This window comes from Nyctibius grandis, chromosome 2 (assembly GCF_013368605.1).
Source record: "Nyctibius grandis isolate bNycGra1 chromosome 2, bNycGra1.pri, whole genome shotgun sequence".
NCBI classification, from domain to species: domain Eukaryota; kingdom Metazoa; phylum Chordata; class Aves; order Nyctibiiformes; family Nyctibiidae; genus Nyctibius; species Nyctibius grandis.
In genome coordinates this window covers 1581673-1725851 of record NC_090659.1, presented here as the reverse complement: position 1 = coordinate 1725851, position 144179 = coordinate 1581673, and the positions used below count along the sequence as shown (strand labels likewise).

The 144179-nt window shown below is 42.4% G+C and overlaps 3 protein-coding genes across 4 annotated transcripts; 1 reads left to right on the top strand and 2 right to left on the bottom strand.

Moving 5' to 3' along the window:
* Positions 1–61852: 61852 nt before the first annotated feature.
* On the bottom strand, positions 61853–69810 carry C2H3orf38 (chromosome 2 C3orf38 homolog). The gene is made up of 3 exons (XM_068425458.1): positions 69648–69810; positions 67374–67594; positions 61853–63806 (listed from the first exon to the last, which is right to left on the bottom strand). The coding sequence occupies exons 1-3, from the start codon at positions 69778–69780 to the stop codon at positions 63231–63233; spliced, it is 930 nt and encodes a 309-aa protein (XP_068281559.1). The 5' UTR covers positions 69781–69810; the 3' UTR covers positions 61853–63230.
* Positions 69811–74784: 4974 nt separating this feature from the next.
* On the bottom strand, positions 74785–113947 carry ZNF654 (zinc finger protein 654). Of its 2 annotated transcripts, XM_068395454.1 has the most exons (9): positions 113774–113947; positions 98427–98572; positions 94399–94480; positions 92413–92548; positions 88091–88293; positions 87226–87365; positions 82703–82844; positions 78950–81266; positions 74785–78577 (listed from the first exon to the last, which is right to left on the bottom strand). In XM_068395454.1, the coding sequence occupies exons 1-9, from the start codon at positions 113903–113905 to the stop codon at positions 78570–78572; spliced, it is 3306 nt and encodes a 1101-aa protein (XP_068251555.1). In that variant the 5' UTR covers positions 113906–113947; the 3' UTR covers positions 74785–78569. The 2 variants fall into 2 exon arrangements, with proteins under 2 accessions (XP_068251555.1, XP_068251556.1); XM_068395455.1 differs by lacking the exons at positions 94399–94480; positions 113774–113947 and having other exon boundaries at positions 98427–98513.
* A 572-nt stretch (positions 113948–114519) lies between these two features.
* Positions 114520–121939, top strand: CGGBP1 (CGG triplet repeat binding protein 1). The gene is made up of 2 exons (XM_068424658.1): positions 114520–114602; positions 117484–121939. Exon 2 carries the CDS (start codon positions 117506–117508, stop codon positions 118007–118009), a length of 504 nt encoding a protein of 167 aa, XP_068280759.1. The 5' UTR covers positions 114520–114602; positions 117484–117505; the 3' UTR covers positions 118010–121939.
* The last annotated feature ends 22240 nt before the right edge of the window (positions 121940–144179 follow it).

Sequence of the window (144179 nt, the reverse complement as noted above, 5' to 3'; positions counted from 1 at the left end):
CAGCAGGTCCAAGTCAGCCAATCACAGCCATCTGAAACACAGATCCCTTCTCATTAATTCCTAATCATTGCAGTCTACAACTACCTGAAGGGAGGTTGTAGTGAAGTGGGAGTCAGCCTCTTCTCCCAGGTAACTAGCGATAGGACAAGAGGACACAGCCTCAAGCTTCGCCAGGGGAGGTTCAGGTTGGACATTAGGAAGAATTTCTTTTCAGAAAGGGTCATTAGCCATTGGAAGGGGCTGCCCAGGGAGGTGGTGGAGTCACCATCTCTGGAGGGGTTTAAGAAAAGCCTGGACATGGCACTTAGTGCCCTGGTCTAGTTGACAGGGTGGTGTCAGGGCAATGGTTGGACTCGATGATCCCAGAGGGCTCTTCCAACCTGGTTGATTCTGTGATTCTGTGATTCTGTGATTGCAAATACCAGCTTTCAGTACATGATGGGAAACAGAGGCATTCCTTTAAGTGCACCCTTACACCAATCAACTGTATTTGGGGAAAATAAGTTTTGCAAAGCTGTACCCTTTAAAAAAATAAAAATCATATGTTGTGGACTTCATAGCACATTGTCTCCATATACGAAGCCGTTTCCGAGGTAAATGTGACACATCATGAGGCTGATGAAAACTGCAGGAAAAAAGTACAAAAGGAATGGTCTTGTCAGACCTAGAGAAAAAACAAGAGGGTGTTTTGGGGACTGAAGAAGTTGGTTATTCATTTTTAATTTAAGTAGGATGGTTAAAGAGCTATCTTACTGCTTTTCCTTGTGTTTACTTCAGGTACCAAGGCAATGCTTGAAGTGACTCTCACAAAATATGTGGGGTTTGTTCATTAGCGTGGAAGTGTGGAGTTATATTTGCAATTCAATCATTGACACTCTACATGAACTTCAAAAATAGGTCACACTTCTCCAAGTGTTCTATATGTGGGAACTTGTTGAAATTCCACATATTTTCTCCTATATTATTTTAAAAACCACAGTTTTCCCCCATGAATACTTCTGAAAGCAACTTACTCTCTAGAAAGATAATTAGTGGAAACCCAAGTCCCAAACAAGCGTGGAAAGATGTTCACAGAGTTCAGGACTGGAAAATCTCCTCAAGGCTGCTCCACATTTTCACCTTCCTACTAACAGCAAACAAAGAACGCTCGACCGATCAGAAGGAAATCATGAGTACAGTTTATCACCTACTTGCACATTGCATGGTATAATAATGAAACAAATTCTGCTTCATAAACCTAAAGGCTGCTGTGAGCACAACAACCAACTCAAAAAATAGCTTCCTTGGGTATTAACTGGGACTTCATCCTTGCAGCAGCGGTTTTGTCCAGAAAATACACATATACTTGAAAAATATCTTATTTCACTTTCCTAAGAACCCTTCATGCCAAGGTATATAGAGTTGGCTAAAATGGCTGCATCTATCTTTACTGTGAAATACATGGGGAAATTACTGCTTTAACTCATCTTAAAACACAGAAAGAAAAAAAGAGTAAAAATAATAGGCATGCCATGTAGCAGATTAACTTGAACGTTAACTGCAGAGCATTGAGAAGAGAATGAGTAATTATACTTAACTCACTGGTGATGGCTCTGGTCTCTAGTTCCCCATTGCTCTCAATCAAGAGCAATTCTGTTCAAGTTAGTCAAATTGACTGAGGTGAAATTGGTGTGAGATCAATATCCAGTTCGAGAACTAATGAAACCTAGTAAAGGGTTTTTGTAGGGTCTTTTGTTTTCAAGAAAGAAGGTCAGCACAGGAAGAGGTAGTGGTTTATTGTAAACATTTAAAACTTGGCTCAAGTTCAGTCCTTCTTTCCCCATAAAATATCAATAGAAAAACTGATGTCTCTTAAAGGACCACCATTCTTTCAGTGTTGTTTGGGGAGTTCTTGCTGAAAGTTTTTGTTATTGTTTGTGGGGGGTAAGAAATAGTTGCGCTGTTATTTTTAATAGAAACTCCATTGTTTCCTGACATTTTAGAACGGAAAAAGCATTTGAAGAAAATGTAGTCTAGTCTAAGGATTTAAATAGAGTTATTGAAAAAGCTCTTATGCCTTAGCATTGGAAAAATACCATATGTTACACTCTAGGTACATTATCTAGTCTTTGTAATTTTATGTATTTATTTATTGGAACATTTTAATGCTCTTCTAAGGCTAGAAACAGAAAATGGAGTCACTTAACAAGCGCACTGCCTTCCCTGTGCTGTACTGCTGGATTCCTCCTGCCCACCCATCACTACTGCAGACAAACCCCCTCGTTGGAGAGAGCCACCTGCCCTCCTGGCAGCTTTGCTTCACAGACATTGCAGTGCACCTACAAACAGCCTGGATCCGGCCCTTACCAAGGGAAACTCGGCACAGACCAGGCCCTTTCTGCAGTTCAGCTTTCAAGTACCTAGGCAGGTCAGGAAGGCCAACTCAGACTATGATTTTTGAATGCAAAACTCTGGGCTACAAGACCAGTTTAAAGCCTTTACCCTCCCAACACCTGCTCTCCCTTCCCAGTACATTCACAAAATGCTTGTAGAGGCTGTACCATGAGCCAGATCACACATCTGATTCAGCTTTAAAACCAAAACAAAGCCCTGAAATAAGGAAATCCTCTTGGTTTTTTTTCCAAGTCAGTCAAGCTCTCAGCACATCCAATGGATGTACTTATAGTGATGCAAGAGGCAAGGTGGGGGTGAGGCTGAGTATCCCTGGGCACAGACACCATGAGTGAGAGCAGCTGCTGAACACATGGACCCCTCAACGAGGGCTGTTTGGCCAGAAATGGTCACTTTCCACCTCACATTTAATCATGAAAGAAGCATTTGCTCCTTGCCTCCCCACGACTTCCCCATCTGTCCCTTTTAATGTCACTCTTTCTAGGAATGGTGTTTAGCAACGTGGTTCAGCAAGTACACCTATAGTTGTATACCCAGGAGGACTCCCACTGGTCTTTCTAGGGCTACTCAACAGCTTACAGTATACGTGCAGAGATAACTTATGACCAGGCTTAGAAAGCTTTGGTGGGAAGTCAGTTAATATATCCATCACCCAAAGTACAGTTAAAAAAAAAATCAAAATTGGTCTCATATCCTGTGATTTTCCCCCAATGCTGAAGTAGAGACAGGAAACGATTGTTCCTTCTTTCACCAGTTGTATGCTTGTGGATACTCCATGCTTACATTGACACAACCAAGAGCACAAGGTTTAAAAGTGAATTTTCGTGTTTTTTTTTGTTTGGTAGGGGGGCTAGGTGGGGGGTTTTTGGTGGGATTGTTTGGTTTGGGGTTTCAGGTGTTGCTTTTTCTTTTGTTTTCCTAAGTGAATAGCCTGCCACAAGAGAGACTTGAATTTTTAAACACTACATGGGCCTACATTTACTCCTGAAAATCATGACACCTACTAACAAATTTTCAGAATGACGTTTTCAGAGATAATGCTTTGGCATGTTAAAGCTGGCCCTTAACAAAACCTGAAATTTTGAATATACTAGAAAGTTTTTGTTTTTTTTTTTTTAAATAAAATTCATTTTGGTAAAATAAATTCATACTCATCATGTAGATAGCATACAAATTTTGCCCTTTGCCTACAAGCATTATAGACTCCACTCTCCACCTTCTCTACACGTCAATGTAATTTAGTGTACAAATTTTGCATTTATGCTATTTATCAGGCTCATAAAGGAATTACCAGCTGACTCTATAACCTTCTTAGTTTGCAGCTACCCTGGTTGTCTCTCCCTCACTCCTCTGCCACCAGCCCACAGGGTTTTCAGGCTACACTCAACAGACGGTTTTGCACCATGGTCAGTTCAAGCAACCCCAACAGCACAAGCCAAACTGAATTTTTGTCACGGGCAAGAAGGCTGAACAGGGCAGAGGCAACTACCAAAGAAAACAAAAGGGCAGGAAAATAAAGGGTCAGAGCTTGAACCAAAGGAGAAAGAGGCCACAAAGAGCCTGGAGAGCTGTTACCCTCAGAGCATCTGGAGGGCTGCAACTAGCCCCTCCATTGCCACGAGCAAAATAGCAGGTACAGCTTTTTTCTGCCCTGTCCCAAAATGTCTTCATAAGTTTCCACTGCCAAAGGCAACTCCCTGTTATTTCTGCACCTGGACCCAGCTCCAAGCATTTTTCTCTGTATCCATACTACTGGAACAGCCCTTATCTGTAAGGTTCATTAGTTACAGATGAAAACACTCTGGGGGCCGCTCCCTCTGATAGGAGCTTTCCCTACACTCCAGGGGAAAGTGAGATGTACTTGACTTCAGAGGACAATTATTGATAGGAATGATATTTTAAATACTAACATTTATGCTACGCGTATGCATAATCAGTACACTTGCATAATTTTTTCTAGTGTAGACAATAAAAAGCAAATTAAATGGTTTTAGTTTTGTCTTTTATACTCTTGAAAATATAGACAAAATCACACTCTGCCTGAAACCGTCAAGTAACCACACAGAAAACAAACCCTTCCAAAGGTGACCGATGAGGCTTACGACTGGTATTAAACATGTGCTTAGTGTCATCTCATAACATGCAATCAAATACTCATTTTACTGTATTCAAGAACAAGAAAATAAAAGAAAAAAAATAAGTTCCAACACTGGAACTTGCACCTTTCCCCCTTTTCCATTTGATTTATTTCAGTGCTCGGAGAATCGAGTATCTCCAAGAGAGCACCCTGGTTCATCCCAGCTCGCAGCTCTCCCTGCTACTGCCCTGCGTGCCTGGTAAATGCCGACACTTGGTCGAGAGCAGCCACAAAAGAAGTATCTGAGCAATAGACCTGAACAAAGTGCCTGAAGCAGTCATGAGCAACACATCATCAGCCTCTGAAGATGTTACCAGACAATACAATTACAGGAGTTGAGTCAACTCAGTGAAAAAAAAAAAGTGTTTAACAGCCCACCTGTCTAGGGGCCATTCCACATTTACCAGCACATTAATATCTGCCAATATGTCCTTCCATTCGCAGTAGGTCACTTCATGATGACTACACACCTTTGTGAAAAGCTCACTTCTTTTTCACATCATATGCCTGCTGATATGAATCTGTTTATACGGACAATTGCTAGGATGGGCAGAAATTCCTAATTGTTGCTAGACACAGTCATATTTTGCTTGCAGAGGGGTCTCCAGAACACCCAGAGAATAACAGAATAAGCAGGCATTTCTCCTCATGGAATATTTATTAAATTCTGGTTTGCAGCTCTTCCCCTTGCACAGAGTGGGATGGATTTTTTTACTTTCAAAAGGGGGACCTATAAACCCATAATCTCTGAAACCTAATATATCTTAGGCAAACACACAGCCACACAAGACGTTCTTCATGGTGCACTGGCACCGTTAGCACGTGATGGATGTAAAGAAGACTCGACGCGTGGGCGACACACCACCATGCTGCACGCACACGAAGGCAGCACAACAGCATCAGCCAAAGATTCTCCCCAAAGCCCTTAGTATGGGGCTCCTCACAGCAGCACTGACCCTCACACGCTTGGTATGCAGATTGAGAAACATCACCTATCTAGCAGCAAGATCCCACTCCAGCATTAAATTCTCACTTTCTGCCCAAAGTTTCTGAGGTAGCAACAGCAGGTGCCCAGTGAAATCCAAACACCCAGTGGCTCTCGCCAGCCCTTGGGGACAACTTGCTCCTTGACTTAGTGTTTCTTTAAAGGGCACAAGAGACAGGCAGTCAAGTGGGGTGGGAAGGCAACTCACTGAGCCAAATACAGAGCTGGTATCCTGAAAACAGCGAGGTGTGATGCTGAGGTGGAGACAGACTTCCTTGTCAACCTTGGACAGGTGACTTCACCTCCTTATCACCTTCCTCACTGATAAAAATAACTGCTGCCCAGGCTGAACTATAGGTATCTAGGAACTCTCTCAAAAGATAAAAAAAAGATAGATATAATTATTTTTCCATTCATATGTATGATGTCTAAAAAGCCATTAAATTGTTTGGTCCTGGCTCCTCCATAGAAGAACCGTGCTCTCAACATCACAATTCCCCTTATGGGAATCTGTATTTACTAGGCTCATACTTCCCAGGCAATGGTGTCTGTACTAAGATATATTGTTCAAAACTATAAGACAACACTGGGGAAAGAAGGTGGAGAACAATTGTGCTGTCTACTGAACTATTACTGCATTCTTTTTGGTTTCCACAAGCTGTCATAATATTTTGACCCAAAGTATCTCAACATCCAAGTATGCAAACTTTGATTTTGAAAAACCAATTCAAGTTACAGGTTACTGTTATAACAAAAAAAGCACTCTGGATTTATTCAACTCTTCTGTTTTGTATGCCCACAGAATTTATGATAGTTCTACAGTTAGTTTGGTTCATTGGGATCCAGTATGCTATTTAAGCACATTTCTAAATAATTGCTGTACATTTTATGCCTTGCACTAACAACATCACACTAAAGACCAAGTGAGGATTTTAAGGAGAACTCTCACAGATTTTGACAATACTATAACTACAAAGGGTCCAGTTTTCATAAATGACTTCATAGCTGTATTTTATTGTGTTTTTTTTTAATAGGAAGAGAAGCAGAAATTTTTTCTCCTCCAACAGTGATAGGAGATTTTACTTGTTGTTAATGAGAAACATTATCTTACCAGAGAGCTGAGTCCTCTCATTTTCATTTATATAGGAGATTGATTAACACTTAGCTAATTGGCACATGCAAATAGGGATTAGCTGAATTTGGTTTTCTTTACAACTCAACAACTATAATTTAGATACTTATTTAGATTAAAATCTGTTATTATTTTTGAAGGTAATCACCTGCCTGTTGTCAAAAATAAAGCAGCAAAATATATTACTAATTGTATCTTACGTATGTTTCAGAAAATAGTTAATTAACATAACTAAAAATGTAAGCATAAAATAAGCAAAGCTTCACTTCACAGTGTTGGAGTCAGGTCTCCTAATATGAGAATAGAGAAGACACATTTTCTCTAGTGAAGTAAGGCCAAATAATAAGAAAATAACTAGAGACGCAATCACATCTGAAATCATGAATGTTTAGTCTCCCACTCACCCATCCTTCCTCTTCATTCCTGTTAAGGCATATTTCAGGGAGCAGCTTAAGAATAACTGTGTGGCAGGATGGGGCAGGGCAGTTTTTTTTAAGGCATTTTTGTGTTTTGAAGTTCTTTTTGTTTTTTTTTTTTGTTTGAGTGAGAACAGGTGGTTAGATGCAGATGTTCAGCAAGCCAGCATTACAAGGGCAGAGACCTCACAGCAGCAACTGTGTGTGGCTCAGCTCATTTTGTGGCTTAGCACACAATGCAGCCTGAGATGGAAATTGTTCCAAAAAAACTTTCTCTTTGCTCTCTTCCTGCACTGTTACTGGAGGGGCTCATATGGATGTAAATAATTAGTTTTAATCACAGAATCAACCAGGTTGGAAGAGACCCCTGGGATCATCGAGTCCAGCCGTTGCCCTGACACCACCTTGTCAACTAGACCATGGCACTAAGTGCCATGTCCAGGCTTTTCTTAAACACCTCCAGAGATGGTGACTCCACCACCTCCCTGGGCAGCCCCTTCCAACGTCTAATAACCCTTTCTGAGAAGAAATGCTTCCTAATGTCCAACCTGAACCTCCCCTGGCAAAGCTTGAGGCTGTGCCCTCTTGTCCTATCGCTAGTTGCCCGGGAGAAGAGGTCGATTCCCACTTCACTACAACCTCCCTTCAGGTAGTTGTAGACTGCAATAAGGTCGTAATACTTACTATCTCACATAACCAAGGTAGCTAAAGTATGTACATGCTACTGAAAAGATTTAAACTTTTATTAGCAGCTTCCAAGATCTATCCTAAACCTATCACATGTATTAAACTAATTTAGTAGAGCTTTTGATTAGGTGATCATGAAGCACCAAGCAATAAACCAAAGCCAACTCCACACAAGAGATAACAAGACAACATTAATATTCAGAACAAGCACAGTAAATCTACAATGACCAGTAGGGCAGCAGATGTAAGTGTAAAATACAGCCTAGATTACATTATTTGAATGTTTCTGTGATATGTAGTTACTATCTTTCCATTTTTTCACAGGGCAGCTCCTATAGCAAGTTCAGCACACTACGTCCCCAAAACTTGAGTCAGTTGAATTTATCCACCAGACAGCGAGCGGTGACCATAATGAAACAATCACGCGACTTGACTCAGTTTATTTACTTCACACTTAATTCAGCCCTCAATTCCCTCCTCAAATCCTAGTAAGCAGCAGTAGAATATCCTCTAAAATTAAACTCCCCAGATTATCATTTTGGCTAGCAGGATTCAAGCTCCAGAACCCTACCATGGGCATGTTAACCCTCATGAACATAGCTGCTAAAATTGCATTCTCCACTTATCAGTGCAAACCCACACTGCACATCATCTAACACACCCTTCACCATACAAAGCAGAAACATCTTAATCTTTTTCTGAAGGCAGGGTTAATTTCTCACCCTCTGCTTCGAGATGGAAACCTCTCAGAAAACTAAGAGGGAGAAAGAACTATCTGGATGCTCTCTGGGTGGTTTTTTTCCACCTTCTCTGCTTTGTTTCTTGTGTTTATCTGGATATCTTGGTTATTTTTCTCTTTAATACACAGCCATTTAGTGCAAGGGAAGGAATTGTATTACTGTTTCCTAATTCATTTGAAATAGGCCGTCCAAAGCTATATAGGAAGTCTCTATCCTTACCTCCCTCTTAAGGCCCAGAAGGGTTGTCATCAGGTTGGCTCTCTGTCTGGTTGCACTCCGACTACCAGGAATGTATGCAAGGAAATGTCTACACCTCAGTCTGAGGCATATCGAGGAGGAATTACCCTGGCCATAGCCACACGGACTTTATCCACCTCTTTCTCTGTAGGATACGTTAACCCATGCAGAGTTTCTGTTGCATACACTTTGCTTTTAATGCTCAAGCTATCAGTATGCCATTAGGATACTCAAGGTATCTTTGTAACATCCAGCTAAAATTAGGCTTAGACAAGACAGTAGCAAGATAACCAGCTTGAGGTTACTATTGTGTCCAAGCTCATCATTCATGTCTCGAAATCTAACTTGGAAACAACAAAGCAAGAACACCTAATTGTACCTCCTGAGACAGTTTCTGTATTCCCTCCAGAGCTATATTTCTCTCCCAGAGTTTAGCACGATTATTCTCTATGATGCTATTCCAGCAGTTTACGGGGACTGTAATCATGTCACAAGATGAAAGTGTTATCTCCAAGCAATCAAATATTGAAACTGGGGTACATGCTCTAGAGCAGTGACTACTGCTAGCAGTCAGAGTGGCTACATTAGATGCTAGGTCAGTTCCCAGGCAGAGCACAGCAGAGCAAACTTTAGTTTCTGCTATTTTAAAATCCTTCTCTGTGAAGCTCAGAGTAAACCACACTTAAAACCCCCGTGGCACCTCTCCGCCAAGAAATGCTGCCCATGATCAATGCGCTGCACCCAGATCCATCTCTGGATGCTGTTAAGTGGCTCCTTTTGGAAGCCAGCTCCCTTTGGATAAAGGACATTACCTCTTATCAACCTCTGAAAAGCAACATGGGCAGACTGAATGATAGAGCAGAAGCAAACGTGCAAGTTGTGAGGACCAGTTACCTTGGCTTGTATCCTTTGGTGTGGTCAAAGAGAAGCTGCCTACACAGCTACACACACGGTGTCCTACTGTATAAAACAGAGTCCATCACATGCTGAGTAGGAATATGGGAAAAGGAAACGTGCAGATGAGTGACATAAACTCACAGAAGTTCTCAGCCTCTACACAGAATCAGCAACTGCCTGAGCTAAACTTAAAATTTCTAAGTTACAAGTATATAGGACAGATCACAATCAAGTAAGCTCCGCACCGAAAAACTTGAAAAGGTTGCCAGGAATGCAGAAAAAGGTACGTGCATTCTCCATTAAAGTCTAAAATAACTTAAAAGCTTTAAGTAAAATGTCAGCGTGTGTCAAGAAATATTAACTTATATTATATATTGCTTGCCAGATAGTATGCCAAGTTTCTATATTACTTCATGCTTTTCTAAGTGTTCTTACATGACTACAATAAACTCAGCATGATTGAGACAGCAGTAAATTTTTTCCTGTTTAATTTTCACTTTTCATTTTATTCTACAACTGCTATGAACACGGATATATATAGTTACAATACCAAAACTATAATGACTTACATTAAGAATGCTTGTTTTCATATATCTAGACTAAGCTAGTCTTTAAGAAGTTGAACACTCGAGCACTCGTTTAATCAAATGTCTCATAATTCTATACCACTAACTTCATCATCCATAATCTTATACAAACGTTTGCATCCCTATATGCCTTGAAAAATAAACATTGAATCAAGCACCTTTTTGAGGATCTAACTCCACAAGGACCGCAGTTTCACAAACACCTATTAGCACATCTAAGAGTTTTCAGAGGAGCCAGCCCCAAGACCATACAACATTTTGATGATTACTACAAGAATATGATGATAAATGAGTGTCCTTTCCTCCAGCACAAATACAAGACTGAGCCATCTGGACCTTACAACCTGGCAAATAGTGGACAGAATTATATTAAGATTTAGGAAAGATCTTCCATAACACAAAGTATTTATCTTTGAACTAGCTTTGACCTAGGCTAATAGAATATAACAAGGCTACTTGTTTGTTTGTCAAAAACCACATAGAGGTGCCTGCAATTCTATAACCTATATCAGACAGTAAGTATGCCATACAGAATTAATCTACCCATTTGCAAACACTCACTTCATTTTTAATTGCACTTCATATGTGCCTTGTAGTGCCTGATTTGAAATCTTTCCCCATCTTAAAGAAAAGATGACTGTGAACTGGTAGAGTAGCAATGAAGACTAAAAGAAAGCTCTGTCCTGGAAGGCAAAACTGGACAACCATAAATATCTGTGGTACAGGCACCAAACTCCCAGTAGCTACCAGGATGATCACTTGATAAGTCATGATCCTTAAACCTGGTCATAATTTATGTCTGTTTTTCTGGGAACCTGAATCCTGTGGCTGCATTTTAGCTCTCATTAACTGCTATAAATTAAATGAATAAATGGATAGTTAAATAACTTGCTAGAAAATCATTGAGGCCACTAACCAGATATCAGGGTTTGTAACCTTTCCTACGCCACTGGGAATACAATATTAAATAACAGTTTTATTATCTCTTGGTTGTTAGATATTTATTCAGCTTTAAAACAGTGGTATTCTAAAGGCTGACAGCAAGCCAAAAAAACACAGCCAGAGCCAGCTGCATTCAATCTACATTTAAAAAATATACAGACCTAAATTCAATTGATTTTTCAAATATTTTTAATCCTTCTTCCAAAGTGTATCAGATAATTAGATATTGCATATTTGTTTTTTAATAAGGAATACAGTGAATTGATAGCCTGATACAGAAATAATTATATCATTAGCTGAATTTTGCTTTCAAGCTACCAACAAACAAGAAAAGACTGGAGATAAAGAATGTAGAAATTCCTGTCAGCAGCATTTTAGTTACTGGTAGAAGCGAGGACAAGAAATCAGGGCTAGCAACTTCAGAAATGGCTGCAGTTGTAGCTCCACCTGGAAAGCCAGTAACTGTGCCTATAGCCACCACAGAGGACTTGAATTTACCAGACAGTGCATGAGACTTGGGCACATTGGAAAGCCTATGGCATTTCATGCAGAATATACAGTTTCTGACCTAACCTGTTCAGCTCTCATCTTTGCATGTAGCTCTTGCTCTGCAAATAATTCCACTGGCTTCAATGAGATGATTGCTCACAACAAAACACAGCACAGATCATAAAAGAGAGGTTGCAGCAAGAGTAGGACTTTTTTGGGGAAGGGTTCAATCTCGTCTCCTTGAAACTTGAAATAACCATTAACCAGAAATGGCATGAAAGGGTGAAAAAACCTAATGAAAATAGACATCTCATTTAATACTGGTTTTTCCCCAGTTAAAAAAAAAATATATATTTGTGTTTGTGTAGTTCTATGACTTTTCAATTCAAAAAAGAGAAATCTTGTTGCACCAATATGCTACAAATATCATTATTGCTTCCTACACCTGGCTTTTTCATACATGCACTAGTCATAGCAGTCTAAGTCATTAGCGAAGATGTGTGGGTCATAAATATGATACACCATGACTCCCCCTACACAGGTTAATCCTAGCAATTCAAGTCTTATCTCATAAACATTCATGACATCACCTACAAAGAGTGATAATCCTCACCTGCACAACTAGCACGTCTTCACCAATATGACCTCTGTGAGTCCAAAGAAGGGGAACGAAGCTGGTGAAGAGTCTAGAGCGTGTGTCTTATGAGGACCAGCTGAGGGAACAGGGGTTGTTTAGTCTGGAGAAAAGGAGGCTGAGGGGAGACCTTATTGCTGTATAGAAGTACCTAAAAGGAGGTTGTAGTGAGGTGGGTGTTGGTCTATTCTCCCAAGTAGCACGATAGGATGAAAGGAAATGGCCTCAAGTTGTGCCAGGGGAGGTTTAGATTGGATTTCAGGAAAGATTTCTCCACCAAAAGGGTTGTCAAACATTGGAATAGGCTGCCCAGGGAAGTGGTGGAGTCACCCTCCCTGAAGGTATTTAAAAGATGTGTAGATGAGGTGCTTAGGGACATGGTTTAGTGGTGGACTTGGCAGTGCTAGATTAATGGTTGGACTTGATCTTAAAGGTCCTTTCCAACCAAAACGATCCTATGACCTCTCGTTATATTGGATGGATCCAATATTGGATGAAAAGAAAAAAGCAATCATTCAGAATGAAAATATCACTAGATATAAACAACTTCTAAAAAACCCACTCACGTAAAATATCACATTTTTTGATCGATACACAACATGCACTACAATTCAGTGACTGAACAGGTGGATAGACCACGCAGTATTGGAAGAGTTGCTTAAAAACCTGAGCATGTTTTACAACCATATTTTTCAGATTTGCTCTGTCTGAAGATATCTGTGTCAAATTTCAATTCAGAAGAATTTGCCAAAGCTGAGATATCACCTCATAAAATAGGGAGGAACAATGGAAGGAAAAAAAACAAACCCACAAACCACCCACACAACTATGACAAATCTAAACTTGAATTTAAAACAAAACAAAAAAACAAAACAAAAAAAAACCAATCCACTCCACCCACCCAGAAAAGAACTCAGCACCGTATGGTCACACAAAGATTTAATGCTGTCCCATAACCAGACACCACAGAAGACCAGAGAAGAGGCTGAAGATCTGACTTCTCCTAAGATGCTGGAATACAGATTTCTCCCTGTGAGACTCGCACATGAGTTTTCTGAATTTGAAAGCCAGGTGGAATTATCTTCACAGGAAATCCTGTGTTCAAATTATACTTTATGAGCCCTCTGTACCTTTTAGTGTTAATGTACAAGGAAAAACTAAAATTTGTCCTACTAGCACTGCTGTAAGGAAAGCCCGGGAGGGAATCCATCCCTACACAGAAGTGAGGTGCTTGTGCTTAGAAGTCCTAGAGATGCAAACCCAGAATTAAACAATTGTTTCATTGTGACACATTTTAAGGCAGAACCACAGGTCAAGTCCACCACTATTGGCATACCTGTATCAGAAATACAGGGCAACTCCACTGAGTTCAAGGGAGTTGTACAAACTTGACCTGAACTTGGCTTGTAACCTACAAAAAAATAGCTGCCCAGATGTAATTTTGTTTTGTCTCTTAAAGGTCTCTAGTAAAAGTGCCTTATGGCCTTATGTCACAAAGACATAAGGAGAATCCAAGTCGGTTTTTAGAACATGATCACAAGAAAGGGGAGGTGTGGACACAAAATAAACTTTTTTAAGGAAAAAAAAAATCACTTGGGAAAAAAAAACGGACAAGTTTTATATTATTGATTTTGACAAGAAGTCACAGCTACATCCTTTTCTGGAGAGAGCAGTAAGAAGTGGAACAAAGTGTTATTTTGTGACAATGCAACCTATCAGCAAACTACTCTCTGTGATTCATAGAATCATAGAGTGGTTTTGGTTGGAAGGGACCTTAAAGATCATCTAGTTCCAACCCCCCTGCCACAGGCAGGGACACCTTTCCACTAGACCAGGTTGCTCAAAGCCTCATCCAATCTAGCCTTGAACTCTGCCAGGGAGGGGGCAGCCACAGCTTCTCCGGGCAACTTGTTCCAGTGTCTCACCACCCTCACAGTAAACAATTTCTTCCCAATATCTAATATAAATCTACCCTCTTTCAGTTTAAAACCGTTCCCCCTCGTCCTATCACTACTTGCCCTTGTAAAAAGCCCCTCTCCAGCTTTCCTGTAGGCCCCCTTCAGGTACTGGAAGGCTGCTCTAAGGTCTCCCTGGAGCCTTCTCTTCTCCACGCTGAAGAGCCCCAACCCTCTCAGCCTGTCTCCATAGCAGAGGTGCTCCAGCCCTCTGATCATCTTCATGGCCCTCCTCTGGACTCATTCCAACAGCTCCATGTCCTTCTTATGTTGGGGGCCCCAGAGCTGGACACAGTACTCCAGGTGGGGTCTCACATTTTTGAATATGAAGGAAGTTGCAAGGATGGATTTGGATCTCGGCATTATCAACCACCCACACGCTTTGTGGGTAGCTCTGGATTCATGGCGCTGAGGGAGGAGACTGAGAGACCTGCTGCTTTGATGCCTTGTCATGTTTCTACACAGCTCACCAACGGAATGTCAGCGACACCTTTTTTCACTTCCAGTCTGCTCTCCTCATTGTTATTCTCCAACACACAGAATGCTTCTTGCCCAGTGAAGGTACGTATTTATGCGTGAAATAATGTCTAGTATGCAGCAACAAGCATATTACCTTAAGAAACCATCTAACATTGATTTTCAGGTTCTGCACTTCAGCCTCCCTACTGCTGTCAAACCCAAATATTAATGAAGCATCAGGTAGACCTACCTGAAATCTTGGGCTCAATTCAAAATATTATTTTTTTAATTTCTCTTGGTTGTGTTTCGCCAGGGGAGGTTCAGGTTGGACATCAGGAAGAATTTCTTTTCAGAAAGGGTCATTAGACATTGGAATGGGCTGCCCGGGGAGGTGGTGGAGTCACCATCTCTGGAGGTGTTTAAGAAAAGCCTGGACATGGCACTTAGTGCCCTGGTCTAGTTGACAGGGTGGTGTCAGGGCAACGGTTGGACTCGATGATCCCAGAGGGCTCTTCCAACCTGGTTGATTCTGTGATTCTGTGTTCTTACAAAGAAAATCCTGAAAACCATGATCTGGAACAGGGCTAGAAATTTACTCAAAGGAAAAACAAAAGTGTAAGAGTCTTTTGCAGCTCCTGGAGTCCAAACCCAGAATTGCTGAACCAGGCTAACGTACTTCTGCGTGGTTACATCTGGTCAGGATTTATTTCATTTTAAAATTTAATTCTGCTTCTTTTTTTTGAGCATCCTAATGTAAACATTCCCTTAGAAAGAGCGAAGCCCACAACTACAGAATATGCATGTGATGCTATTTACAAGACAGCTGCAAAGCCAAGCAAACATTGCTTGTGAGAGCTGCTAAAAAGCCGGTTAATAAGGGAGCCCTTCGCAGTTCACGAGAGCAGCAGTCTGTTGAACCTGCATACTTATAAGCTATGACACATTTTCCTGTGCCAGTAGATTTTCATACAAGACAGTTGTGCGTATGTAAATAGTTAATAGATCATGTCCTTTCTATAAAGGCAGCTCATCCGACAATAATAAACAAAAACGTGCAAACACAGCACATGAGAAAACGCCTGAAGATAGGCCAATTTACATTAAAGACAGATGTCCTGACCCTAAACATATTGCCTTCCTAAGGATCATTTTTTGTTTTATTCTGTCAAACATACCTGTACATTTTACACAAAGTAAAAAAACAAGCAAACAAATTTGGGAGTAGCTTTTATTTCTTGTGCATGAAACAGAAGGTGACTGTAAGGGACTCAGACTTTAGCTAAAGTTGGATGCTTCAAAGCTGTAAAGACAACAGCACCACTACCAGAAAGATAATTTTTACATGCTCGTTTTAATGGGGAATTTTATTCTACTTTTTTGCATTACCCTTTTCCTTCACCCAAACGAAGATGCAAAAAAAAAATTTGCAAAAACCTCAAATTCCTGTCCCCAAAAAGAAAGGAAACATTTAATTCCAGACATATTTCGGGAGTTGGAGGGCAGGAAATAGGTCACTGGTTTTGCAAGACATTCACATTTTAGCAAAATAACATGTTTGGATAGGGTTTTTTGGTCCAGTCAGTTCTACTAAATATTGTCATTTCCTATCATCCCTGCACCGCACAGAGGGGACGCAAGCATTTGCATGTTCCCATGAAAGGCGACTCGTGGGAAGCCGGTTTTTTTTTATATCCCTGAGTGTACAGCACAGTCCATGCTCCTGGAGGACAGCCCCAAGGAAACCGATGGTCCCAAAGAAAGAGCCAGTGAATCCTGTGGACACTACTCCTATTTTGCCCCCATCTACAGTAAGCTGACTGCACAGGAACTCAGCTGTGTTGTGCAGGGTATCCTTCATGCATCGTAATTTTACTTTCTGCGTGTTCAAGTTTCCTCCGAAGCTTTTTGATTTTTTTTTTTTCCTGCAGAAAGTTGAAGAATGCTATAAAAACTTTCAACTTTTGTTCCTTCAAACTAGTTAGCAGAAATTAATGTTATCTCAGTACTTTGTGTGATTAAGTCTCAAACATCTTTTCAGATAAAAGGAGTTTATCATTTCACACTTTAATAACAGCTGAGAGAGTGAGCCTAAAGCTAAAAAAGTCATCATACCAACAAGAAAATGATCCAGAACCATCTTAGACAAATATCTTAATAAGTAAAACTCTTCCCCTCTCGCTTTAGAAACAGAGATACTAAATTTGTCAGATCCTCATTAAAGATTTACTTGGGAGGAAGGAGGGGAAGAGAAGAGCTGAGGCAAACAGTTGAAGTAATTTTTATAAAGAAACTTCCAGGCAACAGATATAGAGCCTAGGAAACATCAGTCTTCTCCCATTTATAACACAGAACTGCTAGTTCTGGGCTCTAGCATGGATTTCACATCTGACAGCAAAGACCACACACAATGTCACAGGCATTGGCAAGAGTTCACACGAGCCCACACATTTCTGGTAGGGGACAAGAACTCAGTATCTTGGCCTAAACTAGGAGCAAGCCTTAATTTTGCTGCAAATATGCAGAACAAATTTAGACATGCCTAAGTACTTCTTCAAAAGTTCTGAAGATGAGGGAATCTGTAAATTAAAATTAAATAGGGGAAGAAAAATCTGCTTTGCAAGTGATGGTAGGCTGAAGTATAAGAACATCAGAAAATTGTGGAAGCAATGCAGAATCTGCTTGGCCAGGAGCCTGTCAGTGGAGAGTAAGCAAAAATATTTCACCTATTGCATTGTTCCTGGTACACTTATTTCCCTGAGCAGAACTTTAACAGGTCTGCTGCTCATTCCAGCTACAGAATCCCTCCTCCAAAAACATCACTTCAACCCATTTTCGACTTTGTTTAATACCCCAGCCTTATAGACTGTATAGAAAGTATTCCTAATGACACTCATGTTAAAGTATTTTTTTTAAATCCCTGCTGAAGCCCTATGACATATTTTGCATAGGCCAAGGAGGAATCCATATGAAACAGATGCAGTTACATAAATTGTGGTCAAAGACTTCCTGACATTAGATCTATGAGAGTGGAGAATATTCTCCCAAAGGAAGTGGATGAGACTCCAACATGTGAGACCCTTAAAACACGTACTAGCAGAAGAATGGCAGACGTTAACTCTGTAGTAACTAAAGGACTATCGCTTAGAGTAGCTACTCCCAGAATTTGGTCATGGTTACCCTCAATAAAAAGGCCAATTAAACACTGTAAAATCCAACAAAAGACCATATAAATCTATTTGCATGGTTTTCTCAATCTTTAATAGGTTTTTGCAGCACAGGAACCAGATGTACTTTTATTGAACTGGGACTTTAAATATGGTGTAATCCATATGGCCAAAATGACTATGTAATAATAGTGAATTTACTAGGGGACCATAATAATTATAGGATATTTCTCTTTATGACATATAAGCAAAAGTTAACCACACACGTAATTTACAAACTATTATTTTCATGTATGAAATAAGCTACATAGTAAGTGGCAGTGGGACTGCACCGACTGAAAAAGAAAACTACATTTCAGGAAGAAAAGACATTGAGTATTACCATAGCTGGATTCTGTTTATCTCCCAACTGAATAGCAAGGAAGAGACCTCCCTCCAAGCGCAGATCCCTTTCCCATCCAGAGGAAGGGAAAGAAATCCTCACCTCCCATCATGATCTCTCCCCGAGGCTGGACCTTCAGAAACCACTGCGTTATGTTGCAGATCTGCAGCCCAAATGCTTCCAGGTTTCAGCTGAAGGACTAGAAACTCCTGACCACATCCACTAAAGCCACACTTGGAGCTGCAGTCCTGGGCTGTTAATAGAGTCCTGAAAACCTACCCTCACACTCACATCGTCAGTGCAGAATGGAGCCTCTCAGGCAGCCAGTGCTCAGGTTTTAATTCCTTCATGTATTTAATAAAAACTATTCCCAGTCACATTTGCTTTGCTCCTTCCCCAGACTCTTTCCTTACAGCTGCCCCAAATAGATGTTCCAGAAAAAGGAAAAAAAAGTCTCAACCCTGACTGCCAGCCACAGGGTTGTTATTATTCATTGCACAAAGGACTGTTTGGGTAAATAAGGCCTACGATTTTCTCACTCGCTTCAGTTAACATGACTTTTCAAGAAAACTGTTTTAATACAAAGTTTCTCATCCAAAAGTAACAGGACAACATTTAAGTCTAATTGCACCATTCTTTTCTTCTGATATAGGCCACAGCATAATATAAGAGCAGTTTTTAGTACTAGACTAAGGGTGGCAAGTGCTGGGACATACATAGAGTTTGAACACTTCAAAATTTAACCTCGTTCTTCATGGGCTTATCCATATACTTAGCGTGGATTTGTCACATGCTTACCAGGATCTGATGCAATTCACAAAACCTTTCAGTTTGCTTTTCAAATTATCATTAAATTCTATTAGGGTTGCAGTTGTGTTTTGTTGTTGTTGTTTTGTTTTGATTTTTACTTTTCATGGAATTCAGTGTCAGGGTACCTGCGTTTATAGTATCAGATTTGTCTCTTCAAGTTACATTCAGCAAAAGTACACCTGAAAATCATTGGACAACTTTAAATGAATTCAGATTGAAATAATAAAAATAAGAAGTTAAAAGATAAGTCTCTCACCTGCATTTGGAACGAGATCCTACAGTATCTCAGGCTGCTTTCTCCAAGAGTTTCTGATCTCTCATCCTGTTCTCTTGGTTTGGATCAGGTTTTCCTCTCTACAAACAGAGATGCTGTTTTAAAGGATCTGTACATTTGGCAGAAGAATGCTTGCAAATTATCTTTTCACCCCCTACTTGTGGTTGTATGACTCTGTATCTATTATCTCTAGGTGCACTTAGGTAGAAGTGCAAGTGAAGCATTTGGAAGAGGAGAGGAGGAGGACACACCTCCTTCACCAGCTCACTCACATCAGCTGACCTGAATGGCAGGTGGCAGCTCAGGTAGCCAAATTAGCCAAACAGCCACAGTAAGATGAGGATAGTAAGACCCCATCCATAACACTGTCTATTTTACCTCTAATTTCTTTTGAGGTGTTTTATCTATGCAAAAATTTTTATTCGATTTTTTTTTTCTCATGCTTCCAGACTTACTGTTAGCATGAAATGTTTTCCTCTTTGCAGAGAGCAGCATTCACTGAAAACAAAGATTTTAAATTGTAGAAGGAGGAAAAAAAGTTTCTTATTACTTCAGTTTCATTAAATCATTTGATTGAATGAAGGATTTTGAGAGTCCTTTGCAGTATCTAACAGCTTCTTAGACGGTCGGCTTCTAAAAAGTCTTTTCCAGTAAATAAGCACCATTCCCTTCTGAAAACCTAAATTTAAAGCATATATAAAGTTCTCATAAAAGGAGATAAACTATGTTAACCCAACTCCTCTATTTAACCATTAGGTAAAGCTGAGTGCCCATGCAGACTCAGTGTTGCAGAGACTCCCACTGTACACCATTGTAATTTTTAAGATACGGCTACACATCCACCATGTACAAGCTGTGTTGGCTTCCAACCAGTCCATCAGCAACAACTTTGTCACCTCAACAACTTGTCTGGCTTCAGCATAAGAAAGTGCTTGCAGGTGAAAGGCGCAGTACTCCATCACCCATTACACACCACCTGCCCCTGCCAACACCCATATATTAATTGCGTAGCATTCGCAAACAAGAGCTTGCTTCTTTGTCACCATTCAAAATCAATTCTGCAAAGAGCAACTAGACCTTATAAAGAACAGCTAATAATTAATTACACTCCAATGGTCTTCCAGCTAGCTCCCATATATCATAGGCTGTGGGATGCTTTTAATCAAAGTGCTTCATTATCATAGAGCAATGTATCACTTTTTTTTTAATAAATAAAAGATGACATTTTTATAGCAGTAACCTTAAACTTCCCAGCCACACATCTTACTAGTTAAGAAATGCCATGAACAACTACAGATATGATGATAGCAAACTATTCTTTCCTTTAGTAAGTGGCATCCACACACTTTGGGGGCAGGGGGAAAGGAAATAATACGTATCATATCACTTCAACAGAACAGCTATGTGTGTAAGCAACTTTAAGATAGTTTCCCCACCCCACTCCCCCCCCAACTAGCCAGATTAGTTACCCACTCTGCCAGCTGGGTATGGCCCTACAGAATTCCCTGATGCACCACTACAACCCATATGGTGTTCTCTATGTTAAGCAATCTTGCTCACTACTGAAAAACCAATTTTGCAGTTGAATCCATGTGTGCACTTGCAATGGTCATTTGTTCAGCATTTCTGAATATCCACAGCATAGACTGCAATTCTGACCAGCAGAATCACAGAATCAATCAACCAGGTTGGAAGAGACCTCTGGGATCATTGAGACACTGAGAAATCCTAGACAAATGGTCACAGTTTTCACATTCCTCCCAAGTACTTTTCTGAGGGGGCAGGGCAGGGGGGAGAACACAACACAGACACCACAACTTGGAAAATCTGATTACGAGACAACCACCAGTTATAAGGTAAGAATCGTGTCTGCTCACCTATGCCATTTAGTTCTGCATTTTCTGCTTTCAAATAACCCAGAGTCCTTCCCACGCAGGTTCAATATATAGTACCAACCACTCTCCAAAATGCATAATAAATGCCATCTTGAATAAAGAAAGTCCCTTCTAAACCATTCCCAGCTGTGGTCTTCCACCCTTCCCTGCCTTCTTAAGGTTCATCCTCTCCACAAATGTCTGTTCTCAAAGAGCTGGCCTACAACTAAAAAATGTAGCTAATTTCCATAAAACTCCTGACAATGTGGAGTTTCTTTTACATTTGTTGCTGCCCTGCTGTTAATCTATGGGTAGTTGGTATGTTTTTATGGGAATTATATATATTATGGAACCTTTGTGTGTTTTGAGACGTCGTACTAATCTGCTAACACCCTAGTGAAAACTTAATCACACAAGACCAAATACATCTAAGCCTCTCTGTTCAAAAGGCCAGGGTAAATGGCACACAAAATTCTTAATCCAAGAGTGGCCAGTGTTATGTTCATCACCCACTTCCAAATCTGTTAGGGCTTCTGATGAAACAACTTCTCACAAGAAAAAGTATCCTGAACACAACTTTAACGATCCCTAACAGCACGGAAAGTAAAACAGGTTTCAGGCTAGACAGACATGATTTATTAAAATAAAGCAAGTGATAGAGAAATCATTCAAGTTGTGCCATACAACCTTTCCCATTTCTTTCTTGTGGAGACAGAAGGCAAATACCATTTTACCCACACAGAACAACACATGGGTTAAAAATTATACCATGAAGGTCAGCTTTTACCAAGGTCATACACATCTTCAAACCTTTTTCTAGAGCCCAAGGCCTTTGTAGCATGCTCAGTAACTGCTGCTGCAACAAGGGGTGCTCAGAGCTCCCACGGAGCAGGGAGGCAGTTGGCAGTACAGAGCTGCTGCAGCTATTTCCTAGCTGTGAGCCATCACAAAATCTCCAAAGAAAACATTACAGATTGTCTTGTAAAGCTTTCTACAGAGCCACAAAAATAGACACCTTTGGCCCGATTCACTGCAATGCTTTTAGGGCTCAGCAAAAATATCACCTGGAAACAGGTCTGTCTGTCTCTAACTGTAATTTTAAGGCCAGTGCTGCTTTTCTTCATCACAACCCTGAAGACCTCATCTTTCATGTCTGCTTAAAGAGAACTACGAGCATATCTGGAGAAAGCACACCATACTAAGACAGAAACGAAGAGGTACGGTTAGTAAATGGCTGAAAAGGAACACAAACCAGCTCAGGTTTTCCTGCTTGCTTTTTAACTACTTATGAGGCACAAGTACAACAGGGAAAATTTGATTCCTTTCTCACGAAAGGAGAAATATCAAGAAACAAAACTTCATCCTCAATCCCTAAAGTCTCACTCATCTCGTTTTTCCAAAGAACATCCCAGACATAGGTGGAGAAAGCACACCATATCAGTATCACCAGAAATTTGAAATATCGTCTCTTTATCACATCCCATAAGTTCATATGTTAGACCTGGATAGATGTTAGACCGAATCAAGGAGAAACCCCTCCTCCAAATATTTGCATAGAAAATTATGGCTTCCTTCAACAAGCAATGTTTCACAAGCAAAACCAAACAATTCTCAGCTCCACAGTATTTTAAACAGTGTAAGCTAAGATCCCTTTCCAGTCTCACATAGTGCACCTCTGGGACTGAACAGGCAGATGATATAGGTTTCTGTAGCACCATACACCCTTGCTGGCACTTGGCCTCAACACTTTGCTGCTTGTGGTATGAGAATGGTCATTCTCAGTGTTCAGGAGCGATCAAGATGTAACATAAATAGGAGAAGTATTTTAAGGAAGCTTTCTGGTCTCTGCCCACTGTGAAACAAATTTTAAATTCTCCCTTTTTAACGCTGAGACACTGGAAATAAATTTAACGTACTGAACGCACACACATGCTTTTACCTTTCATCCTAACAAAAAAAAATGTTATCCTAACGAAAAAATATTATGTTATCACACAAGCCAATTTGAAAACCCTGAAAAGAGGTATTTTCCATTAGTTCAGTCATATTTCTAGTCTTACCTGTAATCTTCTTTTGGTTTCTTATGCCATTTGGTACTCAGACCTTCGTTTCCAGAATTTTTTTAAATTCAGCTTCCTACATCATTAAAGCAGAACATAAGCAGTTCAGAAATATGTTTTCCAATAACACATATTCAGGTAGGAATGAACAATTAAGCTCCAACTACCCAAGCAGTGTCTAAGTATCTCCTCAAGTACAGAAGGCACACAAAGTCTCGGTTCATTTCAATACACTAATTGCCTATGAGATGCACCATTTCCTGAGCTTATGTTCATGTAGTTGTTTTTATACAAAGGTCTCATTGCATTGCATTAAAGCTGGTCAGTAAGCATCACTGGATCCCATTTGTCCAAGCACAGTAACTACTGCCAGCGCAACACACAGTGCTGTAGAAATGGAGACACAGCAGCAAGATGTGGTGCAGTTGGACGAGATGATCATTGTAGGTCCCTTCTAACTGAGAATATTCTATTCTAAAACAGCATCCATGTCCTCCAACAGCAGGTGGCCACAGGAGAGAGCCAGGCTGGGCTCCAGGGAGTGTTATCCACGGCCACAGCTGCCTCCAGGAACCTCTGCTCTTGGGAAATCCTGGCAGGAGTTCCCTGTTTACCATGGCTAGAAAACCAGGTATGTGGGGAACAGCATTTCCTTAGACACATAATCTTCTTATCCAGCACTTAATCATTAATTTGTCTCATGAATTGCCATTTCCCACCGCAGTGACTCCAGCCAATGGTGCCAAGCTCACCAAGGAGCTGAGGTGGTTCCCTTCTTCCTTTGGCAGAAACCAGAAACAAACCTTTGACCTCTCACATCGATGCCTAGACAGGCTGTCCCCCCCTCCGTGCCAACACATCAAGGACAGAAATGTCTGCTTCCCCCTACACAAGTACATCCTGGCCTCTATCAGGAATAGTGTAGCCAGCCAGTTTAGGGAAGTGATCGTCCCTCTGTACTCGGCACTGGTGAGGCTGCACCTTGAATCCTGTGTCCAGTTCTGGGCCCCGCACTTCAAGAAAGATGTTGAGGTGTTGGAGCGAGTGCAGAGGAGGGCGACCAAGCTGGGGAAGGGTCTGGAGGGTCTGACCTCCGAGGAACAGCTGAGGGAGCTGGGGGTGTTCAGCCTGGAGAAGAGGAGGCTCAGAGGTGACCTTAGTGCAGTCTACAACTACCTGAAGGGAAGTGGGAGTTGGCCTCTTCTCCCGGGCAACCAGCCATAGGACAAGAGGACACAGCCTCAAGCTTCACCAGGGGAGGTTCAGGTTGGACATTAGGAAGAATTTCTTTTCAGCAAGGGTCATTAGCCATTGGAAGGGGCTGCCCAGGGAGGTGGTGGAGTCACCATCTCTGGAGGTGTTAAAGAAAAGACTGGACATGGCACTTAGTGCCCTGGTCTAGTTGACAGGGTGGTGTCAGGGCAACGGTTGGACTCGATGATCCCAGAGGGCTCTTCCAACCTGGTTGATTCTGTGATTCTGTGAATTACATGATAAAGCAGCTGGCGAAGGATGGCTCCTGTGAAGGAGGGTTCCCATGACAGGCTAAACCCCCAAGCTTCTGTTGCTGGAAGCCACCCCCAGACGTACTTCACATCACTTCACTCGTACAATTGACGCCTGTCCCCTGATCTCCACATTGTGCCTATGCAAGAGACTTCAGACTTAGGATTTAACTCCTTGTCACTGTTACTTCACTGACAGCCCTGAAAAAAATGGATGCGTGGCAGCACTTAGCAACCCTTGAAACATCAAAAGCACCTTCAGTTCCTACTCATTACAAATATTTAAAGGTTCAAGAATGCTTAGACAGTGTCCACACTGCGGTCATGCCTCTGAAATAGCCAGCTTGGGCAATCACAGAGTACGCACCGCAGCCCAGACTCGTTTACTGACAGGCTCTCTCAGACATTTCCACCCTAGGCAGGAGTGTGTCTACGGGGTATAACTCAGCTCCTGAAAATCATATTTCCTTCTTATTTGATATCTGCCAATTGAGAGATGTCATTATTCAAAACAACAAGCTTAAAGAGGTGGAAGCGGGGGGGAAATCGTTCTGAATCAGGAATATGAAGTTACTGTTACAAATGAAAGGTCATTTCACCAATTATCTCCTGCACATATTTCATATTAAATTCTGCAAAGCTCCACCGGGCTTTCTTCTGATTGCTATATGGAGAACTGAGTATTTACATAGAGCATAAGGTTAAATTACAAGTCATTGAAAAATTATAATGGGCGATTTCAGTTTAATAAGCAGTGACATAAGGAAAAAAATATGTATGTATATGCATAAAATAAATATACTGTGCTTATTGATTGAAAAAGCCTCTTTCCTATCTTAAGTGCTCTCCTTCCTATGCAAGAACAGCAGCATTAAGGAGGGTTTCAGGTCAGAATAAGCACTATCCTCTTCAGTGACTAGGCATTCCATATTAAGGCAGTTTAAGAGAGCTTAATTTCCTTTCTGAGTTAATGTTCTGACTGATAAACTTTTTCTAATTACATCATGCTAATACTAAACTACCTCCATTTACAAATGTTAATACTGAGCAGAAGTCTCTGAAGCCACACTTATAGCAAGCTTTTTTTTCCCCCAACTCCCCCCACCTCTTTCAAACCAGCCCACTGATTCGCAGCAGAGGAGCTGGAGGGTACCAGGCACCCGCTCACCTACGACTGATGGTGGCTGGGTGGAGGCCAGGAGCGGAGCCCAGGCGCGAAGCCCACGGGTTGCTAGTGACAGAGACAGATGCCTCTCGGAAACGAGCGCGTAGCTGTACAGATGGCACCAGCAAGAGTTCTTTGGCTTCTTTAACTAGGGGATGTTATTCCACTAAGAAGTGTCTCTGAACAGAGATAAGAAGAGCAGGGCGGGAAGTATCAGCTTGCCTATCAAGTGGGAAAGATTTTAAGGCAGATTGAATAGCTGTGGATAACAAAATTCTCATGTTCTAAAAGCAACGATCTGGCCCAGAGGGCTGAAATCTGGGGAGGTGATAAGAAACTGTATTAGAGTCTATCAGAAGTAGCAGCAGTGAGACACTTTGGGAAACTTACTTAGATGTAGTAACTCTATGGACGTGGAAAAGAGAAAGGGAAGAATTAGAAGCTCTAATGTTTGAACTGGTACTAGAAGAGATATTCTTGCACAAACTCTATACAGCCAAGCATAACTTGGCTGTACAAGGGCAAGTGTAGAGTCCTGCATCTGGGCAAGAACAACCCCATGTATGGGTACAAGTTGGGGACAGACCTGTTGGAGAGCAGCATAGGGGAAAGGGACCTGGGGGTCCTAGTGGACAGCAGGATGACCATGAGCCAGCAGTGTGCCCTTGTGGCCAAGAAGGCCAATGGCATCCTGGGGTGTATTAGAAGGGGTGTGGTTAGTAGGTCAAGAGAGGTTCTCCTCCCCCTCTACTCTGCCCTGGTGAGGCCGCATCTGGAGTATTGTGTCCAGTTCTGGGCCCCTCAGTTCAAGAAGGACAGGGAACTGCTGGAGAGAGTCCAGCACAGAGCCACAAAGATGATTAAGGGAGTGGAACATCTCCCTTATGAGGAGAGGCTGAGGGAGCTGGGTCTCTTTAGCTTGGAGAAGAGGAGACTGAGGGGTGACCTCATTAATGTTTACAAATATGTAAAGGGCAAGTGTCATGAGGATGGAGCCAGGCTCTTCTCAGTGACATCCCTTGACAGGACAAGGGGCAATGGGTGCAAGCTGGAACACAGGAGGTTACACATAAAATTTTTCCAGAAAAAACTTCTTTATGGTGAGGGTGACCGAACACTGGAACAGGCTGCCCAGAGAGGTTGTGGAGTCTCCTTCTCTGGAGACATTCAAAACCCGCCTGGACGCGTTCCTGTGTGACATGATCTAGGTAATCCTGCTCCGGCAGGGGGATTGGACTAGATGATCTTTCGAGGTCAATCCAATCCCTGACATTCTGTGATTCTGTGATAACTTACTTTGTAGGAAGAAAGCAGGAATGTATTATATTAAATTTCAAGAGCACATATAAAAAGTGAAATGAGGAAAAAGAAAAAAAAAACAAAACAAGAATGATGTCATTATAGGAGTCTTACCATGGCTAGACCAAAAATGCATCAGAAAAGAAGCCACTGTTCAGTGATGCATAGGGCAGAGACCTTCAGCTAGGTGTGTTGGTAAAGCAGCACAGCGTCACATTGACAAATTGGAATTCAATGGGATGACCTTTCAGCTGGATAATCCTTTTCCCCCCTCAAAAAAATGCAGAGGAAGTACTAGAGAGGAGCTATTTCAGCTCCAGTCCTGACTAACAGGAGAGTACCAGTTGAGAATTTGACATATGGGGGTAATAAATAACACTTTGGATTAAAGCAATCAAAAAAGTATGTGTATATACATACATAATTATTTTAAGCAAAACAGCTTTTCTTCTGATATAGAGGAACAGAATGCATAGCAAGACCATTGAGGCCATGCCAGAAGTTATTTAAGGCACTTGAAAACAGAAAGAAACATAAATCATCTGTCAAAAACAAGTATACATGACTGAGGAATGCAAAAGAACCAACATTAATCAAAGTGCATTAAAGACAAGACACAGATCTAAGTAGAAAGGGACAAAATGCATCAAGAACTTCATTGGTGTACAATAAGAGGAAACAAAGGACAGCAAAACATTCTTCCTAAAGAGAAGATGATGAAACATTTACTCCCTTGTGCCACAGACTTCACCAAAACGGAAAGTGTCCTCAGCCTCATGGGGTAATTAATGAGAGACAGAGCGAGGGCTGGATAGGCAAGTTTCACAGAAGCTGTCAGATATTGACAACATTTCCCTGGAAGACATCAGAAGCTGCAGGAAGCAATCTCCAAAGCAGGCAGAAGCACCCTTACAAGCCAACAGGGCACAGAGAGAGACCAAAAGGCTGGAGACAAGCAAACACAGCACCCACTTGTGTTGAGGAAAGAGCACCCACCGCTTGTATGCGGACAGTCCATCGCCCAGCCTAACGCCACTGCGAGAACTACCCCAGCTCTGTCAGAACCTGGTACTCTTGGTACCTGGCACCTGATGTGATCAAAGGGGGCAGGTTTCCCTCTGGTCTGTTAGGGAGGCACGTCACTTTGGTGCAACGCAATTGGTAGGGTCCAACCATTGATAAGCTGGATAGATTTGCAGAAATTACATTCTTAAATTAATTGTGACAACAGGATAAAAGTCTCGTTTCCAGTCCTTGCTCCCTCTCCCCTCCTTTTCCTCCTATACAAGGCCTTTGAAAGCCTAGACAGACAGGTACTTTCCTGCAGTTCTTCAGTGTCTACTTGATCTCCATGGGAAGTTCTCCATTGATACGGGATAATTAGGAAATTTCATGCTGCTGAGACCCGTAAAAGCGCACATCTCTCTCAGTAGTGGTTAGGAAGTGGTAGGTTTGCTCCAATAAAACCTAAATTAGAACAGCATTCCCCTATCATTATCTTTGACTTCTCTGGGAAACCAAATCACAGAGAGGAAACATAACTGCCATCTCTAATCCAGCTGTGTTTGCACAACTGAAAAGTACCCAATGCAGCCTCCTGGCTGCACTCAGGACCGGAGCCCAAACCCTGCTTGCCTCATAAACACACAGTATACGCACATCTGGAAAACGACAAGAAAACTTTAAACGGCGTTGGGAGGTAAACTACAACCAGTAACAGATCTTTAAGAAAATTATAGTCATATGGGACACATGAGAAAGCAACATTTTGAGACAGTAGAAGCTGCTTTTAAACTTGAATCTCACTGATGCACAGTTATGTGTTGTTACATTAATGCATTGCACATCCAGTGGACATTATGGGAGGATTTCTGAAAATGCTCCTTAAATTTTAAACAAACATTAAACTCTGACAAATGAAGATGGTGGAGGATTTCCCTATATTTCTTGTTTGAAAACATCAGCTTAAATCAGTTTTCATAGGAGAAATATACTTTTATGATAGTAGGTAGAAACATTGGACTGAGTTCATGCTTTAAGAATGCTTAACAATATTCACTGCATGAGTAATGTCAGGAGTGCATCAAAACTGAATTTATAACCCTGCCAAATTTAATAATTTTTACATTTTAAACTGCTGTCATTGAAATGGTAACTATAGTCTCTCTATACTTACAGTAATTTTCCATTTCTTAGAAAAAAATATTTCATTAAAGCTGTAGCTCATGAACACTAGCTCCAAAAGCTTACAACTGCAAGATGGCTTGATATCATCTGGTCACTAGCAGTTATGCAAGGAGAGGATCTCTCATCAGTATCACCTCGATAGCAGCAGAAGGCAGACCAAAGGATTTTGGCACAATGCAAGAGGCTGTAGACATTAGCCAGATGATTTCTACACTTTCTACTATACCACAGGGCATGTGGTCCACACATTCAAGGGCAGAGAAGCTCTCTTTTGAGTCAAAAGACGGACAAACGGGATGTTAGGAATGAACACCATAAAAAACAAGGAGCACCTAAGGATCAGATCAGTCAGACATCCATCGAGGGTGACTTCAGAGGGAAGTGATCGTCCCTCTGTACTCGGCACTGGTGAGGCCGCACCTTGAATACTATGTCCAGTTGTGGGCCCCGCACTTCAAGAAAGATGTTGAGGTGTTGGAGCGAGTCCAGAGGAGGGCGACCAAGCTGGTGAAATGTCTGGAGGGTCTGACCTATGAGGAACAGCTGAGGGAGCTGGGGTTGTTTAGCCTGGAGAAGAGGAGGCTCAGAGGTGACCTTAGTGCAGTCTACAACTACCTGAAGGGAGGTTGTAGTGAAGTGGGAGGCGGCCTCTTCTCCCAGGCAACCAGCGATAGGACAAGAGGACACAGCCTCAAGCTTCGCCAGGGGAGGTTCAGGTTGGACATTAGGAAGAATTTCTTTTCAGAAAGGGTCATTAGCCATTGGAAGGGGCTGCCCAGGGAGGTGGTGGAGTCACCATCTCTGGAGGTGTTTAAGAAAAGACTGGACGTGGCCTTTAGTGCCATGGTCTAGTTGACAGGGTGGTGTCAGGGCAACGGTTGGAGTCGATGATCCCAGAGGGCTCTTCCAACCTGGTTGATTCTGTGATTCTGTGACTCTGGTGGACTAATTTTTTTTCAGGTTTCCTCTATCTTTGTACTTCTATCAATCTATCTCAATATCTTCTAGAAATCAAGCATGAGATTTTGCAGCTGCAAGCCACAATTAGGCATGAGAGTGGTGACATATGGGAATTGCTGATCATTATTTGATCTCAAATGATTTTCAATAATGCTTTGCTGTCGCAATAATTTGCATTCTTATTAAGATGAATTAAGATCATCATGTTGTATCATGACATACCTCATTAATACAAAGCAGCTTTGTACCTTCATCAGTAACATGCATTTTCACAGAAAGCCCAATGTCCTTGCACTAAAAATCTTATCATGTCAAATTACCTATTCTATATTTTCTCTGCATGAGCATGACAAATCCTTTCTATGGCTTCTTTGTGTATTATAAAGTATTGCATGCACACAGAGGCAACATTTTGCTTCATGTATAGTGGAAGCACAAGTATTGCATTAATACTACCCTTGTACTGTTTCTGGCTTTCATACCCAGAGATAACACAGTGCCTTAACACACTCCAGTGGATTTAGGTTAACGGCTGACTAAGGAAAAGATAAGCATTTATAAAACTTGATATGATATTGGATCCATTTGGACCAAGACCAGGTATAGATGCTCCACGTGAAAGTAAGTAATGGGGAATATGAAACATTCCCTCTACCCCCATACACTATTTTATTTTGACTTGGGAACATGATATAATTTGAAATAGATGCTCTCCAAGCAGCACGATGGAGAAATTTCCTCTCTAAAAAGCAGGAAGCTATTTTTCAAATGCTACCTTTTAATTTTGAAAAAGACTGCATTCAAGCTAGAAGATAAGCCACCAATATTTTTTAAGTGATCTGTAGCATGACAAGCTTAGCCAGCAATAGAATACCCATGCAATCTATCCTCTATTGTCTGAGGGTTAATATAGTTATACCAAGCCTATTACTTCTGAGCCTCCTAATGAAAAATGTTCTATTTAACAAAGTGAACATCAACATCCTGAAGAGGTTCCTCTGCTATCTGTCTTCTACCTTTAATTTTAATTAAGAAAACAAATGGACAGTAAATTCGAAGCAAAGAATCAACATTAATCTCTAAATCAAAAGGATTTATATTGAGATTACAATTAATCACATGCATGAAATATCTTATTTAATAGGGTGATGCCCTCAGTTACTTTGTTTAATCACTAAAACAATTCAATTTCCAAAATTAGAATTTGGAACCATTCCAAACATATCCCATTAAGATTATCAATCCAGCAAGAACAGTGACACTAAACCTCTGAAAAATAAACTCTTCAAAACTTTTTTATTCCTACACTGAAGAATGTAAAGTGTGCCCAGACAGAGTGACCCTCGATTAAAAGAAGGGAGGGATAATGCAACATCTAATCAAGGAGGCGACCCCAGGACATTTGCACTGAAACTTGTTGGTGACATTACTCAATCTCCATTCAAATAAAGGCCATTAGGCCAGATTTTAGCCTCGAGTAAGCAGATAAACTCCACCATGCTCCTGGATTTCCCTCCAGTTACACTAGACGTGATTTTGGCTAATTAATATAGAAAGGATTTTGCAGTCATCCTTAATAACAAGCAGAGAGGACACCATCCTCGATTTGCACTCAGAATTACCAGCTGTCATGTGAGATATTGCACAGAGATCAGGTCTTGGCCCAGACGCCCAGGCAGGCTGTCATCAAAACATAGGCCCCTGGGTACGCCAGCGACATCTCCTACAGCTGGAGAAGCCTTTTATTCAGGTTAACTTCAAACGCGTTTCTTCAGCCACCTTCTTCAGAGTTACCGTAGTTGTTTTCCATGCCCTTCTACTGTCAAAAAGGGACAATCCAATATCACTAAGCAGCAGCTCCCGTTGTCCTCAAAAACATGTGGAGGTGGGTGGCAAGACACAGCCAGTGCAGATTTAACCTAGCTGTAATGTTTTAGCCAGCACATCAAAACACTGCTAGGGCGATATTCTGAAACATGAATTTACACACACATGTCTTTTACCTCAAGCCAAATACCATAAGTCTTCAGATATTGCCTCAGGTATTGATCACGCAACACTATTCATTACGTGATCAATAAGCCTGTCCTCTTACAGGCTCTTTTTCTCTTGCCCCACTTAGCTTCCACTCTGTGGCAGGTATGGTGTACATTAGCTGAAGACTGCCCAACAGTTTCTGTTCTCCTCTTGTACTCTACTCTAGCACTATGTCTCCTCCCTTTTAAAAAAAGGGCAGGGGGAGAGCAGAAATGAAGAAGAAACTTGGTTGTGGTGCTCTGGACACCCCAAATTGTATTTGTAGCATAATGCCTGTGTCATATCCTAATAGAGAAGAGCAAATACTGCTTTCTTACTTAAATGACACTTCTCATCTAAAACGTCATTTTTCAAGTAGATTTTCTCACTCCACGTGCTCAGAGTCACACTGCCAGCAGAGAACAAGCCCTTCTGGCTCCCTGCCTCCCTCCACAGGCCAAACCTTCTCTGGTGGCACCTCAGCCACCTTCTTCTTTTCCTCCTTCACATGGTTCCAGTCACTTACCGCTCTGCAAACCCACTGGCAGACACAGAAGAGCAAAAAGTATCCCCAGTGAGGGGCTCGGGCCTGCCACCAAAAGCTCCCCCCAGAGGGACCCCACCTTCAAACCTGCCTGCCGAGAGCCCCACTAAGAGACACCAAACCACCTTAGCCAGGGGACAAACCCAAGCACAAGAGAGAACAAAATTTACCATTATGTCTCAAACCATTGGCCTGTCTTGCTGCCTGGAACAGGTGAGTGACTTCGCTCTTTCTTCTAACGCTCGGGAAAATACAAGTTTACTCGTTAAAGCAAGGAGCCCAAAGGCGCTTTGGGACTAGCGTCAGACAAAAGCAGTCATCAGCATGCAGGAGCACACTCTGGGCATTTTCCTCAAGCACACGCTTAAATGCACAATAAAACCCATGGAGATGGCTGCTCACGGTGATATAATGACAGAATTGAAGTCCAGACCCACCGCGGACCATGACAGAATCACAGAATCACAGAATCAACCAGGTTGGAAGAGCCCTATGGGATCATCGAGTCCAACCGTTGCCCTGACACCACCCTGTCAACTAGACCAGGGCACTAAGTGCCATGTCCAGGCTTTTCTTAAACACATCCAGAGATGGTGACTCCACCACCTCCCTGGGCAGCCCCTTCCAATGGCTAATGACCCTTGCTGAAAAGAAATTCTTCCTAATGTCCAACATGAACCTCCCCTGGCGAAGCTTGAGGCTGTGTCCTCTTGTCCTATCACTAGTTGCCTGGGAGAAGAGGTCGACTCCCACTTCACTACAACCTCCCTTCAGGTAGTTGTAGACTGCAATAAGGTCACGTCTGAGCCTCCTCTTCTCCAGGCTAAACACCCCCAGCTCCCTCAGCCGTTCCTCGGAGGTCAGACCCTCCAGACCCTTCCCCAGCTTGGTCGCCCTCCTCTGGACTCTCTCCAACACCTCAACATCTCTCTTGAAGTGCGGGGCCCACAACTGGACACAGTATTCAAGGTGCGGCCTCACCAGTGCCTAGTACAGGTTGGGGTGTCCCCTGCACACCTGTGGAGGGGAGGCTGGATTGCACAGGGGAGCTCCCCACACCCCACTCCTGGGCTCTGCTGCGCTCCCCAGCTGCGGGTGGAGGTAGGGATTGGAGCGAGAACACTCCAAGCAGTTCAGGAGCCTTTTTAATACAAGCCCTGTGGGGAAAGCAGTAAGTCGTGGTTGCCCAGGGCAGGAGCTGAAGGGCTGTGCAGATTACAAGTCTAAGCTCTCGCTGAGCGTGTGTTGGCTGAATATTAACAAAATGCAAATTGCATAACAAGGTAGATAAACTTGCAGGACAGTAAGGGCCATAACTACAATCTAGTGAAAAACCTAACAAAGACACGGGGGTTGTCGTCGTGCTCAATATTTTAGTTCTGTGTTGTATTAGAGGATTTTCATGAAGCTTCAGTTTACGCTCCTTCCTCCTGAAAGCTTCTTTAGGTAAAAAGTTACTTTTATATCATCGAATTATCTTTGGCAGTTCTTTTTTGAAAAGATGACACATGCCACATGTAAGGGATTAGAGTTAGGGCTGTTCCCTAACCAGACTTCCTAGCTGCTAAGAAATGTTGTTATTTTGTTACCTCTGGGGATGCTGTAGGCTTGAATTTCCCTGGGTTTCTGATGCGTGTGGAGGAAGTACCAGCAGTTAATGCAAAAATGGGACTAGTTAATGGAGGGGGCATCGTTTTATATTAAAAAAAAAAAATCTTCTCAGCCAGCTCTGCGGCTTATCTTCTTGACGTGTCAGCTACCATGTTGCCTTCAGGCAAGAAATAAAGAATATTAACCAACAAATCAAGTAAACGCATCTTGTGTGCTTCTGGAATGCATCAAGATAACAGCTTCCTAAATAATTCTTGATTTTGCTGGTGCAAAACCAGAAGCAGGATATATGCAGGAGCAACCCATCTCACCTCTTCTGAGCACCCACAGCGATTTAAAGGGAGCCAAGAGCAAAGCATCACATTTCGCTGTTCCATAAAACCTAGTGCGATAAATTTAGCAAGAAGATGCAAACATCTGAAACCAAAGGTGGTAACAAGAAGGCAGTCCGCTTCATGACCCTGGGTCCTACTCCAGCAGCACCACTTGACCTTCCCACCAAGTCAGCATCCCCCTCGAAGCCGTTCCAGTTTTAGGCTCCTTGAGGCAAGGACGAGGCGCTTGCTTCAGAGCCCGTGCTGCTTTACAGAATCACAGAATCAACCAGGTTGGAAGAGCCCTCTGGGATCATCGAGTCCAACCGTTGCCCTGACACCACCATGGCAACTAGACCATGGCACTAAGTGCCATGTCCAGGCTTTTCTTAAACACCTCCAGAGATGGTGACTCCACCACCTCCCTGGGAGGAGAGGAGTGCTTGGCTGGAGGAGACCAGCCAGCCAGCCATTGCCACCCTGCACAGCTTCCTCATGCCTGTAGAGCTGGGGAAGGTTGACTGATTGCATTAATGCGGAAAAAGGGACACCTCTCGTCGAGGGAAACCGATCCTTCCCGGCAGCAGTAGAGGCCCTGCCCGAAGTAACACCAATGCTAAGGAAAGGGGAGTGATTAATGGAGAAGAACTGATCCACCAGTCCTTGTCAGGAAGCCAACCACTGCCTTAAACAAAGAGGTCTGTATGTAACGCTATGCAGTCACTCAAATCATGCCACAGCTTATAACGCCTCCCCGCACATTCCCCTGCTTAAGTCCACCCTTCCTTTTTAACAGCTACTTATGCACTAAACAACCTCCTTTTCTACACGTGTAGAAGACTGACAATGGAAAAACATCCCTGAGGAACGGCAGCCTTATCCACCCAACTCCCCCCAGGTCACATTCACTTTCAGAACCAGAGCCATAAAATGTTTTCAGAGAAAACAAGGGAGTCCAGACCAAAGAAACTCCTCCAAAGAACAGAGCAAGATGGAGAGAGGTCTTTTGAAGCTTCCCTGTCTGAGATAAAGTTAGTCAACAGGTAACGAAGGAGCTAGGAGGGAGGACATGCACAGCTTTCAGGACTGAAGGATACTGTGCCAAAACCCAGCTTGGACTAGACACAACGAAGTATTCCTGTTGCCTTTTGGCAGTACATGTCACATCTATGAAATTTAATTTTTTTTTAATCTTGATACATTTTCCTGAATTAACAAAACCTCTTCATTTAATTCCTCGGCGTGGTTGGGCAAGAGAGTCGCATCAATTCCTCCACGAGGGGCAGAAGCACACGTCTCCTTCAGATTTGACCCTCAAATCTCATTAATTGCAACAGCACCCTTAGGGCCCAATGTTTGCACATGACGTTCCCGAACGGGGAAGGGAGGAAGAAGAGACAAGCACACCCCCAACGAACAGACGGCTGACTGCTCGATCTGGCTCCCCTCCACCCCACACCGTAAAACTCCCCAGGGCAGAGTTCTGCTAACAGAAAGGGGCTTTGTAAATACCACGCTAGATAAGCACAATTGCATACGCAGCTTTTGGCATCTGTTTATATTAAAGATCACCTCACCTGAATGGCTGGGGAAACGGCCCACCTGCTTTTAAAAATAAGTCTCATCTCTTTCTCACAGCAATCTGCCCGTGCTGAGTGATGCTTTAAAAATATACCAAGACATAGCGTTAACACCGAAGCATTTCCTTACCCAGCCGGGCAGGGATAAGATCTGCATCTCACAAAAGGCCAACATATGGTGCTGATAGCTCCCTGATTATGTCAACATTTATTAGTTAAGTAAAAATCACCAGTCTTCTTTAAAGGAAGGCACCCAGATGCCTGCAATCAATATTTCTCCATCCCACTGAAGAAACTGTAACATAATTCCTAATGTCTCTACTTGAAAAGGCTCAAAACTCACAAATTATGTCATTAGAAACAGCAACGGGTAACAAGAGGTTCAGTATAATGTATTTTCATTAGCCGAGGCTAATTGGAGCCAAATGAGTAAAACAATGCTGTAAGGGCGAGCAGCAGAAATCCTTGGGTCTTTAGGAGACGAAATAAATGAGGGTAATCAGCGGCGTATGCAGAATAAGGCATGTTCAATTAATATAAATAGGATAGCAGTCAACTGCAGCGCTCCGCTGGGGCGCAGAGGAGTGCTGGTGGGCAGCAGATGTCTTATTATATCGTACAAACACGAGCAGTATGGCAGGCTAAACCCGCAAAAACACACGGGTTTGAGGGACACCCAAGAAACAGGACTGGGGGGTTAAAAAACCCACAAATTGCCACTGGAGAAAAACATTGGAGGTGTTGGGAGAAGCCAGCACAAACCAGACCGTATTACTGGGGACCTGGGGGGGGAGATGGAGAAAAGGGAGGAGGCAGCTGCCTGTCACGTTAGAGGAGAGACAGTCGTGGCAGCTCTACCCTTGGCAGCTCTAACACTTGCCACCTGCACACACAGATATTTTGTGGGGGTGGATTATCTGATCCATCCTCCTCCTCCATCTTTTCATCACGTCAATTTAATTGTTACAGCAACGATAATAAATTGATTTTGCAATTTCAGCTTTCAGACCCTTCTGAAGTGAGAACAACCAACCTTGTCTTTCACTTCAATCTTCTTCTCAATAAGATCAAGGCTGCTGTCCCTCAATTTTCTCTTCTTTTAGAAGAGAGAATAATTATGAGATCCCTCTTCAGCATTTGTCACTGATCTAATCTGTAGCAGAGCATGATGTATTTTTTTTTTTGTCCCCATTAGGCAAACCCTCTTTTTGAATATTAGGCTTTGGGATTAAAAGCTTTAGAGATTATGTTATTTCATAGCTCAAGTCACAAAACGCACATGCTTTTTCAAGTTATTGGCATTTTTATGCAATTCTTGATACTTTTTTTGCAATTCCTGAATAGGAATTGTCAATAATTCTATTATTGTTCTTCAAGTATGAAGCTCAGAGGTTTACATCCCTGTGTAGCCAACACTGAAGTCTACTGTACAAAAACTACCAAATATAAGCAAATTATAGGAAAGCTTAGTGAGCTATCACTCACATCCACAGACATCTTTCCTACTTTTCATATTCTGCAAAACAATAATAACATTCTGCAACCATTAATAAAATTACAATGTCTATGATCAAGTCCACACTGGCTAATCTTGGCTTTCATCATTTAGCATCACTAGATGATGCTCTGGTGACTTAAGCAGTGTATGATACACGTTTTCAGTCAAAGCCTGTTTTTATCTTATACCAATTCATCAATTTTTGTTTTATCATTTGATACACACAGGGTTTGGATGGAGTTTTTTTTATTTTAATTCCAAGATCTCCCTTCCCTCCTTATTCTCCCCCAGAAGAAAATAGCTTTCACGCTGAAGAAACCTGGGGAAAAAAAAGAGATGTTAAATACTAGGAAGGTCAAAAAGTAATTTTGTCTCTCAGCTCTATTTGTTGGTCCCAGAAATCTGTCTGTCTACATCGAACCAAAAAATATTTGCTAGTCCAAAATCAAAAAGCTCTAATCCTGCAAAAAATTTTTGGAAAAGGCTTAAGGCTGTGTCACCCAAACAATGCTTTAAAACCCTAGCAGAAGCCAACACATAGACCCTGCTACTGCTAAATCTAGAATAAGTACATGAAATCCACAGCAAAAAGTTAAGCTGGAAGAATGAATCCAAGTAATCCACTAAATGCTTCAGAAACAGCCATTGCTGGCACACAAACTCTCTCTCGATGCTATTTTATTTATTCTGCACCAATCAAATTGTGCTAAAAGATATTAATTTTTTGCTGTCCTGTTTGGAGGAAATAGAATGAGTTATAAGGTAGGCTATGTAGGTCACCTGAAATAGGTGAAGGTGCATGTCTGAGCTGACCAAGGTTGTTGGCAACGCAGACAGACAAAAGATCAGCTCCTTGGATCGCTTGCAGGCACTACAAAAGAATCCTGACTTAGGTTTAAACTGTTTTTTTCATAGAAAAATGCATTCCAGAGGTATTTCCCAGTGAAATATTAAAGAAAAAGAAACAGCTGACTCTGATATGCATGCAATTTTTTTAGTCCTGAAATTGTTAGATTGGCACTAAAAACAAAATAATTCTGCTCCCTTCTTCCCTCAGTGGCTTCTGGCAAGTAGAAACTTGAAAGAAGAATCCATATGTCCAAGAGGAAATTCAATAACTTTTTTTTAAAGCTAGAAAAGAATCTGTGAGGATAGGAAAAAAACCTCAACACTTATTTGAGATGAAATCCTGGTCCCAATTAAGATAGTGGTGAAACTCTCTCAAGAAGTCTGTAGATTTGCCCCTTCTGCTTTCTTGTACTCCTTCCCCCATTTTTAATTAACTGAGCATAAAAATGGTTAAAAGGAAAAACCTGCAGTATTTCTGTAAAACAAAACCAAAACCTCCCAAACCCACACTCATTTTAAATAATATTTCTCAAAAAAGTAAAGCAATGGTTTAAAATGTGCACATGCATACTTTCAGGTGGACAAACTCTGGTGACATTTCCATTTTAGAAATGAATCAGGATGAGTATTTCTATTAATAACTGTATATTTTGAGATGGAGATGAGAACAATTTTCCAGAAGACCACAGGAAGGACATAAGTCAAAAGGTTTATTCCCAAGCACAGTATTCAAACCACCTTCAAAGTCAAATCTTACAGATTTTTCTTTTTCCTCAGTATTTCACTTTCATATGAAATAGTGGGAGAAGGGGTAGGAGGATGGTCAGAGGGAACAAGTTGCACATTTTTCGGCACATAGCTGACATCTACCTTTATAAACACATTAACTTAAAACATCTCAGTTAAGTCCCCGCTAGGAGAGGCTTGAAGGAGCTGCCTAAGGTCAGAAGTCAGCCAGACTTCAGCTCCAGGAACTGATACAACCAACCTGCAAGACCTCAGCACATCCTTCCCTGGGGTTCACAGCAATGAATCACAGAATCAACCAGGTTGGGAGAGCCCTCTGGGATCATCGAGTCCAACCGTTGCCCTGACACCACCATGTCAACTAGACCAGGACACTAAGTGCCATGTCCAGTCTTTTCTTAAACACCTCCAGAGATGGTGACTCCACCACCTCCCTGGGCAGCCCCCTCCAACGGCTAATGACCCTTGCTGAGAAGAAATGCTTCCTAATGTCCAACCTGAACCTCCCCTGGCGAAGCTTGAGGCTGTGTCCTCTTGTCCTATCGCTGGTTGCCCGGGAGAAGAGGCCGACTCCTACTTCACTACAACCTCCCTTCAGGTAGTTGTAGACTGAGCACCAGCCTCCCCAAGCAGGAAGCCCAGCCAGAGCTTTGGAGGGAAGAGCTAGGAAGAGAGGAGAGAAGATGCAGTAAGCAAAGAGAATGAATATGTATTGGAATAGAGTGCATCTTCCTGAAAAGATCTTAAATCAATCTGTTTACTGTAACGGTGAACGCAATCTGAACTCTTACTTTTTGTTTTTTAAGTTGTTCCTCTAAGAAATGCAAGATCTTCTTCCTTCCCCAAAATAATCTTAACAGAACAGAGACACTTGAGGTTTTCCAGATAAACAGAACTTGTTGAAGAATCTGGTTTTCCACATTATATGTACAAGTGTGTGTAATTACCTTGGTTTAGCTTTTACTATATAGGTCATATTATGTAGGGCAAGTAACTTGTGAGCCAGATCACCGTGACACCAGAGGTACTACTAGGCGCTCTACCTGCAGCAATTCCTTTTTCCAACAGCGAGCCCATCCCAAAGGTTTATCTGATAGATTGCTTAGGTTACATTCCTGTACTCCATCTCACGTTAATGTACATGTTTGGGCATCAGTGTAGAAAAGCTCCCTATTTCCCACCAGCCCTCCCCTCCTCAGCTTCCTCCGTGCCCTATATTGTCTTTCTCTGGAGGTAAAAGAAAATAGTGTCTTTCAAATACAATAATAGTGATTTTCAATTAGTGTGGCCTCTTCTATGTTGGGTTTGGATACCAGCCATAAAACTACAAGAGGTGACCTAGTGACCTTCAGCAGCCTTCCCATCAATACCAGCTAGGACAGGGATCTTGTAGGTTTTTTCTCCTGGAAAAAAAAAAATCTCAAAATACTACTATTAAACACACAGAGCCTTGTACCACTGTATACTAGAAGAATAGTACACGTATGTGTCCAGTTCTGGGCCCCGCACTTCAAGAAAGATGTTGAGGTGTTGGAGCGAGTCGAGAGGAGGGCGACCAAGCTGGGGAAGGGTCTGGAGGGTCTGACCTACGAGGAACGGCTGAGGGAGCTGGGGGTGTTTAGCCTGGAGAAGAGGAGGCTCAGAGGTGACCTTAGTGCAGTCTACAACTACCTGAAGGGAGGTTGTAGTGAAGTGGGAGTCAGCCTCTTCTCCCGGGCAACTAGCGATAGGACAAGAGGACACAGCCTCAAGCTTCGCCAGGGGAGGTTCAGGTTGGACATTAGGAAGAATTTCTTCTCAGAAAGGGTCATTAGCCGTTGGAATGGGCTGCCCAGGGAGGTGGTGGAGTCACCATCTCTGGAGGTGTTTAAGAAAAGACTGGACATGGCACTTAGTGCCCTGGTCTAGTTGACAGGGTGGTGTCAGGGCAACGGTTGGACTCGATGATCCCAGAGGGTTCTCCCAACCTGGGTGATTCTTTGATTCTGTATGTGGTGTTTCCATTTTACCACATCACCACTTCAATGGGACAAAAATATAAGTGAGCATTTCCACTCCACCACAGTCAGAGAAACACAACTTATCAATCATATTTCACAGCCAAAGAAGATGAAGATACTTAGTTCAGCTGATGTTTACTCGACAGACTCACAGCTGAGGGGTCACCTCTACAGCGCCTAACAGGCGAATGAGCAAGATACCAGTGAATGTCTCTGTGCAGATGCTCTTTATTTGCTGAGCAGGAACCGCAGCAGGGTAAGGCCTTCTGCCATGATAGGCTACCTCAGGCTTTCAGTTTGACTCCTCACATGCCCTTCTTTGCCAGTGAACACGGAGACCTGAGGCAGCTGGGGGAAGAACGCTCTTCCCCAGCAAGGAGGCTTAGGAGGCTCCAAGTGTCCTTGCTCTGGTTGTCATTCAGGAGTCCTGTGTCTGATATTTCCAAAGAGGAATTTTTCATTCTCCATCTCCCCTCCCTGGAAATTATGTCAATCATTATCCACCATTTTGCCCCAAAGGAAAAACGGTTCCCTTCAGCACCGCAAGTCTGAAAACTATGTTATCCACAGTTCATTGCTTTGCTTTGACACATTTAGGATTTTCCCCCAGAGAAGTAAGTTTTCTTTAGGGGCAGGGGGAGAACCTCTGTCACCATGATATCCAAAACACACAGCTTTCCTTTCACAACTCCTTGGAAACGTGCAAGGAAGCAGTGCTGCTAGCGTCACGGGCATTTACAAGCATGAAGAAAGTCTTAATAGAAAGTTACAGACTGTAGCAAGGGGGTTTTTTTTCCTCACCTTGCTACCATTGAGGTGTTGATGAAGTTGCGTGCCATTACCACCTTCCTCTGCACTGACTCAGCTACTCTAGTACGTCTTCAAACTCGGGTGTCCCAGTTACACCCTTACAACACAACCTACATAAATGGCTTTGTCTAAATCTGTGCGTGCTACAAACAGAAGACAGTTTTCCTATTACCACTTGTATGCCACCCTTGTCCTGATTTCTACCTTACACTACTAAACTCACCTTTCCAGGTTACTAACATGATATTGTATCAGTAAAAACACCCAGAACCTGGCTATGATAGGCCCCAAAACTTTCATGTGCAACTTCTACTCTGATGAACATTTTACAACTTTCAGGCACGAATACAAAGAGTTATATTCCACCTATTGTAAAGACATGTGCGTTTCAGCCACTGTTTTCACAGCTTGTTCTTTCAACAGAGAAGCACTAGATGGTCAGCATGGTTTTTAACTATCCTGTTAGCATGCAAGTTTCAACTCTGATTTCTCACCTTCCTCTTACATCGAGAAGTGATTCTCTGTCCTTTTTCTGTTTAAAAAGGAGATTGTTTGGATCTTGAGCAATACCGCTTGTAATAAAAGTTACAAAGAGAGTAGATAAATTAAGGGATGGGAGCAGAAGAGGGAAAGAAAGCACCAAGACTCTACAAAGGGACTTATCGTAGATCATACATAAGAAGCATTAAGTTTTCCCAGAGAAGTCAGCAGCTGTGTAAAACCACTGACACAAACAGAGGCTTTATTCCTTTCCCAACAAAGCACATAATCAAAAATGCCTCATACTCAGCAACACCACGACAATAGCGGAAAACTCAGCAGCCACTAGCTAACGAACCCGGAACTTTATTGCATTCAAAAGCACCATAGCAGCCTTTACTGTCCTCTTCTCTTCAGGAAGAACTTTGACCACAACAAAGACAACCAGGTCAGCAAGGAGTGAGTTCATCACTCCAGCCAGTACAGTCATCAGCTTGTTGAGCTACACTTGTAAATTTTACTCCAAAACCTCACCACAAACAGGGTCTAATTAGTCTTTCTTTCTGCCTCTAAAAATGACCAAACATGCTCCTCTAGCAATAATCACTTTCCCTGCCCATTATTGCTGTCACCGTGTCAATTCTGGTAACCAGACTCACTGGACACCTGAAAGACTGATGAGCTGGAAGAAGTGCAAGGTGGCCAGCTCCCACAGACTCTGTTGGTGGCTATATGAGCCACACAGAAATGTTCTTACCACCCACTGCTTTTTCCCCAATCTATGCTCAATTCATACAAACCACATGGGATGAGATTTTATACCACCTAAAGTGAGACTTGTGCCATGGGACAGGATTGTTTGCAAGTTCAGGTAGTAGTTGTTCTTTATTTTAATGCATGCCATCAGATATTGCTATAAAACATTACAGAAATAACCCTTGCACCCCTCTTCAGGAAGAGTCTAACCCACCTTCACCAACCTTCTCTGCTCCAGGCCAGAGGCCACACTGGGGGACAACCAGGGGGTCCTTCTGCTGGGGGAAGAGCTCTTTCTACTTAAACAGGGCATCTTCTAAAAAATTCAAAGTAAGCCTCAAGAAAATCCCTTTCTGCTCTGGAAGAGAGAAAGGGCTTGACCTTAATTGCTGCTTAATTTTTGTATTACACTCCCATCATTCATTGCTATTGACAAGTCAGCTGTGATTAATCATACATGATTGCATAAACCAAGACACTCCACAACATAATAATTAGTAGATTAGCATATACATACAACTTTGCACTCTCAGAAACACTTTACAAACATTAACTAGTCAGTGTTTTTTAAACTCCTTTCACCTGTCTCTCACCTAGCTCCCTCCTTTCGATTTCCCCTCCTCTCTTGCCAAGCTCTTGCTTGCTTGCAGGGAGGCTCCTTCCTCTCCCAGCTGTAAAAAAATCTATATTCTGCCCTTTCAAACCACACCTTTCTCCCCCACTCACTCCCTCATCTTCTCTTTTCTTCTTTTCACCCTCAGGCATCCTTGTTCCAATTAAAAAACCCAGCTGGAGCAGCTGGAAGAGGCCTAAATACCCTAATGAACAGTGAGACGTAGCAAAAGAGATATTTACAGCTTTACAACAAGGTGAGTAATGCAGAGGAAATATGAATGACAGAAAATAGGGTAAGGCATGTTTGCCTAAAAGTGAGGCCAGGAGAGAGCTATGGAAAAGAAAGAATTAGGAGAAAAAAGGAAAAGGACTGTTCCCATTAACATTTGCCTTTTCTTATCGAGAAGGCTTCAGGTGTGGCAAGCTCTCTTGTTGCAAGCTGCCCATGGAGACGCAGCACCACGGGAGCCTGTAGGAAAGACCAGAAGCTGATGCTGACAGACGTTTAAAACACACACAAATTCAACAGCTCAGGTTTCATTCTCTATAAATTTCCAGACATCCACAGAATTGAAATAAGATGTGGATAAAATTGAATTTGCGCTGAAGAAGGAAGAAAAGGAAATTGTAAAATAAATACCAAAGACTCAAAAGAAGTCTCTCTTTTTTTTTCTGTTTGGTATGACTTTTTAAAACAATTACAAGAATAGAAATTTCAAGGAGAGAGAATCATTTAATTTGAAGGCAATATATGCACAAAATCAGATTGTTATAATTTATTTATTAATAAATTTTAAAGTAACCATTTGGAAGTTTCTAAGAATCAGAAAATCAAAGTTCTCAAAAAGCCTATCAAGCAAGATGATGAGGAATCTCTGCTGCACCAGCTCAAGTTTGATAACCCGATGGAAGCAACTGTACAACAAAACAGAGATCCATAGAGAAAGAAATCTCAGCTGGTAATACCAGACTCCCAGTGTCTCCAAGGAGGTTCAGAAGTGGATCACTCTTAGTTTCCTCCTTGTTCATGCTGCAATGGTTCTACACATCACAGAATCACAGAATCAATCAGGTTGGGAGAGACCTCTGGGATCATCGAGTCCAACCGTTGCCCTGACACCACCATGGCAACTAGACCAGGGCACTAAGTGCCATGTCCAGGCTTTTCTTAAACACATCCAGAGATGGTGACTCCACCACCTCCCTGGGCAGCCCATTCCAATGGCTAATGACCCTTGCTGAGAAGAAATTCTTCCTGATGTCCAACCTGAACCTCCCCTGGCGAAGCTTGAGGCTGTGCCCTCTTGTCCTATCGTTAGTTGCCTGGGAGAAGAGGCTGACTCCCACTGCGCTACAACCTGCCTTCAGGTAGTTGTAGACTGCACTAAGGTCACCTCTGAGCCTCCTCTTCTCCAGGCTAAACACCCCCAGCTCCCTCAGCCGTTCCTCGCAGGTCAGACCCTCCACACCCTTCCCCAGCTTGGTCGCCCTCCTCTGGACTCGCTCCAACACCTCAACATCTTTCTTGAAGTGCGGGGCCCAGAACTGGACACAGGATTCAAGGTGCGGCCTCATCAGTGCCGAGTACAGAGGGACATCGAGGTGCATGGTGGTCATGCACAGAGTCCAGCATGGACTGTGTTTCTTCCCTTGGTACATAACTTGGCTTTTTCAAGAAAGTTTCAGGGTTGCTGTGGATAGAAGTGTATCTTTTTTTCCCTATCCTAAGGTAGGGATTTGCTCGTGCTCATACGACGTGTTTTTAATACTCAGTGCCTGACTGCCAGGTTTGAGGTAAGGAGTCTTCCAGAAGGTGAGACTGAATGGGGCCATTTTGGTTTTAACTTTCTTCTACAAGGTACAGTACAATTTGACTTCCTAGGATCATCTGGGAATTTGACATGGGAAACCTTCCATTTTCCCAGGGACCCACCATACTAGTTGATGACATCCTCCTCCTCCGCTCTCGTCCCGTGGCAGAAGGCAGCTGTAGCTGTTGTCTCTGCAGGCATCACGCATATCCCACCCAGCTGCCTAGAGATCCATAGATGGGCTTCAACAAGGAGGTAACCTGCTGCCTCCTGGCACTGGGGCAGCAAATCTGAGACCTTCCTGCTCTTCTGCATGGGTCTTCTGGCTGGAAAAAATCTCCAAAGACAATGTAGGCAGGGACTGTACCATAGATCAGCATCTGCCTTGTTTGTGTAGTGTAATGCTGATTAAAAACCAACATGTGGAATGGTCATGCTAGGAATGACTTCTGCTTTGCTGGTGATGGGAAACAAAAAAAGTGTTGTGGTGAAACTGGCGCAATAAATTACGTGCAGCAGGATTAATGCAGGTGTGCTTTCTTGGCTGAGGATTTACATGGAGAAGGCAAGGGACTGAAGCAGTGACTCTGAGGTAGGGAAATTTGAGATTAGTGGTTCTGCCTTCAGCAGAAAACTGATTATTTGGAATTAATGTTAATAAATCTAGCTTTCTTTTCCTATACTTACTCCCCCTTCTCCCACTCCTTCCACAAAGACTCCCTGCATGCTGCTGGCTGATTACACCAGCCAGTGCAAAACAAACCTCTCTCCTTTTCTTTGTGTCACATATATCCAGTGATCAAAAATCTTTGTGTCTCTTGCCACGGCTGACATGCCAGCCAGAGCTAGCAATCTTCACTTGGCAGGAATTTCCATGTGAAAGGAATATTTTGAAGAAAGCCTGTGGGCCGGAGCCAAGGTAAAAGCTCCTCACTCCCTCTAGCAAATGCTGCTTTTCCAGTGTGAAAGCGCGAGCCGCTGCCCTCCAAACCGCTGTTCCCATGGATTTGCCCCAGGTTGGAGCCTGTCATCTTCACAGCAGGAGCGGGATGAGGGTTTTTACAGTGGGATGGGAATTGCCAACTGGACGAACATTGTTTCTTCATGAAGGAAGACAAACTTCGGTCCAAGGTTTCAGCCAGCAATGTCTCTCTAATGCAAACAGGCCTCAGTCACGTTGTTCTACACTATATAAAGAGCCTTCAAGGGGAGGAAATGCCAGGTTGCGAAGGGTGACTCTAGCAGGGAGAGGTATAATCACAGGCAGTGGCTGGAAGCTGAATCCGGGGGATTTAAAATGAGAAGCAAGGTACACAGTTTTAACAGTTACCCATTGAAATCAACTGCCAGGGGGCATTTTTTGTTTTGTTTTGCTTCAATTTCTCAGATCAAGACTAGATGCCCTTCCCTGCGTCAGAAGTCATTGCGCTTGGAAGAAAAGCAGACCTGAGCGAGACTTGCTGAGCTGCAAATATCCATCCACTGCAAAAGAATGAAGCTTTGTAGAGCCAGGGTTTCAGCAGGAATATTAGAAATGAGCAGTATTGGTACCACTACTCTTTCAACTCAAGCCATTAGTCAGATCTGGAGTCTTGCCAACAACGTCCCTCAGGAGGGGAAGCAGGCGACAGAGTCAGGAAAGTCTTCACACAGCTTGTCCCCAAGCGCAGGAGAAATCGCACAAGAGCAGGCAGTGACTTTACTGGTGAGCCAAAGCCCTTCCCAGTCACCTCAGCAACAAAAATCCTCTGTTGGCTTCCACTATGAGTGTGCCACAAGCATCACCACCAGCTTTTCTGCCACCTCTTCTGTGCATCTGATACCTTTTCCTCAAATAATCACCCAGGCAACTCTCATGCTTAAGTTTGCCTCCAGACTCTAGAGCAAAACTTCCTGGTTTTTTGGTCAGCATTTCTCACCATTTCAGCCACCCATTCCTTGAAGGATTGCAGTGGCTTCCTACTTTCACGTGGAGTGAGGAAGGGGGAGAGGGAATCACGCTCATCGGCTCCCACAGGCGTCACCCACCGCAGCCGAGCCGCTCACGCGGCGCTGAGTGACAAGCTGGGAGGGTGGTGGCGAGCAGCAGGTGGATGATGGCTAAAAAAGCCCAGCACAGTTGTTAACTCTGCAGGCAGGAGCAAACACTGCTACACTTTGCCAAGCAGCTCTCTGCCCATGTCCCCGGAGGCGAGCTGCGCACACGTCGGCATTGCCACATGGAAGATGTGGTCGAGATCCTGTGACAGGATCCCTCCTGGGCAGGAGGAGGTCACCATGTCACTCTGTGTGCTGCTGCTGTCTGGGAAACTTGTCCCCTCTTGCTGGGAGCTGCCCTGACACAGGTGGGAAGCGCGGGGGCTCGACCCACGGTGCTGCAGTGGGGGCAGGAGGAGACGGTGCTCGCACCTTCCAGTGCCTTCTGCCGTAACTGGGTCAAGCAACGCAGCCAGAAGCGGTTTTAAGAGTAACTGCCCTTACACGGGCATTTAAAACACACATTACCCCTTGCTGCCCTTCTTATTTACGGCACAGAAGTTGGTTTAATCAATAAGCGCAGGCGGCAGACGCTGTAATTACGCGGCAGAGGAGATTTATTGTTCCGTACGTTAATTGCAATAAATACTCTATTTTTTTTCCCGCAAGACCCGGGGGGAGCAACACTGCAGCCCCACCGCATCCCTCCGCGCCCACCCCCGGGCTCGGCTCTGCCCGGTTCGGGGCACGGCGAGCCGCGGCCGCCGGTTTCCCGTCAGGGGAGCGCGGCGGTGCCGCTGCCCGCCCGCCGCCACCGCGGGGCAAGAGCGCCGCGCCGCGGCCGCCGCCCGCACTGCGCCGGCACGGACGGGGACAGGACGCTCCTCCCACAGCCTTCGGGCGGGAACTGCGGCGGGGGGAGAGGGAAACCCGGCTGTCACCGCGCGGCTGGGCGCGGTGCTTTGAGCCCAGAGGGGAGCGAGGCGAGCGGGGCTGGGGTGCGCTCGCTGTGCTGCCGCAGCGCCCAGCGCCTCGCTCCGCCTGGCAGGACCTGTCACAGAATCACAGAGTCAACCAGGTTGGAAGAGCCCTCTGGGATCATCGAGTCCAACCGTTGCCCTGACACCACCATGTCAACTAGACCAGGGCACTAAGTGCCATGTCCAGTCTTTTCTTAAACACCTCCAGAGATGGTGACTCCACCACCTCCCTGGGCAGCCCCTTCCAATGCCTAATGACCCTTGCTGAGAAGAAATTCTTCCTCATGTCCAACCTGAACCTCCCCTGGCCAAGCTTGAGGCTGTGTCCTCTTGTCCTATCGCTGGTTGCCCGGGAGAAGAGGCCGACTCCCACTTCACCACAACCTCCCTTCAGGTAGTTGTAGACTGCAATAGGGTCATCTCTGAGCCTCCTCTTCTCCAGGCTAAACACCCCCAGCTCCCTCAGCCGTTCCTCGGAGGTCAGACCCTCCAGACCCTTCACCAGCTTGGTCGCCCTCCTCTCGACTCGCTCCAACACCTCAACATCTTTCTTGAAGTGCGGGGCCCACAACTGGACACAGGATTCAAGGTGCGGCCTCACCAGTGCCGAGTACAGAGGGACAATCACTTCCCTAGACTGGCTGGCTACACTATTCCTAATAGAGGCCAGGATGCCACTGGCCTTCTTGGCCACCTGGGCACACTGCTGGCTCATGTTTAGCCGGCTGTCGATCAGCACCCCCAGGTCTCTTTCCGCTGGGCCACTTTCTAACCACTCTTTCCCCAGCCTGTAGCGCTGCATGGGGTTGTTTTGGCCAAAGTGTAAGACCCGGCACTTGTTCTTGTTGAACCTCACGCCGTTGGTCTTGGCCCATCTATCCAACCTGTCCAGATCCCTCTGTAGGGCCTCCCTACCCTCCAGCAGAAGGTTTCTTCCCCGCTTTCCCTAGTTGTCACTTCTTTGCTGGCTGTGGAAATACCAGAGGTCTGGTTTGTCAAGGGTTCACAGCTCTGACTGACACTGAACCACTGCAGTCTCCGGTTTTACAGTAAACTTCAATAAATCATGAAGAGCAATTAGCAAGCGGAGGTGAACTTTCCTTTTTCTAACTCACCGTCTGTTGAAAATAGATCTCTGCATTACCCCTTATGGCAAGGGGCATTTCTCTCTAACTTTAATCACTGTAGTTTTGTAATCCCACCCGTTTTATTGCAAATAGCAGCTGAAAGGCTCTTTCCTGGCAAGAGATTCCTTTCTGTAAAGGAAATTTAGTTCTTGCAAGCTTTCTGCAGGCAATTACTTGGCCCATCCTCAAAGTGAACTTCTGCTGGGTGGCACGACATTGTTCTGTGCTGGTGGTCATGAGCTATGGATGTTACATGATAAGAGATTACACATTACCTTTAATATGTGTAATCATTTGAATCAAGATTTTCATGCTGTCTCCTACCACCTGCACTAAGGGACTCTTGCTTATAGGGTTTTTTTCTTACTGACAAGCTAGCGCAGATGAAGTATCCCATACAGAAACACCGCTAGTGTGTACATCACACACACGGTAGTTTTGGCCTTCGTTAAATTTGCCAGACAGAAGGCACACACACCCCACTCAGGTGTAACACATCACATGTACAAAGGCAAATTCCCCCACTGTGAGTGCTAGAAGCCCTGTGCCTACTCATGCCAGCATCCAGCCCAGCTCAGCACACTACTTACCTCCACCCTCCCTCAGTTAGCAGATAACCAGATACTCCTCGCCCTTCTAGTTCATCTGCACCCTATTTCCTTCACCCTATCAGCCAAGGTAATCACCAGAGGGCTCCTCATCTCCGTGATGATCCCTTGAATTGCCTTTTGTCTCCAACAGCTAATCGCCCTGCCCCTCATCTGCTGAGATCAGCTGCTTTCGTATTGGGAAAAAAGAATAAAAAATGAACTCTGGGAATAATAGAGAGTTCAGAAAGCTTTCAAGTCCAAAAATAAATAAATAAAGGGAAGGAGGAAGGGAGAACTGCATGCTGCTTTTGATTAATCCCCTTTCTTCCCACCCCCCAAAGAGTGTGCGGTAAATAAAATGAAGTACAGTCCTGACAGACACAAATCTTGACTGTCTGTTTATAGACGGCGCGAGTGCCAATATTCCAGCGGGACTGTGCAGAACGAATCTGTCAGTGAACCAGAGCACATGTTACAGAGTGTGAAGGTACATGCTTCACATTAAAAACAAATCCTTCAGCATGTGCGGAATACCCTAAATCTACATCTGCCACGCTGGTTATTTCTATTACGTTCTTAAAATTCATGCCGAATTTTATTTTCCACATCTTGCAAGTGTTAGATCTGCAAAACAGTATTATAACTGCAGCTGTTGTGAAGTTCAGCTCTGAATAAGTATGGAGCTGAATGTTGGCCGGAATTCTCATTTTTACCTCTGAATATTTTTCCAACCATCTTTTGGAAGCTGCCCAGTTTGAGAAAACCACCACTTCTGCCTACCACTACTGCGATCACTGATACCTACCACATTTCAGGGTGAGCAGAAGATGCCATTTTTTCGTGCCTGACTCTCCCCAGCTCCATCGCCATCTTCTCCTACTCTCCTCCTTCCACTCCCTCAGCATCAACCCCCTGTGCTACTGCTGCTTCTACACCACCATTGCAGGGCAACGGTTGGACTCGATGATCCCAGAGGTCTCTTCCAACCTGGTTGATTCTGTGATTACTTTGGCCCAAAGAGCCATGTTCAATGCCATTGATGCCACAGCCATTAGAATGCATTTCAAGGAGCAGAAAGAAGCCAAACATTGCCAGGCAAATGACAAAATTACCTTTTTATAACCTTTGTCACCATTACCACCTACTGACAAAGGAAGCAGACTGATTTTTTTTCATAGTGAGTTAAAGCTACATTAAATACAGTCAACTTGCACCAGATTTCAGTTTGATTTTCAAACTGACATTTTTCAGACATGAGATTTTTATAAAAGCTTTCCTCACAGCAAAAGCCAAACCCCTTTGCTGTTAAGAGCTACAGAACAAGCCAGTTTTGCTCCCTCTGATCCCGTTTTTACTTGGAGGTGGAGAAGAGGACGACTGAACATTTCTTCACTGCTCCTACACATCAACAGAGCTGGAAGCTGTCACCTTCCTCTAGTTGGACTTTGCCAATTGAAATAGAAGGAAACATTTTTGGTCAGCACTCCTCTTTTAGCTCGGCACTCTTAACTCACAGCTCTTCCTACAGGACTTTATCTGAAAAATCTGTTTCCTCGGAAAACAGTTCAACCCTTTCCCACCCTCCGGCTGGAGCTAACAGAACCAGCCAAAGGCATCAGCACAACTTCGCCAGGTTTGAGCTGTGTCTCTGCAGAGTGTTCAATAAAAGCCTAAAAAAAGAAAAAAAAAAGAAAAAAACCCCCTACCCCCCCTAACCTGTTGCTATGGATTCCAAATCTTGGCTCACGTATCAATTAGAAAGTATGAAAAAAGCCACACGGAAGGAAGTGCTGGAAAATATTTTCCCTGACTTCTCAAAATCAAGGTCCCTAGTGCTTACTAAAATTTTTTATACTATATTTTTATATTCTTGCATTTTCTTCTCAGGTGTATGCCACAAGTGGACAGACCTCCCTGGCCCCTACGGTTCCCCAGGGCTCAGAGCAGAGGGGACCATCCCCTCACCCTCAGGCCCACAGTGGGTCACGGTCCCCTCACAATTACGCTGCCATTTTGTTTCCTTCAAGCCATTTAGAGTGATCAACACCTTGACCAAGCAGCCTGCTTCCAGGCAAAGCCTTACTCCAGCATCACCAGGAAAGCACACATGGATTGCTCTAACGTGCTTTCTCCTGCTACTGCAGCCAGGGAAGAAGGACTCCCCCAGCAGCTATCGACAGCATTAGCACACTGGTTGCATGTCAAACCCTGTTCATACTTCTGGGACAGCCGTTAGCAGTTCTCTCCTGCACACACACCAGGGACTTGAAGGAAAGCCACCTAGTTCATGCTGAAAAGTTGCTTTTCTGACCATGCCTCACAGAATCAACCAGGCTGGAAGAGACCTCTGGGATCATCGAGTCCAACCGTTGCCCTGACACCACCATGGCAACTAGACCAGGGCACTAAGTGCCATGTCCAGTCTTTTCTTAAACACCTCCAGAGATGGTGACTCCACCACCCCCCTGGGCAGCCCCTTCCAATGGCTAATGACCCTTTCTGAAAAGAAATTCTTCCTAATGTCCAACCTGAACCTCCCCTGGCAAAGCTTGAGGCTGTGTCCTCTTGTCCTATCGATAGCTGCCTGGGAGAAGAGGCCGACTCCCACTTCACTACAACCTCCCTTCAGGTAGTTGTAGACTGCACTAAGGTCACTTCTGAGCCTCCTCTTCTCCAGGCTAAACACCCCCAGCTCCCTCAGCCGTTCCTCGTAGGTCAGACCCTCCAGACCCTTCCCCAGCTTGGTCGCCCTCCTCTGAACTCGCTCCAACACCTCAACATCTTTCTTCAAGTGCTGGGCCCAGAACTGGACTGCATTAAGGCATGCAAATCCTCCCTGCATTAAGGCATTATCTGCACACACAGTAACAGTGTTAGATGAATATTACAATTACAGGCATACAAACTTCTCTGTACTGCCCAGGTCACATAAAGTCAGGTTCACTCCAGCATTCAAACCAGTGTTTTTCAGATCAACAGACACCCTCCACAAAGCAGCTTCACCTTTGTGAGGAAGATCTTGCAGAATCATTACGAATGCTGTGGGAGTGTTTCCTGCCCTGGGTGCATACAGAAGACGTATCTAACTCGTGTGCTGCCGAAGGATAGGAACTGAGGCTCTCAAACCCACCCATCAAGGAAATACAGAGGTAACAGTGATGCCAGAGAGGCATCAGCAACCCTGAGAAAAAAGGTCAGGCAAGGTGTTGTGTGAATAGCTCTTTAGGGATAGCACGAAATTAGAAAAAGAAAGTGACATGATCGATGGAAAATGTTATTCTGGTTGAGAAGAAAAAGGGTCACTTCTGTCTGTACATTAAATATCAGAACAAATGCATTCAGACACACCATTTGACAGAGACAGCAATCACTAGCGCTACTGCAAGAGACAACTTACTTCCCCTTCAACTCACCTCGGGTTTTGCGGTACACCTCTGGATTTAAAATGAAAAGAAGAAAAAAAAAACCCTGATGAGCTTGTAATATTCAATCTGGCACTGTTCCTTGAGGACATTGCCTGGTGTGTGCTCAGCAGCTGAGATATTCCACAGAGGACCAAAGCTAGAGGACAGGAGAGCAGGCAATATGAGAGTCAGTAAGAAAACCAGAGCAGGCCACATATACACCCAAAGAAAAGAATGAATGCAAGAAAAGGAGAATTTGAAGTTAAACCATACCAAATACCATACATTCAGGAGCACAAAGTTCATCTGATAACTTCCACCTGCAGAGATCATGAAAAAGTACATGAAAAAGTAGTTTTCATGTAGTTTTTCACTACACCATGAAAAAGTAGTTACAAATAGAAATCCAATCTAGCAACCCTTCACTTTTGGCCTGGGATCTGAAGCTGTACCTTTCTGGCCCAATTTTACTTCTGTTCAAAAACTGTAACACTACAAAAAGCCTCTCTCTACAGACAGTAGCACATGTAGCACTCACTTTTGTATCTGGCAAGTCTACCTAACCTAGTTAGGATTAGTCAGATTTAAAATAGACATTGAAAATTGGAAGTGTGGCAGGTGACTGGAGCAACCACTGTCTCACACACAAAAAAATTCTCCCTTTAGATGATAGATTTCTTTTTCAAACGGATCCAGGACAGATATGCAAAGCATTTTTCTTACTGGAGTGAACTATGGTCCGTAGCGCAACAGTGGACTCTCCAAGTTAATGATGCTGCACTAAGCACCCCACGCATGGTGGGAAGAAGTACAGAGCCATCTTCCCTCTTGAGGGAACAGAAAATTAGCTCAGAGAAACAGAAACTTACTTTAAACAGCCACTGGGAGTGGGAAAAGGGGAGTAACCTTCCAGGACTACCATTTCCCTTTTGCACACTGAGAACATTAGGGATTTGTCAACACGGAGTGTATTCCCAGCTTGTGGGGACACTGGGAGCAGAACAGATCTGTAAGTGAAGCAAAGATCTCAGAATTTCAAGGTGAAAGGGTTAATCTGTCTTCCTTTTGCAGCTAATCTTTCTCTTGTGTTGTGGAGAAGAGAAAAAAAAAAAACATAGTAAGGGAAACAACCTGGAAATGTATCCAGTGTGCAAGTTAAAGGGGTAAGAACTAGGAGATAATGGCAGTTAAAATAATTTTATCTTAAGCCTCTTCCCTAATTTTTAATGCTTTAGTCACTGTAAGCAGATAGCAAAATCCAAGGCCTCTAATCTTCTCCAGCCCTCCACAGGGTGCATGAAGCCAAGGGAAGCACGTGGTAGGACACAACACGTGCTTTCTGACACAAAGCCCAGCTTTAGGGCACTCTGCGTGTAAGTGAATCAGACACACGTAGCTGTCCCAAAACACTGCCAGGTAACTGCACCACCTCCACGCAATTGCAACATGGCATAGCTACTAATTGAACCTCCAAACGTATAGAATGCTTCTGCCTTCCAGCCTCAAGCTTCGCCAGGGGAGGTTCAGGTTGGACATTAGGAAGAATTTCTTTTCAGAAAGGGTCATCAGACATTGGAATGGGCTGCCCAGGGAGGTGGTGGAGTCACCATCTCTGGAGGGGTTTAAGAAAAGACTGGCCATGGCACTTAGTGCCATGGTCTAGTTGACATGGTGGTGTCAGGGCAACGGTTGGACTCGATGATCCAGAGGTCTCTTCCAACCTGGTTGATTCTGTGACATGAGAAATCACAGCTTATTTCTTTGTGCAGAAGGAACCAGCACATCACAAGCGAGCTGCAGGATGCTTTTGCTTAGCAACTTTCTACATGTGGAGTCACACACCCAAGAAACACGTTTCAGGATAACCAGGCACTCTTACCTCTGCCCAGGGCTGTTGGAGGACAGGGTTGGTGGTCTTTCAGCTGCAGAGCTGTCTCTTGTATCACAGGACCATCAAAAGGAGTCATCTACAGACCCGTTTCTCCCTGTGGAGCCTTCAAACACTTGGAGCCCACAGACAGATATTTTCCACGACAGGGTTTAAAAAAATTATATACATCATACTTAGCAGTGCCGAGGTTTGCCAGCGATAGCTTGTGAGCATCCAACTTTCTTTAGGCTTGAAGCAAGACAGCACTTGCTTCAGCCCAGCGTGTCACCCGTTTACAGCTGACTGGTGAACTCATCAGTCACTTTCTTCTTTCTTGTGCTGCAGCACCCAGCGAGCTCACACACCAGGCATCCTGGGCTTCAACCATAAAACCTGACAGATTCATAAGAAAATCCCAGTTCGGGCCAATAATATGGAAGACCAACAATATGGAAGACCAACTAGCACTGAAATTCAGCTCACCTGGGGAAGAATTTACCCTTCTGTTCCTCTGAAAGCCCTTGCCCTCACTATTAACCTTTCACTGACATCAAACAAAATTGTATATTATTCTGCTGCCCCTGGCAGAATCCTTTCCCTTTATGTCAGGGGAAAGTAGTTGTTGAAGACAGCTGGAAAGGGACTTTTACGATTATTATAGTAGCTGCAAAGTCATGTTCCCCATGGTAGCACTCAGATATCTGTCAGTTTCTGCCACAGGCTCAGCAGCACCAACACCAGTTTTAATACAGAAATAGGTCTGCAGGCAGCCAGAGGAACCCACAGCACCCCAGCTCAGACACGTTCCAGAGAGCGACAGCCGCAAGGGGCTGGCAACACCCTGGAAGATGCAGGAGACCCACGGAAGGAGACGTTGTTGGGGACACAGCTGGAGACACGCTTGGAAGGATGCTCCATGCCAAAGCGGGGCACAGCTGAGGGACCCACTTCAAGAAAGATGTTGAGGTGTTGGAGCGAGTCCAGAGGAGGGCGACCAAGCTGGGGAAGGGTCTGGAGGGTCTGACCTACGAGGAATGGCTGAGGGAGCTGGGGGTGTTTAGCCTGGAGAAGAGGAGGCTCAGAGGTGACCTTAGTGCAGTCTACAACTACCTGAAGGGAGGGTGTAGTGAAGTGGGAGTCGGCCTCTTCTCCCGGGCAACTAGTGATAGGACAAGAGGACACAGCCTCAAGCTTCACCAGGGGAGGGTCAGGTTGGACATTAGGAAGAATTTCTTCTCAGCAAGGGTCATTAGCCATTGGAAGGGGCTGCCCAGGGAGGTGGTGGAGTCACCGTCTCTGGAGGTGTTTAAAAGCCTGGACATGGCACTTAGTGCCCTGGTCTAGTTGCCATGGTGGTGTCAGGGCAACGGTTGGACTCGATGATCCCAGAGGGCTCTTCCAACCTGGTTGACTCTGTGATTCTGTGACAGGGCAGAGGCACCCCTGAGGGAAACACACGGCAAAAGCAAGGGAAGGGGAGACCCGGAAGGTGTTGGACTGAATTTGACCCTGTGGAAGGGAGAGGAAAGGGGTTTCCCTAAGTGTATTTTTTTCATTTGTTTTCTTTCTTCTCAACCCTCAGATCAGCAATTAAAACTTTGTGTTAATTGGCAGTAAATTCAGTCACGTAAAAATTCCTTAAGTCAAGACAGTTGTGCCCATGACACATAATCCCAAATTAAATTTGCCCTTAACTTAGAGGCTTCCAGCTTATTTTATCCTACTGTATACAAGTCTTCTACAGAAGGCAAATCTAACACACACAAAGTACCAAACGACGACGTGAGGCATCAACAAGGCAGGTGTGCAAAGCATAATGTATGCCACAGATGAAATTGAAAATTGAATGGTAAATTGAAAATATTAAGATCCTTTTAGTGCCCTAACAACTATTTCTAGTAGCAGTGTTTAAAGTGTTTTTTGCATCTCACAAGCTGAAGTTTCTAATTTCAGAAAAAAATGGCTATTCATCTGAGCATTTCAGCTGCACGTCAGCTAGGAAGCAACTGAAGACCACGTGTTTTTCTGTAACAAACCTCCACAATGAAAACACCAGTGTAAAATCCTAAAGTTCACCTCAATACATCACACTAATCTTGAGAATGGGATTTTCTCGCCACTAATCTTGTTAGAGCTGTGCAAATATATCTAAACCCATAATTACTGAAAAGATATTAAAAGGATCGATTTATTTCAATAAAAAATGCAAACTTGGAGAAGAATTCATTAATACTCAAAATCCAGCCGGGCAATAAATAATACTAATGAGCTGAGAGAAAGGAATAGATGAACAAGTACTGACATGATGTCTTATTGCTGTTAAAGAGGAACTGACAGTTACTCCATTTGAAATGTAATTCTAGTAAGGGAAATGATAGAAAGTGAGAGAAAGACTTGTTAAAAATATATATGTACATACATACACACATTTTAAAAATGTTTTATGATGAAAACTGATTTAATTTCTCCTAAGGAGGCTATAATCCCATTTTCAGCACCCTTAAGCTGGGTTTACATTAGCAAACAGCACTGTGCAACGGGAGCATGAAACAGCTGTTGCTGAGACGCTGCCAGCACACAAACTATGTGTATGTTGGGCGGTTACTGCCAGGTAGCTCCAGGCTGGTCCTGCGGACTGGCTGCCTCGCAGCGAGCAGCGTACCTCTGGTGCAGGGCTGGAGTATCTCTCTAGCTTAGTTTTGTCCGAAGGGAACTCAGAGTGCGTGCTCCAAGGGCGCTCTGTAATGTGAATCAAAACACACTGATGGTGTGTGTGGCAGCAAACATGAAATTTTCTTCAAAAACAGCCTCCTGAATTGCACTAAAATGCTTCCTACAGTGGAAGCACTCAGAACACTATAGATGGTTCACTCTAGGACAAAACCAGCTAGACACAGCAGAAATCTGTGTCCAGTTCTGGGCCCTGCACTTCAAGAAAGATGTTGAGGTGTTGGAGCGAGTCCAGAGGAGGGCGACCAAGCTGGGGAAGGGTCTGGAGGGTCTGACCTACGAGGAACGGCTGAGGGAGCTGGGGGTGTTTAGCCTGGAGGAGGCTCAGAGGTGACCTTAGTGCAGTCTACAACTACCTGAAGGGAGGTTGTAGCGCAGTGGGAGTCGGCCTCTTCTCCCGGGCAACCAGCGACAGGACAAGAGGACACAGCCTCAAGCTTCGCCAGGGGAGGTTCAGGTTGGACATTAGGAAGAATTTCTTTTCAGAAAGGGTCATTAGCCATTGGAAGGGGCTGCCCAGGGAGGTGGTGGAGTCACCATCTCTGGATGTGTTTAAGAAAAGCCTGGACATGGCACTTAGTGCCCTGGTCTAGTTGCCATGGTGGTGTCAGGGCAATGGTTGGACTCGATGATCCCAGAGGGCTCTTCCAACCTGGTTGATTCTGTGATTCTACGTCTATCCTGCCTGATTTCTACTAAGATATGCGAAGAGGACTGTAGGTACTCTGCAGCCAGCGTGAGATACACTATTGTTTGCAAACATTTCAGGTGAGAAAACTATCACAATTGCAAATAAATTGTTTTCCTCAATCCAATGGCTCAACAGCTGAGCTACTTCTGCAGCCACCACCAGAGTTTACTACAATAAATTTGTGAACTAATAAACTAGAGTAATCGGAGATGCGAAGTAGTCTTTCCAGCAGCAACGAAGAATCCACACCTTTTGAAATAGTACCTGAAATAAGCATTGGGGTTTTTACGTTCAGGGAAGTGGATGTAGGAAACAGAGGCATACTCCCAGCTCGCTTAGTGGTACACACATTACAGAACATTAAGAGATACTGAAGTCTGCAAAGGCAATATTCATCTGCCTTTGCAATTTATGAGGGGAAAAAAAAATACAACCTAAGAAGTATTTTGAGGAAGTCAAGTCATCAACCTTAAGATTTCCTCCTCAGATTATTAAGCAAACAGGACACACCTGAAGAATATTAGACACCTTTTACAAATTCCTAAATACACTTAAAAATTTAATTTCACGGAGGAAGAGAGCATCCAAAGAAACCACATTTCTTTTGTTACTATTACAAGCTTGATAAAACAACATGCAATTGGGCATTGCTGGGTATTTAGACCACAGACAAGTCAGAACTCATTTAATGCTCTGTGTAAGGTCTCCTTGGGATGATCTTTTCTTCTTCTTCATAAGGAGAGTGAGCACAGCCAAAGCAATACAGAACAACCTGCCGTAAGGTAGCTGGCCTGCACGATCACAGAGGTTCTGCTCATATATTGCTTTAAGACATTCAAGCTTCCTACTTCAGAGCCAAAACAATGAAATCTGTCTGGCGTGGCTGATTAGAACAGAGGGTCATGATTTCCACTCTTTAACATTTATACAATTCAGCAGGTTCTGCCTACTTTGTTGCAAGTCAGCATTTTGCTTACTATCAAATTACTTTCCAGAGACAGATCTAGAAAGTATAAATTTATCATTTCAGCTAAAGTAGTAGTGATATACATAAGAAATTGTTAGTCACAGCCCAAGGCAAACATTTTTCAGTAAATAGTACTACAAAGAAAAATGGATGAAAAGTTTTAAAGAAGTTTCATTTAATTTTTCTGAATCTCCTAAATGCAACTAAAACAGCCATTGTTTCCAAAGATAGACAAACTAAAAGTTACTTCAGCTCTGAAGAGAAGCATCTAGAGAGAGTGATGAATCACTTCCATAAATATTTCAAGTAAAGTTTTTTGGCTGTACTCCATTAAACAAGTCCTAACTTCTTCCTTAAAGTCAAGGTTAAACTAAAAGTACCTCCTAAAACTTACCCTGCACTTAGTGTTTTTCTACTCTTAAAAAAAAAAAATTCTGAATGTGACAATGATTTGAAAATTGAATTCTGAACTCCCAGTAAGGATAACCAATATTATAAACAATAATCAGAACACCAGAAAAATACCTGTGAAATCCTGTGGTCTAGTACTACAGCTGCTCCTTGGTAACTACAATTTGAAGTAACCCATAAGCATACACCAAAATTAGCTGCTGCAAAAATGAGTTATCATTCAGCAGGTAGTGAGCATAGACTAATGTATGCAGATTCTTAACAGCCTGATCAATACTGCAAGAGAAGCAACTGCACCAACAGGTCACCAGTAAATCATACAGCACCTAGTCCACTCTGCAACAGAACAGGGATTTACACAGAGCTCACAAGGCTGTGATGATTTAACATTTTCCTGCACTTTGTGTAGGGGAACTGAGGAGAAAGAACAAGCTCTTTAGCTACCAGCCTTAGTAAAAAGTTGATGTACCATAACTTCCAAATTCTGAATGCAAGAAGTGTTATCAAGCATAAACATTTTGAATGCAAGAATTAACAAAGACAGCTATTTGATCACTTGCTTAATCCCACAGAAATTCAGGTTGTCATGAAAAAAAGCAAATTGTCATCTCTGTTCCTCAAGCTGACACTAGCAATTGTGTGGCCAGCCTTCCTCTACGGAGCTGATCAGCCTGAAGGGTTCCTGACAATGAGTTAGTTTTCATTGGGATCAGTCCCCACTCTCTCTTGCTCAAAGTTAGCACAAGCATTTATGCCAATACAAGAAGGAAGCAAGGAGAAGTACCTGAGTGGAGCAAGGAGACAGCCCACACCACATCAGCTTAAAGGAGGAATGAAAACTACACTCTTAGTCATGTTCAATATTTAACACGCTGAGTAAAGTAATAGCTACGCTGCCAGTAACACAGTACAGTTCTGCAAATGACAAAATACTTAGTTAATTACAGACTGCCACACCGAATGTTGGAATTTAGGCCTTTAGGTAGGCTTTGGTCCTCACCTGAAGAGGAATGCAATTCTCAACGCATACAAGGAAACTGCTTCTTCCAAATCTGAAATTCAGTTTGACTTTTATTTATTATACATCAGTAGCTGAAGAAGCCACAACTCAACTGTTTATTGGGAAAGAACATTCCAAACCAGTATTTGAACTTTTGCTTAGAAAAGAAATTATTTTAGGACGTTTTTCAAGTGAACTCGAGATTCAGACTACTCATAAAAATCAGTTCTGTGTGTACCTGAATCTTCTCTTTCCCCTCACCCATAGTTTTACCATTTGTCATCTTTGACAAACATATCAAAACCAAAAGAACTGTTCCCATGTGATGGAGAATATTTCCATTTTCACAACTTATATTGGTGAAGCTATAAAATGAAAACAAAACTCGCAACAATCCAAGCAAGCTGCGCAAAAAGAAGCTTCCATCTTGTTTCACCTGTAATCACTTAGAAATTTAAAAAAAAAAGTTAAAAAATTCAACTTCTACAATGGCAATAATTTCCGTTATTAAGCTGTAATTGGATTATTTATTTAATATCATCTAGTTACCCTAGTGCTAACAAATTGACTTCTAGTCAATGTAATAAAGCAGCTCAGAGTAGATAAAATTCTTATTTTGAGGAAACATACAAAAATCACAACTTTTATATTAAAAACTCCGTTGTAAGAGTATACAAAATAAATATCAAAGCATTTGGCTCATACAGTGCTGCTGTAAGTCATGAAATCAACTACTTGATCCAAGAAAGTCAGCGCTAGAGATGGATGCCTGGGCAACCATCGCATTTTTGTCTCCTTGGGGACGCAGAACAACAGAGAGTTTGTCTGTATTCGTTACAAAGTTGGAACCATAAGGTAAAAGGAAAGGAAGCTATTAACTTAAAGAGAAAAAGACTTCAATGACACTAAGTTCCCTGCATTGTCCCATTAAACTACTTCTATTGTTCAGTGAGGAACCACATTTAGAACACAAATGGCAGCAGTCTCCATTCACGTTATTTTGTCTGTTCTCTCCAAAAACTCCTAAAGCAGCAGATGGTTTTCTTCGGACTTAAATGTCCACTTAGACACTCACCAATCCCACCTTCCAAAAGCCAGATGCAATGACTTCCTGCTACAACTCAGAGTTTCAACTAGAGATCTGAAGAGAAGCAACCTGAAGTCTGTGAACCCCAACTCCTCTTGTTCATTAGATACTGCTGCCAAGCCAGAGTTATATGTAAACATGTTTTGTAACCAAGAATAACCAAACTAGCTCCATTCCTAACTACAGTACAAAATCTAAAGTCGTACTCTGAAATATTTATTAGCTCTTGGAAAGGTGCCCAAAAGCATCACCTGTATTAATAAGTTTAGACTCTGTATCTCCGTTTGTCATCCAGCAAATCTGACTCAAAAAAGAGACATCATCACGTGGCTGCAACCATTTCAACATTCAGCTATGCACTACAACTGCTGCAGCCACTCAGTTGTGAAAAAATTGCTCAGAACTTCTGAGGTTCAAATACAGTCAGCTCCTTCCCATCATATAAATCTTGCAGTTGGTTTGACTCATATTTTATGGTGGGTTTTTCAATTTGCATCCCAGGCTCCAAAGCATTCTGTCCAACTATTTTAAGATTCAAACCTTTTATTTTCCAGGTATTCTCCCTCACGGGACAACTAATGAGTCCAAAAATTTGTTCAAAGATGCCCAAACAAGCGTTGCCTCTATGTACCGTGCCAGCCACTGCTACCAGTACTAACCCATGTCGAGATATGGCACATTTCAGTCCACTGTCATGCAAATTAGGGTTGAATAGAAGATACTCTTCTTTAACCAATGAAAGCAGACGAAGGCTCACCATTTCTGCACCAACATATTCTTCAATGTTTTTTTCTAATGTGTTGTAAGAGAACTTCATTCTGGCATTGTCCCAAAAATGCTGTGGTCCCCATCTTTCTTCAGATTGTACTGCCAAGGGATGCTGAGAATTCAGGAGTTCAAAGAACCATTGACAGAATTCTTCTCCTAGATCACGAATGTCATTTTGTGGTGACTTTTGTCTCTCTCCATGACTCTGCAATCAAGCACATTTTTTTCTTAGAACTATTGAGCCTTAACATGTGAGATTACCACTTAGAACAACAGAAAATCATTAAGTCTTCAAGTGTTCTGAGACGGAGTGCCTGAAGAAAAACAACAAAGGAAAACCTCATTTATTTTTAAGATCATGATTACCTTATCTAGAGAACCAGAGTAGGTTCTCTGAATTAAACTTAGAATAGTCCTTCAGTTTTCAATTGGTTTCTGCATCTTCATATAGCTGATGAGAACAAACAGTACTTATGGGGAAGTCACCTTTTGAATAGCACATCCTAATACCTGAAACTAACAATATTTCTGATTTATGGGGGTATTTTACCTATGTCAGTAGAATACGCTAACAAAACGCACAACTAATCCAGGAAGAACTGAAACTCAAAGAATTAATGTGTTCCAGAACTTTTTCTTCACCAGATCATGTGCCTGAATTTAGTCCTGTTTGGCAGTAATATCGCCAAAAATCATCCCAAAGATGCTTGGTCACTTTCATTAGTGACGTTTGTAGTCTTCACCGTATTTCTAATAGGAAAAGAGCCCAAATCAAAGAAAACCATAACTTATGTTACATTTGCTCCTCCAAAAGGAGCAAATGCAACATAAGTTATGCATTTACCCTCAGCAAATTTGCAGATGACACCAAGCTGGGTGGTAGTGTCGATCTGCTGGAGGGTAGGGAGGCCCTACAGAGGGATCTGGACAGGTTGGATAGATGGGCCGAGACCAACGGCATGAGGTTCAACAAGAACAAGTGCCGGGTCTGACACTTCGGCCACAACAACCCCATGCAGCGCTACAGGCTGGGGGAAGAGTGGTTAGAAAGCGGCCCGGCGGAAAGAGACCTGGGGGTGCTGATGGACAGCCGGCTAAACATGAGCCAGCAGTGTGCCCAGGTGGCCAAGAAGGCCAATGGCATCCTGGCCTCTATCAGGAATAGTGTAGCCAGCCGGTCTGGGGAAGTGATCGTCCCTCTGTACTCGGCACTGGTGAGGCCGCACCTTGAATCCTGTGTCCAGTTCTGGGCCCCGCACTTCAAGAGAGATGTTGAGGTGTTGGAGCGAGTCCAGAGGAGGGCGACCAAGCTGGTGAAGGGTCTGGAGGGTCTGACCTCCGAGGAACGGCTGAGAGACCTGGGGTTGTTAAGCCTGGAGAAGAGGAGGCTCAGAGGTGACCTTAGTGCAGTCTACAACTACCTGAAGGGAGGTTGTAGTGAAGTGGGAGTCGGCCTCTTCTCCCGGGCAACTAGCAATAGGACAAGAGGACACAGCCTCAAGCTTCGCCAGGGGAGGTTCAGGTTGGACATTAGGAAGAATTTCTTTTCAGAAAGGGTCATTAGACATTGGAAGGGGCTGCCCAGGGAGGTGGTGGAGTCACCATCTCTGGAGGGGTTTAAGAAAAGACTGGACATGGCACTTAGTGCCATGGTCTAGTTGACAGGGTGGTGTCAGGGCAACGGTTGGACTCGATGATCCCAGAGGTCTCTTCCAACCTGGCTGATTCTGGGATTCTGTGATTCCATAAAACAGACAGAAGTCTTGAGGAATCCCAGTTACTTTTCTAATTGTACAACTGATCACTTAAAACAGGCTGGGACAATATGACATCGGGATAGGAGGGGGATTTTCACATAGCAGCAGCATAGGCTTACTCTGGGAATAAAGGCAACTCCATTCAGCCTGTCACAAAATCCTTCCTTCAGACTGTCATAAAATCCTTTGTTCAACACTGAATTTGCTGAGAAAGTATTTTTAAGTAGTGAGACAAAGTAAGTAAACATTGCAAGCAGACAGCCAAGCCTTCAAAGAATAATTTGAAAAGGCTCAGTCAAAGATTCTTGTCTTCTCTAGAAGCCTTAGAGAAGAATGGGCCAGTGAAAGAAAGCATGAAACTACCCAAAACACATCTTCCACTAGTTCCCCATAGGTTATGGACAAGCCACTTGTGCCCTTTTTTTCCTTGTTTTACAGAAAATGACAAGACACAGTCCTAAATATATCTAAGATGGAGGCAGATAAGAAATACTTCAAAATAATATTTAAGTTTAATCAACTGTAAGGTGAACTGTTTTTTGAACAAGAACTAAACATACAGTTACTTTGTCGGGCTTTTCATGACAGCAAGACTTTCAGAAATAAATAAAATGTCAAGTTTGCTAACACTGAAGTCTAGTAAGTATTAAATTAAGCATGCTTTAAGTATGTATTTAAGTACGAAAAGTTTGGAGACTTCTATATAGAAACGCTGTATTTGTTTCATAATGAACTGTAATTAATTTCTAATTCTGTAGGTTTGTGTTACCTGTTTCTTCAAAATGCTGAGGGCCACAAGAATTAAGAGAAAACAAAGGTAAGGAAAGATGTGTATTTAATTTACTCACCTTCAATCATAAAACTTCACTATGGGCTAATACTTGAGAAGTGCTCTTGCAAGAGCAAGATTTTTATTTCTTTTCCAAAGCATGCACACAAAAACTTGTTTTGAAAACAATTCTCAGCTAAACCATAATTCTCATCAGCTAATCCCTGAGAGAATGCTCAGTGCGACAGGTTACCATCAGCTACAGAGCTCTAACAGTCCAGCTGGTGGGGCTGTTGCCCGTTAGGTCTCAGAAGTACAACACTTGAACGAGCAAGGTGGCTATTTAGAACTACACGGTAAAGATCCAGACAAATAAAACACTGAAAGTTCAGAGGATTTGCTAAATGTCAAAATTTTGAACTTCAAAATAACCTGTAATTGCCAAAACACATTTAATTACACTGTATTGTTACTAATATCAAGGGGAAAAAATGACACAGACCTGGCACTGCTACAAACTTTACATTTCAATGATATAAAAATTTATGAAAATCCATTCTGCACTCTTAACTGCAAGAGGTAGAAAGGAAAACAGCTTGTAGACACTGCTACTTTGACTGCACTGTCTCTAGAAGTAGATCAAGGCTGCTTACAAAAAGGCAGTTTTCTCTCCATTCCCTCCCTGCCCCACAAATTTTAGACCATACTCCAACAGACATTTTCACCCTGTGATCTACTACCAGCAGCATCTCTTTGCTCTGCTCTGGGATGCACCCTACCAATGGTATCCCTAGTGCCTGGTGTGGCTGGAGGATGAAATCCCGGATCTACACCAAAAGTTTAAGATCCACCACATTAAAAAATGACAAGGGGCTATGCAGGGTTTCCATACCATTAACACTTTTTCCATTTGTCCTTGAATCCACAGAATTACTTGTGAACACCCTCCATTTTAGCTCACAGTACAACTTAAAAATTAAAAGCATGGAGAAGACCCCACACATTAGAGTTCAAATGCACCAGTATACTTTGCAAGGCAGAGCAGAAGACTCTGCTCTGCAAGTGATATGTTGGCACAGACACCTTTAAATGATGTAAATTAAAAACAAGAACAAAAAAACGAACAAAAAAAGAGTTAAAAAGATTCAGTACCTTCCTAAATACAGGTGAAGAGCCACATTTTGGATGTACATCCTGCAAAAAGCAATGCTAAACATCCTCAGGTCTTTCAGAAAGCAACACTCACCTCTGTGCATGGTTTGCTCTCCCCCGACTCTGAGGCACATGTCGTGAGCTGTCCAAGCCAGTACTGCTTCACACGATCAATGAGTAGATGTTTCTCAGAGGAAGGAGGCACTGGAATTCCTTGTGCTGCCAAATACTTAAAGATTATTTCTCGATAAACTTTTCTGCGCTTCAAAAGTTCTTCCACATTTTGGCTGTAAACCAAAATGGCATGAATGGCTTCTGCAAGTAAAGAAAATTAAATTAGCAGTTGCTTCTCTCACGATTAAAACCCAAACCTATGCCATTTCTTACACTCCTGACCAGCACCTCCAAATACTGTACACGACAAGCCTAAATGAAATGCAAAGACTTAAAGTCTGTTTGCAAACTGAAATCTGACCTAATCATTAGACACAGAAGATACACAAAGACGTAGAAACATGTTTAAAAAATGGTGCTGTTTTCACTGAAGACCACGCCACCTTGTAATCCCTACTTCAGTATCGATGGCTGCTTGGAACTTATATTGAGCTTGGTGAAAAGGATGCAGCTTTTTTTTCCAAGTGAAATTACTAATATCCTTCAAGTAATTTCAAGCTGTTTAGAAACTCCAAGTGCTTCAAAAAGTATAAAGATTCTGGCACACATTTCATCTATACTTCCTGAGATGCAGCTAGCCTTAACTTCAAAGTAAATTCATTTAACATGAAATCATTTAGGGTTTGTGTGACCATACAGCACCTTCACTTAGCAAAAGCTGAGCTTGGTTTCATTCTCCATTTGAAAAGCCCTGGGATACTTCAAAATAAGCCATCCACTTATCTCCTTAGAAGCAAGATTACACGGAGAAAGAAGAACCAGACAAATCTTTTATGGTTCTTCTGAATACAGAATGTGAATCTTAATTTCTGCATCAAATGGGTAGTTCGCACGATTTGGTCAGAAAATACATTCTTATTTTGAAGAATATGCAAGTTTTCAAATGTTTCCCATGAACAGAAAATTGACAGAAATGCAGAGTGAGAGACAACTGAGGTAATCACCGATTCCTCCTGTGCTAAACAAGAATTCTAGTACCAGAAGTCTGCAGTTTTTCAGACAACACACAGTGGTTTGTGAAAGTCAGGTTCCATCTAGGTTCCTGAAGGCTGACAGAAATGGAATTAAATGTATTTTCATGCTAATAAAATTACTACTCACAAGAAAACACCAGGCATCGTAGCACAACGACAGCACATTGAAAAGTAACATTAAAAAAAATTCATCTACAAGGCTCTGGGGCAGAATTAGGAAACACGACAAACTGAAATTCACTTTTAAAGTAGTTGTGGTAGCCAGTTTTCACCTGAACTGAGGCTGGGTACTTAAAGTACTACCTATAAAAACTCTAAGTTTAAACAAGAGGCTAATAGCTTAAGTAAAAAAATTAACATCTTTTAATTTCACCTACAACCACTGCAAAAAGTAGATAAAAAGGCAAGAAGAAAAACTACAGGCGTAAGAACTTTTGAAGAATGCACTTGGCAAATCTTACAGGCCTGAGTTACATCACGTGAAACACATTCAAGGTTTTTGGATGAGTATTTTTCAGGGCGATGTGCTGAGCGGCCTCAGGAAACTCATGCACAAAATTAAGTTTTATGAACAAATCTCAACACCTACAAAGCGACGGGGGATGGTCACACCTGGAAGCGCTCTGTTCTACAAAGAAATAAGTTCAATATTTTGTGTTTTACCCATTCAAAACCTGAAAGCAAATGTCCTCAATGCAAACAGCGAGAGACACTTGGCTTTTAAATATGTTTTTAAACACGTTTTTAAACACTAACAGCAGGGGAACAGCAGTGCACGAAGCTCACTTGGGGGGTGGTCTAAGAGAGAAGCGCTTGAGATGTGCCAAAAGCCACCAGGGGCCGCAAGGGACTGGGCCAAAACACCCGGAACTCCCAGCAGCCAAATCCCGGCGCCGTTCGGCTGTACGCGGGCCCGCTGCAGGAAAAGGCTCCCAACAGCCACAACCGGCTACCAACCCCCCCGGGCAGCTCCAGCACACCCCGCCCCGCACCCGCCGCTGTGAGCCGCCCCGAAGCCAGCGGTGGGGGAGCAGGGGTGACCCGCCGGCCTCGGCCCCGCCACCGCCAGGCCCGCGGCAGGCCGGCCGGGGAAGGGGAGCACCGGGGCCGGGCGGGGCGCGGGTGCAGGTTCCAGCGTCCCTGCCCCGGGGCCGGCAGGCGGTCGGGCCGGGAAGGCCGCCGCAGGAGCCAGCGTGTTCCCGTCGCGGGCTTGCGCGCACCTTGGCGGCTCTCCGGGTGCACCAGGCGGTTGGTGACGGTGTCCGTCAGCGCCAGCAGCTCCTCGGTCTCGAGAAACTCCAGGAGCTGGCGGCACCCGGCTTGCTCCCGCTCGCTCAGCCCCGGCGACGCCATCGCCGGAGCCGCCGCTTCCCCCGTTGAAGCCGTAGCAACGGCAGCCTTTGGTGCGTCCCTCTAAGCAGCCCCCCCGGTGCCGCCGCGCCACGGCCTAGAGGCACCGTGTGGAAATAGCGGCTGGCACTGAGGTTCCGTGCGGGAGCTGGCGCATATTTACACTATATATGTGAAGAGTTTATTATTAAGCATCACCCTTCTCTTCCATCAGATGGTGAAGCTGCCATGCTAATTTTCTCCCCCCTGCCCCTGAAGCCAGTGCAGTGTTGCTACAAAGTGCTCCAACCCCGGCTGCCCTCGAAGTGCCTCCCCCTCCTTGCCACTTCCGAGCCCAGCGGAGGACACAAAGGAGAACAGCAAGGGCATCTCCCACAACTGTCTCCTTTAACGACGGCTTTTCACTGGTGACCTAGAGCCAACACCTCCAGTCTCAGCATTTCCAAGCAGCCCTCCAGGGCCACAGCCTGCCCGGAGATGGAGGCCTTGCACAAACAAGGCCGCTGGCAGGATCCAGCTGCACACAGCAGCCACCAGTAGATCCTGGGGAACAGCTCAGTGCTCCCTCTGAGGTCAGGCAGATGCACTCGGCGGGGGGGAAACAGCCTTTGGACGTCTACAGCTAGGCCTCAAGCTGTGGTAATGTCAACAGTGGTCACGTTATCTGGGCTGACCGATCTTTGGATATCTGAGATGCAGCCACCGGGGCATCGAGTAAGTCACATAATCACACAGAATCACAGAATCAATGAGGTTGGGAGAGACCTCTGGGATCATCGAGTCCAGCCGTTGCCCTGACACCACCATGTCACCCAGACCATGGCACTTAGTGCCACGTCCAGTCTTTTCTTAAACACCTCCAGAGATGGTGACTCCACCACCTCCCTGGGCAGCCTCTTCCAATGTCTAATGACCCTTTCTGAGAAGAAATTCTTAAATACATCTAAGTCTTCCACTTGTGACTGAGGGAGCCGTTGGACACCTTGGGAACTAACGCCAAGCAAGCTACACGTGTCCGCAAGAGTGGGAAAGCTGACAGCACATCACCTGCCTAAGGAAATGAAGTTCTAGAAGCCAAAGCTGCTTTTTCTACTATGTGGAAGGCTTGAACCTTGTGCTGCTCCTCCACTTGGCAGTATTTTCTCAGTCAAGCACAGAATAACCAGTGATGGTCACTTTATGGGTTAGGTAGGGAAAAGATAAAGGAGGAATGATGAACAAAAAAGGAGAAAGACAACAGCAGAAGCTTCAGTTGAGCTTAGGACCACACGCTACATGAGAGCTAGTGCTGAGAAAAATACAGGTGCAGCGAGTCCTTGACCTCACTGTGGCAGAAAAAGCAGGAACTCTCATCAAATTCATGCTTTAATATGGGTAGCACAAGGAGGCCACCTTTTGGTGCTAAAGCTGGCTGTGGTTTCAAAACCAGGAAGATGTAGATTCTGTAAGGATACACAGACCATTGCTTGAAGACAGGAGTTAAAATCCCTGGTGATGGTTTTGTGCCAAGAAGTGACAAAACAACTGCATACTTCTTTATGGTAGGCTCTGTTCAGATCTGTAGTAACGAATGCCTGCCCTCAAGATCTCATAAACCTAAGACAGAACGTCTACATGAACACAGATCAACCCACCACGTTACACGTACGTTTGTTTCAGATGATTGTTTCCTCTTTGAGGTCTAAAAACCTGTCCATGCAGATCTCCCAGGTTGCTCTGAAGGAAAACCAACATACATTCAGCCAGAACAATAACTATTCTCCTGAGCTACAGCAACGAATGCAAAATAAACCAGAAACAGCTGAACCAATTTTGCTCATGAATTTTAAGTCTGACTTTCAGCTAAAAATTCAGTCCTATAGCATCTGGAAAGATTCAACACAATAATGCTTACTGTCTGCTGTGCCAAATTTCCCCTCACGTGTACATTGATTTAATATTCTTTATGCAGTTAGAGCAGCATGTAACAGCTTCTACTGACAAGATCAGCCTCGTATTATATACGTGCCCTGGCCATGCAGCTATTACACATTCTCTAAAACCAGTTACTTGCGCGCTCTTCATGCAAACGAAAGACTTCCCACCACAATATGTAGTTCCAACATTCTCCATATCCATATTAGAGATTACAAAGCAAAACTGGTTCATGAAAAACGGGACAACCTACACGCCACTAAGGTAATTTTGCTGCTGAAATCCTGAATTTCTTAACATTAATCCTGCAAGCTTAGAATTAGAAAATGCATCTTGAGAAATATAAATGACCTTTCACTTTATTTTGCTTATGTTTCAATAAACCTATTTAGATTTGCAGCCTTCAGGGGAATAAAAGGTAACAAGAGGGAATCAAGATGCCATTTTAAAAATCAGATTATTTTGAGATGTTTGCTGTGTTTTCAATGAATATTTTTATTGGCAGGTTGCCTTAGAATGGTTAGTCCCATTAATCCTGAGAGAAGAAAAGTGCATTGTCATCACAAAGACTGGAGAGCCTCTTTAATGTTCAGAACTGTTTGGGTTTTTTTTCTTTTTTCTCATTTTAAATGAAGGCCAGTATTTTTAGTAGGTTTATTCCTATACATTGTAAGTGCTTCACCTTTGGAAGTGGTGCAGGGAAAACCTCAGAAATAGGTTTTCTTTGTCTTTCTCATAACTCAGAATTCCCTCTAGAGTTTTCATTCAAACTTTCAAAATTTACTTTGATCATTGATGGCTGTGTCGATTATGTTGGTAGACAAAGATGACACGTACAGCCTGAAAGAATATATTATAAAAATGGCCAACAGGAGCTAGTTATCATATGAAGCATATTCAGTTTAACCACACCTCCCATTCAATTTCATAATATTGAATTGATATTTTATACCTCCTACCTGCCATCCTTGATATTGTTACACTTTTTTTTCTTACGTAATTCCAAATATCAGAAAAAAATTGTTCTCAATATGACCTTTTCAATTTTCAACATACAAAATTCGAGTGCTTAGTCATCTACATACCAACCAACCTCAAAGTTGGCATTTGACTTAAACTCATGGAAACCATTTCAAGCACCTTTGAGCACCTCTTTGGTCTACCCAGCCACTTCTAATTGTTTGGTGCTTCATTCATCCAGGCACCCCAACCCCACCTTGGGCTCAAAGCTCAATATTTAGTCCTCACTAGCCAGGTGTTTACTACTGGACACCAAACTTCTCCTGCGCTGTTTACCAGCCACACTAACCTGTTCCTAAGTGGGCCACTGATGAGAAAACTTGCAATGCTGCATTTGGCTACCAACTTCGGGTACAGTGCTACTGAGAAGTTGTTTCTTCTGCCTGAAATGTCAGCACGTCAAAGGAATCAGAACAATATCCAGGGGATAAAAGGTTACATTTGGTATGTTAACGTATTTTGCAATGAATTTATCAAATGGCTTATGTATATATTGCCATTTTGATAAACATTTTGCCTGCGCCATGCATATGCCATAGTACCAGAGATTTGAGAACTGTCACCCTTGTGTCCAAACTTAGTAAATTTCTTAGGCAAGGACCTTGTCAAAATTATACAAAGCAGAAAATAAAGGTAAGTTTGAAGTCGGAAGTTACACACAAAAAAAAATCACCATTCAAAATTTTGCAGAAGACAAATTCTGGGATCAAAGAACATTAAGAATTTACAAGACTGTGAAAAATCTAAATAATCCAGCATTTTCAGATGACACTATTGAACTTTTAGAAGCAAAAGAAAAAAAGCAATTACACTGTCTTTATCTCTGGACTACAGCATTCAACCAAAGGGACTAAACAAATATCACACTAGAGGTTACTATCTCTGTGAGCAGCATGATCAGAAACAAACCTAAGCTCATGAAACGCAATAACTGAGGCTCAGCTCTATGTCTTACTGCCAACCAATCTTCCTAAGAGGTTCAGGCCAGCGTTTGGTACTTGTACTGGAGAACTTTTAACAATTTTATGCTGAAGACTAACAACTAGAAGCAGAGGTATCTTAAAACTGCTGCATCCAGACCGGTTTGTGGCAGCAAGTTTGGCTTTCAAGCCCTGCACAATAGCTTCCGAGTGGTTAACATCCACCGTATTTTGAAGTCATTGTCTCCCAGAACAATGTCTTCACCCTAGAAGCCATTAAAATGAACATGGGTCTGTAGGTTTCTTTAAACACCACATACAACTTCCCCTTGTAAGCTTTAAGATATTCCTTCCAACCACTACTACCTCCCTCTCTGCCCTGCCAGCCAACTACAAAGTCTGGTTCCCAGGGCACGTGGCTGACCATTTAAATTAATGATCTTAAAGTTGCCAGTGTTCTGAAGATGGTTGGAGCCAGTCAAACCTGAGGAGTGGATTGCTGGGTGTCTAAGGTTCAAATGCTGATGGAAGCTTTTTCTGCAGTAGGTGTGTTCTTCACATGTCTCTTCACACATTTTGGACTAATGACCAAAAAAGCTATTCCTCTCCCTCACACACAGACACGCTTCTCTCTTCAGGAGTTACCTAATTGTAAAGAACCTGTAATAATTGACTGTAATAATTTGACTGGACATGGCACTTAGTGCCCTGGTCTAGTTGACAGGGTGGTGTCAGGGCAACGGTTGGACTCGATGATCGCTGAGGTCTCTTCCAACCTGGTTGATTCTGTGATACTACTATGACTTTTTGAAGACTTATTGAACTAAGAGGTCCCAAATTTACCAGAGCAGGTAGTTTTAATTTCCTTGGTAATCCTGGGTAGTCTTGGATATACTCCAACACATTGAGTCTACTCAAAATCCAAAACTCCACACACCTGGAACATCAAAACCTGTCAGCTTTACACAGGTGCTGTGCAACAACCATATACCAAACATAACATGGTAACTACAATCATTGCAGCAGTGTTTTCAGAGTGATTCCCCAAAAGACAAGATCAATTTCTATCAACAACAAAGACAATGTTTTATTGAACAAATCTATGTACAGTACAAAAAAGTTTTTAAAATGAAACACTACTGTTGATTTTATTGCAATTTGATGGCTCAGTTTTAATTTGTACTCTTATATAAAATGCAAAGTAAAATAATTTAACATTCAACAAGGAAGCACAAATTTCCTTTCTTGCTGAACCTGCAACAGCTTTTACAAATTAACAGAGTCCCAAAATGCATACGCTGCATTTAATCAGAAAGGTGTTATACAGTACCAAATAAATTAAGAAAATAGTAACACTACCACCCCCTTTGAGTCTTTTGTCCATAGCACTGGTGTTAAACAACAAAAGAAATGAGTACAGCTGAACCTTCAATGTGATATTAAAATCACAAAGTTTAATGTTATAAATTATCCAAACTATACAATTTATATAGTTTTAATGAATATGGCTAAATAACCAAAGTACCAGTGACCTTTCCCCACAGACATGACCACTTTCAACCTACTGTCAGCATTTTTTTTTGTTGCAAAAGGTGCCTACCAAGCGGCAACTCTGTGAAAATTAGAACTTCCATGACCTTTAGAGTGAACAGCGATGAGGTTAGAACAGACAGTCTTAAAAGGAAAGTCTAAACCCAAGTTACAGCCACCTGGAGGAATGTTATTAGAATACCATTATCGGCAACGAAATGCACAAACTTTGATCCAACAAAGCTCCTAAGCTCATGTAGAACTTCAGGCAGCTTTAAGATAGTTGCGTGCTTGCATTACACATGTACTTCAGCATTTATTGAATCAAAGTGATAGATCTCGAAGAAGCATTTCCAATTACATTGTACAATGCTTAATGCCTGGGAAAAAAAACCTTTCAATTCTAGATTTGGAGCTTTTTTCAGCCCTAGAAGTTGCAGGCTTAGGATAGGGTAATCCTTAAAAAGCATGTAATTACCCCACACACAAGTGTCTTCTTGCTCCCAATTAAAGGTGCTTAATACTGCAACTATCTGAGAATACCAACAGGTATCAGAGAGTAGGTTAAAGAAAACACAATGTCTTTGGAAGTAAAAATCATGACTTAACCCAAAAGTTACCACCCACTTGCTACTTTCAATTTAGCATATTTCTGATAGGTGTTAGGTGGTGCTGATGTTCACCTCTGTAAGAATTCAGTTTTCCAGTCCTCCACAGTGTATACACTGAACACATGGTATAAACAAATGGTGGTGTCCAAGAAAAGTATCTTTGAACAAAAAGGAGTTTAATGCAGGTACAAAAAATTATGGTCACAGTTTATGCATGTACATAGATGCATTTATCTACACACTTTAAACCAAAGAAAATACAAGTCTCAATCACGTTTTTAAAGCATCTTCAAACACATGGAGCTCCAGGAAAAAGGCAAAAAAAGCACCAAAGATTAAAGGTACCTTTAAAAGACTTTACACAAACGTTTTTTGTTATATCTATTGACTGAGTTTTCACATTTTTAAAACTGTAATACTTTAAAATTAACTTTTTCCAAATATGTTTAAGCAAATTTAACTAGATTAACAATGTTAAGCAAAGAAAGGGAACCTGGGAACATTCAGGTGATAACTGGGTCCTTAAAAATTGGTTGATAACTTGAAAGCAAAAAATGCGAAAGTGCATTTGGCTGATAAGGTCCCCATTAATTTCATGTTTAAAAACTTGTAATGTATTTATATATGTAAATATATATAGTGTGTATATATGTATATATAACGAATGATGCATTTAAATAATTTTTTCTTTTTTTTGCAACTGCAGAAAAAGGTCTTTGGTGCCTCAAATGTCATCCATCTCTCTGAAAGTGGGCCAGCCTTCGGTATTAATGTAATGCACACATACCTGTGATCATAATTTTATAACCTTTTACGTTAATCCAACTCAAAGTTAAGGCAAAAGTTTCCTAGAATTCAAAAGAGTATGATTTTGAATTTGCGCTCTTTTTACCTCCCAGGAGGGGAAAAGGAAGCAGAATTAATGCAAATATCTGTTTAATTTCACAGAGGATTATTAGCAGAGGCATTACTGAACTAGTAAGTTCCAGAACTACTTAACAGCCTATTTTACAACGGAACCCTTAGGTTTGCAAGTGTGAGCCATTGCTACAACGAAAAGATCTTTTATGTACCTCTTGATTTTTTACTCATTAGTTGTTACAAACCTGTTGATTTAAGCAAGTTGATCGTTTTATTATGCCATACACACACTGTGATGAACTATTTAGTAAGCGAACCAGCTGAGCAGGAACAGTTGGTCTTTGCTGTCCTACATTTCTGTGATGACTCCATCTGTACAGGCCATTTTACACCACTATACCTTTAATCACATTAAAATTTTCAGCTACCTGCATACAACAGGATCCCAAATAAACCATTTTTAGGTGGCAAGACAGTTTAAGACAAATTAGAGGATAAATTAGCACGGCAATTAGACGACGTCCATGTTTGCCACACCTCTGTTTGCGGTGGGAAGACCAAAAAAACTACAACAGCATCTTTTTGGTTTCCAAATCTCCTGTATTTTAATGTTACATACAGAGCTGCATGACTCAAATTTCCTGTCTTCTCATGCTGATTGTATCGATGAACAGTGAATGTTGGATAAAGTGCTTAACATTTAAGTCTAACTCTTCACTAGCTTCTGGGAAAGGTTATCTTTTCAGAAGATGCTACTAGGTAGGGTTGTAACGTGTCTTAAGGGTGAGGCGATACATATTTTCTTCCTTCCCCTGGACAGTAAGGAGTTACAGTACTGAGTTGTGACCTACCACCATTAAGCAATATCACATACGTGAAACAGGCTCTTCCCAATTTTTTTTTTCAACTTGACATGTGCTATGCTTTTCTCTGCCTTTTTTTAAACAAGAAGCCATCTCCAGTTCTTTCCAGTCATACCAACAGCTGAAGGAACTCTGTATTTGCATAAAATTAGTTTAACTTTGCCCTGTAACGCAAGCTTAACCCCCTTCACATTCTGTATTTGTTTCAATCTGCTTCTGTTAATACCCACACAATCTGTGCATGTACTGCTTCTGTTAGTCACCCCACACCTAGAACACACGTTTTACAGGACACTCTTAACATACATGTTGACCACAGCCTTGCCAAGGGCTTCTCTTGCATGTATCTGATTTCCACTGTGCAAAACTTTCACACTTAATAGCACATCAACTCACTTTTCCTTGCACACTCTGTACTTCCAAGTTTGTGGCTATTCGAGCATTCCACCCATCTTAGATCTTTCTGCACTCCTCTCTTTGAATTCTGAGTAAGTTTATTAAACGAGCTCCATGCTTTTGAGTAGATAATGGAATCACACATTCAAGCTCTGAAAAAAGAATGCACGGTTCCTACGTGCGTTCTTATGCATATTATAAAAATGTAACACCTTCTTGAATGATTCCCTCCCAGCTGTGGGGATGGATACCCTTTAACCACACATTTTCCAACTAAAGCAGCTTTGAGAATTGGCTGGTTTTATTTCCCTAAGGCAATTAACACCTCTGCTTTCTCTGCCTGCTCAGCTGTGTGCCTTATTTTCCTTAAACCTTCACGCTAGAAAGACTGTGCCGCGAAGCTTCAATCACCCATTTGGAGTCAACGTGGCTTTTGGGATAACTGGTACTTTGGGGATTTTGTAGCAACCTTGCTGGACTCAAGACCTGAAGAGCTCCTGTTATTCCTCTGTGAGTTTTGTCTAGAAAATGTGCTTTGTCCTTATCAAGGTCATGTTTTTCTTTAGTAATTTGAGACTGCTTTATGATTAAGGCCAACTGGAAAATGAACTGATGCTTCTTCATGTAGTGTTTTCTTACACCACTCCTTGTTTGATACATTTTCCCACAACATTGGATCAGGCACCTGCAAAAGAGAACGCGTTGGGATCACAACAAAGGCTAACCAATGTAAATAATCCTTTAATCTAGAACACTGCTTATGTTTTTTCAACACGTTTCAACACGCAAGGAAAGACAGACTGAGTTTTCTGTTTTATGAGAAGACTTTTCCATTAGAGTTGCCTACCAATTCTCACCACCTCTTATTCTAAACAGCACATCCAATTAGAACTTCCAATTTAGCACAGTATTGTGATTTAATTGTCTAAGTTCTAGCATACAATTGCTTAGAAGTCGTGTGCCTTATCTATTCCAACAGACTGCCTGTTTTCAAAGACCATTTTCTAGTTGGTATCCACCTCCAAACAAACCAACCCAGAAGGACTGGAAGACTTACTTTCATCATCTGAATCGAATCCAAAGAGCGTCTGACACTTCTTTTGTGCAAGGTGAGCCTCAAGTGCTTCTGAATTACAGTAGATGGTCAAGCAGTTGCCACATCTAAATCTTTCTGTTGATTTGCTACAAAATTCGTCTTGTTCAGAATGAGCATCTACTTTATCAGACAAAATTTTTCTACGTTTTGGCATGCTAATGTATCGTTCATCAAGATAACTTGGAGGCAATGGTCTAACATACGGTTTTGTTAAGATGACACCGTATGAAGTATTCTCTGTTGTCTGATTTGGTTTAGAAGGTAATTGCGAGGCAGGAGCATTATTTTGTGGTGTATCATGACAATTCTGTAAAACTGGTAACACTGACCCATTTTCTGTCCTTGTTTCATCTGCCACTCTGTCCAAAGGTATTTCTGATGACTTTGATGAAGTCTGATCTAGGTCACTGTGCCCATTGACTAGTTGGTCACTAACAACATTACAGTTTTCAGAATTTGGCTGTAACACAGGTGTCTTTTGGTCTATCAAACTTAAAACTGTAGCGCTACCCTCAGATGAACTTTCATTTCCATTGTGAATTACATTATTTGCTTTCTTCTCAACACTTTGAATATACGTCTTTGGTTCTGCAGAATCCTTCCTTGACTTCCACGTTGGAATTGGTAAATCCACAGTTTCTTTTTCATTAATAGATTCATCATCATCTTGGCAACTACAAAGTTCTGAAGGATCATCTGAAGAATCTTTTTCACTTGCATCTTCTGAACATTCTGGTGTTTTATTTAAATAATGCTGAGCCTCATGTTCATACAGCAAAGGGAGCTCCTCAAACAGCTCACAGCACTCTGCAAAATTGCACTGAGCTTTAAAAACACTATGACTTTTTGTATGTTCTGCAAGCTCAGCTGACAGCTTAAATCTCTGATTACAATTAAAGTGTAAACAAAAGTAAACATTTGGATACACATGCCTCTTCAGGTGGTCTACAAAATGTTGGGAATCAGCAAATTTTCTCTGGCAGAAGCGGCATTTTCCTTTATTCCACTTCATTATATGCTGCTGCACCTTCAAATCAGTTGGATGATTTTTTCTTGCGTGTTTATTGAGGAATCTTATCTTTTTAAACACTTTAGCACAACCATTAGCAGGGCATTTAAAGCTTCCTTCCTCACCCATAGCATCAATGTCTTTTTGAGGGCAAAAAGCTCCGTTCACTTTATGCAGAACAGGTGACTCTTTACTGGACCTCTCATCATCTTCGGGCAAACTTTCTGTACTTAAAGCATCAGGAACATTATTAAAACAACTATCACTACTGTTCTCAGTAGCATCATCCTGGTCACTTAGATGGTTTTCCACCACATCAGATACCTGTTCTGCATTCTCCTCGTCCGCTTGGACCAGTTGGTCATCACTTGGAGCTATTGCAGTCTCTGGTTCATTATCTTTGGAACCATCAGAATTCCCATTTTCAAGAGACAGAGAAACATCAGAACATTGTAGTTCATTAAGAGCAGGAGCCTGCTGACCAGCCTCAAGAACTGCAGCAAGATGCTGCCTTTCTATCTTCCTGACATGATTCTTTAAGTGCTTCAGCATAAGTCCTCTTTGCCTGAACTTTCTTGTGCAAAGTACACAGGAAAAACTGCCCTTTTTTTGGTGAGCTTGTGCATGTTTCACAATGTGACCACCAAGAAATTCCTTGTTGCATATCACACAGCGGTGCCTTGGTACGGTTTGATCTAACATTTTAGATGCCTCAAGTGCTTCATGGTTCTTTTTGGCATTACCTTTGGACTGGGCTTCGGAGAGGTCTTCAGGGTCAAGCTCCCCATTGCTTACATCTGTCAAACAGACACGTTCCTCACTCAGAGCCCTGTACTCCGTTATCTTCTCTGTATTTGCAGTAGAGTTTTCCAGTGTACTTCCACTTAAGCCAACAAAGGCTTTATCCCCCAGTAACGCCAAACAATTCTGCTTGATCATCAAGAAATTCCAAAACTCAGGATCAAAAAACAAACCTTTTTTCAAAATTGGAAGCAATTCAAAACGTACACGGTTTTGAACAGAACTAGTGCACTCGTTGTATTCTTCATCTGCACATTTATATAAATGTTCAACAGTGTAGTAAGATTCCAAGGTGCGCTCCAGAAAAAAGATTGAAAGAGCACAAATTCTGACGATCTCTAAGTCATTTGGCAGAAAATGAGCAATTGCTTTATAAATAAGACTCTTCATGATGGGATCTTCACGGAGGTCCAACTGTAGGGCACATCCACATATCTCAACGCAGATCTGAAGACCATCTTCACCAATCTGCAGAAAGGAAATTACAGTGTACATAATTATAGAATATGCATAATGGTACTTTCCTTATGGGCTTACACAAGTCTACAGCTTGAAAGTAAAATAAAAAAATCAGACCCACAGGAAAAAAAAAGAACTAGTCTAAAACAATGCCCAAATATCAACATCCCACGTATTTATATCCATCTACTTGCAAAACAGGAGTTCAGAAAGCATCCTGCCAGTAAATTCACCTAAAGGCATGTCCATTTTAAAATAATGATCAAACAAGACTATAAAATACAGATACAAAAATGCTCAGAAATAACATCTGGTTCACACTGAGAGCTATACAGCTATTGTCAACAAAGCTTCAGATACTTTTGCCACAGGCAGTTCTATATTTAAAAACAACTAGTTATTCAGGGATATAAAACAAGACTGCAGCAAATCGTATCTGATCTAGCAGTGTCTTCTGTCTGCATCTTCTTTACCTAGGCTGTTTCACCCTACAACTGGACAGTTACTCTCTGTTTTGTCCCTGCTCTAACCCATTTAACTTGCATTGCATAAAAACACAAGCTATAGAATCCTGCCCTCGATTTTGAACAATGACCACCAGAGAAAGCATAATAACCCATGGCCAAGCATTCTGAAATGCCTGACTTTTCTGAATTGACAAACTATCCTTCCAACGAGCAGAATTCCTATTCCACGTTTTAGGCTGAGGGCCCTGACATGAACATGTAATTCGGAGGGATGATTAGAAACATACTGCCCAACGGGTAGCAGATTAAAATAAACAGAGTTTCAGGAAGTTTAGAAATAATTAATACCTACCTATACTTAAATATAAAACACATTTGTTGGGAAACAACTCGCACTCCTGTGTGCGAAGCGTTGCACATTACATCTCTTGAAGATGTTTGTATGGGACAGTGTAAGACTAACACCTGAAGCATGAAACACAGCACGCTTTTCCAAAGCAAAATTACGTCTTTCACTATCTTGGTCTAGCTTTTCCTTTACGTTATATTAAGTTCTTCAGATCTGATTAGAACTGGTGAAAGGATTCAGAATGCCAGACACAACGGCGTTAGGTAAGTCCTATTTCCTTAGGAAGTCAGGCTGAAAAAAACCCCAGCCAATGCATCTTTCACATTCACTCCATACATTTATTATTAATTTCACCTTTTATTTACAGAGGATGACATTCCTCAAACTTACTGTAGACAGAAAGGAAAAATTCAGAATTCAGTAAAAAAAGAAATATTAAAAACACACAACAGATCAAGGGCAATCATAATATTGAAGCACATTCTGGAACTTAACAAAACTTTTTAAATAATATTGTGTCCTTTCCTACATGCTCTTAACCGTCCACAAAAAGTGGCCATTGCACAATATAAACATCATTGCACAATATAAAGAATGGGGGGGGTGTGTATAAAACAAACAAAACTTACTTCATCCTTAATGACTTTCATGAAAGGGAAAATTACTCTGACATTTGTAGCAATTCTTAAAAGCTGGTAGCACTGGTCAACAAATACTTGTTTTGAGGGGTTAGATTTAAGCTGCAGTTTACTCCAAATGAAGATCAGCTCCCTATAAGTACAGAACAAAATATTTCAATTAGATTGAGTTTTAGAACTCTATCACTAAGCATGATGCATTACTAAGAGCAACTATTTGCATATTCTGTAACTAAAATCATATGTGAGGGCTTAATACCAATCTAATTAACACCACAACTGTACACAATGGAAAATGCAACTTAATTACTTTGTTAAAGCATTCAGGGTATCTCCTATCACTGAGCCAATTAAATATGCAACAAAATATTAATGTATTCAGCTTAGTATCAGAGAACTGCATAATAAAATCAGATGCTGCAGCATCTAGCCCTTAACACCGCAGGCAATGAACGTCAGGCTGAACAGCAAGCTCTGTGTGCTCTTGGGATTAAGCTACCTTCAGTGCAAGGATGAGAAGTCCTTCAGGAAAAGGAGTGTTTGAATGTGGAAAATGGGAGTGTTGTGGAAAGCTAGCTTCTGATATGGTCCATTGCCAGGAAATATTGATGTTCTCCAGTTATGCATATTACAACATGATTGTCTTTTTTTATTGCTGTCATCACTGCTCTTTCTAGCCAATGGCAGTTACATAAAAGTGTCAGTCTCTACAGCTATTCATACACCTCTATGTTCTTCAGTCAAATAACATTTCTGATTGATACAAGGAAACATAAGAATAGATTGCTAGACTCTGCAGCAGAGCTCCAGAAAATATTTGGCTGCTCTTCCAGAGTCTCTAGTATGTGCCAGATACAAACCAGAGAAGCCTTTTGAGATTAAGCTTGTCTAGTGAGGTCACTGCCTGCATGAACGAAGTGACAGAACTGCCTGTGACAAAACACCAACTTAACTTTTAAATTTAGGACAGCGCTATGATCTGCTTGACATTTTAGGAGCTAGACAAGAGAGCTTGATTGTTTCATTCAGAACCCAAGAAAACTGAAGTCGAAAGAAAGATCAAGCTTACACGGGGTAAACTCTGAAAAGGGAGTTCTGTAAGCAGCTCTACCCACAAAAAATTAGTCTTACAGGTTCTCTAAAGATACAAGCTGTTCACCTCTGCCTTTATGAGGCTGGAAATCTAAACTCTTGAAGTCTTTACAAACTTCACGTACAAGTTTGAAACTAGTGTCTTCGTGCACCAAACCATTCATAAAAATTCAGTAAAACTCTCAACCTGAAGTACAAAAGAAAGAGCTGAACATTTTTGCTGCTACTGCAGTTAAATAATACAACTTATTCTCTGCTTTGTCTCACACCATTTCAGAGCAAGCCATTTCAACGCTAATCTCAGAGAATTTGAGAAAATTCAAATTTTTCTTCTGAGAGATTAGTGGTTAAAGTGGCTTGCCATGTGTTCAGACAAGTGTGATGGCTGGCACAAGGGAAGAGCTGAGAAAGGAACGGAGAAAACTGAAAGTAGAAGGAACAGCTCCACAGGTGAAGAGCAAGCTGTTGTACCAGTTTAACCACCATTTGACTAGACCCTGATGTGAAATAGTATTTTAGTCTTATTCCTCCATGTAGACATGGAGGCTTCTCCTTCTCAAGCTCATTTCTGACTTTGATAATCATTTAAAGCATTAAATCTTTATTGAATAACTTAAATCTTCATTAAATGACTTTGAGAATGCTTTAATGATTATCAAAGAGCTGACTGGACTCTATTTCAACCACTTAAATGCTCTGGATACCAACTTTAATGCTGAAGTCAGCAGCACTTGAGATATTTCTGTGTCACTGACCACAACACAGATGATAAACTTGAGATAACATAGGCAGGGGTAGTTTTCTATTTGCTCATTATGACATAGTAGTATAGTACTTAATGACATTTACTTCTTGGATAGTGTAACTTAGTTCACACCGAGGCCTGTGCTTAAACTATAATGGACATGTCTTGGGGCAATTTAAATTGTTGCTGTGAGATCACAGAACTCAGTACCTCTTTACTAAAGGCAACCAGGTATTCACAAAAATTACCTAAAGGCCAAAGACTGATAGAATGTGTGGGAAAAATTCCCTGACTTACTGAATTTACTGCATAGGAACCACTTGAAAACAGCCAAAACAGCATTTAAAAATTGCATGGCAGAGAAGGCAAGCCATTCTGCTACCCCTGTTCCAGCAAAATTTTGGCTGTCTCCCTGAAGAGACGCCACTTTTTGACACTAGAAAGTCATTAATCACATCATTATAGACTGATCTCTAACCAATACACCTTGTCCACAAATATTTCTAGTAAGACCAAGCACAGCTTGCTCTGAGATAAATTTGTAAGTGGGCTTTCACTTCAGAAAAATAATTCAGGTCATCTGAATCTAGAATTTATTCTTAACGTCAATGAAAACAAGTTTTGTGACAGAGCTGCTTAAAGTTCATCTTCCTCTAAGATAAGAGCTAATGGTTTCAGCTTGAAGATTTCATTCAGGTTGCTTCACAGGAAGCAGCAGCAAATATCTGGTATTTAGAGCTTTCTAATCTATTTTGATATCTTATTTTTGCTAGTAGTGTTTGGTGCTAGATATCTGCTAGATCTGCAAGGTCCTCAATTCCAGACAAGGCAAGAAGATTTATGCTGTGCTGAAGATGTTAAAAACTTCTCTAGGGAAAAATACACAATGTGGGTTAATTTAACCTGGCTCCTACTTCTTCCAAAATCTGAATTACAGTATGGCCATGCCTTCACAAGCTTTGTTCCAGTTTACATTATCTATCAAGCATTATGCAGAATTCTCTTGTTGGGTATGCAATTGTTAAGGCTCAGCATCTGTGAAGAATGAAACAGTTTTTCTAACTGCAGACATAACTGCTCTGAACTCTTCCAAAGATCCTCAAGTTCTATACTCTGAACAGAAGATTAAAATACTAAGAGATGCCAACATGGTTTTCTTGATAAACAGATATCAAACAGTATTTTAGTCTCTTCTGGAATTTCATTTCTAACATCCACTTTGCCAGAACATAAGGACAGACATCTTGTTTGGAATAGCAATTTTAAAAATGGATGATGCAAAACTTAATGATCAACTGGGTAAGAGCAAGGTTAATATGTTACTACAGCAAAAGACATAAAAAGAAGGTTTAATTCTAATATTTAAAATGCATTTCTTAAAGACTGAATCCCTGAAACAGAAAGCACTCACCACGTAGCTAATACATGTAGGTTACATCTGCAAAGTTCCTAATAAATAAGAAGTCAGGAGATGCAGCATTTGGGCAGGAATCCGCAAAGTCGGATTCCATTCCAAAGCTGGTCACTAGGCTCACACCAGCTATGTATCTTTTTGGTTGAACTTCTTCATCTGTCCTATGTGGACACTCATGTCCACCTTTTTCTGGACAAACCGAATGAAAAATACCACTAGGTATTGTCAATACATTGTGTTATAAATGTATGGCATAATCATAATTACAAAGGTTTGGATTCAATGCAATCAATTACTCATCCAATAGTCAAGGAAAAATTTTCTTAAACCACACATTATCATGTTTGACCTTCATTACTTCCTCAAGAAAATAAAGGAGACATCTTACTTTTCAATTCCCTGAAATCCAGGAACATAGAAATCCTATACAGATTCTAAACTCCATATTAAAATTAATTACACATATTACTAATTTGATCTTTATTATTGGGAAAAAAAAAATCAAATCCTTGCTGACTAAGCTTTTTTGCTTCAACTACATAATCAAACAAATTAAGCATACTTTATCAAGGAATGCAGATGTTACTTTAGGTACAGAAATTACACAGGCTAAACAGAAGGATTATCCTCCTTAGCCATCCTTCAGTCCTCAGACTGATAAAATTTGTTTTGACATCTCTTTAGAAAACACTTCTTGGCCAAAAAAAGGTCCAACTATCAAGATGATTCAGTGTGTAAGAAGACATTCTTAAATCTTTTCTAGAGGATCACCATTCATGTTTTGGCTCTGTTGATGAAGTAGAAGGTTCTATAATTAATAGCACATTTTCAGAACCATATATTCTCTTTTTAGACACATTGGTGACATACTACAGTTTGGTTATTATAAGCAGTGTCATTTTAACTAGCAGGACAGCAAAATATCTGCATTGCCAGAGTCTACAGACTGCCTATTGTTACACTTTGCTAACAATAAATGCTGTTTTATAGCTATTTACAGCCTGAAGTACGTAAAGGCTCACCCTTCTGTTACTCTGAAACAGTTTATAAGCCTTATGTACTATGTAGGCTACCGCTGGACATGACTGTGTATAAAAAGGCAAACAGGCACAACAGATGTACTAGGAACGTTTAAAAATCACGTTAGAATGTTTTCATCTGGTATTTTAAAACTTGAGCCACATCTCAAAGTTGGATGAGGTTCATTTTGGCAACACGCATTTATTATGTGCTAAGCTGCTTCACCAGAAATAAAGTATTTACCATATACAATACATGTCCCCATTTTGAAGCTGTGGGACTAGGAAGGATTCACATAGCTGTAAGGCTAAGGTAGTCTTCCCTTCTTTGTCAGTGTTGCAGATGATCTCAATTCCACTCTTGCAATCAGTCCTCAACAAGTGCTATACAATTAAAATAAAATCAATTTAGATAAATTTGCTAACATGAAATAAAAACCTATCAGACCTTGCTATATTAAATTCAGGAATTGCTATTAACACAGGATTTCTTTGGAACAGCTTTTGTATAGATCTGTAAATAGAGATTTTGGAGGTATTTAGAGCTCTTTCATGTTTCTTAATGACAATCAGAATAATTGTGGGAGAAATTAAAAGTCTACACAAAAGCACTTTTTTTGCATGACTGTAGCTTGTTCTTTAAACAAGGTTAAGACAAGCACTGTTATCTAGTAAGTGCTATCAGTAGTGAAAGTAGGGCCACATTCAGCCAGAGTGTCATTTTACTCTATTAATAAAAACTTTAAGGCTAATAAAACTATATAGTGTACAGAACACTGGACTGACATCAATTAGGCTCAAGTGCTTTTACTAAAATAATAAGTCAAGAGTAAAATAGTCAATACACTGAAGTTACAAAATATTAATGACTCAAGTTATTTAGGGAATATATCTACAAGTAAACTTGACCAAAAAATTGCATTTAGGTCAACAAGATTTGCAGGCACTTAACATTTAACTTTTCAAAGCTTAAGCCAGCACTAAGTTAAGCAACACCAGTGCAGTTGCCTGATTTTATGACATTTGGTTCTACATATGCTCCTCTTGACAACTTGTATACAGTAAGTATAATGTACCACTTCATTAAAAAAAATGTATACTGACAATACCTCCTGGAATAGCTGATCTTCTAATGGTGACATATAAAGACAGGTGAAAAGAGCTTGATGGAAATACAGATCTTTACTGATATCTGGATGACTTATGCAAGATTTGATAAGAGCCATTGCCTCAGGGATGCGTTCACAGGCAATAAGGTATCTGGCACGTAGTTCAAAGAACAGTGGATTTTCAGAGCTTAAATATTTGTTAACTGTACAGAAAAGAAAGATTTAAAGGCAATTAGAATATGAAGTCCAAACAACAAATATATTTAAATGTAATGTTGTTTTTAATAGTGCAATGTCAACAAATAATATTACAAAAGGCTCTGCTAAAGAAGCTATCAAATATTAAATACCATCAAGAATCTGTCCTTCTGCTTGGAAACAGAAATTGTTATTTTTCCTTACACCAGTAAACTAATTCAGTATTTTGTTTTTAACAGATTAACACACAAGGTGCTGCAAAGGATTAGTAAAATATACACTATATAGAAGCAGATACAAACATTTTTGAGAAAGAAAATTTGCTGCTTTCTCAGCACTGGAATCTGAGTGATTGTCAGAAGTACAGCATTGACATCACTTCCAACACTAGAATTATAAATATTTAAAACAACTCAGGATCCTCCTTATCCATTAAAACAGAAGAGCTTGGAGTGGTGAACAAGTTAACTACAATTCACATGCTGTTACTTTAAGTAGCTTTGAACACCTTGATTTTGCTTGGAGAAGTGGAAAATATACTTTTTCTTCCTCTAAAAGAGCTACTGAGCACAATTCTTGCACCTAAATCCCTAAATACCTTTACATTCTAGCCCCTTATTTCTGGAAATCTGTTTTTCAGATCTAAAAGCTAATCTTAAAGCTATCATTTGAATGAAATCATTTCAACTGAGGTACTCAAAATACTTAACTTTTAAGTCATTGGGAAATTATGAAATACATAGATGACACGCTTTAGATATCTACTATAAACGATCATACAGATTCTAGTATCTCTTAGGATTAAAAGCAAAAATATCACTCGAGGCTACAAAATACAGTAACGCTGCTTTTATTTTGAGAATTGTTTGCATCTTGTCAAGTAAATCCCACTCCAAGGCGTTAATAGTGCATTAACATTTATGTAACATATTGGACAATATGGTCTGATCCTCCTCTTATATTCTGACCAGCTACCTTAAGAGAAAGAGTTAAACCCCCACAATTTCTAGTGCATGCCCTGTAGTACTGTACAGCTTTTCATATTTTAAAAAAAAAGAAAAAAAAGAAGAGAGAATGTCAATTTAAAGTCAGTGAAGGCTGGAGGTGAGCATAAGATGTTTATACCTTAGAATGAACCTGTATTAAGAAAGTTACAAGCAACTTAAAGTGACACTTAACAGGATTAAAAAAAATAGAAGTGGTTACTGAAAACCACAATCTGAACAGCCAAGAGAAATTTTTTTTCACAAAATAAAAACATTACTTGTATAACAAGCTTTCAGTTAAACTTTGGGGTTTTTTTAAGGATGCCTGGTTTGAAAGACATTCCTTATGCTCAGAAGTAGGATTTCTCTAGCATCTTTATTTTTACACAAGCTAGTAGTATTATATACTAATGAACACCTAAGGAATGTCATTCAAGGGGATATAAGGTTTTAGATGAGACTTGTTAATAGATGTACCGTAAGGTCCACCATAGGAGAAAATCTCCTTCCCACTACCCATTAGCATCTCTTAGGTCAGGATGCCCCTCTGCTCCATAAATGAGAATCCCACTTCTGACAGCATGATCTCCCACAGACAGGGGACTCCTACACCCTCCAACACTGGTTTTAAACAGACTGCAAGTTCCAGCTGCACCGCTGGCAGGACTGTGCTCCCCCCCCCGTAGTGGAAGGCCCTCTTTTCCCAAGGCGGCATTTATAGCTCATCCATCCCCCCAAGCAAAAGACAACTTTTGCTGAGGGAGCTGGGGTTGTTTAGCCTGGAGAAGAGGAGGCTCAGAGGTGACCTTAGTGCAGTCTACAACTACCTGAAGGGAGGTTGTAGTGGAGTGGGAGTCGGCCTCTTCTCCCAGGCAACTAGCGATAGGACAAGAGGACACAGCCTCAAGCTTCACCAGGGGAGGTTCAGGTTGGACATTAGGAAGAATTTCTTCTCAGCAAGGGTCATTAGCCATTGGAATGGGCTGCCCAGGGAGGTGGTGGAGTCCCCATCTCTGGATGTGTTTAAGAAAAGACTGGACATGGCACTTAGTGCCCTGATCTACTTGACAGGGTGGTGTCAGGGCAACGGTTGGACTCGATGATCCCAGAGGGCTCTTCCAACCTGGTTGATTCTGTGATTCTGTAACTGCTAACTATAGTAGCATTTAGCCAAGTCTGTGATACATTAAAAACAGCTTGGGGAAAACAACATCTATTCTGGACCAGGCAGCATGTGCAGTGCTCTGCTTTACAGCCATAGATGCCAACCATCAGCTTAGAAACTAATTAACTGCTTACATCTGAGTGTACCTCTGTCTACAATATTCTCTTCTAGATGTTAATAGCAAGCTGCTTTACTCTCCCTAATCTATTAGAAGTTTATTGCTCCTATGTTCCAACCCTGCTGTTTTTCTTTCAATCCAAAGACTGCCTTCCTCTCCAGCCATCTCAAAATAGAGTGCAACACCTCAAAGTATACCACAATTCATGTAAAGACAGACACAGAGAGGTTTGTCTTGGCCTAAGCTTCTCCATGTAATTACTGAATTCACAACAGGATTATGTAGTTCACACAGTAAGTATTTATCAAACTGACTTTTGTAAGTCACGGTTGGTGATTCAGCAATAATAAGCAGTTTTCCTCATTTAAAATAGTGATCCCTGAGGGAACTATATGGCCAAGTTTCAAAAGATATACCAAATTCTGCTAGCCTATAAAGCAGCACGGAACGTATGCTTTGTGTAAGACTTCACAAGAATCAGATTTGAGAGGAAGTGAGACAAGAAAGAGCGAGCTTCCAAAAGATATTATCTAAAATAAAATGTTTGTCATCACAGATGAGATATGTCAAGGGGGTGTGTGGGGATATCAGAAGATAAAAGGAGGCAAAAATACCTCAGCAGAGGGGAAGGAGATGTGGCCTGCAACAAAAGGAAACAAAATGATCATCTAGTGACAACAGGCGGTCTCATTCCTACTCTGCCAGGTTAAAACTAAGTAAAAATCCTCAAACTTTTACCCATCATATAGGGGCTTCATGACGATCAGGGGAATCATTAAAGCAAAGGACTAAACTAATTCTTTGCTGGAGAGATGGAGATTGAGACCTAACTTCATAACACGAAAACTTTTGGAGTTCGTCATAACAAAACAAGAATAATATTTGTTTTCCTTTTTTTTCTGTAAGTATTTGACTAGAAGTTTGTATCAGATATATAATAAAAGTCATGGGTAAACTATGTTGCTCAAGCACTTGCTTCACAAGAGAAACAAAACAGCAAAGACTACCCACTTAAGCACGTTAATTTGCTATCAAAAGACTTTCTCTGGTGAAGGAGGCAGCTCCCTGAGCTGTTCTGACTTTATAGTCCTCTTCCTCTACAGAATGAACACACTGCCATAAACACAGTGAAGAATCTGAATCATGCATTACACCGTAGTAACTAGAGAAGAACTACTATTTTCTATCACTATCAAATAGAAACAACTTTTAAGTGGTCCTCCGTGAACACTGCTAGCAAATATGTTGCTTAAGATGTTAGTAAAGACTTTACTGTAGATTGGATATTTTTCCCCTTACGAACTTTCATTAACGTTCCACTAATTTTGTTTTCACACACTGTATCCTACTCTCGACTCTAGGAATTACAAAACCAGAAAGCAGCTATCTGGGGTAGTCACAGGCATCATTCTAACCAGACCCAAGAAAAGCCACAAGCCCAAGTACCTACAATTTAAAAGAAAAATAAAATGAGTCAGAGTACCAGGAGACAGAAACACACATCAGGTCCTCCCCTGATCGTGTTATTTCAGTAGCCTTAACTAAAGTCAAGTCACTCTCCATGCTCTTTCAGGGGTTGAACACCTAGATTTGGTAAATTAATTTTATAAGTCACTCCTCAGTAGCCTCCTGTATCTAAATAATCTGATCTCTACACTATAAAAGCAGACTTAACTTACTAGCAAAGAAATTTAGTTTTCTTTCAAATAAAAAAATGGACCAGTACATTTTACTACAGAAAACCAGTTAAATTGTGTGCAATGCCAACTGACAACACCTCACCCTAATATCAAAAAAGCTTAATTTAACACATTTTTCAGTACTCTAAAAAAAATTAGCGTGGTAAATTAAGTACCTAATTCCTGTGACACAGGCTTTGCTTTAAGAATTGCTTGTAATACTGGATCCTCCCACGGTCCACCATCTCGGATGATTCGAGTCACTAGTTCCAGATTCATATTTCTGTATCTATTGAGAAGGTTCTGACATTCCTACATGTAAAAAGAAAAACAATTAGAAAGGAGAGAAAAAAAAATAAATAAAGTTAGGCTAAGCCTACAGTCAACAATTCAAGTTACAAAGTCTTTTATTGACCAGGCCTACACAAAGCCCTAAAGCAAGGACTTTAAAATCAGTAATACAGAACTGTGGAAGCCAGAATGCTCCTGTCATCTATATGCAGCAAGAGCCTTCCATTTGCATAACAATGCAAAAAAACCACCTTTCTTTGAATTAGAAATATTACTGTGGAAGAAGTCTTTACTTCATGCTATTCTGCACAGATTTAGACGCGTTGACGCTGGATTTGTGATCCAGTGATGGTGTCTATGACTGAAAAACTGAGTCACCAGCCCTCAAGCAATCATTTTTCTCCACATCTCTACATAATAGAAATTATGCTTGCCTAAAATAATCTGGAATGTTTTAGCCATCCATGCTTTTGACATATGCCAAGTTCCTCCCACCCTGCACCTTGTTATTTGCTGGTAAAAGTGTCAACATGAATGTTAATCAACAGCAGAATTTTAATCACAAGAAAAAGGTATTTAATTTTGAAAAAAAAAAAAAATGCAGCTGCAGAATGGCTTCTCTGCACACACAATTAAGCTCTTCACATATGCTTTTCTGCTGTAAATTCTTTCAGTTTCAAGTCAACATTTTCTTTTATATTCAGACGTATGATGGTAAAGAATGGCTAAGTAACTGAAACAATGGTTTTCACCTGTTTTGATTACACAACTGATTCAGAAAAGCTTTATTTAGAAAACTGTGTAAAGACATATTTTAATACATTCATTGTTTAAAAGTCAAGGCGATTGAGAACTGTAATAAAAAAAACAGAGAAGAAAGTATTATGCATCACACTTCTGCCTGAAGTCCTTCTTGTTCACAGAGTGTTTTTGAAAAGCACTTATTGCACCAAAATATCCCATTACTCTTACCTAAGAGACCCGACTCACTCCTGAGGCTGCTAAGCCACTCCTTGACCCCATTCTTCCATCAATTCTAATCAAGCACATAATGGCTGCTGGTTTGATAATTAAGGTAAGTGGTGCTCACACATTAATTTGTAGCAGCAGTAACAAACAGTTATCAACATAAAAATTAACAAAGGGATAGCTCTTTCTCCAACTGCACTTCCATGATCAGTATTAACAGAAGAAACAACCCTGGTTTTCATCCTTTCTTGCCCTACAACAAAGTTTCCTCTCGTGGTGGCAGAAGTGCTTGTGTTTCCTGTGCAGTGAGCTCAACACTCAAAATCAGTTCAGGTCAAAAAAAAACCTTATCTGAAAAAAAAAGGCAGGTTTTTAAATCCAGGATCATTTTCTTATGCAGCTGTATATAGCCATACAAAACCTGGTCCCAGTCTAGCCAAGAGGACAACAGTTTTAAACGATGTAAGTTTATGCTGAGCTGAAGAGTTAATTGAGATAGAGCTTCAATTTCGAATTTACTGTTTAAAACCGCAGAGGGAAACTTGAGGTTTCATGTCATGAACTGGTATGCAACACTGGATGACATTAAGTTCTAATTAGATATAAATAAGCAAAGCTTCCGTCTTCTATATGGGAAATGCACAAAATATGTCTTTAACAAGATTGGTATTACAAAGAGAAGTACATTTTACTTAGTCCAAGTAGATTAAAATAGCAATACTGACAATAAATGCAAGAATAAATGGCTTGCCCTTCAAATATCCCCTCCCTTTTTTGGAGGTATAAATATAAGTAAAGCAGCTACCTTCTTCCATTGTAATGGCATGTTTCCTCCACACAAAAACTGTCTTTACATGTACTAAAATAACATTAAAGGTTTATATGAAAGTAGGCAACACTACCTGAATTGAACCTAAAATATCTTTCAAAGGATCTTCATAGAACTCATCCTTTCCAAAGAACAGCAGCAATTCAAAAAAACTCCTAAAAAACAGAAGTAGTGACAAGTCAAAACTAAATGGTCGTTCAAAAAATGAAACTACTGTAAGTCTATTACTTTTCACAGCACTAAAAACAAAATTAGGACTTTCCTAAGTTCCAGACCCGTGCCCACGCCAGAGTCACTCTAAGAACTTTGGCTAATGCCCACACTCTCTAAACGCAACTCATATTTCAAAAACTGTAAAATTACTACAGTATGCACAGTGTATAAGGATTTACATTCAAGGAATAGTAACTTCACGTGAATGCAGACTGAAACAATCCATATTTTCAAGTATGATAAGCACTTTCTACTAACACATTTTATTCCATTTCAGCTTGTCCTGCCGTAATGCTCACTCCCTATGAAGATGCAGCTTTAAAAACGCTATTAATTTCATATTTCCAAATGCCTTTTGCTATAAATTTCATATTTCCAAAAAAAGTTGTTGAATATTATTTTCAAAGGAGAGCTTTTGTGCAAATACGCAAACAGAACTACATTCATCTTCTGTGTGGCATTCAAATGAAATGATAAAACTTCAATTTTACCACAAACAAGTTTTTAAGCAGATCGGGTCTACGTGCAGCAACATGAATTCACAAGCGTCACCCCAAAAGAGGTGGCACATTAGGGAGAAGGCAGGACTGATCCTTTCAACAGCAGACTGGATTCAAACTGACCTGTGGCCTCCATCATCTTAAAATACCTATCTAGCATTTTATTTATTTTTAATACAGTGACTGAGACAAACAATCCTGACAGCAGAACCAGAGGGGTTGGTAAAAAGTAGCTTTGCAGAGCTGAAATCAATTTAGGTCTTCACTTACAGCAGCATATTTCCAGATAATACTTGTAACTCAGTCAATTCAATCAAAAAATAGGTAGCTGGATCGCATGGATCTGCAGACAGCTCCAGTGCACCTGCTATTGCTCTGCCTTAAGATTCCGAGAAATTTATTTATATTTGGCAAAGGTAATTACCAAGTACTGCAGTAACCAAACCTGCAATTGCTGGTTGAGAAAGTCACGAGGAGCAGGCAATAACCCAGTGACTCCGAAGGAAAGACAGTACTGAAAGAAAAACTGTGCATCTAGGATTGAACAGCAACGCCTTTGGTCTCATAACAGAAGAAAATATGAATAGTTTTCTTTAAGATTATTCTAGACTTATTTTTTTCCAAATGAACAGGGAGAATAAGGAGGCAGAGAGAGAAGGAGGTAGAAGATAATTCCTGAAAGAGGTTCCAGCACTCTCCCAACCTACAGGTTTTTGAGCCAAGATCTTGGCAATTTCTTTCCTGACCACAGCATTTAGCCTTTTGTTGCAACAGCTCTTAAAACAAAAGGCAGATTTTCACGAAAAGCTGGACAAGGAACTCTTTTGTAGAACAATTAAATTCACTGCAGTTATCCCCAAATTTAGAGTCCAACTTTAATTTATTTGAACTTAACACTCAAAGTACTGCTACAAAACAAAACGTTTCATTTTTAATAAAGCTAATTCAAAAGTTAAAGAGCAGACTTAAGGCAATTTTTCCTCTCAATAACATTTTCAGAAATACTGGGCATTAAAAGATCTTAATATTCACATAAACAACATGAAGTTTTGGATGGGAATAATGCAAAAGTATCACAAATTAGGTTTCCTTTAGATTATGCTGCAGTGATTTTTTTCCTAACCAGTGACAAGCTATGCACAAAAAATACCTAGAAAATTTAAGATACACATTCCTTACGTTCATTGACAGAATTTTTCTCCAGATTAGGTACTTGAATCTCAACTCAAATATGGAATGAAAAAACAACCCGTACCCAAATAAGTATTTTGTTCTGAAAAAACATTCTCTCATTTCATGTTAATAAATAAAATTTTGCAGCATGCTTGACTCTCAGGAAAGGTCAGACATGAGTCATGTCATGATCTGGAAAGCTGCCAAACTGGAATTTAAATAATAAGACAAAACTAGTTATAGGAAATGATGCATGCATCCAATTTTTATTTGCTTTGACTGATTTAAAGCAAATAGGATCTTGACAAAAAACACCCTGGAAATTAATAGCGAACAAGTGATATTACTGGCATCAGAAGGTTGCCTAAGAACATTAGTATGCTGGTACCACTATTAAAACTCCCTTATATTAATGGTAGCACAGATGCTGCTTCACTTGTGATGAATAGCAAGGCTGGTAAGTATAGGAAACGCAACAGTCGCTGCTGTTAAAGTTTATTGTCCCGTTACTAAGGAAATCTTACTCGAGGATGACAATACAGTCTGGCAGATTTTTGCTCTCCAAGAACTATCAAATCAAATTTTCAAAAGAGATTCAAGCAAGGTTTCCCAGGTAACTGCAACTCCTAAGCCCCAAGAACCCTTTCTGATATCATATGCAAAACTACAGAATTCAGAGTGAGAAGGAAAAATAAGCTAGTGTTCTAGAATGGAAGAAAATCTCAGTGAGTAAACCCAGCTCCAAAGCCCAAGATAAACAAAGGTGACAGGAACTCAGCAACCAATTCACTTCTAAATCATCAGGAAGTGACCACGCTACAAATACCTGAATTTCTACCTTTTCTCCTCCCAAGCTTTGATATTTAAAAGTATATAAAAGTGTGGTTTGACCTTTATGAGTTTTTTCTTCTAAGAACTAGCAAAAAAAAGAGGTCACCATGTTTTGATGCAACTGCTAGTTATTCTCCAACACCTGAGCATTCCAGTTCTAAAAACTGTGATCTTCTGATTCCATAAATAGTCCCATGTCAAATAGCTTCATACACACAAAATGCAATAAATCTCTTCAGGGAAGTTTCACCATCACTTAAAGACAGCAGATACTCTGTAAGTGTACAGAATAACGCCTTGATTCCTTTGTAATTAGTACTAACAGCTCAAGAAGAGTGGAAAGGATGAGCAACCCCGTCCTCCTGACCAAGTAAACTAAGAAAGGAAGACTAGGAGAGCATTCACTTCCAATGACTAGATGAGGCAGGTGCAAGACATTTCCACACAAAATTCTGGACTGAGATACCGAGCTGTATTTGAAAGCACTGCTCAGCAAGAAAGCAGTTTAACCAGCTGGACAAATAAATCTGATTTATTCAAACCACACTTGCAATAAAGCTAGCTTTTAGGTTTTTGTCCCCATCTGCTGAGAGAAGATCAAGTATGTTGCATCTTAGCGGCTAAGTGTATCTAACTCACTTAAATCTTTATTTTTTTTTGCTTCCATTCAACATTGAGGTTTTGAAACCTGAAAAGTAGGTTTTTAGAGCAAGAAAAAAGATGAGACTTTTACTTATTCACTGATCATTACCCTGACACTTCCAGCCTTCATGTGGGAAAACTACCAATGCATCAAGAAAATTGAGATTATAGCAAGATTTATGATCTAAATTGTGCAGTTCTTTAAGCTGAATATAACTCTGGTCAGTTAACTGTGTAACAAGTCATTCCCATAAGCATTTTGATAACTCAAACATAAAAATCCATTTTAAAATTGACTCATTTCTTAAACACTACAAGAAATTTATCTTAACAAATATTTAGCTTATTACATCATTAGAGGTAGAACAGTAAAAACTTTAGATACATTATTTACAATTACGTACTGTAAAAGGTTGTGTTCAAATACTCCAAAATAAGATTTCCCAAAAAGAAGTCTGTACGGTGATCACTTATTTCTTTAGATTCTTCATTTTGCCAGGAAACCACTATGACACAATATTGTAATACCCCACTTGAATATTTAAGAAGGACATAAAAAAACTAAACTAAATTCTAGGTTTTGTATCCTCAGTTAGCAATTCTTGGTTCCACGTAGCTAAGTCACCTGGTAAAACCAGTCTTAAAAGCTCTGAGGATCTCTGAGATCCTATTGCTGTTATAAAAGTGACACAGTCTATATTGTAAAGGAAGTAATAAAAAAAATAAAATAAGATGTACTTACAAAGCTAGGCTACTCAATACATATTGTACGTGCTCACATTCAGCTGGGAATGACACACAGGCAGACGTGAAACAGCACAGTGCCGTCTGAAGCACCTGAAGCTGAGGCAAAGGAACCTGCCATCTTCCAGCATAGTCTTCAACAACCTAACAACAAAAACATTGAAATATATATTACAGTGGAAAACACCTTCTTTAGGCAGAAATAATAAGTATTTAATACTGTACCTGCTTATCTCCCCTCCTTCTCCCTCAGAAGTAGGGTTTGTAACCAAAAAACCTGACCATTTTGTATCAAAAAAACCCAGAAACTTTATGTCCTACATTATAAAAGATAAACCACAAAGGACGTTCAAATATTCTTTTCAGAGGATAAGGCAGGAAACGATTTCTTCTTACATAGTATCACACTATATATTACACTCTGCATTTAAACACACATTTTTATTTTGCAAGTCAGAGAGTCTATAACAATATCCAGATGTTTCATTCTAAAACTTTCAAAGAGGACAATGACCAGCCTGCACCCTTCTAGCCTTTATGTCAGTAGAGAAAGGCACAAACATACAGTCACCCTTTCTTATCTGATCAAATAAGTAAATTTGGCTTTTTTTATCTATATGATGGAACTAAGGCTAGTTATGCCCTGATCTACAGCTACGGAACTGCATCACTATTTATAGAGAAACACGAAGGTGAAAACTAGATGTTTTAATGGAGAAAAATCCTTGCCTGGTCATCTAGCCAAACTGGCTTGTAGTAATAAATGTAAATTTCTGGGACTGCCTATGCTCACATTGGGAGGCTCAATAACCCAGCACCATCTGATATTTCTATATCAGATACCTATATCAGATATTTCTGTATCAGATATCTATATCTATATCAGCGCTACAGGCTGGGGGAAGAGTGGTTAGAAAGTGGCCTGGTGGAAAGAGACCTGGGGGTGCTGATCGACAGCCGGCTAAACATGAGTCAGCAGTGTGCCCAGGTGGCCAAGAAGGCCAATGGCATCCTGGCCTCTATCAGGAATAGTGTGGCCAGCCGGTCTGGGGTAGTGATCGTCCCTCTGTACTCAGCACTGGTGAGGCCGCACCTTGAATCCTGTGTCCAGTTCTGGGCCCCGCACTTCAAGAAAGATGTTGAGGTGTTGGAGCGAGTGCAGAGGAGGGCGACCAAGCTGGGGAAGGGTCTGGAGGGTCTGACCTGCGAGGAACGGCTGAGGGAGCTGGGGGTGTTTAGCCTGGAGAAGAGGAGGCTCAGAGGTGACCTTAGTGCAGTCTACAACTACCTGAAGGGAGGTTGTAGTGAAGTGGGAGTCAGCCTCTTCTCCCGGGCAACTAGCGATAGGACAAGAGGACACAGCCTCAAGCTTGGCCAGGGGAGGTTCAGGTTGGACATTAGGAAGAATTTCTTTGCAGAAAGGGTCATTAGCCATTGGAATGGGCTGCCCAGGGAGGTGGTGCAGTCACCATCTCTGGAGGGGTTTAAGAAAAGCCTGGACATGGCACTTAATGCCCTGGTCTAGTTGACATGGTGGTGTCAGGGCAACGGTTGGACTCGATGATCCCAGAGGTCTCTTCCAACCTGGTTGATTCTGTGATTCTGTGAAAGTGAACTAGCCGCACTTCAGGGCCTAGGGCATTCTTCTCCAGCTGAGGAAACCTAACTGAGATCTCCTACATCCTGAGAAAGTGAGAAGCAGGTGGGGAAACACACCACCATCGGTCATGTCGTAAAGAGAAAGCTAGCTAAAGCACTCCATAGCATACAGAGGAGACAAGTAAATGGCTTCAAGAAAGCTATGAAGTGCCAATTCTAGTTACACCTGGCCACCTATCTCAAGAGCCAGGCTGGCCAACAAAGCATAGATTAAACAAAGTGCCTAACTTTGTTTAAGGCTCTGCAACAGGAACAGGCCAGTGTCCCACTTCTGACAGTTTGGTGGTAACTGCTCCAAATCAAAGCAGTTACTGATAATGGGACCAGGAATTTTCTCTCCTCACCAACAACAGCTGAGACTGATTTATATTTTCTAAGCAGATTTTGACCTTCCACCAAATTTATTTTAAAAATTCCTGTTTGAAAATCTATTAGCTTAACGCAGCAAATATCTAGGTCAACTCGAAGAGAATTGTTGATAAGTACTACAAGCAGAGTTGTAGATAAGTACTCCTCCTCTTACAAGAAAGAATAAACACTTTATAAAATAGTACTGCCTCACACATCTATTGCGAGTTCTCTGAAATACTTTTAACAAGGTCCCTTGGATAGGAAAACACAAAAGCCTTAGGAGAAACAAAGTAGACAGAGACAATGAACATCCTTTACTGGTTTTAGCCTCCAAATGGTCAAACAAAGGTAGAAATAAAACATCAGTTCCCAGTGTGGTGTTTTACAACACTTTGAGGTGTTGGAGCGAGTCCAGAGGAGGGCGACCAAGGTGGGGAAGGGTCTGGAGGGTCTGACCTACGAGGAACGGCTGAGGGAGCTGGGGTTGTTTAGCCTGAAGAAGAGGAGGCTCAGAGGTGACCTTAGTGCAGTCTACAACTACCTGAAGGGAGGGTGTAGTGAAGTGGGAGTCGGCCTCTTCTGCCAGGCAACTAGCGATAGGAGAAGAGGACACAGCCTCAAGCTTCACCAGGGGAGGTTCAGGTTGGACATTAGGAAGAATTTATTTTCAGAAAGGGTCATTAGCCATTGGAAGGGGCTGCCCAGGGAGGTGGTGGAGTCACCATCTCTGGATGTGTTTAAGAAAAGACTGGACATGGCACTTAGTGCCATGGTCTAGTTGACGGAGTGGTGTCAGGGCAATGGTTGGACTCGATGATCCCAGAGGTCTCTTCCAACCTGGCTGATTCTGTGATTCTGTGACCTGAGAAGCACAGTATAGAAACGTTCATAAATTATTTCAAGCAATAAGACAACATTATGTGATGATACTGAGTTTTTTTGTTGGTAGCGTGAAGTGCTGACTGGAAAGAACTGTAGAAAGGATTTACGACAGCAAGTGATGAAATTCAGCATAGGCAAGTGTGCAGTGGTACTTGGGGAACCAACCAATCCAAACGTGTAATATGATGGCCTTCAAACTGGCAACTACCACCCAAGAGCAAGACTGTGTTATTATGGTAAATGTTTTAAGGAAAAATCACCTCAATGCTCATCACAATGGCCAAGAAAGCAAATTAAATATTAGGAGAGTAATGAGTAATAAGATAAAACAAAGCAGAATGTTAACTGCTCAAAACTACAGCACATCCCCACATCTATAAAATTGCATGTTGGTTGGCTACCTACCCATTCCTATCTCGAAAGAGAATACAAAAGGCCTAAAAAAAGCTTCGAAGGAAGGCAAGAAATGCTAAGGAGCAAAATAAATTTCACATAAGGATCGATGAAGCTAACTAGGACACTTTAGGTTGTAAAGAAATGACAAGAGCAAGGGGGACACCAAAGAAGGTTGGCAAGCAGGACCAAAATAAATTACAGCAGGTAGTTCTTCACACAGGGTGCAATTAAGCTGTGGAGCTCCTTACTAAAGGGATGCTGTGGATGCTGAATGGCTGCATGAGTTGAAAGAGGTTGTATGAGCTGAAAAAGATACCCACCAAGAGTTACTACTCCAGTAAGTTAGCTGAACTGAAAATGGTTAGAGAGGGTGTCCTGGTTTCATTGGGATTTGGTTTCAGTTTGTGGCCAGCCATGGTGATCAAGGCCCTTAAGCAGTTAAATCCAGGGCAGCTGACCCTGGCTGGCCCACAGGTGTGTTCTATATCATTGACATCAAGTTCACTATAAAAGAGAGGGCTTGCTGGAGTGAGGTGGGGCTCTTCTTGCTCTCCTCTGTTCTCTCCTCCCTCTTCCTCGTTCCTGGTGATTGCTATTCCTGGAGCAACTTGCAAGTGCTCTATAGATAAGTATAATTTTCTGTGTTTTGTGTTGGTTTTGTTATTGGTTTCTTTATTTTATTAAATCTGTTTAACTTCTAACCCATGAGTCTCCTTCCTTTTCCCAGTTCTCTTCCTTGTTTGGGGAAGGGCCACTGGGTGAGAGAGAACTGTTATTGTTTAGCCCTGGGTGCGGGCTAAACATAGACAGAGGGGAAAGTCACTGTATTCCAATGGCCAATGGCATCCTGGCCTCTATTAGGAACAGTGTAGCCAGCCGGTCTAGGGAAGGGATCGTCCCTCTGTACTCGGCACTGGTGAGGCCGCACCTTGAATCCTGTGTCCAGTTCTGGGCCCCGCACTTCAAGAAAGATGTTGAGGTGTTGGAGCGAGTCCAGAGGAGGGCGACCAAGCTGGGGAAGGGTCTGGAGGGTCTGACCTACGAGGAATGGATGAGGGAGCTGGGGTTGTTTAGCCTGAAGAGGAGGCTCAGAGGTGACCTTAGTGCAGTCTACAACTACCTGAAGGGAGGTTGTGGTGAAGTGGGAGTCGGCCTCTTCTCCCGGGCAACTCGCGATAGGACAAGAGGACACAGCCTCAAGCTTGGCCAGGGGAGGTTCAGGTTGGACATTAGGAAGAATTTCTTCTCAGCAAGGGTCATTAGCCATTGGAAGGGGCTGCCCAGGGAGGTGGTGGAGTCACCATCTCTGGAGGTGTTTAAGAAAAGCCTGGACATGGCACTTAGTGCCATGGTCTAGTTGACATGGTGGTGTCAGGGCAACGGTTGGACTCGATGATCCCAGAGGTCTCTTCCAACCTGGTTGATTCTGTGAAGTACCAGAGGCAGCACAGAAAGGCAGACACCACAACAGCAACATCACCTTAGTGATGCAACTCAAATGTGTCCACAAGAGTCACAGCAACAGCCCCCCCCCAAACTGGTCAGGAAGAATATGAATAGCATCCTTTTTTTCTGAGTATGGATACCTGAACCCATGCATTTGTCAGTCCCAGTAGACAAAAAAAAAAAGTCTAAAATTGGTCAATTCTCAGCAGACTTCCAACAATCACCAGTGAAAGATAAATTCCAACCCACACTCCACACACATTCTATATTGGGGTGGGGAGGAATAATGTATGTTTGGTTTACAGTTCTATGTATACTTCAATGTTTGTTTTTAAGTGATCTCATGGAATACCTTTTTCTAAAATAGAAATAACACCTTTTTTTCATTCAAAATACTCAACAGGCCATGCTTTGAAACAGGATCTTAAGTCAGAACATAGGTAAAGGTTTACACCAAAAAGAACCTCCAAAACAAAGACACCCAAAACACTTCACCACTTGTGATGTTTTTCAATGAAAACAAAAGTTCAAGGGACATGTGTATGTTCACCTTCATGTTGTGAAGTCGTGTCATCAGAGCACTTCAGAAAATCAGATAGATTATGCTGCTTGAGTCCTCAATGCTTTCGTTTGAAGTTTATGTTTATTGGCACATTTTTAACAAGCACACTAATTTCAATATAATGAAGTCAGCCAAACAAGAAGCACGTAACATTGTCAAAACAAAGTGGCCTGTTCCTTCTCCAATACACAGTGCAGAAAACCAGAAGGGAGGGGACATTTTTATGTGACCTTCTGCAACGATTCCTTTCAAGAATTCTGTTAGGGTGCAATTTTTTATATACTTAAAGACTCTCCATGCATTATTCCCCGTCTGTCTTTACCTTTTAAATTACCACCATCCATGGAGGGACTGTGGGGCCTTTTGTCTTCCTTTTCTCATTCAGTGCAAACACAGACACTAAAAGGGAGACTATGCATTTTTCCGACACGCCCTCCCCTCCTCTTTCAACTCCACCTTTCTCCTACACCAATATGCTACTTCCCCTTCTTTACTATGTTTGAGTAACTTCAGAGGAAAATCCACGATTCAGACGTGTCCTGTTGAGTGCAAAATCAAGACCAGACTTATCAGTCTCCCATAAGAAGTTTCCAAGCACGCAGCTAGAGCAGCTAACCCCCAAAATAACAAGGTAGTCACTAAAGACCTGAATCAATGTAAAACTAATTTTCCCTGGAATATTATGTTTTAACTGATTAAATATACACATATATATATGTATATTAAGTCACTTAAAGTTATTTGACTATACTCCAAACACTTAAGAGAAATAACATTGCAAATAAGTAGATTTGCAAATATGTAGGCCAGAAGAAACAAATGCAGGCCTGAAGTTGCTACAGCTTTTCCTGCCCCTCTTCACAACAAAAAAGAAACTAACAAGAAAAAGAAACAAATCCCACCAATTTTAAAGCTTTGTCATTAATAGGATTTTAAATGAAGTTACTCTCGTAACTTTTTGTGAGATTTAACAGTAAAGGATGTCAGCACAGGATTAAAATCACCACAGTTCTGACTACTTCTGCTTATAGTTTCCAGAAAAAGAAGGCTAGTTGGCAAATACCATCATTTGTTATAATAAGCAAACACAGTGGTTGTCAGAGAACAGAATGAACCAAAAAGGATTTAAAATGCCAAGCAAAAAAAAAGAGGCATGTTTAAACAAATGAGTTTCCTGAAAATTAAAAACCATAATTAAAAGCAACACCTACCATGGTTGCCGGTTCAGCAGAACTACCAGAGTAGCTTGGATATCAAAGTTCAGTTCTAGAAAAGAACTTGAATAACACTAAATTTACACTACCTGGAAACATCAGCAGAAATAATCACACCTTTTTTACTGTCTTTTTAACCTTAGTGGCTGACCAGCATTTTGTTCTGTTTCCACATACAATCCAGCCAACTATGTCCTTACAAAAAAGGATTCCATTATCCAAGTAGAGAGTAGAAAAGGCCTTAAGATTTTAAGAGAACATAAAACGTTCTTTAACAGATATAAGTTTAAAATGGTTTTATATGGTGTAACTAAAAAAAAAATAAATATGTAAGCAATGACTTCCCAGCGTAGGGGAAAGGCACCTGGGGGTCCTAGTGGACAGCAGGATGGCCATGAGCCAGCAGTGTGCCCTTGTGGCCAAGAAGGCCAATGGCATCCTGGGGTGTATTAGAAGGGCTGTGGTTAGCAGGTCAAGAGAGGTTCTCCTCCCCCTCTACTCTGCCCTGGTGAGGCCGCATCTGGAGTATTGTGTCCAGTTCTGGGCCCCTCAGTTCAAGAAGGACAGGGAACTGCTAGAGAGAGTCCAGCGCAGAGCCACGAAGATGATTAAGGGAGTGGAACATCTCCCTTATGAGGAGAGGCTGAGGGAGCTGGGTCTCTTTAGCTTGGAGGAGACTGAGGGGTGACCTCATGGATGTTTATAAATATGTAAAGGGCAAGTGTCATGAGGATGGAGCCAGGCTCTTCTCAGTGACATCCCTTGACAGGACAAGGGGCAATGGGTGCAAGCTGGAACACAGGAGGTTCCACATAAATATGAGGAAAAACTTCTTTACGGTGAGGATAACTGAACACTGGAACAGGCTGCCCAGAGAGGTTGTGGAGTCTCCTTCTCTGGAGACATTCAAAACCCACCTGGACGCGTTCCTGTGTGATATGGTCTAGGCAATCCTGCTCCGGCAGGGGGATTGGACTAGATGATCTTTCGAGGTCCCTTCCAATCCCTGACATTCTGTGATTCTGTGACTTTACTGCAATTCACATGTGAATATTACATAAGGAGTAACCAAACATAATCACACTTCTGGCAAAAGAAAAAACATCACCCAGCAAAAGCATGACACATCCTATGAGACAAGTTTCTGCCAAAGCTCTACCCTTCAAGCTAAATGCTTCCCCCCACCCTTAACCACCAAAATCTCATCCATTTCCTCAGCCTGCTTGAGGCAAGAAGAGTATCTAAGACTGGGTTCCATATACTCATTATATTTAGCTACCCAAAGAGCCGGTTTCTGTACATATTTAGGCTGTCACTTGCACAACAGTGAAAACTATATTAATCTTAGAAAAGTAATTTTGGCTACTTGTAGCACTGTAGTAAATGTGCCTGTGTAAGATTTTATGACTGAAAGATAAATAGTTATATTGAAAAGAAGTAATATTACTCCTCACCTTTTCATTAGCCCTCCCGGAGTGAAAGTTTGAGTAAGGAATTGTTTTGATTATATACGGGAGAGAGAACTGACAATCTTGTGAACACACACATGAATGCATATGTCCAGATCATCTATGATATTAGTAAAACACAACTTAAGATGCATTTCAAGTAAAAAATACAATTAGTTCTTTTCCTCATCTGAACAACTGCTACCCAAAAGGACTTAATGCCTTTTCCAACCTGACAGCCTTGCTACGCGGGCTCTTTGAGACAGACTATGCTACAGAAGCATCATTCAATGGAGACCCTTCTTTTTAGGTATAAAAACCTGCAACTCCTTTAGGAGTTACAATCTCAATATACTTTTCCAAGCAAAACTCAAAAGCTTAGTTTCATATAAAAGCTAAACTTTGAGACAAGGCATTAAAAACTGGAGAAAGAGCAATACAAAGAAGTTTGACAGTGTGAAACAGAGAAGTTCCAAAGTGGAAGGAGGAAGACGTTACAAATATCAAGAAAACTGGAACAGATCATCCTGAGTGCCATTACACAGCACATGCAGGCCAATCAGGGCATCAGGGCCAGCCAACATGGATTCACGAAAGGCAGGTCCTGCTTGACCAACCTGGTCTCCTTCTATGACCAAGTGACCTGCTTAGTAGACGAGGGCAGGGCTGTGGATGTATCTATCTAGACTTCAGTAAGGCATTCGACACTGTCTCCCACAGCATCCTCCTGGACAAACTGGCTGCCCGGGGCTTGGATGGGTGGACTCTTCGATGGGTTAAAAACTGGCTGGATGGCCGAGCCCAGAGAGTGGTGGTGAATGGGGCAAAGTCCAGCTGGCGGCCGGTCACTAGCGGTGTTCCCCAGGGCTCAGTTCTGGGGCTGGTGCTGTTCAATATCTTTATAGATGATCTAGACGTAGGGATTGAGTGCACCCTCAGCAAATTTGCAGATGACACCAAGCTGGGTGGGAGTGTCGATCTGCTGGAGGGTGGGAAGGCCCTACAGAGGGATGTGGACAGGTTAGACAGATGGGCCGAGACCAACGGCGTGAGGTTCAACAAGAACAAGTGCCGGGTCTTACACTTGGGCCACAACAACCCCCTGCAGCGCTACAGGCTGGGGGAAGAGTGGTTAGAAAGCGGCCCGGCGGAAAGAGATCTGGGGGTGCTGATCGACAGCCGGCTAAACATGAGCCAGCAGTGTGCCCAGGTGGCCAAGAAGGCCAATGGCATCCTGGCCTCTATCAGGAATAGTGTAGCCAGCCGGTCTGGGGAAGTGATCGTCCCTCTGTACTCGGCACTGGTGAGGCCGCACCTTGAATCCTGTGTCCAGTTCTGGGCCCCGCACTTCAAGAAAGATGTTGAGGTGTTGGAGCGAGTCCAGAGGAGGGCGACCAAGCTGGTGAAGGGTCTGGAGGGTCTGACCTACGAGGAACGGCTGAGGGAGCTGGGGGTGTTTAGCCTGGAGAAAAGGAGGCTCAGAGGTGACCTTAGTGCAGTCTACAACTACCTGAAGGGAGGTTGTAGTGAAGTGGGAGTTGGCCTCTTCTTCCGGGCAACTAGCGATAGGACAAGAGGACACAGCCTCAAGCTTCGCCAGGGGAGGTTCAGGTTGGACATTGGAAGAATTTATTTTCAGAAAGGGTCATTAGCCATTGGAAGGGGCTGCCCAGGGAGGTGGTGGAGTCACCATCTCTGGAGGGGTTTAAGAAAAGCCTGGACATGGCACTTAGTGCCATGGTCTAGTTGACAGGGTGGTGTCAGGGCAACGGTTGGACTCGATGATCCCAGAGGGCTCTTCCAACCTGGCTGTTTCTGTGATTCTGTGAAAAGTATACCACGTATCTGTACATTTTTGCAATGATTCCTTTCTTAAAATACTAACTCCTTAATTCCACTTTTAAAACATGGAGATAATTTCTCAGGGTAAAGCTAGAAGGACAGCAGGCAGAAAAGCTGAGAAGCCACCAGGAAGAGCGAAGTGAAGTGAGTATGTGAATAAGAAAAGACTTTATAATGTTAATGACAAGAGCACTGAAGACTGACTCCTTCAGCCTACCGATCTGCAAATCATTGCAAATCAACTACTATTGTGAATTCTTCCAAGAAGCTGACTGAAAACAGGCAAGGGCACTACATACACCACAACCTAGTCTTACATGAGAGTGGCTTTCCCATGAAGTGCCAAAGGAAAGAAGAGTGCCACCACCTAACCCAGGACACCCTTCTTTGCAGACAGGTAACCCTCAATAGAACTGAACGCTCACGCTTGGCATTCAGCTTGTGAGTAAACCAGACCTGATCCCTACCACAGCTGTTTTGTAAGGATTCCCCTTTAAAGCTGAACCTCACTTCAATCTCAAGCAGCACAAGACTAAACTGCTAACTAGCAAATTGAATATACTTGTTTTCACCAGCCAAGCATGAAAAAAAGAGCCAGTAAATAGGGAACACAAGGACAAGTTAATTTTTAAATTTAAACCATTTCAAGTAGTTATGGTAGTTATTTGATACTCAGGTAAAATCAGGTACTGCAACGTCTGGTTTGCCCTTTACAAGCTTTCGCATAACTAGCACTGTCACACGTTTAAAAACAACTCAAAAAACGTTAGTCAAGTCAAATGTTACTTTCAATGGTGCTCTCAAAATCTGAGCCATTAACAAGACACAAAACCCCCGTAGAACACCAAAAATCATTACAAGAGAAAACAGGTAGTTAAAAATTACAGATTCTACCTTCTCAGAGAAATAAGCTTCAAAGAAATCGAAGAGATCACTTTTCACTACTAGTACTCATGTGAGCAAGATTTCTGTAGCTAAACTTTAAAATAGTGTATGGAGATCAAATATAGAACCCAAAGGTCCAAAAAGTAGTAAAATAAAAGTCTGGCATAATCTAAAGAGGTTTGGGGATTTTTTTTTTTTGATCAAATATAAAAGTAACTTAAAAACTATTGACTTGAAGTTCAAAGGAAGAGTCAAAACCAAGTAATTTCAAATTTAAGCACATCACAAAAGGCGTGAAAATGTATTAATCCCAAAATCAGAATAATAAATATTTAAAGGCATGAATATTTTTCTACCTTCATCCCCACAAAGCAAGACAGACACAGCTGAGTCATACATTCCTGCACTTTTTTTGTCCACTAAAATAAATCCAGGAAATACTATCTTCTCTAATGCATTACTAAGTTTTACTTCTTAGCTTTCAAGTTTGTAAAGCCAAGAATTATTTTTCTAGCACCGACTCAAGTTACCACCAATTAACATAAGCAAACTAGACAATCTTTACTCCAAGAAGTCTGACCATACTGCAAGGCCCTCAGCTGATGCCTCAGTAAGAGCAAATTGAGCGTTCAGCCCTCACAGCATCACCTCGTTACTCGACCAGACTCACCTTGTGTTTATTTCAGTCAGTACCCAACAACAGAAAATAACATCTAGCACAGTTATGCAGCCATGTGGACAACCACAGAAATGCTGGGAGTAACTCGTAGTATTTTTATAGTACTTAATGTTATGAGAAAAGATTCTGAAGAGAAAATGCTAGTTGATAAAACTATACCTGCTTCAAGTGCAACGAAGGAAGCTACAACCATTTTCCAGCTTGCTGTTATGGTCTGTTTTCAAATCAAAAACTTCACAAATAAGAAATGTCAGATCAGCAATTTTTAGAAAGTAACGTAGAAACAGCTGGTGAGATGCATAAGTTGGGCACTTATCTCATCTTCCAACTGTCTCTTTTCATTCCCAACCACAGAAATCTTGATTTTTGTTTTCCCCATGTCATCAATCTCAAGTAACAACCTAAGAAAACGTTTTATTCCACTTTGCCTTGGAAGATAGAAGCTGTAATGACTCTTTATGACCATGCACACCTACAATACAAAAACAGATCCCAGAAGCTACACATGGGTTTAGAGACTCCACGTTCTGACTTCATCTTGTATCATTAAATTGTGATTACACATATATTGAAGGAAAATGCTGACAATCCTGACATGCTTTGTAACTGTTACTTAATCTACTATCTGAAAGTAAAGTTTAGCTGCAACGCTCCAGGCCTGAAGCGTACTGAACCTGGCTGTTACAGCGACGTTTTACCTTTCTAACACATTTCAAGGATGAAAGACGTGCACGCCAATGCTCTTCAAGGTCTAAGCCACTCTCTTACTCCTTAAGACCACTCAAGAGGTCTTTGCTTCTATCTACAGAAAACAGCTCTAGACTTTACACCTTGTTTTATTTTTCCTGTAGCTTTTACTGAGATGTGGATGTGCACACACTTCACACAACAACATAACTATAAGCAATCTAAACAACATTATTTTCAGCTGACACCAAGCTTCATCACTCTGATCGAAGCACGGCCATATGTTTTAATAGGCTGTTATTCTGAAAATAAAATTGTTTCTTTTGGATAGTTCAAACTCATGGTATTATCGCTAAGCAACTACTTCTACAACCGGTGTTCAACTTTCCACACAAAAACAGGAACACAGGAGACAAACTAGGACACTTAGAATTGCCAAATAACCATTAAGACAAGCAAAACTGTTACCAGTGTGGAGGGGAATAAGATGGAGAAGCTTGAACTGCACAACAGCCAAACATGACTTTTAGAAGATCTGGATAGAAAATCACAGAATCACAGAATCAACCAGGTTGGAAGAGACCTCAGGGATCATCGAGTCCAACCATTGCCTTGACACCACCATGTCAACTAGACCATGGCACTAAGTGCCATGTCCAGGCTTTTCTTAAACACATCCAGAGATGGTGACTCCACCACCTCCCTGGGCAGCCCCTTCCAATGGCTAATGACCCTTGCTGAGAAGAAATGCTTCCTAATGTCCAACCTGAACCTCCCCTGGTGAAGCTTGAGGCTGTGTCCTCTTGTCCTATCGCTGGTTGCCTGGGAGAAGAGGCCGACTCCCACTCCACTACAACCTCCCTTCAGGTAGTTGTAGACTGCACTAAGGTCACCTCTGAGCCTCCTCTTCTCCAGGCTAAACACCCCCAGCTCCCTCAGCCGTTCCTCGGAGGTCAGACCCTCCAGACCCTTCCCCAGCTTGGTCGCCCTCCTCTGGACTCGCTCCAACACCTCAACATCTCTCTTGAAGTGCGGGGCCCAGAACTGGACACAGGATTCAAGGTGCGGCCTCACCAGTGCCGAGTACAGAGGGACGATCACTTCCCCAGACCGGCTGGCTACACTATTCCTGATAGAGGCCAGGATGCCTTTGGCCTTCTTGGCCACCTGGGCACACTGCTGGCTCATGTTTAGCCGGCTGTCGATCAGCACCCCCAGGTCTCTTTCCACCGGGCCGCTTCCTAACCACTCTTCCCCCAGCCTGTGCAAGTACAAAGCAACAGGCTCTGATAAAAACTACAGACAAAGGGAAAAACTGCACTAAAAAAAGACACATCTGTGGGGGGAAAAAAGAAGTCAAATCTAATAAAACAACACAGTATTTAACTTAGAAGTTTCGTTTTACAAGAAATGTTATGAGAAAGAGATGACCTAAACTTCATGATACTTTCTGAAGAAATATAAATATATATTTTTATACCAGTACACTACACCAGTTAAGATCTTGTATTTATATAGTTAAACCAGTAGAAGACGAACCCATTAGTAAAAAACATGCTTAAACAAAACATGGAAGACTATATTTTGAGCGAGCACATGACTGCTGATCACACCATGCCAAATGTAACAAAAAAAAACCCTGGAGACAAAGTATTAATATATTAAACTCACTTTATTTAAACTATGCATTGTTTGAGAGAAAATTTAAGAGAAAAGAAACAGAGACTTTTATAGACTCAGAACATTGGCTGCCCATGTGGAGAGTTCATAAACTCAAAGCAAACCAAAGTAGGGGAGAGGGCTTGGCAACCTTTCTCCACAAAAGAAACTGCAGGAGAAGTCAAGGTCAAATGATTTAGATCCTCTACCATTAATAACTGTGATACAACTATTTTATAGGAAAATTCTTTCCCTCCTCTTGTCCTCTTCTCTTCCCTACTAATTCCTACCTTTGTGTGGGAAACAGGATTGGCATTAGCACACGAAGCAATCACCCTGCCCGCACTTCCTCCTTCACACAATGAATTCAACACACAGTAAGTGCAGCTAGAAAAATTTAAGATAAAACTCTCAGTGTTCAGCAGAAACAAACGTCTTTCCAAGCTGGCAACTTAATCAAATACGCTTGTGATTTCTTACTATTGTAGTTTATGTCACACTTCCAAAAACACTCACTTCTTTTGGCGGCCCCACAGTTGTTTTTTCACACATATTAAGTTCAGAGAAATCACTAAACAAGAGACAATATAAAAGGATCGATAAAATTAAAAAGCAATGTGTGGACTTATTGAGCAGTACGCTACTCGAAATGATTTTAAATACATATTACAGCAGATAATATTTCAAATATATGTTTTATTGGATGTTTAAATGAGAAGAACAAATAAGAACACAGATACACGTTTATTTATATGGAAGAAAACAATCACAGCAGTGAGATAAGCAACCAAGAAGTTGATAAAATGAAGTAATTCCACGCAATAAACCTCTAGACTGTTTCTGAAAACACCAAGCAGTGTGGCTGAAATACACCCAGCACAACTAAGGTTTCAACACCCACCGATGAAAGCGACTGGGAAAAGCAACCTGTTGTTGCGTGTTACTTTGCAAGGCACACACGGAGAGGCTGCAAAGAACACGAGAACTCTGGGCCCGCACGAAGAAACGCTGCTTTCCAGAGAAAAAAATAATCACTGTGGTCTAATTTAGCCACCGTTATGGGAGCTGTTTCCGAGGCCTTTCCCCCTTCCCTCCCTCCGCCCAACTCCGCAGCCCAGCCAAAGCCACCCGGAATTGTTTTGCCCCCCCCCCACCCCCCGCATGTCCCAGTTCGCCGGGCCCAGAAGCGGCAGAGCCTCCCCGCAGCCCCCGCCACCCTCCGACGCCCCCGGCTCTTCCTCGCCCGCTCCCGCCCATCCCCCACGCACGCCTCCCCGCCGGCCCCGCGCCGGCCTCCAGCCTCCCCTCGGGCCGGGCTGGGCCGTGGGCACTCCGGGCCAGCCCCCCTGCCCCCTGCGAAAGGACAAGCGTCACCTCCGTTCCCCTTCTCTGCCCCAAGGCCCCGGCCGGGCCGCCTCCCCCGCTAACCCCCAGCCCTGCCCCGGCACTGACCCCCCAGGCCGCCCGACCCCCCGCCCCACGGAGGGCTGAGGGGCAGCGGCGCCGGTAGGACGGCGTCCCCTCCTCCTCCGACACCCCGAGGGGACCGGAGGGGGTGGGGGGGCCCGAGCCCCGCCGCGCCCCACCCCCGCCCGCGGGGGGGAGGGGCTGGGAGCGGGCCGGGGCGGAGCTCACCTGGCAGAAGCGGCGGCAGTAATACTGGCTGTGGAGGAGGGCCGGCAGGCCGGCGGGCAGCCCCGGCGCCACCAGCGCCTCCAGCTCCTCGCTGAGCCGCTCCGACTCCTGATCGCTCTCGTCTTCCGCCATGCTGCTCCGGCCGCCCTGCGCGTACCGAGCACCCCCCTGCCCCCGCCCCGACACGCCGGAAGGGGCCACCCTCCTCCCCGCAGCCTCACGTCCGGCCACGCCCCCCCGCCGCGCTCCTATTGGGCCAGCGCCCTGCCCATCAACGGGCCAGCGACGCTGATGACCTCTGACCTTTGTGGCTCCTCCCTTCCGCCCGGCCCTGCCCAAGCGTCCTTCGATTGGAGCAAAAGTCTCCCCGTTACTTTGTCGCCGCCTTGCCATTGGCTGCTTGTCCCGTCTGTCACACCTCCCTCCGCAACCTCCCGCCGACGACTGGCCGAATCCCCCGTCCGCTAGACGCCACCGTCGCCCCCGTGCTCTCTGATTGGCCTCAGCAAGCCGCCATCACGGCGCTTACACCCGCCCCCCTATTTCAATTGGGCAAAAGTGCCGTCCATCTCCGCGCGCCTGGGCCAGGGGGAACCAATCACTGAGGAGTTTCTCCCGCTCCGCGGCGGCAGGCAGGAGGCGGGCGGCGGTTGCTAGGCGGGTTGCTAGGTCCCGCCTACCGCGGCCGCCAGGGTGGGGAGGCCCGTCTGGCTGCGGCGCGGCGCTGGCTCCGCGGCGGCCGTTGGCGGAGGGGCGCGTCCGGCCCGCGGCGCGGAGCCCAGCGGCGGCGCGGAGGAGGAGCGGCAGCCCCGCGGCGGCGGGGCGAGGGGTAGGCCGCGCGGCCGGAGCGGGTAACGGCGCCCGGCAGGGGGCGGGCGGGGCGCGGCGGGCGGCGCTGCCTCAGCGAGGCCCCGCCGGGGCCGCGCTCAGCCGCTTGCGGGGTCCCGGGGCCAGGAGGGGAGGCGGTGGCGCCTGCCGGCTCTGCCATGGAAACAGGCGGGGGAAGAGCGGGGCGGTGGGGAAGGGCCGCACCTCTCTGTCGCCGCCGCGCGTTGGCGGAGGGGGAGGCCCGGGTTGCGTGTGCCGCCGCCGGGGGCCGGACCGGGCGGGGCCGTGCCCTCAGCCCCCCCGGGGCAGGAGAGGGAGAGGAGAGAGGCGGCCCCCGGCGCTCCACAGAGGCCCTCACGGGTTAAATGGCGCCGTCAATCCGGTGACCAGACGCCAGGGAGCAAAGGCGTGGGGTTCTGCCTGCCGGTCAGAGGGTGCTGCCCCCGGTGAGGGCAACGGCGAGACCCGCTCGGCCGTTGGAAATCCGGGCTTGTTTTCCTCCTCACGGAGTGGCTCTGTCGCCGGTGACGCTTTCTAGCCAAGGAGCGCTGATCGCCTTCCCCAGGGCTCCCACCGCTTCGCGAGAGCTTCCCTCACCTGCAAGGGTGGACGGGGTGTGTGTCCTGGGTGCCTTGTGTGCACGCACACCTTCCCCTGCGCTTGGGAACCCAGGAGTAGTTCAGGCATCAAAAAATCCATGCGAAAACTTGAGACAAAAAACCCCACCAAAAATCCTGTGTTTCAGTAGTTGTGCTGTTCGCAGAATTCCTACAGATTTTGATGTAGGAAGCGTTTCTTCTCAGCAAGGGTCATTAGCCATTGGAAGGGGCTGCCCAGGGAGGTGGTGGAGTCACCATCTCTGGAGGGGTTTAAGAAAAGCCTGGACATGGCACTTAGTGCCCTGGTCTAGTTGACAGGGTGGTGTCAGGGCAATGGTTGGACTCGATGATCCCAGAGGGCTCTTCCAACCTCATTGATTCTGTGATTCTGTGAAGTGCAAATGCCTGGACATTTCAGAAGCCTGAGCAACAAGTTCAGGTTAGGTTAAGACTTTGTTTTCAGCTTGATTTCAGGAAACAGTTACTTAGGAAACTCATGGGGATAAATTACATAAAGCAACAAAAAGAATGACAAAAAGTTCCATCAATGATGCGAAAAGATTGTCTTAGTCTGTGGTGTTGTGCAGTATAAGTCTAGACATAGTTGTGGGAAGTAGCAGATAGTGCAAAAAAATAACTAGGAAAGGAGCTAATAGCAAAATCTTGGTCTCTTTTTCTTCAAAAAATTATCTCTTAGTGTGGCGGTGGCTTAAGAAAAAAGACAGTTTTGAAGATTGAATTCTCTGTTCTTTTACTCTGTTTACAGAGCAAGCAAAAGGCATTCTGGACAGCAGAAACTCCATTCAGTCCTTAAAGCTGGACAAGCTCAACTTCGGAAATTCTAGTCTTTTAAAGGCAGATCTTTAAAATGTTGCAACAAAACACTCGGTGTGTGTAACAAAATAAGTACAGAGAATAATCCATCTAGAGGAATTCCGATCTCTCAGTCTACCTTGTAAGCACAGGCAATACAAAATCCTTCAGAATCATTCATACCCATAAATAAATGCCCAGGCAGGCTATTATATTTCCTCAGCGTATTTGCCCATATATATATTTTTAAGAAACATCTGTGGCCCTATTTTTTGATAAGGATGTGGGTAGTTAATGTAATGAATGGTCATTTTGCTCAGAAAACCTCCAACCTGAACAGAGCTGTTTCTTGACTTCAACTTTATTTTGAAAAGGACTTAAATGAATCTTGACTGAGATTTATACCAGCTACTCCTCAACAACAAAAAAAGAAATAGGTCCTGTTTGATTTTAGTACACTTGACGAGGTTAGTGCCTGCTTTGGTAACACAGTGTAATTTAGTGATGTTAAAAATTTTCCAGCTCTCTTAGTTACCAGTTACCTTCTTCAGAGAAGTTGTCTTTGAAAATACAGGTTCTTATTTTGAATTGAAATGCATGCAAGTCTCTGTTTGCATTAGGCTGTTTTACCAGTCTCTAGTTGCAATGACAAATTGGCTCTGAGTTAAGGTTCAGTCTGGTAGTAGTGGTTTGAGTTGGGGCAAAAGCGAGAGGTGTTCCCAAACGAGTGCTGACAAAGCTCAGGTTTGGTTCTGGTTGGTTTGTTTTGTTGGGGATTTTGTAGGTGATAGTAATGGCCTTCTTGCCTGATATTTGGACAACTAAGTTTTTGCTAACAGAACTAATACACATTTTCAGGAAGTAAACAGAAAAATACTGACTCAACGTAACTAAGAAACTGTCAAATATGCTGAAGATATTAAGAAAGCACCCTTTACACTAAAGGGTAAAGGATAACAACTGTCTTCAAGAAAAAGCAAATACCCTTTTCAGTGATAAACAGATTTGAGTTTTGAGGGTTCTGTTGAGCTTTGTAGTTGTAGGAACTGAAAAGTATTTTACTCTGGCCCATGAGAAACTTTGGCCTCCTCAGTTCTTTGTTCTTCAAGATGAATCACAGAATCACAGAATCAACCAGGTTGGAAGAGCCCTCTGGGATCATCGAGTCCAACCGTTGCCCTGACACCACCCTGTCAACTAGACCATGGCACTAAGTGCCATGTCCAGTCTTTTCTTAAACACCTCCAGAGATGGTGACTCCACCACCTCCCTGGGCAGCCCCTTCCAATGTCTAATGACCCTTGCTGAAAAGAAATGAAGAAACTTTCAATAATAGTTTCACACATGTGTCTTACATTTAATTCTCTTTTAAATGTCAGTAAGCGCTGTATTGGCTATTGAACAGCCTGCATCCAGAACTGTTTGGTTGAAATCATTATCACACTTTAACAGCAATTTTTTGTTTTCCAGGTAGAGTTTATTGAAGGCAACAATGGAACGATTTGGAGTGAAGTCTGCTCCATCACGTAACCGCTCGAAGACGGCTTTGTATGTAACTCCTCAGGACCGTGTGACCGAGTTTGGCAGCGAGCTGCACGAAGATGGAGGAAAACTCTTCTGTACTTCCTGCAACGTGGTTCTGAACCACGTGCGCAAGTCTGCCATCAACGACCACCTCAAGTCTAAAACGCACACAAAGCGAAAGGCAGAGTTTGAGGAACAGAACGTCAGGAAGAAACAAAGGACTCTGACTGCCTCCCTTCAGTGCAACAGCACTGCCCAGACAGAGAAAACCAGCGTCATCCAGGACTTTGTGAAAATGTGCCTGGAAGCTAATATTCCACTTGAGAAGGCTGATCATCCTTCTGTGCGGGCCTTCCTGTCCCGCTACGTCAAGAACGGCAGCTCAATACCTAAGTCAGACCAGCTAAGGAAAGCGTACCTGCCTGATGGGTACGACAATGAGAATCAACTCATTAATACTGAAGACCGTTGAGAAGAAAACTCTTTTCATCATCGTTGTGAAGTTTTACATATTGATGGTGTGGTTTATTTTTATATTCATGCATATATACAGTGTTACATATTGGTTTTACAAGCTCTTTTGTATTATTGTAGAAATGACAATCTATTTGTGGACTTGGTGCTATGCCACAGACTGTTGCTAACCCTGCTTTAGACTTCAGAGCTCCGCTGATGTAGAACTCACGATGAATGTAGGGAACGTACCTGGCATACACCTTATCTGTGTTCAGTCCAGCTGTAACTGACCCTAAGAAAAAAGGCACTTGGATGGAGGACCTAACTTACCTAACCGTGCATCTAAATATCCGAGGAAGATGATGCGATGGGGGTTGTTAATCGTGTCAGTGGGTTGCTTTGTCCAGCATCCTGTCCATGAGTGACCAAGAAGCAGCGCTGCGCATTTGAAATGCCAGAAGCTGTAGAATGGTTAGTCAAAATACAACTGCTCTGTTGGGGGAGGAGTATTGCAAATTCCTATTCCAGTTTGGTTTACTTTTTAAAACGGGAAACATTTTTCTTCTAGAATACTCTTTTATCCTATTTGGTGCAACTGTGGGTGTATTCATTATCTAAATATCATTCTTAAATAGCTGGTCTCTTGTATCGACCTCTGAACTCCACTATTCTCATAAAGCCAGGAGTTCTGCAGGTTTACCGTGGCCACTTTTTTAAAATCACTGTTTCATTCTCTGGGTTTAACACGTCCCCTTCAGTTTCAGCGCCAGTCTTGGAAAGTTGAGTAGACAAACCAGTAACTGAGTGTGGTTTGCAGTGCAGCTGCTGGCAAGTGAAACTTACACAGGACCAAGATCTTAGTAGACAGGATCAACGCCTTTTTCTTACTAGCAGGACAAAGGATGCTAAATCTAAATTGGGGGTGGGGGAGGCACTAAATTGTGGAGTTGAGAAAGCTTTTCTACAGTGCATAGGAGAAGAGGCTCCTCCATCTTTCCCTGAAGGTCCTCTACATCTCTGGCCTTGGCCTCAGCCTTTTAGTCAAAGGAGGTAAAGTGATTAAAATAGTTTTTAAAATAGTTACTGCAAAGGCTATTCAGTACCTGTAAGTGCAAACAGGAAAGCATGTATACTTTGAAGCTATACTGGAGTTACAGTCCTGGGCTGTATTTCTCACTCTGCCAAGGCCACATCTATTGGACTGGCAAAAAGTAAAATGGGAAATTGAAGAATTTCAATAATGTTACTGTCTCCAAAATCTAGTAAACTATTACTGAGATATTCAAAATTATTATGCCAAATAGTCCACTTGATGTGAGTGCTCTGTAAAGTTTTTGAATGCAGTGAGGGAGCATTGTGCAAAGTGCTGGAATACGACCAACTTCTGCCTGCTCTAGATTTCCTTGAGATGCTCTGGGTTCAGGGAGCTGCCAAGCATCTTCCAGCAGCACAGAAATGCCCCACTCCACGGTGTAAGCATGCTTTAACTCCCTCAGGTGGAGCCAGTTGTGCTGTTCAGCTTCCTTTCCTCAGTAGGGTTTCACAGTACCTGTTTCTCAGTATTGCTTTCATTCCACATATTTACAGCAATACTGAATAATGGCTAAAAAGTGACAAAACAACCTGCTTATTTTGTTTCTGTAGCTATTTCCCCAGCTATTTCTAGAGCAGTCTCTTGCTGGATTGAGAGAAGCTGACATAGTAACGGATGGTTTTTGTGCAGTTAGCTTCCACAGAAATGCACTTGGGTTACATCATAACCATGTCTTGTAGTCTTCTGCTACGAGGCCTGTTTGAATAAATGTACAAAATCAAACAGCAGAAGACTGCCTGTCCGTGTGTACCAGTACACTGCCACACTTTAGCTGAAGATCATCAGCTGCCTTGGGCTAGAACTGTTTTATAAACCTTCTTAAGCCAAGTAAAAGGTACACTGACAATAATTGAAAGTGTTCTTTTACAGCTGCTGCTTCATTCCAGTGAAACAACATCCTTGCTTTAATTTTTAATTTTTTTTTTTATGAGTGTTGTCTTAGAATTGAAGCAAAGAGAAAACAATGGAGCATTGGAAAAACAGGCTTCCACTAAACAAAAGCATCTAGAGAAGATGGTATGATTAAAAGGTATGAATTTGACATGGGATTTCACAGACTGTACCCCATAACCCCACATGGGATTCCATGCTGTATGTTTTTTCCCTTGACTGGCAAACTGACAGATATTTTGAAAAGCTTAATGGTAACATTAATTAGGTTCTTGCACAACTGAAAAAAAAATCGAGTTACTTTCACTTATGTGGTTGTACGTAAAAATAAAAGTTAGCAACATCAACAGCTTTTGTTAAAAAAAGAAAACCATTCATTTTCAATAAGGCAAAGCAATATTAGAGCACTTAGTTTCTTAAAAGCATGCTCTACTTATAAAGCAGCCTGTGTAAAAAGCCTCAATTTACAGAATTAATACAATTCTGTAGGTATTTTCAGTCATTATTCTAGTCCCAATTTAATTTTTATGTGGAATTACTGCAGAAGATACAAGCCTGGTGAAGAACCTTGTCAGTGTAGCCATAGCCTACCGACTCGTAACAAGTTAGAAGCAAAAATTGGTCGTCAAGATTTTGAATGGAACTGACTTAATTCCAGTGCAGAACAGTTTGTAGGACACTGGTGTCTTAATAACAGGGTATTTAAAAAAAAGAAAACACAACAAAAAGAAATTTTTCAAGCTTTTTGAAAATCAAGATACTGATCCACTGCAACAAACATTCATAGTGGAGTGAAACGATGAAAAATAAAGCACTTCCAGGTAATCTAGAAAGAATAATAAGTTTATATTCATGGGCATAACCCAGATCATCAAGAAGACAGTTACACTTATTTTCTTTAAAAGTAAAAATGGTTCCACTCAGTCTTGGAACAGAGTCCTACAAGCACTCAAGTTCAGAGCATAATTTTGCCAGTGTGGCTGTAGTTGGATAAAGCATAACCTTGGTTTAATTGCTATTGATCTTAGAGAAGATTTACAGCAGAAGTTTCCTGGTATAACTAAACCTAAGTCATTAATTCCTAGAAGAGAGGCTGTGGTTAAGTTGTTTAACAGTCTCCAGGGGGTTTTCCTTTTTTTCTGTGAGAACACTGCATTATTTTTCCGTGTATTTCCTGTAAAGAGCACTCTCAGAAGTAAAGGGAGAGTAGCAACGTCTACTTTTCATTTGACATACATGCGTAGGGACGGGCTGTAAGGGATACTTGTTGCCAGATGGTTTTATTAATATATTTGAAGCTCTAAATGTAATATAAGAAAAAAAAAGAAAAAGAAGAAATATTTTCTTCTCTGACCATGTACTTATATTAGTTTAGCCAACTCACAGCTAAAATTACTCCGAAGTGCTTTTCTTGGAACAATTTCAAAGACTAAAATACAAACTGGAGCATTCTCTGTTTGTGACTACTTACATATATGCATCATGTTAGTTTCAGCTTGCATGTGCTTGAAAAAACATGAGCGAGTTCTAATATTTTTCAGCATTTTGAAGCCTTTAATTTGGCAGATCCCTAGAGGAGGTGAAACATTCGCCATAATGAAAGGGAAAGCTGTTTTTCAGTTGAGAGAGAAACTTGGTTCTGCAAAGTATGGGATATTCTTATGATAGAAGGGCTATTTTCAGCCAGACCCCCTTTTAGCAATTCTAACTGAACAGTGAAATGCCCTCTGCTAGGTATTGCAGCATAACGAGGTGGTTTTCAGGAAAAAAAAGAAAAAAAAAAAGAGCTGGAAGTTTGACAAGGATAATCTCTATTTATATTTACATATAAAGAGAGGCAAGACTCACTGTTGTGTTCACATTGTACTCACTGCTAACTCTTTGTGTAATTGGAGTGCTTGTTGTCTTTGTACAATTTTAAGGTTGTGTCTAACTTTCAAAATAAATTTTTTTAACAAAGCTTCTCATCGTGATAATGCTATTAGAGTTTGGTCTCTTTTGGGCTAGCGAAGGTGCTTTCTTTTTGGTTTTGTGATGGTAAGTGGCCACAGAAATGGTTTTATTTGAACAAGTGATGAACTTGTGATCAGATACTAGGGTGAGGCTGAAAATACCTGGGTCCTGCACTGCCACAAGACTTCCTGAGTAAGTGATTTAAGTTTTTATATTAAAATATTATTGAAAGAGAAATACTGTAATTTGTAAAGTTTTCACGTGGTGATGGAAAAATGGTCCTTTTTTTAAAAAATAAAGGGATGCCTTTTTCATAGAATTTATGCATGATCTCTTATTTTTGTCAAGTATGTGATGTTCATCGTGACAGAAATTCCCTAATGATGCCTTCTGTTGCAAGTGAACCCCAAATGAAATAATTGTTATGCATTTTGACATCGCAGTAAACAATTTGTAGGTATAGAATCCTGCAGCTGCCTAATGCTTCAGGTCGGACTTCTGCAATGTGGAAGAATCGGGTCTTTCCAAACTATCTGCAGAAAAGGTCACAGTTTGATCTCTGCCTTCCTTAGGGACTTCATGAAAAGTGAGCAAATAACGTCAGCCCATTAAATTATCAAGTGTAGGTTTGCTTGTTACATGATCCTTTTCCTGAGTTCTTATCTGGCTTGACAGCTCGTGATGAATCAGTGATAAACTCATGCAACCTCTTGACTCATGAATTTATTAATCATTACTTTCTCGTTTTCTGGCATTTTCAGGTCACAGCACATTAAGATCAAGTTGCTTTTTGTTGCCTTTATAACAAATAGAAAAGCAGAATTTTTGTAAAATTCTTCTGTAAAGTTTTCTTGTGTGGACAATTTCTCTTTGAAACAGCATATGTAGACTTGCAAAATCAATATTCTCAGTAAGGATTTGTGTGGAAGCTGATGCAGAATCAGGTGAAGTATATATTTAAAGTTCAGTAATTAGGCCATGCTAAATTCTTACGATGACATTTTACTTTCCTAAGTGAATCATGCTGTTTAACCCATATCCAAGATCACAGAATCACAGAATCAACCAGGTTGGAAGAGACCTCTGGGATCATCGAGTCCAACCGTTGCCCTGACACCACCCTGTCAACTAGACCATGGCACTAAGTGCCATGTCCAGGCTTTTCTTAAACCCCTCCAGAGATGGTGACTCCACCACCTCCCTGGGCAGCCCCTTCCAATGTCTAATAACCCTTTCTGAGAAGAAATGCTTCCTAATGTCCAACCTGAACCTCCCCGGGAGGTGATGCAGTAGGATGAAGTATACGTAACTGCTTTTAGGCCACTTTTGTACTGATAATTACGTTTGACATCTGTCATTTATGAAGGCTGGACAGCAGGGACTGGAGGATAGACAATCTGTGGCAGCTCTGCTTAAGTCAGGTAACTCTTATTTTTTTGCCCATCCCACCACTTTTGTCTTTCTACAAACAAGGGGTTTGGAATTTGTGAGTGTCCTGGTGGGAGAGGCCACCTCTTCCATATTCAAAAGCAGACAGAGCATCGCACAGGTAAAATCACAAGGTGCAGGCTCTGAGGTAGGATACAGAGAGCTACTGCGACTGTCACAGGCTTGACAGAGGGCAGCCTCAAGACCAGTGTTGCCCCTGAAGCTGTGTTCTATATTAAGTGTAATTAAAATTGGCAGAGTCCAGGTCTCTAGGTTTGCTGATTCTTTATTGAAGCAACTCAGAGTTGGGCCACCACCGCAGTGAATGGTACCTGACTCAAATGCACTATCAGTTTATATAGAAACTAATAAGTAGTTACATCACAAACTTCTCATGAGCTTCTGTTAAAAATCCACTATTTCAATTCCTCTTTCTTCCTTCGTCAAGAGTCCACAAAAGTCCATTCTTTTCCATTGCTCAGCTGATCTTTATTTTCTGGTTCCATTCTGGCTCTGGTCGACACCCCGTCCTTAATGTTCTTGCTGTGATCAGCGTCCCATCTTGATCTGGGTTGACCAGTCTGGTTTCCACTGCCACTGTCTCCTAAGTATTAACCTAAAATAGCTAAAGTCTATTTAGAGCTTTATTTCTATTAATGCTTATTTCTAAGTATCCTGTATTTCTTTTAAGGTAAAGAAAAGGTTAACCATACATCCTTTTTACTAAAGCCATCAGAAAGTCATACTTGTAGGCCTACTCCTGCTTAGCTACTCATTAAGCTTTGATTGATGATTGGTTCAGTCATAGGTCAGGATTATACAAAGGAGCTTTGAGAACAATGTTCATGGATTGTGAAAGCCCACCTGTGTTTATCAGACATATTTATTATTCTATTCTTCATTCTTTTTCATCTCTATTGATTCTTACCTGCTTAATTCATGAGAACTTCTACAGCGATTTATGTGAAGATTTCTACAACACACACACTAAGAGTATACATTCATTAGGAAGTTTCTACTGTCTTTCAGTGGATGATACTTTTATTCTTTCCTCCTATCTGATCCTTCTGTTCAGTAAAAACTATTGTGTCCCTGAAGAAAATAAGGAAACCTTCCATTTTCTCCTAACCAGTAGAGTAGCTTACAACAATGCAGTGGAGAGAGGATATCGTTCAGCAGTTCTGTTCCAAGCTGGAGGAAAAATAATTAGGATCTTTAGATGTTCTTAGGGGGGTTTTGTATATTGGTTTGCCTCAAATGTTTTTTTAATCTGTCCTTCAGAATAGCTCCCAAATTCAGTATTAGTATTTTCACTGCAGTAAATGAGACTGCCTTACCTTAATTCTTTCATAATTAGCTTTAAATTGCTTCCTCCCTCCCCTTATTTCTGAAGCCTGTCATTACTGTAAGACAACTCCAATAACTAGAATACCCATGCTTACACTTAGTGAAGTGATTTATATACAGCAAACCCCTGAGCAGATTCTTAACCAACTCTATATTGAATGAACTGACACCCCTTGTGAGAACCTCCAGGCCCATGTTCAGTGTGCGCTTCAGAACCTGGTACAAGATGTGTTTGAGATCACAGAATCAACCAGGTTGGAAGAGCCCTCTGGGATCATCAAGTCCAACCGTTGCCCTGACACCACCCTGTCAACTAGACCATGGCACTAAGTGCCATGTCCAGTCTTTTCTTAAACCCCTCCAGAGATGGTGACTCCACCACCTCCCTGGGCAGCCCCTTCCAATGGCTAATGACCCTTTCTGAGAAGAAATGCTTCCTAATGTCCAACCTGAACCTCCCCTGGCACATGCAAGGAGCTGGATGGGAGACTCTAAATTATTGTTGTTCCTTGAAAATACCAAAGCTTCTTCATGTAGTGTAAGGAAGGTAATTTTCAGCGGACTTAGTGGAGCCCACTATCTAAATGTTGTATCTCTCTCTGTGTTGGAGGCCAATGCCTAACCACCTGCAAACAAGGAAAATGCAACCCCAAAACACAACCTTGTCTTCTCAGCAGAAAAGCTGAGGTGGAACAGAAGGAACATTACATAGGTTTGTTTTTTTTTCCCACTTGCATTCAGTAAAGAAGCAGCAGACATGACAAAGTGGACTCAAGCAAGGGAAGAAAGTTTCTAATTAATAGCAATCCTCAGGTGTTTAAGACTATCCAAATTTTACTCCATATTGTTTAAGCCTCTTCCTGAAAACAGTATCCAATGCACACAGAACTGTGCTAATCGTCGTGTTCGAATTGTGTTGAATTCTCTTAGTTCTTTACATACTTGGTATCTGTTAGGATTCAGTCTGATTTGCATGGAGCAAAGTTGTTACTGCAGATAGTGGAAATCAGTGCCATCTAGTGACATCTTTTTCTGCCATCTTCAAATGATATTTCATCTTGAATTAAATGCATATCTCCTCCCTCTCCTAGTTATGCAGCTTTAAATTAGGACTCTCATTCCTTTCGTTGGTAAATAGTTATTTTATATTTACTTAGTATTTACTATCCTTTGAGACATGCTTTTAAAGCAAAAATAGAATATTTTAGTGTCTCAAATTCAGGGACTGATTTTCTCAAAAAATTAGAATATAAGTTACCGTTTGGAGATCTAAAAGATCTCATTAATAACTTAATAATATCGCAAAAATAAAAAAGCTCCCAGGAATGTCTCAAGGAGGTAATAAAGTCTTAACAAGAAAATGTGAAAACCTCAGATTCTTTGCCATCTAACAAAAGATTCTCCAAAAAAACCCCACCAAAAAGCCCCACAACCCTACTCTTAAGCAGAAAGGAGATAAAGGAAATAATGAGGTGTCAGCAGTGATAGCAGAAGTCATATTTGCCAAATCCTGTTTAAGAAAAGGGCTCCAAAACCATAGATGAGTGTCCAAGATACTTAGTATTGAAAATACAAAGTAAAGAATCCCCACAAGCCACTACAGTATGTGGTACAGGGAGTACGTGCTCCTTCCTGCCACTCTGACCCACCTCACCTCTCCCGAAAGGTTAATGTACGATGGTACCTGTCACAGAATCACAGAATCACAGAATCAGCCAGGTTGGAAGAGCCCTCTGGGATCATCGAGTCCAACTGTTGCCCTGACACCACCCTGTCAACTAGACCATGGCACTAAGTGCCATGTCCAGTCTTTTCTTAAACCCCTCCAGAGATGGTGACTCCACCACCTCCCTGGGCAGCCCCTTCCAATGGCTAATGACCCTTTCTGAAAAGAAATTCTTCCTAATGTCCAACCTGACCCTCCCCTGGTGAAGCTTGAGGCTGAGTCCTCTTGTCCTATCGCTAGTTGCCCGGGAGAAGAGGCCGACTCCCACTTCACTACAACCTCCCTTCAGGTAGTTGTAGACTGCACTAAGGTCACCTCTGAGCCTCCTCTTCTCCAGGCTAAACAACCCCAGCTCCCTCAGCCGTTCCTCGGAGGTCAGACCCTCCAAATCAGAAAGCAAAGCAGTGCTTAGTATACCTCGAAGATAATCTATGTCTTATTTTATTACCATATCAGAGACTCCTAATTTGATTGAAGAGGATGATAATGACAATAATTGAGAAATATTCAGTAACTGTCTAGACCAGAACTCCAGCAGTTGGGGACTGAATACGTCTTGGCTTGTGGCCAAAGGCGCTGCCTTCAAGGGGTTTGGCAGCATTCAAGCCTCTGCTTGAAATCTGGGAATCCTATTAGCTCTGAACTAGATCCAGTTTGCAGTAAAATTATCTTTATCAGATAAGCGTACCTTCAATTATTTAGCTTACCCTCATGTAATTTTCATCCCACTTTTAACTTTGAATCTCCACAGTTTTTAAATAGAGAAGTTCTCCTAATTTGGACTGATGTGGGGACTACACTGTGCCCAGTATACTAATATTACTTCTACTTTATTTTGCTTAATGAGATTAATTTGTTTCAAGTTCTTCCCTGATAGTATCATACAGGAGGCAAAAGTGTTAGTATGGAAAAGAAGGCAGTCTTTTCAGTCTGAAAAGAATACAGAAAGGAGAATAGCTGCTGCAATGGATGCGCTCAGCTGCTGTTGATACATTTCAGATGTCAACTAATAAATTGATCAAAATAACATTTGTTATAAGGCACTGCTAAAAATTACACAAACTAATTGCCTATGTGAAGCTTAGTTGATATGTGTGAGTAACTCTGCAATTCTATAGTATCTTTCAACACTTGTTGAATGAATAAAACACATTATTATTAACAGGAAAGGTTAAACACGAATTCAGAGCCTCTGAAGGGAAGGGAAGCTCAAATATTTAGCTTAAGAGACATGAATTGCCACCTCAGTTAGATGCAGCTGTTTCTTAATCAGGGTGTGATCTGAACTCAAGGAGGCTCCTGAACTGCTTTACATTTGATTTCCAAAAGAATTAACTAACATGCTTCTGAAGGGGGTGTATCTGGAGCTGATAACCTCCTTCATGCCCTAAATGGAAGTATCTTTTCTTCTAAGAGTTAACTCCTGTTTCTATTCACTTCATTAAGTCTGCCTGTTATTAGTCCCTCACACAATCACCTCTATGCACCGTCCAGTGTAGTTCATTAATACAAGGATGAACCCTCCGTACTCGTCTGCCAGGTTCCTAGATGCCGTTTTTAAAACAGAAGGTATTTTCTGTTATGCTGCTTATTGCATGAATCTTGCTTACACAGAATTTATTTAAGTGGGTTTTATTCTTTCATTTACATCAAAACTACATGAGGTTCAACAAGAACAAGGGCCGGGTCTTACACTTCGGCCACAACAACCCCCTGCAGCGCTACAGGCTGGGGGAAGAGTGGTTAGAGAGTGGCCCGGCAGAAAGAGACCTGGGGGTGCTGATCGACAGCCGGCTAAACATGAGCCAGCAGTGTGCCCAGGTGGCCAAGAAGGCCAATGGCATCCTGGCCTCTATCAGGAATAGTGTAGCCAGCCGGTCTGGGGAAGGGATCGTCCCTCTGTACTCGGCACTGGTGAGGCCGCACCTTGAATCCTGTGTCCAGTTCTGGGCCCCGCCCTTCAAGAGAGATGTTGAGGTGTTGGAGCGAGTGCAGAGGAGGGCGACCAAGCTGGTGAAGGGTCTGGAGGGTCTGACCTCCGAGGAACGGCTGAGGGAGCTGGGGTTGTTTAGCCTGGAGAAGAGGAGGCTCAGAGGCGACCTTAGTGCAGTCTACAACTACCTGAAGGGAGGTTGTAGTGAAGTGGGAGTCGGCCTCTTCTCCCGGGCAACTAGCGATAGGACAAGAGGACACAGCCTCAAGCTTCGCCAGGGGAGGTTCAGGTTGGACATTAGGAAGAATTTCTTTTCAGAAAGGGTCATTAGCCATTGGAAGGGGCTGCCCAGGGAGGTGGTGGAGTCACCATCTCTGGAGGTGTTTAAGAAAAGACTGGACGTGGCACTTAGTGCCATGGTCTAGTTGACAGGGTGGTGTCAAGGCAACGGTTGGACTTGATGATCCCAGAGGGCTCTTCCAACCTGATTGATTCTGTGATTCTGTGATGGTGATCATTCACTTTGGTGGTAATCATTTACCTCACTAGTATAATTCCAGGATAATCAGGTCTGGTTAAATTATGTTTCCAGAGCAAAACTCCTTGCCATGTAGTGGGCCCGACTCCCACTCCACTACAACGTCCCTTCAGGTAGTTGTAGACTGCCACGTGGCACATGTTGGCATAGGTACTTGGGGAAAAAAGGGAAAACGCTATTTGAGCTCACCTAAGCGACATACTAGCAAGTTTTATTTGAACTCTCTTAGAAATATACTCTATGAGCAAAAGTAATACAAGTGATATCAATGCCAGTGGAACTGTTTTAAAAATCAATTGCAACCAAGTAAATACTTCATTAGCAATGGAATAGCTGCTTGTGACTTAATTGGTAGTAGGGCAGGAAGCTGTATGGAGGGGAGTTTTTTGTTGTGGTGTCAGTGCAAACATATAACACTTGAACTGCTTATACCTTTCACCTACAGAGCAAGGGCTGCACAAAAACTGCTCTAGAAGTATTTCCGGACCTCAGTAAGGCATCTGCTCAGGACATGTGTATATTCCCACTCAGGATGTGGCTGCAGGGTAATTCAAACCTTTCTGTGCCCCCAGTATCAGCCCTGTTCTCTCTCTCTGGGAGGTTCTGCCACTGAGCATTACTTGAGGTTACACTGACCAGTGCAAGACAACCATTTTTTTAGAGCAATGTTTAACATTGATAAGACATGTTCCTTTCCAACTGCCTACACAACTGATGTTCATCTGAATCCATGAGGATTAGTAACCCTGTCCCAAGTGAATCATGGTCTAGTTGACAGGGTGGAGTCAGGGCAACGGTTGGACTCGATGAACCCAGAGGGCTCTTCCAACCTGGTTGATTCTGTGATTCTGTGATCAGGTGATCCCTCCAAAAGTGACAGTGGGCAGTGATGTATGCTTTGCTGTAAAAACATCAGATGATCCAAAATCAAGGGAAATATGACATCCCTGCAGTGGAAAAAGATAAGAATGAAAGAGGTACAATTCCTGCCCCTCTCCTTGGTTAATAATGATGCTGAATGAGAGAGTGTCACTGAAATCTATTTTAAAACTTTGAGATAAATTGGACTTTTGGACCTTCTAGGAAAGTTTTAGGGTTCGTTTTGGGGTTTTCTTTTGTTGTGTTTGTTTTTTTTTCAAAAGAGACTTTTGAAAAAGATAAAACTATATGATAAAATAATTAGATGAAAGACATCAGAAAATATGTGTTCTGCAGAGACCTGCACATCCTTCTGGAAATACCTGTTATATAAGATTATATCAGAAAGGCGGCTGCTATCAGGGCACAATCCGAGCGTTATAGGTATCTCCTGAAGCGTTATCTTCCATGGCAATCATTGCTCAAATAATTGAAACCTCTACTTTCTAACTCGAGCTTTTAGTTTCCATTTTCAGACTACTGATAACCATGTGCTGCTACTGCGGTATGACCAAAGTAGATATGACCTACTTGCCTGAAACCAAATCATGCTTTCTTTTCATCAGAGATGGAAGAGTCTAAGTGAAAGATAAGTGATCCTTCTTCGTAATTAAAATATCTCTTTCAGAATGATCCTATTCAGGGCAGCAGAAAAGGGACTAGATTACTGGGCAGGGCACGCTGACCTAACACCTAAATGCTACCTTGGCCAGGCTCTACATGTTAGAGCTGTTGTTATTGCAATATATTTGCTCCATCATATACATTGCAATTAAAATAAATATTAGGTATATTTAATATATTAAATACAACATTTAATTATGTTATTCACATTAAATGTCATACAATATGTTAAATTTGTACATAGTTTGAAAAACTTCCTAACTTCACTTTTAGCCCATTATTTCTCCCCATACCTAACAGAAACATGAAAAAACAGATTACTACATTCTTCTTTTATGTCTTTACATGATTTTATTATGTCCTTTCCTCTCATTGCTTTTCTTTAAGTGAAAAACCCCAAGAATTTCAAGCTTTCCTTTATGGACTTCTTATCATGTCCATGGTATTTGCTGGCTTCTTACCAGCTTGGAGGGACTCCAAGCATTGCCCCCTCTTCTTTCTGGAAGAGCGGTGCAAAAGACTGGACAAGACTACACTAACCAATCCTTAGCAGAGCTCAAAGGTTATCGCATGTCCCCAGTGTATCTTGTTGAACTGAGCCTGCTGTTTTCAAATAATTTCTCTAATTTATCTGGTAAACCTGATTTACTGCTGGTAATCTATTGATAGCTTTCTCTCTCCACTAACCAGTGAACTAATATTTTCTTAGTTTTTACAATCAATATGCTTACATTTAATGTGTTTTCCTAAGTGTGTCTCATTCTCTGCCATGATTTTTCCAATGTTGCTGAGTTCTTTTATGACCTTCCGTAATTAGCTGACCTTCTTTATGCTTTTGGGGGCTTCCTTCTTGTCTCAGTGAAAAGCTTATTTGTGTTTTAGCCAAGCTAGTCTTTTACTGCACTGCTGTAGGGCAGATGCTTAGTACTTGCACTCTTACCATTTATTGGATGGACCATCAGCTCTGTTTATGTCCTTTTCCTTTGTATTTACATCTCATGAGTTCTTATCTCCCAGGTCTCCAAACTTATTAAAGATTTCTTTACCAAGCCCAACTATTTTTATTCTGCTGCTCTCCTTCCTTCTCTTCTTAGGCATATTGAATGAATTAAGGGTTCTAGTTCCCCTTGGTTTTAATCCAGACCTTTTAATTAGTAAAAAGATATTGTTTGTACCCAGAGCTATTGTCCTCCTTGTTAATTTTCTGATCTTTGTCCAAATTATCTGAATTTCCTCCACTTGCCCCCTCCGCAAGGACCAATTTTAAAGTCCTTGTCCAAGTTACCTATGTGCTTTTGCCACTCTCCACTCACCTCACTTTGATCCTTTTAAAGCCATCCTGACCAAGGGACAGTTGGTACATGAGGAGGATTTCAGATTTGGACACCTCAAAGCAGGAACTTCCCAGGATGCCAAGTCCTATGAGAGGTGAGTTTCTCTATTGCCCACGGCAGAGAGGTATCGGAGACCACAAGTTCTTAGTGGCTGCAGATATCAGCCTTACAGTGAATGCCTCTTCCTCACTATCAAGCAAGATCAGGCAATGACTCTCTTCAGTGCACAAGTAACTACTGTAAGACAGGGGAGGGAAGCAGGGAGCGCATGGGAATCATAGAGTTTTTCTTACTTTTACTTAGCCAGAGAAATAAAGCACCATAAAATAAAAGGTCAGGACATTCAACCCCAAAATCCAGAGTTAAGGTGATGTACCATAGCTTGAACAGAGTTTAACAAACCTTTACAAAACCCAACAAATAGAGATAAGGTGTATTTGCATTAAGTGGAATTCTTTTCATTATTACAAGAAATCTCTACCAAAGAAAAGCCTTTACTTCTGCAAGTTGCCTAGAATTGTGAAGCAAACTTTAATCTGAAATAAATCTAAACCAGAAATGGTCTGTGAGAAGGATGACACAGGAAAACCTGCTATGCGTACTTCATGTATGTTTTTTCTAAACTATTCAATTTCAAATTTGACTGATTTACAGGAAAAAAAGAGAAAACTTCATATCAGAGGGAGAAAGTGCATTTTAACAATCCTCCTAAAAATGAAAGAACCATCAGTCTCAATGTTACCTGCTGACAGTGTCCCATATAGAGATTGGATCTCCTGCAATTAGACAAAAGAAGTCTCGAGTAATGAGAGAGAAAAGAAACTGATGTTTTCTCCCCACTCAGTTAACTGAACATGGAGAAAACTGGCCCTAAGTACACTAGGATTTTTGTTGCTCCTGTTCAGAAGAGCTCTGAGGAACACAGAAACTCATTCTACAGTTATATCATTCCATGTTGGTTAGCTTTTGTCAAAATAGCTATTCCCAAATCCCATTTGGAAATAGGTTTTTATACTTTGAGGTCCCCTCAATAAGGCAAACACTCCTTTAGTAATTAATGCTCCCCCCATGAGCAGAAAGTTACCTTCTCAGTGCTGATTTATTGAAACGTTTTTTTTTTTTTCTTTTTCCCAGCAAAGCAAAAGAAGAAGTCCATTAACCTCACAGAGACAAGAGAGCCTGGTATGTTTAAATTCTTCCATCATCAAAACCTGACCACATCCTGCATCACCCTGTGCTGAGAACAAATCTTTGTGTAGTACAAAACATGGAATAGGATCAGAGACAGCTTTAGTGACCCTCTTGATGCCTGGACAGCTTGGCTTGTCTGGTGTGAGATATCACCATGGCTGAGCTGAGGGAAGGAACTAAAGATCTTAGCCACAAAGGTACTTCAGGCATCTAAACTCCTATTAAAATATATTAATTTTTAAGTACCATTCCAGCAGGAGTTTAGACACCTGAAGCACCTCTGTTGATCTGCTTGTGTAAGACAAAAAATGACCCACAGAGCAAGGAAAATGATTGAAAAGAAAGACTTTCATATGTGGCTAGCATAAATTCACACAGGTCTTGCAATCACTTCCAGAGAAATTAGATGGACAGAAGGTAGAACTCAAAAGAGGCAACCGGAGCTGACAGCTGTCAATCACAGGGGAAGAGTTGGCAGGATCAAAGGGCACCAAACAGGCTGCAGAGCTTCCAAAGGGCAAGTTGGAGGAAAGAAATCTAAAAGCAGTATATTCTAGGTGGCTAGAAAAATGGATGTCAAAAGAGGACTTCATCAGAGAGAGATGAACTTATAGAGGAATTTTCAGATTTTGAAGAAGGAGAAAGATTTATTTGGAAAATAATAAGACAGAATAAGAAGCAAGAGATCAAGAAATGGGAGAACAGGGGCAATGAGGAAAAGATAGCCTGGTGTTTGGGGGTGAAAACAAGAAAGAATTCATTAACTGAGAAGGGAAAGCCTTGAATGAGTGACATAGAAGAGCTCTCGCAAAATGATAAATCAGTTTTGCCTTAAGTTGGCATCTTGCAAGAATAGATAAGAGAGTTTGGGAAGGGAAATGGAGAAAGGGAAATGTTTAGCCTGGAGAAGAGGAGGCTCAGAGGTGACCTTAGTGCAGTCTACAACTACCTGAAGGGAGGGTGTAGTGGAGTGGGAGTCGGCCTCTTCTCCCAGGCAACCAGCGATACGACAAGAGGACACAGCCTCAAGCTTCGCCAGGGGAGGGTCAGGTTGGACATTAGGAAGAATTTCTTCTCAGAAAGGGTCATTAGACATTGGAAGGGGCTGCCCAGGGAGGTGGTGGAGTCACCATCTCTGGAGGTGGTTAAGAAAAGCCTGGACATGGCACTTAGTGCCCTGGTCTAGTTGACATGGTGGTGTCAGGGCAACGGTTGGACTCGATGATCCCAGAGGGCTCTTCCAACCTGGTTGATTCTGTGATTCTGTGAAAGGCAGGAGATACCAGAATGATTTCTAACTTTATTTCAAAGATTGATATAAAATCCCGTGAATCCAATTCACCTGTGCTCAAAAGCAGTTTTAAGGGGATAAAGCAACTTGAACAAAATCTTACAGGCTCTTATTTAGCAGGGGCACAGGCAACAACCAGATATGCACAGAGCTGCACACTGTTCTGTTTTCTACAGGTCAGAAGTCCAGCAGCTGCTCCATCCCACGCTGCTGGGACAACTCAAGCTTCAGAAGAAAGCTCCTCACTTTACTATTGCTCCATGGCTAGTCCACTGCAGGCCTTGCACAGCAACGCCATTTATGACAATGATGTCCCTCCCCGGAACGCTCAGAGGACAGCACCTAATGCATCTCACGATGATCCTTCCATCCCAGTTCTACTTGAAAGCTCAGATGTCCTCACATATGCTGCACTAAATCATTCTGCTTCTGCAGAAAGATGCCAGAGAAGGGAACTAACTGTAGAAAATGAATTTCCAGAATATGCCTCCATGAACCTAAATAAATACATGTGGCAAGGACTTCTCCAGACACCCATTTTGCACGCGGTTCCAGTTCTAGCTTCCCTTCAGGATGTTGTTCCGTTCTCTTTCCCTTTTCTTTCGAAGAACCTATGGATGCTCCCATACACATGCCAGAATTCAAAGCACAGCCCGCGTTGATGGGTGGCTGTTTGCACTGTGTGTTTGTCTCTTAAATGGGGGAATAAAAACAAACAGTCAGCTTTCTTATTTTTCCTTTTTTTCAGCATTCTGCTTCTACTCTGACTTTGATTTGGTTACAGTTTTAATACAGACAAAGAGCAGGAGAAGGGGAGGGGTTTTGTACGATATAAACATGTAAAATGAATCTATGAGGATTATTAATCCAGATTAATTTCTCCCAAGTAAAATCTAAGAATGTTTGTGGGAGAATTTTTCTCGGAGTTTCTAAGAACATCCTTCCAAGGATTCAGTTTTTCATTCCAGTTTACTCTATCTTCTTGCAAAGTTCTTTGAACACCATGAGTGTCTAGTGTGTGTGTGTGTGTGTTGTGGAACACAGGGAAGGAGGAGAGAGTTGTTTTCCTTTTACAAATACTGTGTGAGAAAATATTGAAATATAGCACACCGTTTTCCTCTTGATGTGATGATTGGTTAGCTAAGTTATTGCATATTGCTTTTGGCCATGATGAATCAATGGAAATAACAAATGATGAGCAGTGACTGACCCCAGTCAAAATAAAAAATTTTTATTTACAAGTAATTGTGTATAACTGTGTCACGCTACGTTTTCCTCCCAAAACTGGCACAAAAAAGTGATTATGCTTCATGCTCAGGTTTGCAGGAAAGAAGATAAAAAGAAGGTAAAGACCAAAGTGCCATTTGAAGTTTGAAAAGAATGCTCACGCTCTTCTTCTGCAACACTTATTCAGCTCTCGCTTGGATACCATCCACCTGCTCTTGCAAAATAACGCTCTTAAAAATTACTCGTAGCAATATTTGCACCAGAGCTTTACAGCAGCAAGCAGAGAGTCTTTAACTTGGTTAAAAGTTTGCACCACAGTTGAAAAGGAAGGATGGATTAGGTCTCAGGCTGCACGTAACACACTGGGTGATTTGCACTCAAGTTAATGGAAGAAAGTCATGCTCCTCTGTCACAGAATCAACCAGGTTGGAAGAGCCCTCTGGGATCATCGAGTCCAACCGTTGCCCTGACACCACCATGTCGACTAGACCATGGCACTAAGTGCCATGTCCAGTCTTTTCTTAAACACCTCCAGAGATGGTGACTCCACACCTCCCTGGGCAGCCCCTTCCAATGGCTAATGACCCTTTCTGAAAAGAAATTCTTCCTAATAATTCTTCCTAATGTCTTCATACTTCATCTTGGTATCATCCCAGCTCACCCCAAAGCTGTTAAGCACCTACGCATTCACCCTGCTATTTTGGTAAGTTAGATGGTTTATTATGCTTATGGTACGCTTGTGCTCTCCCACCCGATTTGAAGACAATCACAGTATCTGCGTGGAGAAAAATCCGTGGTAATTGTTTCTGCACTAAATTTCCGCACTAAAAGTTGTTAGTTCAGGCCATTAGATATGTTGATATTTTGGTGGGGGTTTTTAAAATGTATAAGTTATCAATCTAGTAAATAATTGATAATCCTCATTTAAAAAAAAAAAGAAGCAGAGAAAACTATCTGCTAGAAAAATTCAGTTTGCTCTTTTAGTAAGACAGTCCTCATATGGCTAGAAACTAATTATTTTAGGGAAGAGACAGGGAATGTTGGAGCAATAGGTGCAGAAATAGACCTTTAATTACATTTATTGCTCAGCTGAGAAAGGTAAAATTATTTTCATGGACTACAAATAGCTTTCAGAATAAGAAAAAACTGTTTCTCTGAAAGAGATTCTACCTCAGTGGTCTTAAACTGAGAATCAAGGACATCCATTCAATGGAGAGCCTAAATGAACTTGAAAGAAAGGCATCAAACTTCTCTAATTGCTTTCCATGACCTGGATACAGGCCTTGCAGTCAGAAGGAAAAGAGTAAAAAGGCCATTCTTCCAGAGAACAAGTGCACATGAAACACTATGGTTCTCAAATATGCTTTGCAATACTCTGCTCGTGCTACAGTGCATATAGGGAAGAGTACAAAGACCCTCGGGAAAGTGAGGAGGGGTGCTGGGGGCAGGCAATTTACCTGTTTGAGTTTTCAACCAGCTCTGAGGTGCATTCCTCAGAGCATGCACAGTTTTCCCTCTGTCACCCCAGCAAGCTGAAAGCTCCAGTAGGTCTGTTCAGAGGAGCCCCAGAATGATCCACCAGCAACTTGAACCTAGAATGAGACCAAACACATGTGGAAGAAGTATTGCACCACCAAGAGATGCAAAGGCTAGGGAAATCTTAATGTGTCTTGTTTGAGCCATACAGAAAGGCTGAACCCTGACTTAATGATGTCCCCAGAGAGCCAGGTTTGATTTGGAAGATCAAACTGGAAAAACTCTTTTGTAGATGAACAGGAAGGACCTCACCACCTTAGCATCAAACATGCTAGATGATAGAAAAGCAAAGCACAGGATCCTGCAGTAGGTTCATTTTTTTTAAGTAAACAAATTGAAAGACTGTGGCTTTTGAAGCAGGGAAACAAAAGACGCTGGCTGAAACCATCTGCTTTTTAAGGTGCAAATCACAGAATCACAGAATCAACCAGGTTGGAAGAGACCTCTGGGATCCGATGTCCAACCGTTGCCCTGACACCACCCTGTCAACTAGACCAGGGCACTAAGTGCCATGTCCAGTCTTTTCTTAACCACCTCCAGAGATGGTGACTTCACCACCTCCCTGGGCAGCCCCTTCCAATGGCTGATGACCCTTGCTGAGAAGGAATTCTTCCTAATCTCCAACCTGAACCTCCCCTGGCGAAGCTTGAGGCTGTGTCCTCTTGTCCTATCGCTAGCTGCCCGGGAGAAGAGGCCGACTCCCACTTCACTACAACCTCCCTTCAGGTAGTTGTAGACTGCACTAAAACTTTGCTGGCTTTAAGCTAGCAATATGGCAGCTGAGTTCTCATCCCAGTGGCATTTATTCTCAAGTAAACGAACTCAAATTCTCTTTTCAGATGAGATTTTCTAGACGAGCTAGTGCATATGCATTACTTCCTAGTTATCACACATCTGCACGTGGCATTACGGAGACTCCACTCAACAGCAGCGCCATGGTGTTTGCTGCAGCTCAGCCACCTCTGCTGCTGAGACACAAACCTGTCATCTGGCAGTGCATCACACGCACTCGATACTGCCTTTAGAATAACAGATAATCTCTCCAGTCCATCCCAGTAAGACACATGCACTGGGACTTAACACTTCCTAAAATCAAGCTGCCTTGGCTAATACACAGCATTTCTGCACGTAGCCAGATGCACCAACACGTCTGTTGACTAATATCACGCCTCTTCAGGCCTTGGCACTGTTTGCTTTGTGGTCACAATGAGCCAGCTTTTCACATAATGTTTAGCCTGGAGAAGAGGAGGCTCAGAGGTGACCTTAGTGCAGTCTACAACTACCTGAAGGGAGGTTGTAGCACAGTGGGAGTCGGCCTCCTCTCCCGGGCAACTAGCGATAGGACAAGAGGACACAGCCTCAAGCTTGGCCAGGGGAGGGTCAGGTTGGACATTAGGAAGCATTTCTTCTCAGCAAGGGTCATTAGCCATTGGAAGGGGCTGCCCAGGGAGGTGGTGGAGTCACCATCTCTGGAGGGGTTTAAGAAAAGACTGGACATGGCACTTAGTGCCATGGTCTAGTTGACAGGGTGGTGTCAGGGCAACGGTTGGACTCGATGATCCCAGAGGGCTCTTCCAACCTGGTTGATTCTGTGATTCTGTGATTCTGCAACGGGATTCAGCATCATCAAAATCTACGGAGCTACTTCAGCTCACGCCAGCCAGTGTGTAGGTGTTTAGACTTTACAGACAACAGTTCTTCAAACAGAGCTCAAGGTAATCCATAAAGTACCTATTCACAGATTTTTCTGGCTGCAGTCTCAGAGGTTACTTTTATTTTCTCTCATGTAATCTGTTCTAAAACAATGCCTGCCTCAGTAAAAGAGATGATTGGATTTTTGACTTTCAGTGTGCACCAAAACTTGCCTACTTTCTAGCGTTTCTGGATTATGGGAAGGATGGTGAAGCAGAGGTGGCTTCTGCTACATTTCTTTCTTTCTTTTTTAAGTTGTTAATACCCACAAGTCTACTACTTACATTTTACATCAGGGATTTGCCCTTATTTTGCTGCACATTCAGAAATTCTTTGGGAAATGCCATTTCAATTGCATTTAATAAAAAAAAATGAATTAAATAACTTGCAGCTCCCTTTGTCCATGCCTTAGTCATTGACAGTCGTGGTTTTCTGGAAGAAGTGGCAGCTTCAGTAGACCCTCCATTTTCTCAAGGAAGTCATATTTAAGAGGTTAACTACAATGGCAACCTCTGTCACAGTAGGAAAGCAAGACACAAAAACTCATCTTATGTAATTTGTGGTTATAGTATGACTACCAACTCCCCAGCTGGGGACCTCCCAGATGTACGTGATGGTCGATTACCTCACTCAGAGGCTGAAAACCGCCGTGATCTATCAGCTTCCTCTTCTCTGTAGTCTGGGAACAGACTTAGCTAAAATAGTTGTCTTGCACTATGAGGAAGACAATGCTGGGAAATCATAAGTGTGCTTTGATTTTGGGCACCTACTTGTCATGATAAAACAAAGGTTGAGCAGAAACAGCTTTCAACACCCATGCAAGGCTCTCATCTTCCACTGTGGTTTCTTTTCTTTCCTGGAGGGGCTTCAGAGCTCTAAGCCTATGAAAGAGGAATGAAAGACAAACCAGACACAAATCAGAAGTGTTAAAGTACTCCGGCTGACCTCAAATTACAGGAGCGGGTGCCAGGAAGCAAACTCAGCATGTAAGTGAACCAAACAAGAGCAAAAACTCTTCCTGGGATCCTGGAGAATGTCATGTTTCTTCACAACAGTCCTCCAGGAGTGTAGCCCTTGCTGAAGTGCAGATTTCCACTGAGATGTGCAAGTTGACAAATGCTCAGAAAGGTGTTTTAACTGGGTCAGGTGGATGTACAAGGCTTCATTTTTCTCAGCTTCTGAAGGTTTGCAGCACCTGCCTGTTGGCAAGAAGGCATCTGGTATCAGAATTGACACTGCAGCATCTGTCGCTAGCACAGAAGGCCCTGGGAACTTTTTTCCCTAGTAAAAAAGAGAAGACACGTAAGTCATCCCTGAAGCAGCCTTTGTAACACACTCAACATGTTCTGCAAAAATGCACCCATTTCACATCCAGGAAATGTGAGTGCAAACTGCTTGGAAATCACAGAATCACAGAATCAACCAGGTTGGAAGAGACCTCTGGGATCATCGAGTCCAACCGTTGCCCTGACACCACCATGTCAACTAGACCATGGCACTAAGTGCCATGTCCAGGCTTTTCTTAAACACCTCCAGAGATGGTGACTCCACCACCTCCCTGGGCAGCCCCTTCCAATGGCTAATGACCCTTGCTGAAAAGAAATTCTTCCTAATGTCCAACCTGAACCTCCCCTGGAGAATCAGTACCAATAGAGGCTTTTCCTAACATTTAGGAAAACTTAAAGTCATTGCTTCTTATTCTATTTGAAGCAGACACGAAGAACATTTACTCTTATCCTCTTCAGGCTTGCATTTATGGATTTGAAGACATCACATCTCACAGTAGACTAAATGACCCCAAGTCTTTCAGCCCTTCCTCAGACTAGCAGTCTTGCTGCTGTCCTCTCTGCTCTCTCAAATTGGTTGATATCTTTCTTGAAGCACAATGCCTAAAAAAAAGTCAGGCTTGCTACCTTCTAAGATCCTGTTTCTCTGAAAGAGCAATTACAGTTCTCAAATAATTTATTAGTTGCTTTACAGGGGAGAAGAAAACCAAGCACTACCCTGTGCTAGATAAAAGATCATGAATTCATAGATCTGGAAACACCATTCCTGTTCCGGAAAACAGACAGGTCCTATGTAATAAGCTTTCAGCCTATTATTATATAAACAATCTTAAGGCCATATTGTCAGGGGAAGCATGGACTATGAAAATTCTTTATAGAGCTAAAAATGAATTTTCAAATTATATGCATTTATTTTGCCAGGAGTTGTGACAATCCTGAGCCTAGATGCACCTGCCAACACCTACTGCAAATGCTGTGGAAATTGGAGCTAGGAATGTAATTTATTCCTTCCTTCCCCTGCAGAGATGACATAATATCTTTTTACCTTAGAAACCAGAGAAATGCATACTAATTAGGCCAAATACATAACCGTGGTGGTTATGAAAACTTTTGGTGGTGAGTTTTCCTGCAAATAGCTCAGCTCATTGCTCTGTGGTTGGGGACTACAAGAATTCCTTGCAAACCCCATCCCGACCGAAGTGATTGAGTCACACACTTTGAGACCTCACTTAAATGGAATGGTGCCTAAAGACAGACCAGAAAGAGAAGTTAGCTTAGATCTTCTGAAAACCTAGCTAAAAAAAAATCTGTAAAAGCTATCTGGCAAACATGCTCTTAGATATACAGGGTGAGCACTCTCACCACAGAAGCATAGTTAGGAGATGGTCATGCATGCTGGTGAGGCTGCACTGCCCAGCTGGACACTGCAGCAGCCACAGCCACCAGGGGCACTTGGTAGATGAGGGGGAGATGGCTGTTGTCCCCTCGGTCCAAAATGACCACCAGCAGCAGAAAGGGCACCTCTCTGCAAAAAAGGGTGAGGAGCATAGCATATAACCCATCAAGACTACTCATTGCTGGGACCACAGCCAAGAAGCCTTCATTCTGGCCACAGTAATGCATGTCCTCTCCGTATCCTGGAGGATGCGTCAATCACCTGTTGCTTGAACAGCTAGGTAGCTGACCCTACTTGTAGGCTGATGTCCCAGAATCACAGAATCAACCAGGTTGGAAGAGCCCTCTGGGATCATCGAGTCCAACCATTGCCCTGACACCACCATGTCAACTAGACCATGGCACTAAGTGCCATGTCCAGTCTTTTCTTAAACCCCTCCAGATATGGTGACTCCACCACCTCCCTGGGCAGCCCCTTCCAATGTCTAATAACCCTTTCTGAAAAGAAATGCTTCCTAATGTCCAACCTGAACCTCCCCTGGCGAAGCTTGAGGCTGTGTCCTCTTGTCCTATTGCTAGTTGCCTGGGAGAAGAGGCCGACTCCCACTTCACTACAACCTCCCTTCAGGTAGTCCCATCCTCATCCCCAGGGAGGTGCCTGATGCCCAGGCCTGGGGCTGCCCCTGGTGTCCCCTGGCTGCCCAGCTCCTGGCTGGGGAGTGGGACAGGTCCTGGGTGCCAGACCCTTCCCTGCTGCTCCAGGTACCCCCCGCCCCGCTGTGCCCCAACAGAGACAGGGAAATCACCTGCCACCCCACTCCACTGCTGTGAGACACAGATAAAAGAGACAAAGCAATCTCCTGTTTTTACTTTATCTCATTACCATGAAGGGTAAGGTGGAAAGTACCAGACTTGTAAAGTATACTATTGGCTTTCATTTTCTACACACATGGAAATTTTGGATGTATGTGTCAAAGCATCTTACTTCCCCTGGGAGCTGTTTTTACTTAAACCCCTGATAATCTGAACCTGCTTGCAAAAATAATCCCCTGGAAGTCAGAAGTGATCAGGATTACTTTCTGTGTCTAGTGACTCAGAAAAGTGTCATGAAGTGTCTAGTGACTCACGAGTGCAGGGCCACTGTCTGTGTGAAGAGTTGAATGCAACTCGAAGTCCTTCCAGGGAAAAAGTAACACACTTGAAATCTACTCAACGCACCAAAAGTGTCCGCAGAGAACAATCTTTATAGTTCCTCTGAGTGGGTAAACAGGAGTGACCCAACTGTCGGACCAACCCACTCACCTGCATTTACAAGTCACATTTCCTCTTGAACCCGGCATCTGAATTCACCATCCTAATCTAATAGTTATTCCCAAATAGTTAAGTGAGAGTAAAGTCTCACAAAAAGAGTGGATGCTACTGAGGAAATACATGACAAACATCTAGGAGGACCACAGGGGGCTTTGCCTACACTAGGGAATTTTCCCCCAGTGTTTACCTGTCGGTTGCTATCAGAGAATGGCTGGTAGCCACGCTGGGAGCACATCTGCGGCCAGGCTGACCACATCGGGATGTTCAAACCTAGAGGATGCTGCTCCACCCAGCCCAGTAACACCAAGTACCAAAAAAAACCTGTGCTGTGATACCACCACCCTCCACCTCTGTGCTGGCTCCCTCGCCTGGGCACACAGCATCCTGCCTCGCTGCTGATCGTGGTTCTAACACCTGGTAGACCACTAGATGGCAGGGAACGGCAGGGATTGAGCATCTGCTGTGCCTTCCTCCCCTGCGAGCAGGACCCCCTGTGCCCCCCCCCAGCTGCAAGCCAAGGCCTCCTAAATTCAACGAGTACATCAGAGCGCAGACACAACCCTTCTACACCCAGCAAACCTCAAAGTAATGTCCTCTCTCTTTTTTTTTCTTTTTTTTTGGAGGGGGAGGTGATATTTTGGGGGTTCTTTGCTTTAGCTTTGTCTTCTGAACATGAGCCAGCAGTGTGCCCAGGTGGCCAAGAAGGCCAATGGCATCCTGGCCTCTATTAGGAATAGTGTAGCCAGCCGGTCTAGGGAAGTGATCGTCCCTCTGTACTCGGCACTGGTGAGGCCGCACCTTGAATCCTGTGTCCAGTTCTGGGCCCCACACTTCAAGAGAGATGTTGAGGTGTTGGAGCGAGTCCAGAGGAGGGCGACCAAGCTGGGGAAGGGTCTGGAGGGTCTGACCTACGAGGAACGGCTGAGGGAGCTCGCGTTGTTTAGCCTGGAGAAGAGGAGGCTCAGAGGTGACCTTATTGCAGTCTACAACTACCTGAAGGGAGGTTGTAGTGAAGTGGGAGTCGGCCTCTTCTCCCGGGCAACTAGCAATAGGACAAGAGGACACAGCCTCAAGCTTCACCAGGGGAGGTTCAGGTTGGACATTAGGAAGAATTTCTTCTCAGAAAGGGTCATTAGCCATTGGAAGGGGCTGCCCAGGGAGGTGGTGGAGTCACCATCTCTGGAGGTGTTTAAGAAAAGACTGGACATGGCCCTTAGTGCCATGGTCTAGTTGCCATGGTGGTGTCAGGGCAATGGTTGGACTCGATGATCTCAGAGGTCTCTTCCAACCTGGTTGATTCTGTGATTCTGTGTGATTCTTACAGTGCTGAAAGAAGACATGGCACCTGTTTTGAGATGCCACAGAACTGTGGCATGATGGCGGTGCATGAATAGAGCCTGTCCTTTTTAAGGAAGGGCAGGTGCTTTTCTGCAGTTCTTTGGAAGACAGGATGACATACCACCAGCCAAAAA

Coding starts and splice junctions, on each gene's coding strand:
- CGGBP1 (XM_068424658.1), top strand. CDS start 117,506: ATGGAACGATTTGGAGTGAAGTCTGCTCCATCACGTAACCGCTCGAAG.
- ZNF654 (XM_068395454.1), bottom strand. CDS start 113,905: ATGGCGGAAGACGAGAGCGATCAGGAGTCGGAGCGGCTCAGCGAGGAG. Junction 87,366..88,090: donor AAGATCAGCTATTCCAGGAG/GTATTGTCAGTA, acceptor TTAATTGTATAG/CACTTGTTGAGGACTGATTG. Junction 81,267..82,702: donor TGAAAGTCATTAAGGATGAA/GTAAGTTTTGTT, acceptor TCCTTTCTGCAG/ATTGGTGAAGATGGTCTTCA.
- C2H3orf38 (XM_068425458.1), bottom strand. CDS start 69,780: ATGGCGTCGCCGGGGCTGAGCGAGCGGGAGCAAGCCGGGTGCCGCCAG. Junction 67,595..69,647: donor GCACCCGGAGAGCCGCCAAG/GTGCGCGCAAGC, acceptor CTTTACTTGCAG/AAGCCATTCATGCCATTTTG. Junction 63,807..67,373: donor AGAGCAAACCATGCACAGAG/GTGAGTGTTGCT, acceptor GCTTGATTGCAG/AGTCATGGAGAGAGACAAAA.